Source organism: Oncorhynchus clarkii, chromosome 1 (genome assembly GCF_045791955.1).
Source record: "Oncorhynchus clarkii lewisi isolate Uvic-CL-2024 chromosome 1, UVic_Ocla_1.0, whole genome shotgun sequence".
Lineage (NCBI taxonomy): Eukaryota > Metazoa > Chordata > Actinopteri > Salmoniformes > Salmonidae > Oncorhynchus > Oncorhynchus clarkii.
In genome coordinates, this window is record NC_092147.1 from 46,776,496 (window position 1) to 46,898,311 (window position 121,816).

The 121,816-nt window shown below is 42.2% G+C and overlaps 2 protein-coding genes across 2 annotated transcripts; both read right to left on the reverse strand.

Moving 5' to 3' along the window:
* Nucleotides 1-2,141: 2,141 nt before the first annotated feature.
* On the reverse strand, nucleotides 2,142-14,953 carry LOC139416422 (BTB/POZ domain-containing protein kctd15-like). The gene is made up of 5 exons (XM_071165023.1): nucleotides 14,927-14,953; nucleotides 11,376-11,551; nucleotides 10,533-10,677; nucleotides 4,632-4,934; nucleotides 2,142-2,430 (listed from the first exon to the last, which is right to left on the reverse strand). The coding sequence occupies exons 1-5, from the start codon at nucleotides 14,951-14,953 to the stop codon at nucleotides 2,272-2,274; spliced, it is 810 nt and encodes a 269-aa protein (XP_071021124.1). The 3' UTR covers nucleotides 2,142-2,271.
* Nucleotides 14,954-25,088: 10,135 nt separating this feature from the next.
* LOC139408076 (carbohydrate sulfotransferase 8-like) lies at nucleotides 25,089-105,149 on the reverse strand. Its single transcript, XM_071151895.1, has 5 exons — nucleotides 104,982-105,149; nucleotides 88,094-88,323; nucleotides 26,576-26,616; nucleotides 26,024-26,433; nucleotides 25,089-25,797 (listed from the first exon to the last, which is right to left on the reverse strand). Exons 2-5 carry the CDS (start codon nucleotides 88,290-88,292, stop codon nucleotides 25,089-25,091), a joined length of 1,359 nt encoding a protein of 452 aa, XP_071007996.1. The 5' UTR covers nucleotides 88,293-88,323; nucleotides 104,982-105,149.
* Nucleotides 105,150-121,816: the final 16,667 nt, after the last annotated feature.

A 121,816-nucleotide genomic window follows, 5' to 3' on the forward strand; every position in this document is an offset into this window, starting at 1 on the left:
CAGTTATCAATACAGCTGCACAAACAAAAATGACTCTAAGCAAACATACCTTAAATATTAACTGAAATTCCAGTTAAATCTGTGAAATGTGCACCATATTAACACATACAAAATCCCAATTTTCTGATCATGAACATTTGTCAGGAAAGTTTTACATTAGTACCAGTCAAAAGTTGACACCTACTCATTCAAAAGGTTTTTATTTTGACTTTTCTACATTGTAGAATAGTGAAGACATCAAAACAATGGAATCATGTAGTAACCAAAAAAGTGTTACACAAATATTTTATATTTGAGATTCTTCAAAAGTAGTCACCCTTTGCCAGTTTTGCAAACTCTTGGCATTCTCTCAACCAGCTTCAAGGAGTTCCCACATATGCTGACCACTTGTTGGCTGCTTTTCCTTAACTCTGCGCTCTAAATCATCCCAAACATTTGGGTTGAGGTCGGGTGATTGTGGAGGCCAGGTCATCTGATGCAGCACTCCATCACTCTCCTTGGTCAAATTGCCCTTACACAGCCTGAAGGTGTGTTGGGTCATTGTCCTGTTGAAAAACAAATGATAGTGGGACTAAGTGCAAACCAGATGGGAGGGCATATAGCTGCAGAATGCTGTGGTAACCATGCTGGTTAAGTGTGACTTGAATTAAAAATACATCACAGACAGTGTCACTAGCAAAGCACCCCTGCACCACCTCAATGCTTCACTTGGGAACTACACATGCAGAGATAATCCGTTCACCTACGGTTGGAACCAGAAATCTCACATTTGCACCCATCTGACCAAAATACAGATTTCTACCAGTCTAATGTCCACTGCGCGTGTTTCTTGGCCCAAACAATTATCTTCTTATTGGTGTACTTTAGTGGTTTCTTTGCAGCAATTCAACCATGAAGGCCTGATTCATGCAGTCTCTTCTGAACAGCTGATGTGTCTGTTACTTGAACTCTGAAGCATTTATTTGGGCTGCAATTTCTGAGGTTGGTAACTAATGAACTAATGAATCATCTGCAGAGAGGTAACTCTGGGTCTTCCCTTTCCTGCGGTGGTCCTCATGAGAGACAGTTTCTTCAAAGCTCTTGATGGTTTTTGCGACTGCACTTCAAAAAACTTTCCAGATTAAGACATGAAGGTCAGTCAAAGTAATGAAGTTTTTCTCTTTGCTTATTTGAGCTGTTCTTGCCATAATATGGACTTGGTCTTTTACCAGATAGGGCCTTTTTCTGTATACACCACCCCCCCCCCCCCCCCTTGTCATAACACAATGCGCTTGAGCCAATCTGTTAAGAAGGAAAGAAAGGCACACCTGTTAATTGACACTCATTCCAGGTGACTACCGCATGAAGCTGGTTGGGAGAATGCAAAGGGTGTGCAAAGCTGTCATCGAGGCAAAGGCTGGCTACTTTGAAGAATCTCAAATAAAATATTTTGATTTAACACTTTTTTTTGTTGGTTACTACATGATTCCATACTTGTTATTTCAGAATGTTGATGTCTTCACTCTTATTCTACAATGTAAAAACAAAAAGTACAAATAAAGAAAAACCCTTGAATGAGTAGGTGTCCAAACTTTTGACTGGTCCTGTATATATACAAATTGGAAACCCCATATTGTCCATTTGACATTTAATTGAACAAATAACTACACGTTACAGTCAGATCTTGGGTAGGAAGTCGTCAAGAAATGAAGCAAACACAGACATGTTCTGTCCTTCCTGCGGTAGGGCATGGCCATTTTTGGTTGCATTTATACAGTTTACCAATCATTGGACAAAAGATCAGAATTGGGCTGCCTGTGTAAACGCAGCCATAATGTCTCTCAAGCGGAGGTCATCGGTCATACCAGTAGACCCATCCTGAGGCTTGAACAGGAGTCCCCAGTTAAACCTAAGCTGGAATTGAGCACCATATTACTAGAGCCATTTCCTCCTAGTTGTCAACAGCCCAGAAGTGACAGACTGTTTCACTTGGATCCTGATAGATACTGTATCTCTGTTGGAAATGGCAGCAGTAAGAGTTCCATACAAACAGAGCTAATGAGCTCACCTCAGACAGACTCATCTCAGAGGATCCCTTTAGTGTCTTTGAGTCTCCATAGAATCACAACCCTCTCACATCTTGCTAGTCCAGTCTACATTGCCGCTGGCAAATGATATTCCCAAGCATGAAGAGTCCTTGTGTGTTTTTCCACTGTTAAAGTTGTGTAAATAGGACTCGAAAATCAGCACTGGACGTGTTGATCTCTCACGGGTCCCTCTGTTCCTCCCAACCTAGTCCAGAGGCTCTTGTTTGATGTGGATGGTGGTGCCGGTGGGCTGACCCCTGCGGAGCTCGCGACACAGGACGTACTCGCTGAACTGGGAGGAGTCAACTCCGCCGCCACATGACGCCGTCACGCTGAAGCCCTTCTGGAACAACCTCTCCAGAACCTGCAGGGAGCACAGGAGAGTCCGACAGGGTTTTTAGACATTTGACATAAGTTATAGTGCCGAGTACCCTCTTCCTTGTACGCTATACAGTATATACACAAAAGTATGTGGACACCCCTTCAAATGAGTGGATGCTGCTATTTCAGCCACACCCGTTGCTGACGGATAAAAATCGAGCACACAGCACTGCAATCTACATAGACAAACGTTGGCAGTAGAACGGCCTTACTGAAGAGTTCAGTGACTTTCAACATGGCACCGTCATAGGATTACACCTTTCCAACAAGTAATTGTCAAATTTCTGCCCTGCTAGAGCTTCCCCCGTCAACTGTAAGTGCTGTAATTGTCAAGTGGAAACGTCTAGGAATGGTTCACCCGCGAAGTGGTAGGCCACACAAGCTCAGAACGGGACCGCCGAGTGCGGACTGTCCTCGGTCGCAACACTCACTACGAGTTCCAAACTGCCTCTGGAAGCAATGTCAGCCCAAGAAATGTTCATCGGGAGCTTCATTAAATGTGTTTCTATGGTCGAGCAGCCACACACAAGCCTAAGATCACCATGCGCAATGCCAAGCGTCGGCTGAGTGGTGTAAAACTAGCCACCATTGGACTCTGGAGCAGTGGAAATGTGATGAATCACAGGTCACCATCTGGCGGTCCGACGGACGAATCCGGGTTTGGCGGATGCCAGGAGAACGCTACCTGACCCAATGCATAGCGCCAACTGAAAAATGTGGTAGAGGAGGAATAATGGTCAGGCTAGGCGCCTTAGTTCCAGTGAAGGGAAATCTTAACGCTACAGCATTAAGCATACAATGACATTCTAGACAGTTTGGGGAAGGCCCTTTCCTGCTTCAGAATGACAATGCCCCCATGCACATAGCGAGGTCCATACAGAAATGGTTTGTCGAGATCGGTGTGGAAGAACTTGACTGGTCTGCACAGAGACCTGACCTCAACCCCATTGAAAACTTTTTGGATGAATTGGAATGCCGACTGCGAGCCAGGCCTTATCGCCCAACATCCGTGCCAGACCACAGTAATGCTCTTGTGGCTGAATGGAAGCAAGTCCCCGCAGCAATGTTCCAACATCTAGTGGAACGCTTTCCCAGGAGAGCGGAGGCTATTATAGCAGCAAAAGGGGGACGAAGTCCATATTAATGCCCATGATTTTGGAATGAGATGTTCGACGAGCAGGTGACCAAAAGTATGTATAATAGAGTTGACCAGGAGCCATAAAAGAACAGAGTTGACCTATAACTACATCACTGCACCTGAACTGAGTTGAGCCTATTAAGAACTTAAACATTTTAAACTGGGTTTGCAAAGTAACTGAAGTAAGTCAGTCGGCCATGTTACAGAGTTGACTTTTAGTCTTCGGCATTGCTGACCCGATCCGCGGTGTACACAAAACATTAAGACTGACCAGGTGAATGCAGGGGAAAGCTATGATCCTTTATTGATGTCCCTTGTAAAATCCACTTCAAAAATCAGTGTAGATCAATTGGAGGAGACCAGTTAAAAAGGACTTGTAAGCCTCGAGACAATTGAGACATGGATTGTGTACGTGTGCCATTCCGAGGGTGAATAGGCAAGACAAAAAGATGTACAGTGCCTTCGGGAAGTATTTAAACCACTGGACTTTTTCCACATTTTGTTATGGTTACAGCCTTATTCTAAAATATATTAAATAGTTGTTGTTTTTCTCTTCCATTTAAGAATGAATGGCCACTGTTCTTGGAGACCTTAGTCAATTTTAGAATAAGGCTGTAACGTAACAAGATGTGGAAAAAGGTCAAAGGGGCTGAATACTTTCCGAAGGCACTAAGTGAAACGGGGTACTGTAGTAGGTGTCAGGCACACCGGTTTTGTGTCCAGAACTTCAACATTGCTGGGTTTTTCACGCTCAACACTTTCCCGTGTGTATCAAGAATGGTCCACCACCCAAAGGACATCCAGCCAACTTGACACAACTGTGGGAAGCGTGGGCCAGTGGACCATTCTTGGACCCTGTGGAACACTTTCGACACCTTGTCGAGTCCATGCCCCGGAGAATTGAGGCTGTTCTTAAGTCAAAAGGGGAGGGTGCAACTCAATATTAGGAAGTTGATCCTAATGTTTGGTACACTCAGCGGCATTTACCTGAATCCACATCAGAACAGAATTGACCTATAGAACTACAACTATATCACCGTCCGTACCTGAACTGAGTTGAGCCTGCAGTAGCCGTTGAGAGGGAATCGGATTACATGCGTGGGGTCGTGGTTCCAGCCGGCATTCACAGAGTTACACATGACGTCTCCAGTCTCGGGGAAGATCTCTTCGATGAGCACCTTCCCTCCGCTGAGGGCAATCCTCTCCCCCAGGTCAGGGGTCACTCGGACCACCAAGCACTCGCAGGGCGGTCTCTTCTGGCCCTCCTGCTCCGTCTGCCAGCGCTCCAGCTCGCGGACCATGGGTGTCAGTTGGTAGTAGCGAGCCTCCTCGTATAGCTGGGGGAAGTCCTGTCATAGTAGAAACACATAAGCAAGGATACATACCCACAAGAAGACAAACGCACAAAAACATACACAAAACACATGAACACACCAGGGTTTCCATTAGCTGGTAATAGCTGGCTTTTGTCTGATAAATAAAATTGGTGCCACCAATTGTCCAGGAAAATAAGAAATATTTATTCATGGAAATACAGTTGACTGGTCATGTTTATCGGTCCATAGGTTAATTAGCATAATTTTGTGGAATTGCGTGTGCGTACAATATATTCGTTATGTACAGTATCTTATCACACGCGTTCAGTGTACAGTTACAGAGCCTGTGAGCGGAAAATCTGTCAGACAGCGCAAGCATTGATGCTACAGCATCTTGTGCTGCTTTCAAGACAACTGGGAACTCATGACATTAGTGATCTTCAGATCGGGAAGTTGGAGCTCTAGAAATAAATCCTTGTTTCAACAGCATGTTGTATCGATCGATACCTTATGTCATGCCTTTTTGGTTTCATTGACAATATCTGTTGGTGGAAAGGTTGGATGTTGCCACATACATACTTAACAAAATTAAGGAAGTTTCTATTCAAATTATTAATAAATATTATCCTGCCAACAACGATATAAAGTTAAAAATTTTTTTAAAAATTCAAACATGCATTCAAATTGTACATTTTGTAATGACCACCCAGAAATGGTGTTGCATCTTTTTTGGCATTGTATTCATGTAAGGAATCTCTGGCAAGACATCAGCAGACTTATAATTGAACACATTTCAGATTGTAGACCATTATGGAGAGATGTACTGCTTGGATTCCTTACCTACGAGTTAAACAAATACATTTACAAACAAAACACAACATTTTCTTACCTTACAATTTTTTTTAATACAATTAAATACTCTACCAACAAAAAAAGCTGTTAGAATTCTAAAGTGTGTATATGTGCCTTAAGGTCCTTGTGTAATGTGATATTGTACCCCCTAGCCCAATTGTCCTTTGAACACACACACACATACCAGTTGAAGTTTACATATATCTCAGCCAAGTACATTTAAACTCAGTTTTTCACAATTCCTGACATTTAATCCTAGTAAAATGTCCGTCTTAGGTCAGTTAGGATCACCACTTTATTTTAAGAATGTGAAATGTCAGAATAATTGTAGAGAGAGATTTATTTAAGCTTTTATTTCTTTCATCACATTCCCAATGGGTCAGAATACACTCAATTAGTATTTGAAAGCATTGCCTTTAAATTGTTTAACTTGGGTCAAACGTTTCAGGTAGCCTTCCACAAGCTTCCCACAATAAGTTAGGTGAATTTTGGCCCCTTCCTCCTGACAGAGCTGGTGCAACTGAGTCAGGTTTGTAGGCCTCCTTGCTCGCACACGCTTTTTCAGTTCTGCCCACAAATCTTCTATTTGATTGAGGTCGGGGCTTTGTAATGGCCACTCCAATACCTTGACTTTGTTGTTCTTAAGCCATTTTGCCACAACTTTGGAAGTATGCTTGGGGTGATTGTCCATTTGGAAGACCCATTTGCGACCATGTCTTGAGATATTGCTTCAATATATCCACATCATTTTTCTCCCTCATCTATTTTGTGAAGTGCACCAGTCCCTCCTGCAGCAAAGCACCCCCACAACATGATGCTGCCACCGCCGTGCTTCACGGTTGGGATGGTATTCTTCAGCTTGCAAGCCTCCCCCTTTTGCCTCCAAACATAACAATGGTCATTATGGCCAAACAGTTCTATTTTTGTTTCATCAGACCAGAGGACATTTCTCCAAAAAGTATGATCTTTGTCCCCATGTGCAGTTGCAAACCGTAGTCTGGCTTTTTTATGGTGGTTTTGGAGTAGTGGCTTCTTCCTTGCTGAGCGGCCTTTTGTACCCGTTTCCTCCATCATCTTCACAAGGTCCTTTGCAGTTGTTCTGGGATTGATTTGAACTTTTTGCACCAAAGTATGTTCATCTTTAGGATACAGAACGCATCTCCTTCCTGAGCGGTATGACGGCTGCGTGGTCCCATGGTGTTTATCCTTGCATACTATTGTTTGTACAGATGAACGTGGTACCTTCAGGCATTTGGAAATTGCTCCCAAGAATGAACCAGACTTGTGGAGGTCTACAAATGATGTCAATTAGCCTATCAAAAGCTTCTGAAGCCATGACATAATTTTCTGGAATTTTCCAAGCTGTTTAAAGGCACAGTCAACTTAGTGTATGTAAACTTCTGACCCACTGGAATTGTGATACAGTGAATTATAAGTTAAATAAATCTGTCTGTAAACAATTGTTAGAAAAATTACTTGTGTCATGCACAACGTAGATGTCCTAACCGACTTGCCAAAACTATAGTTTGTTAACAAGAAATTTGTGGTGGTTGACTCCAATCTAAGTGTATGTAAACCTCCGACTTCAACTGTAAGTATTTACTTTACTTGTTGAATGAATGTGGTGGATTTATTAATACCAAATGTTTATCAAAGATTGCGCTTTTAAAACTGCTGTAAAAGTGCAGTAACTGCAGTCGACTGGTATTTTGGGCTCAGTGATAGCAGAATAACCGCAGTGTGCAGCAGTTGTACTGCAGTTACACTGCAAAATTACTGCAGTAAAAAAAATATGTATATATTATATATACAGTGCCTTGCGAAAGTATTCGGCCCCCTTGAACTTTGCGACCTTTTGCCACATTTCAGGCTTCAAACATAAAGAATTTGTATCCAAATCCGGCTTTAAACTTCTTCACAACAGTATCTCGGACCTGCCTGGTGTGTTCCTTGTTCTTCATGATGCTCTCTGCGCTTTTAACGGACCTCTGAGACTATCACAGTGCAGGTGCATATATACGGAGACTTGATTACACACAGGTGGATTGTATTTATCATCATTAGTCATTTAGGTCAACATTGGATCATTCAGAGATCCTCACTGAACTTCTGGAGAGTTTGCTGCACTGAAAGTAAAGGGGCTGAATAATTTTGCACGCCCAATTTTTCAGTTTTTGATTTGTTAAAAAAGTTTGAAATATCCAATAAATGTCGTTCCACTTCATGATTGTGTCCCACTTGTTGTTGATTCTTCACAAAAAAATACAGTTTTATATCTTTATGTTTGAAGCCTGAAATGTGGCAAAAGGTCGCAAAGTTCAAGGGGCCCGAATACTTTCGCAAGGCACTGTATATTATTTGGGGTGCAGCAGTATGTGCAACATACTGCACTCTAACTGCAATCTCCTTTTGAAAGGGAAGACATGTCTTTCCATCTCACTCTCCCCTGTATCGTCCCCTTGCATGCCCTATATTATGACAGCACTGCGGCACATAGACATGCACACAAACACAGAAACTTCTGCTGAGAATTACTGCATGTGAAACAGAGGGAGCTGCCTCTATCTGCCTTTGCGCCATACTGCTTCTGACAACAGGCGTACACAGAGCTGCTAACCCCCGCAGGCTCCTCTCTGTATCAAAGCCTGCCTCCTTAGCTCCCCTCCCTTCATAGGCTTGAAGCGAGGGATAGATGTGTTTTATAAAAAAAAAAGAGGGCTCTATCTGCAGGGCACTTTAGTCATCCTGTGCAAAGGACAGAATAACACAGCCACACTAACTACAGAGAAGGACACACACAGTCACACATGCACACACACACCCTCCTCACACATCAATTTAGCAGAACACACAATGCCCCTACTTCCAGCCATGCAGAACTGGCCCCTGTAGAAGCCCAAGGCATAATGGATAACTGATTAAAGTGTTTGAATACCTGCAGTTTACACACACAGAGTGCCTATAGTGGCACACTGTGAGAATTAAGCTAACGATGTGTTTCTGGGTACTGCGGGATAATTTGTATGACTTTACGGTCATGTTTGCATAACCATCCTGAAATCACTGTGAGAGACACTATTATTTCATACACAGAACAAAATCACACAAATTTTTACCAAGCCTGCATTTTCATACCAGCTTTTTTTGTATATCTGGAATGGATAGAGAGAAAAAAACATGGGGGGAAAAATGAAAAGCCACCTAAAGACCTAGTCATGATTCCTGCATTTTCCCAGACCCTGTAACCAAAATACAGGTATTGGGTCTGTGTGATAATGACAAAGTCATCACAAAGTAAAACATTTTTTATTTTTTTTTTTTACAAATGTTTGCTAATTTATGAAAAATATTTACATAAGTATTCAGACACTTTTGCTATGAGACTCAAAATTGAGGTCAATTGATTGGATATAATTTGGAAAGGCACATACCTATATAAATAAGGTCCTACAGTTGACAGTGCATGTCAGAGCAAAGCCATGAGGTCAAAGGAATTGACCTTCCGGAAGCACAACCATCTCTGCAGCACTCCACCAATCAGGCCTTTATGGTTGAGTGGCCAGACGGAAGCCACTCTTCAGTGAAAGGCACATGACATCCCACCTGGAGTTTACCAAAAGGCACCTAAAGGGCTCTCAGACCATGAGAAACAAGATTATCTGGTCTGATGAAACTAAGACTGAACTGCCAAGCGTCATGTCTGGAGGAAACCTGGCACCATCCCTACGGTGAAGCATGGTGGTGACAGCATCAAACTGTGGGAATGTTTTTCAGGGGCAGGTACTGGGAGACTATTCAGAATCGAGGGAAAGATGAATGGAGCAAAGTAGAGGGATCCTTGATGAAAACCTGCTCCAGAGCGCTCAGGACCTCAGACTGGGGTGAAGGTTCACCCTCCAACAGGACAACGACCCTAAGTACACAGCCAAGACAACACGAGAAGCTTCGGGACAAGTCTCTGAATGTCCTTCAGTGGCCCAGCCAGAGCCTGGACTTGAAGTCGATCTAACATCTCTGGAGAGACTTGAAAATAGCTGTGCAGCGAAGCTCCCCATCCAACCACACAGAGCTTGCGAGGATCTGCATAGACGAAATTCCTCATACATAGGTGTGCCAAGCTTGTAGGGTCATACCCAAGAAGACTCAATGCTGTAATCGCTGCCAAAGATGCTTCACCAAAGTACTGAGTAAAGGGTCTGAATACTTATTTAACTGTCCGTTTTTTTTATATATATACATTTGCAAAAATGTCAAAACTAATTTTTTTCTTCGTCATTATGGGGTATTGTGTGTAGATTAAAAATAAAAAAAATTAAATCAATTTTAGGATAAGGCTGTAACGTATCAAATTGTGGAAAAAGTCAAGGGGTCTGAATACTTTCCGAATGTACACTGTATTATTAAAAGGGGTATAGCTGCCAATAAGTGGTAAATAGCGAGCTGTTTGAAGGGGGGTCATATAAATATTGCCTTATATTTTTACAGGTAACATACCACATTTGCGGTCTGAAATGGGTATACGTTTGTATGTGTTTGTATGTGTACAAAAAAGTTGGGAAATTAAGTAATACCTGGTTAATAGACTGTGTTAGCCTAGGCATTAGCTCAGAAATAAAAAAAGTATTCACGCCTCAGGCAAGTTTATGCATAAGTAACAAAGTTGGTTTGGTTTAACTATGCTCGGGTGATAATAAAGTAATGTATTAGGCCCATTTTACTCTTTTGGTGAGATGTGAGCTATTTTGGACAAGTGTTGTCCCCCTGCATTGTGAACTGTACCTTGAAGTCCTCTGGGAGCAGTAGTTTGCAGGTCCTGAGGAAGCTGAGGATGTATCTGAATATATCTCCATCCCTGTCGATGAAGTAGTGCTGCTTCAAGCTGTCCAGTACAATGGGCTCTGTTCCATTAAACAGACGACTGATTCTGGAGAGAAAGACAATGGTTAAGAGCTCTAGATTAATACTATGACTCAAGTAGTACTTGAAGTATGTTTAGTGAAGCGTAAAACTTGTTTCTAGTGTAGTTGATCATTCCTTGAGAGTGATGTAAGTCATGTAGGCCTACATTTTAGGCAGGAAGTGGGCTACAAAGTTTATTTTAGTACAGAAAATGAATTGGGTCTACTATGACTTCGGAATCACATACTGGGTTGAATACAACACTCTCTCTCTCTCTCCCCCTCTAAATCGATGCCAACTGCACAGTACTCATCTTTCTTCTCCCCTATGCCTGAGGTGGTCCTCTCCTCTTCCAGCAGGAGTCTCACCTCACAGCTCCAGACAGCTCAGCCTTCTCCACTCTCTCTTTGTCTTCCAAAAAGCAATTCAAATCTACTCTTTTCCTTTCTCTCTCTGCCCTCTCTCTGTATTTGCTTACTCTCAGACCAATTATCATGGATACCAAGCTGCTTGCGTTTCAACACGATGCTATGTGGATTTCTAGAAGTAATTGAATAACGTATCAGTCATAATGCACAGTCAATAGACCTATTCATGAACCTGACATTTTATTCCATAGGGGGGAAAAAGTTAGTATTGAATCAATAATACATTATTTTCCACAAGGAAATTATTCACATTGCCATGGTGGTGGTGCTATGCTTCATGGCCTTATACTCTTACCTAGACTCGGGGTATTTGGTGAGAGTACCCAGGCTGCTGGTGTACATGTGTCCTCCCACGTCGATGTGGACCGGGGCGTTGGCTTTAGTCAGCTGGGCCGGTGATGGGATGCCCTGGGCATTCATTGGAGAAACTGGAGAACGACTCATAGACATCCTGGACATGCTTCTTCCCTCCTACAGGAACACATGGAAATACACTGCTCAAAAAAATAAAGGGAACACTTAAACAACACAATGTAACTCCAAGTCAATCACACTTCTGTGAAATTAAACTGTCCACTTAGGAAGCAACACTGATTGACAATACATTTCACATCCTGTTGTGCAAATGGAATAGACAACAGGTGGAAATTATAGGCAATTAGCAAGACACCCCCAATAAAGGAGTGGTTCTGCAGGTGGTGACCAGACCACTTCTCAGTTCCTATGCTTCCTGGCTGAGGTTTTGGTCACTTTTGAATGCTGACGGTGCTTTCACTCTAGTGGTAGCATGAGACGGAGTCTACAACCCACACAAGTGGCTCAGGTAGTGCAGCTCATCCAGGATTGCACACCAATGCGAGCTGTGGCAAGAAGGTTTGCTCTGTCTGTCAGCGTAGTGTCCAGAGCATGGAGGCGCTACCAGGAGACAGGCCAGTACATCAGGATACGTGGAGGAGGCCGTAGGAGGGCAACAACCCAGCAGCAGGACCGCTACCTCCGCCTTTGTGCAAGGAGGAGCACTGCCAGAGCCCTGCAAAATGACCTCCAGCAGGCCACAAATGTGCATGTGTCTGCTCAAACGGTCAGAAACAGACTCCATGAGGGTGGTATGAGGGCCCGACGTCCACAGGTGGGGGTTGTGCTTACAGCCCAACACCGTGGAGGACGTTTTTCATTTACCAGAGAACACCAATATTGGCAAATTTGCCACTGGCGCCCTGGGCTCTTCACAGATGAAAGCAGGATCCCAATGAGCACATGTGACAGACGTGACAGTCTGGAGACGCTGTGAAGAACGTTCTGCTGCCTGCAACATCCTCCAGCATGACCGGTTTGGCGGTGGGTCAGTCATGGTGTGGCGTGGCATTTCTTTAGGGGGCCGCACAGCCCTCCATGTGCTCGCCAGAGGTAGCCTGACTGCCATTAGGTATCGAGATGAGATCCTCAGACCCCTTGTGAGACCATATCCTGGTGCGGTTGGCCCTGGGTTCCTCCTAATGCAAGACAATGCTAGACCTCATGTGGCTGGAGTGTGTCAGCAGTTCCTGCAAGAGGAAGGCATTGATGCTATGGACTGGCCCGCCCGTTCCCCAGACCTGAATCCAATTGAGCACATCTGGGACATCATGTCTCGCTCCATCCACCAACGCCACGTTGCACCACAGACTGTCCAGGAGTTGGCGGATGCTTTAGTCCAGGTCTGGGAGGAGATCCCTCGAGACCATCCGCCACCTCATCAGGAGCATGCCCAGGCGTTGTAGGGAGGTCATACAGGCACGTGGAGGCCACACACACTACTGAGCCTCATTTTGACTTGTTTTAAGGACATTACATCAAAGTTGGATCAGCCTGTAGTGTGGTTTTCCACTTTAATTTTGAGTGTGACTCCAAATCCAGACCTCCGTGGGTTGATAAATTTGATTTCCATTGATAATTTTTGTGTGGTTTTGTTGTCAGCACATTCAACTATGTAAAGAAAAAAGTATTTAATAAGAATATGTCATTCATTCAGATCTAGGATGTGTTATTTTAGTGTTCCCTTTATTTTTTGAGCAGTGTAGATAGTATTTGTTATAGAAGTGTGTACTGCATCTGCCCTGAGCTGAGTAAAGTGAAAAGTAGTGAAGTAGAGAAGTCTACTTTTTATTCAAGTTAGGCTACTGATTGTGTAATGACGTGAAGCAATAGCAAATGAGGTGTATGACTGTACAGTGGTTTAGACTCTGGCTCGCAGCCAATCAAATTATTTGAGAGATACATAAACCTCAGCGTTCCCCAATTAACATGAATACAATATTCATAAGCTGCAGACAGTTGTTGAAGTTGCCCACAGTGGGTGAACAGAGGGTGTTCATGACCACAGGGCACTGGGCAAGTGCAGCTTCTGGATTAATTAAACCATCCATCCCCCACCAAGTCTCTCCATTGTAAAGAGGTTCTTTGAACCATAAAAAGGTGAACAGGAGGTGAACTTCATTCAATGTTTTGCCAGGGGCAAGATGCCCGGGGCTGCTGAGCAGAGCACACAGAGTTCTCACTATATTTCCTGGGCGTTGTCTCCTCTGCATAGTCAGAAACCAGTATTTTATTCAATCCAATTATTAATGTATTTTTTAAACACATTTCTGGCCATAAAACCAAGTGGGAGAAAAAAAATATTGCAGAGATTCTACTTAACACTTGCATACTTTCCCCCCATATTTTGAAATTAAACATTCTTTAGCATATTATTTCAGACATTCATTCAAACAAGATGCAGTAGAGAGGTCAATGACCAAACAATGGAATTGCCATGAGGGGGGCGAATCTCCTCATTGCACCCTAGCAAAAATTGCCAAATGTTCAAATGTGTATTTCATAATATGTTGAAGTGAAAATCGGAGTATAATGTTTGTAATATGGATGTCAACCCCAACACATGTCAACTCCAACACAACTGCATTACAGTTAAAAGGTGCTACACGTAGGATTTATATTTTTTTTAAATTGCATTGTAATTTCAGAAAATGTCAGTGTAGAATTTTAGCAACCAGGAAATAAATCAGAACAGTTTTCCCAGTTTGACGCTCCAGCTGGAGATATCAATAGGCGAATATCACAGCCAATCACAACACTGGCGGGTAAGTAATACTATAAAACAGTATTATTCCACTATTAGAGGCAGATATATTATGGACATTTTCTGAAATTACAATGCACATTTTAATTATATGTATAGCACCTTTAAAAACGAGGACTACATCCACGAATGCTAGCTATGCTAACCAGATTATACGAACGGGAGTTAGCATTTAGCTTCTAACCCAGAAAAGGTACTAAATTACTTCTAAATGTTATGCAGCGAAAACAGCCAAATCTATCCAAATTGGATTTAAGTAACCCCATTGTGGGTCTGTTACAATACATAAATCATGACGGATGACAATTATCCACTTTGCTAGATCCGATCTGTTGAATGTGCACCAATCTGGTCAATGGAACGTCTTGAGTTCCCATCGACCTCTTTACCGCATCTAGAATAGAAACTACAGTATCTCAATAAATTGAATCCACCGTTTCAAGCATTTTTTAGATTAGATGCGTTTCGGTGATGATTCTATCAGGTCACTGAAGCTTCCGTTCCACTAGAATATTACAAATACATTTGACACAATCCAATAGTATCCAAATACTGGCGGCTAGTTTTTTTTGGTGTTTGGAGTCCAAATGTTTGAAAACTTTGGGGATAGTCCCTGGAAATCTACACTAACGCAAGGATTTTAGACCGTCCCGGTCTTTAAGATTCAATTTGTCAGACAGACTAGCCTACCCCCCAAAAACTACAAATAAAACAAATTGCGTCCTTACCTGGGAGGACACGGATAGAGAAGACATAGTAATCTCTTCTCCCTTCCAATTGTATCGCTGTTTTATGCCAGTTTGGTCGTCGTTTGCTGTATATCTGTCTTTATCCGGGTCTTTCCTTTTCTGATATGATGAAACCGTCGAGTTTTATGAGAAAAAAGCCAGTCGGTCCCTAAATAAGAAGCCGGCTAGAATAATTCTTGCTCTGGGCTATTCAAACGCCTGCAGGGCAAGGATTATGTTATAATAGAGCAGCCTTTTCTATCTCGCCACATCTCAGTTCAAGATGAAAATGAGATCCACTGTTTCTTATTTCACACGTAAATTTGATTTGACCAAAAAACATCGCAGTTTTATTCCAACGGAGAGCAGTCTGGTCTGCTGCATGGGTAGCAGTGTTCGGTTTAATCTTGCTCCCAATTGTCATAACTCACTCATCGGATTTAGGAGTGTGAAAATTGGCTACGTTCGTCCTAAAAAAAACATACATGTAACGTTTTGATAAAATGTATAATAAAAGGGATACTGTGAATGTCCATAAAACTATTAAATGATAGGCTCTTAAATAAAACTGTCGCATATTCAGGGCGCCCGCAGATCCTCTCAGTTCGGTAGTGTTCTCGTCTTTCTCCCCAATAGTTTTATATTTAAACATCTCCCTGGCATTAAAGCCAAATTACGTCTATCGTCATGCATTATGCCATTGCAAAAACTGCCTTAGGCAAAATGTGCCATTTCAGTTATTGCGCGCTAGTAGATGGAGATGCTTGCAGGCAGATACGTTTTACTCCTCAAACACTAGCTCAGTTTGGTAGTCTATTGGTATCAAAATATATGCCTGTTGCAATCCATCAAAATTGGTCACTGCAGTGCATGTTCTATCCGTATGGTCACCAATTTGCGTTCCATTGCTCAGAAAGATTTAAAAAACTGTTATGTCCATTTTTGCACCAGTGCTCTAGACATTAATTGCCAGGGTTGGGGAGTAACTGATTACATCCGTTACATGTAATCTGATTACAAACGGTCATCTCTGTTGTAATCAGATTACAGATACTTTTTGAAAAACTAGATTACTTCTTGGATTACTTTTAAATTCAGATTTTTGGGTAAAAAATACATTGACACCTTTCTGTTTTCTCAATGACATTCAATTCAAAATTGAAAAAAGGTGCACGTTTTAGTTTTTCTCTTGAGCAAGTCTGACCACAAGTCAGAGACCACTATGATGACACACCAGATGTGTTTTAATGATCCCTTTTGTCTTCTAATAATAATCCAACAGTAACATAGTAAAAAGATTACTCTACTGAGTTTGGGTAATCCAAAAGTTTTACAATTTTGAACAGGTAACTGTAATGGATTTCATTTAGAAAGTTGCCTACCTAGTTGCCTTAGATTGATTGTCAACTAGTCGCCCCCCCAATTTTATTCATACTCAAAGGATCCAAGACATACCATATTGAGAACACACAGCAAAATACTGTCCGTTACAAAAATGTACCTTAAAGATATACATAGGCTAGCCTAACTATGGACCATTTCAAGCATTACCCAATGCTTTCCCTCTCGTATGAAGCCACAGTATGGGTGAGGAGGATGGGATGGACATAAAAGACGTTGCTTTGATCATTTCCTTGTTAATTTTTACATGAAAGTCATTCTCTTCATCGGTTGTAGAGCAATACACACAATGTCTGTTTGACACTAAGACTCCAGTGTTAAATCCTCCTCTTCCATTTGTTTTTGCCCCAGGGTGATGCTGTGCATGTGGTTTCCTCTGCTGTAGTGAAAACCAACACAAGGACTTGATTCTGCCTCTGTTCCAAATGGCACCCTATTCCCTAGATAGTGGACTACTTTTGACCAGTGCCTATAGGGTCGTAGTCAAAAGTGGTGCACTATAGGAATAGGGTGCCATTTGGGACAAATTACTATATTTTTTTCTTATTAAAGCAACCCTGCAGTTAGTTCAATTAGATTAAGTATGGGGAAGATGTTGTGAATTTGTAGATTTAAATAGCTGGCAAAGTCACCTCAGGCAATGGCAGTTCATTTTCTTAATTTACGAATGTTATGCTGAGTGTCTGATGTGGAAAGAGAAGAAGCAGCTCAGTTGTCTTTATGTCCAAAGAGCTCATCTTCAAATAAAGAAAATTAACCGTCTCGTTTTTGGAGTCATAAACGCAACATGTAAAGTGTTGGTCCCATGTTTCATGAGCTGAAATAAAAGATCCCGGAAATGTTCCATTGACACGAGAAGCTTATTTCTCTCAATATTTCGGCAGAAATTTGTTTACATCCCTGTTAGTGAGCATTTTATCCTTTGTCAAGATAACCCATACACCTGACAGGTGTGGCATATCAATAAGATAATTAAACAGCATGGTCATTACACAGATGCACCTTGTGCTTGGAACAACATTTCTGTCTGTAATAAAGTCCTTTTGTAGGGAAAACTCATTCTGATTGGCTGGGCCTGGCCCCACAGTGGGTAGGCATGGCTTTCGAGTGGGCGGTCCTATGCACTCCCAGGACCACCCATAAATCAATCAAATCTAGTTATAAAGCCCTTTTTACATCAGCCAATGTCACAGAAACCCACAAAGTGCTGTACAGAAACCCAGCCTAAAACCCCAAACAACAAGCAATGCAGATGTAGAAGCACGGGGGCTAGGAAAAACTCCCTAGAATGGCCAGAACCTAGGAAGAAACCTAGAGAGGAACCAGGCTCTGAGCGGTGGCCAGTCCTCTTCTGGCTGTGCCAGGTGGAGATTATAACAGAACATGGCCAAGATGTTCAAACGTTCATAGATGACCAGCAGAGTCAGATAATAATAATCACAATAGTTGTAGAGGGTGCAACAGGTCAGCACCTCAGGAGTAAATGTCAGTTGGGTTTTCATAGCCGATCATTCAGAGTTAGAAACAGCAGGTGCGGTAGAGAGAGAGTCCAAAACAGCAGGTCTGGGACAAGGTAGCATGCCCAGTGAACGGGTCAGGATTCAATAGCCGTAGGCAGAACAGTTGAAACTGGAGCAGCAGCATGACCAGGTGGACTGGGGACAGCAAGGAGTCATCAGGCCAGGTAGTCCTGAGGCATGGTCCTAGGGCTCAGGTCCTTCGAAAGAAGAGAGAGAGAGAGAGAGAGAGAGAGAGAGAGAAAGAGAGCGAGAGAATTAGAGGGAGAATAGTTACATTCACACAGCACACCAGATAAGACATGAGAAATACTCCACATATAACAGACTGACACTAGCCCCCCGACACAAACTATTGCAGCATAAATACTGGAGGTTGAGACAGGAGGGGTCGGGAGTAGAGGTCAACCGATTATGATTTTTCAACACCGATACTGATACCGATTATTGGAGGACCAAAAAAAGCTGATACCGATTAATCGGCCGATTTTTATATATATATTTGTTATAATGACAATTACAACAATACTGAATGAACACTTATTTTAACTTAATATATAATACATCAATAAAATCAATTTAGTCTCAAATAAATAATAAAATGTTCAATTTGGTTTAAATAATGCAAAAACAACGTGTTGGAGAAGAAAGTAAAAGTGCAATATGTGCCATGTAAAAAAGCTAACGTTTAAGTTCCTTGCACAGAACATGAGAACATATGAAAGCTGGTGGTTCCTTTTAACATGAGTCTTCAATATTCCTAGGTAAGAAGTTTTAGGTTGTAGTTGTTATAGGACTATTTCTCTTTATACCATTTGTATTTCATATACCTTTGACTATTGGATGTTCTAATAGGTACTTTAGTATTGCCAGCCTAATCTCGGGAGTTGATAGGCTTGAAGTCATAAACAGCGCAATGCTTGAAGCACAGCGAAGAGCTGCTGGCAAATGCACGAAAGTGCTGTTTGAATGAATGCTTACGAGCCTGCTGCTGCCTAACACCGCTTAGTCAGACTGCTCTATCAAATCATAGACTTAATTATAATAGAATCAGAAATACAAGCCTTAGGTCATTAATATGGTCAAATCCGGAAACTATCATTTTGAAAACAAAACGTTTATTCTTTCAGTGAAATATGGAACCGTTCCGTATTTTATCTAACGGGTGGCATCCATAAGTCTAAATATTCCTGTTACATTGCACAACCTTCAATGACTCTGCTTGCAATGAACACAAGAGAAGTGACACAATTTCCCTAGTTTAATATTGCCTGCTAACCTGGATTTGTTTTAACTAAATATGCAGGTTTAAAAAAATATACTTCTGTGTATTGATTTTAAGAAAGGCATTGATGTTTATGGTTAGGTACATTCGTGCAATGCGCTTTTATTAAATCATCCCCCGTTTGGCGAAGTTGGCTGTCTTTGTTAGGAAGAAATAGTCTTCACAGTTCGCAACGAGCCAGGTGGCCCAAACTGATGCATATACCCTGACTCTGTTGCACAGAACGCAAGAGAAGTGACACAATTTCCCTAGTTAAAATAAATTAATGTTAGCAGGCAATATTAACTAAATATGCAGGTTTAAAAATACACTGCTCAAAAAAATAAAGGGAACACTAAAATAACACATCCTAGATCTGAATGAATGAAATATTCTTATTAAATACTTTTTTCTTTACATAGTTGAATGTGCAGACAGCAAAATCACACAAAAATTATCAATGGAAATCAAATTTATCAACCCATGGAGGTCTGGATTTGGAGTCACACTCAAAATTAAAGTGGAAAACCACACTACAGGCTGATCCAACTTTGATGTAATGTCCTTAAAACAAGTCAAAATTAGGCTCAGTTGTGTGTGTGGCCTCCACGTGCCTGTATGACCTCCCTACAACGCCTGGGCATGCTCCTGATGAGGTGGCGGATGGTCTCCTGAGGGATCTCCTCCCAGACCTGGACTAAAGCATCCGCCAACTCCTGGACAGTCTATGGTGCCACTGTTGGTGGATGGAGCGAGACATGATGTCCCAGATGTGCTCAATTGGATTCAGGTCTGGGGAACGGGCGGGCCAGTCCATAGCATCAACGCCTTCCTCTTGCAGGAACTGCTGACACACTCCAGCCACATGAGGTCTAGCATTGTCTTGCATTAGGAGGAACCCAGGGCCAACCGCACCAGCATATGGTCTCACAAGGGGTCTGAGGATCTCATCTCGGTACCTAATGGCAGTCAGGCTACCTCTGGCGAGCACATGGAGGGATGGGCGGCCCCCCAAAGAAATGCCACCCCACACCATGACTGACCCACCGCCAAACCAGTCATGATGGAGGATGTTGCAGGCAGCAGAACGTTCTCCACGGCGTCTCCAGTCTGTCACATGTGCTTAGTGTGAACCTGCTTTCATCTGTGAAGAGCACAGGGCACCAGTGGCGAATTTGCCATCTTGGTGTTCTCTGGCAAATGCGAAACGTCCTGCACAGTGTTGGGCTGTAAGCACAACCCCCACCTGTGGACGTCGGGTCCTCATACCACCCTCATGGAGTCTGTTTCTGACCGTTTGAGCAGACACATGCACATTTGTGGCCCGCTGGAGGTCATTTTGCAGGGCTCTGGCAGTGCTCCTCTTGCTCCTCCTTGCACAAAGGCGGAGGTAGCGGTCCTGCTGCTGGGTTGTTGCCCTCCTACGGCCTCCTCCATGTCTCCTGATGTACTGGCCTGTCTTCTGGTAGCGCCTCCATGCTCTGGACACTACGCTGACGCTGACAGACACAGCAAACCTTCTTGCCACAGCTCGCATTGGTGTGCCATCCTGGATGAGCTGCACTACCTGAGCCACTTGTGTGGGTTGTAGACTCCGTCTCATGCTACCACTAGAGTGAAAGCACCGCCAGCATTCAAAAGTGACCAAAACATCAGCCAGGAAGCATAGGAACTGAGAAGTGGTCTGGTCACCACCTGCAGAACCACTCCTTTATTGGGGGTGTCTTGCTAATTGCCTATAATTTCTACCTGTTGTCTATTCCATTTGCACAACAGCATGTGACATTTATTGTCAATCAGTGTTGCTTCCTAAGTGGACAGTTTGATTTCACAGAAGTGTGATTGACTTGGAGTTACATTGTGTTGTTTAAGTGTTCCCTTTATTTTTTTGAGCAGTGTATATACTTGTGTATTGATTTTAAGAAAGGCATTGATGTTGATGGTTAGGTGCATTGGTGCAACGACTGTGCTTTTTTTGCGAATGCGCTTGTTAAATCACCTGTTTGGCAAAGTAGGCTATGATTCTATGATAAATTAACAGGCACCGCATCGATTATATGCAACACAGGACAAGCTAGATAAACTAGTAATATCATCAACCATGTGTAGTTAACTAGATATTATGTTAAGATTCATTGTTTTTTATAAGATACGTTTAAATCTAGCTCGCACCTTACCTCGGCTCCTTGCTGCACTCGCATAGTCAGTCTGCCACGCAGTCTCCTCATGGAGTGCAATGTAATAGGCCATGATCGGTGTCCATTACTGATTGTTACCGATTGTTATGAAAACTTGAAATCTGCCCTAATTAATCTGCCATTCCGATTAATCGGTCAACCTCTAGTCGGGAGACACTGTGGCCCTGTTCGACAGATTACTACGGACAGGGCCAAATAGCAGGATATAACCCCACCCACTTTGCCAAAGCACAGCCCCCACACCACTAGAGGGAAATCTTCAACCACCACCTGAGACAAGGCTGAGTATAGCCCACGAAGACCCCCCCCCCCTCCCCAATCCACTCAAGTGACGCACCCCTCCTAGGGACGGCATGGAAGAGCGCCAGTGACTCAGCCCCCATAATAGGGTTAGAGGCAGAGAATCCCAGTGGAGAGAGGAGAACCGGCCAGGCGGAGACAGCAAGGGCGGTTTGTTGCTCCAATGCCTTCCTGTTCACCTTCACACCCCTGGGCCAGACTACACTCAATCATAGGACCTACTGAAGAGATGAGTCATCAATAAAGACTTAAAGGTCGAGACCGAGTCTGTGTCTCTCACATGGATAGGCAGACCATTCCATAAAAACAGAGTTCTATAGCAGAAAGCCTTGCCTCCAGCTGTTTGCTTAGAATTTCTAGGGACAATAAGGAGGCCTGCGTCTTGTGACATGTAGGTATGTACGGCAGAACCAAATCGGAAAGATAAGTAGGAGTAAGCCCATATAATGCTTTCTAGGTTAGCAGTAAAACATTGAAAGCAGCCCTTGCCTTAACAGGAAGCCAGTGTAGAGAGGCTAGCACTGAAGTAATATGATCAAATCTTTTGATTCTAGTCAAGATTCTAGCAGTCGTGTTTAGCACTAGCTGAAGTTTATTTTGTGCTTTATCCGGGTAACCGGAAAGTAGAGCATTGCAGTAGTCTAACATAGAAGTGACAAAAGCATGGATTAATTTTTCTGCATAATCTTTGGACAGAAAGTTTCTGTTTTTTGCAATGTTACATAGATGGAAAAAAGCTGTCCTTGAAACAGTCTTGATATGTTCGTCAAAAGAGAGATCAGGGTCTAGAGTAACTTCGAGGTCCTTCACAGTATTATTTGAGACGACTATACAACCATCAAGATTAATTGTCAGATTCAACAGAAGATCTCTTTGTTTCTTGGGACCTAGAACAAGCATCTCTGTTTGTCCTCCATCCACTTCCTTATGTCTGAAACACAGGCTTCCAGGGAGGGCAATTTTGGGGCTTCACCATGTTTCATTGAAATGTACAGTTGTGTGTCATCCACATAGCAGTGAAACCAGACTGAAGCATTTTGTATCCATTATTTGTCTTCAGGAAGGCAGTGAGTTGCTCCGCAACAGATTTTTCAAAACATTTTGAGAGGAATGGGAGATTCGATAAAGGCAGATAGTTTTTTAAATTTTCTTGGTCAAGGTTTGGCTTTTTCAAGAGGCTTTATTACTGCCACTTTGTGAATTTGGTACACATCCGGTGGATAGGAAGCCATTTATTATAATCAACATAGGAGGGCCAAGCACAGAAAGCAGCTAGTTTAGTTGGAATAGGGTCCACTATGCAGCTTGAAGGTTTAGAGGCCAAGACTATTTTCATCAATGTGTCAAGAGAGTCATGTGAAATCCATAGATTATTGGGGCCTAATTCATTTATTTCAATTCATTGATTTCCTTTATATGAACTGTAACTCAGCAAAATCTTTGAAATTGTTGCTTGTTGCGTTCATATTTTTGTTCAGTATAAATATCTAACCTAATTTCCTATGCTCCGACCTAAGTCAGATTCGCCACATACCACCAACAGTTTTAGTGATACCTAAGTTAAATTATAGCCCTGAACCTTATCTTAGTTGATGAACTTACACTGACTCAGACAAGGAATATTGAAAAACCTTCGATATGGTACATACTGTAGATCTATTACTGCTCAGAAGAGTGAAACCAATTAATTTGCATCCATGTCGTAATGTTTATCTCAATTGGCCAAACTGTGTCCATCTATGGTTCTGATGAGTCCTCTGAGCACCATGTATTTCCTGACCCTGCGCCTGGGGGTCCCGGCCTGATGAGAGACAAAGAAAGAGGGGGAGTGAGGCTAAGAGTGACCCACAGGCCAGGGGAATGAGACACGACACTTTAACTCAGATTAGATAAATAAAGTGTCAAATTTGTAATTTGAAGTGGGGGAAATGTTAACATTTGTCACTTTTCCTAAAACCAGATGTGGAAAAACAATAGATACATGTTTTTTTTTTAATTACTTAACATTTATTCATAGTAAAGGTGCTTGAAAACCCAAACAAATGAAAATTGGCAGTGTTAAGGCTAGGGGATTGAAATCACGTTTGTAGATGGAACACTTCTGCACAGACATGTAGAACAATTGTACATTCTCTTTTACAGTGTAATCATTTGTATTGTAACATTAGACCCATATACAGTACCAGTCAAAAATGTGGACGCACCTACTCATTCAAGGGTTTTTCTTAATTTTTGTACTATTTTCTACATTGTAGAATAATAGTGAAGACATCAAAACAATGAAATATGGAATCATGTAGTAACCAAAAAGGTGTTTAACAAATCAAAATATATTTTATATTAGAAATTCTTCAAAGTAGCCACCCTTTGCCTTGATGACAGCTATGCACATGCTTGGCATTCACTCAACTAGCTTCATGAGGTAGTCACCTGGAATGCATTTCAATTAACAGGTGTGCCTTGTTAAAAGTTAATTTGTGGAATTTCTTTCGTTTTTAATGCATTTGAGCCATTCAGTTGTGTTGTGACAAGGTAGGGGTGGTATACAGAAGATAGCCCTATTTGGTAAAAGACCAAGTCCATATTATGGCAAGAACAGCTCAAATAGAAACGACAGTCCATCATTACTTTAAGGTCAGTCAATCCGGATAATTTCAAGAACTTTGAAAGTTTCTTCAAGTGCAGTCGCAAAAACCATCAGCGCTATGATGAAACTGGCTCTCATGAGGACCGCCACAGGAAAGGAGGAATCTAAAATATATTTGAATGAGTAGGTGTCCAAATGTTTGACTGGTACTGTAATTATCCAAAAACAAAATCATGTTTCAATATAAATTGCCAACAGATTCAAAGATAATTTAACCTCCGATACATCTGGAAAGCTAGGCAGTCATTGTAAATAAGAATTGGTTCTCAACTGACTTGCCTAGTTAAATAAACATTAAATAAAAGCAAGTGTGGTTTTGAAATCAAATTGAATTATATTCAATTTGATTTCTCATCAGTAAGCAGTAGCTATGAAATCCGTTACAGTATCTGCAAACACTAGCCTTTGCTCTGGGAGAGTATATCTAGCCTCTCTCTTTCCCTTCTTTTCAACTTAGGCTGCAGAATAAGAATACACATTATTGAAGAGGACCAAAAAGTATACCTTCACGTAACAAGGCTGAAAAACAATAACAATAACAGATCACTCATTCTTTACCCAAAGTACAGGTCACTTCATAGAAGTCACTGGTCTGCCAATCAATGCAAATGCATTTGACACACTATACAAAGCTTTATGACAAAAAAGCTGTAGGCCTACAACCTATGTCCAAAGTAATTACATTAAATCATTATTTTAGCCATTTGTAAATTAGACCTGTAAAAATAATATTTGACATGAATGTGCCTGTAGTGCTTATTCAAGTCCCACAGGATAATAATCTCTTCCGTAGTGTTCATATTAATAACCTCACCCGGGCAATCCAGCCAGTACCTCAGTACAGGTCTTTAAAGGGCTTGGGGTAGTTAAACATCAGATAATCCATGTAATAAAAGTCATAGGCCCTCTGTCTTTCTGTGGAGTTCAATTGTTCAAAGTATCTCTGGGTGATGGAGGAGGAAGTCCTTTCTGCCTTTGGGTTCCTGTCTTTAAAGTCAGGGAAAGTCAGGTTTCTAGGTGCCCCGATGCTCCGTAGCAGGAAGTTGGCCTCCTCCTTCAGGTTCTCGAACTTCCCGATGAAGTCGTTGCGTAGCAGGCAGGGGCTGCAAAGCTGGCTGACCGGCTCCCAGTGGATGTCCATGCCCACGGGCCGCCTCACATCCAACAGGTACTGGACAAACTCTCTGAAGGTGACCCCGGCGCCGGTCCTCAGGGCAGAGCGTGAGGCGTTGGCCCGGTACCGGGAGATGATGGGCCGGCCGAACACCGGGTGGTAGTACGAGTTGGGGCTCTCAAACTTGTCACGGAAGGCCGAAACCAGCCTCTCGAAGGGCTCCCGTACGAAGAGGACCTTGGTGTAGGAACGGAGGCGCTCGGCCACGCCCGCCTGGTCGAAGGCATCCAGTCGGCGGAGCTGGTTGGCGTAGTGGGCGTCGTCGTGGGCGATGATGTGCGTGGAGGTGGCGCTGCCGCCCAGGACCATCAGCACCCGTTTCCAGTTGGAGCAGCCGGCTTTGGGCACCTCACAGTACAGCAGGCCTGACCTATTATTTATTGAACAGTACAAAACAAATATATTCATAGTTATCTGGGGCTGTGTCCTGTATGTATCTAGGAAGCCTTTTTAGATCACAATGAATTCAATTCAAGAACCTCAAGATCAGCCGGGAACATGAATTGCAATGAAATACAATTATACATATAAGTTATGTACTGTAAATAATATCTGTAAATAATTCTCAATGAAATTAACCACTAAAGTTACAACACCTGTCCTCCACGTAGACGCGGGACACCTGCCGGCGGGACACAGGGCGCTCCGTGACACCCGGCTGGTATTTGGCGCAGACCTCCCTGAGCAGGCGGCGACGGGACGCCTGGGTTTGCGCCAGGCCCTGTAGCCGACTGTCCTCTTCACCAGAGCGGGCACCACTAGGGGTTACAGGCCCGCTCTTTAACAGCAGCTTCCTGTGGCGTTTGGTGAGGGGTTGCCCGGTGCTCTCGGCCTGCTGGTCCCCAGAGGTTGGGGTGGCTGGGTGGGGCAGCCACTGGAAGGCTGGAGGTTGTCTGGGGCTAGGAGTAGGGAGGCTGGGGTTAGAAGACATCTCTACCCCTGGTGCTCCATGGAAACCTCCACCCAGGTTGATGCCTATAACGACTGCACTGTCAAAGGACTGCTCCTGTGGCACACAGGAGCACATGGAACAATTGTTAACAGAAGCTCATATAGTGCTTGTTTCTCAAGAATCCACAAGATGGTGCCATTACATTATTTTGAGTGAACTGGGACAACAGTGATCTGATCTGATCCAATAATCGTACCTTTGGAATTGGCCACCTTGGAGCAACCATCAACTTTGCACCTAGAGAGAGACAAGGGGGGGGGGGGGTTGAGTTTGAGAGAGATTGATAGAATCCTACATTACGTATTACAAAAAGTCCTTTGCTGGTAACAAGTTTCTCCAGCTGAGCTGAAATAGTTATCAAGAGAGAGCCTGGAGGAGAGATGGTGTCTATTACCGATGGTGCTATAGGAGGAGGGTCCATTTTATCACAAGATTAGGTTTTTGATAGAGAGGCAAGACGTGTGTGTGTCTGTGTTTGTGTGTGTGTGCCTTGCCAAGTGATATTCTTTAGACTGGGAAAAGTGACTATGCATAATAGGACAGGAATTGTTACAGGGGGATGCCAAAAACTGCTTTGTCATCAAAATATACAGTGCCTTTCCCGAAAGTATTCAGACCCCTTGACTTTTTCCACATTTTGTTACGTTACAGCCTTATTCTAAAATGGATTAAATAAATAAAAATATGAAATCTACACACAATACTCCATAATCTCAAAGTGAAGAGGTTTTTAGACATTTTTGAAAATGTGTTAAAAATAAAAAGATGGCTTATTTACATAAGTATTCAGACCCTTTGCTATGAGACTAGAAATTGAGCTCAGGTGCATCCTGTTTCCATTGATCATCCATGAGATGTTTCTACGCAAAAATGCTCAAAAACCAAGCCATGAGGTCGAAGGAATTGTCCGTAGAGCTCCGAGACAGGATTGTGTCAAAGCACAGATCTGGGGAACTCCATCATTCTTAAATGGAAGAGGTTTGGAACCACCAAGAATCTTCCTAGAGCTGGCTGCCCGGCCAAACTGAGCAATCAGGGGAGAAGGGCCTTGGTCAGGGAGGTGACCAAGAACCCGATGGTCACTCTGACAGAGCTCTAGAGTTCCTCTGTGGGGATGGGAGAACCTTACAGAAGGACAACCATTTCTGCAGCACACCACAAATCAGGCCTTGGTGGTAGAGTGGCCAGACAGAAGCCACTCCTCAGTAAAAGGCACATGACAGCCCGCTTGGAGTTTGCCGAAAGGCACATAAAGACACTCAGACAATAAGAAACAAGATTCTCTGGTCTGATGAGACCAAGATTGAACTCTTTGGCCTGAATGCCAAGCGTCACGTCTGGAGGAAACCTGGCACCATGAAGCATGGTGGTGGCAGCATCTTGCTGTGGGGGTGTTTTTCAGAGTCAGGGACTGGGAGACTAGGCAGGATCGAGGTAAAGATGAATGGAGCAAAGTACAGAGAGATCCTTGATGAAAACCTGTTCCAGAGCGCTCAGAACTTCAGACTGGGGGCGAAGGTTCACCTTCCAACAGGACAACGACCCTAAGCACATAGCCAAGACAATGCAGGAGTGGCTTCGGGACAAGTCTCTGAATGTCCTTCAGTGGCCCAGCCAGAGCCCGGACTTGAACCATATTGAACATCCCTGGAGAGACCTGAAAATAACTGTGCAGCAACGCTCCCCATCCAACCTGACAGAGCTTGACAGGATCTGCAGAGAAGAATGGGAGAAACTCCCCAAATACAGGTGTGCCAAGCTTGTAGCGTCACACCCAAGAAGACTCAAGGCTGTAATTGCTGCCAAAGGTGCTTAAACAAAGTACTGAGTAAAGGGTCTGAATACTTATGTGATCAGTTTTTTTTTACAGTTTTTGCTTTGTCATTATGGGGTATTGTGTGTAGATTCATGAAGAAAAACAACTATTTAATCAATTTTAGAATAAGGCTGTAATGTAACCAAATTTGGAAAAAGTCAAGGGGTCTGAATACTTTCTGAAGACACTGTATGTCTTTGTTACCCTCATTCATCTGCAATACGTTATTTTATAATGCTCAAAATATATCCCTTCATACAGTTGCTTGTTTTTTTGCTTTTCCTTTATCGTGCCAAACTCAGTCAAAACTCAGTCTCTTAGAAGTCAGGTTAAGATGTGGTTGACCTCTTGAGAGGAGGAGAGATTCTTCATGGCTCTTCTGACACTGCAGCCGTCAGAAAGCAGGAACCTTCAGTGTTAAGATGATCCCAGGTCAAATGCTATAAAGCCACCTGGATCCCCCATTACCCTTGGTACAAAGACATTAGCAGGCGCTCTGTGTTTGTGTGTTCTAGTAAAGAGTGGCAAGGTTGTCATTGTTATGTAAAGTATCAGTCACCCCCTTGTGGAGCAGCCCAATAGCCCTGAATTTATTTATTTAGTTTTCTTGCAGCTGCCTGGTGCTATAGAGAAGTAACACAATATTGAGTACTTGTTTTTGAAATAGTTCATGAGAAATTTAGCACAGTGTCGTTATACATTCTAGATGCAACATTATATGTATCATTATATGACTGTATTTAAAAGGTAGCCTGCGCTGTAGTTCTCACCAGCAACATCTCTAATGTCCACGTGATGTCTTGAACATCTGCTATGGTGACTAATGATGTTTTCTGTTGTATTCCTCCATCTCTTGGGTGTCTACTTCCCTCACGAAAAAATATTATTTTATGATGGATTATCAACACAATGTGAAAGACATTGACTGTTGTCAAAATGTCTAGTGACTCAGTCCCCAGTATTGAATCATGCTTTCTGTTTGACTGGTTTTCAGTTCTGCTCAAATACATACAGTGCCATCGGGAAGTAGTCAGACCCCTTGACTTGTTCCGTATTTTGTTAGGTTACAGCCTTATCCTAAAATTGATTGACAATTTTTTCCCCTCATCAATCTACACACAATACCCCATATTGACAAGGCAAAAACTGGAGAAAACCCCCCAAAAATATAACATAAGTTTTCAGACCCTTTACTCAGTACTTTGTTTAAGCACCTTTGGCAGCAATTATAGCCTTGAGTCTTCTTGGGTGTGACACTACAAGCTTGGCACACCTGTATTTGGGGGGTTTCTCCCATTCTTCTCTGCAGATCCTCTCAATCTCTGTCAGGTTGGATGGGGAGTGTTGCTTCACAGCTATTTTCATGTCTCTCCAGGGATGTTCGATAGGGTTCAAGTCCGGGCTCTGGCTGGACCACTGAAGGACATTCAGAGACTTGTCCCGAAGCCACTCCTGCATTGTCTTGGCTATGTGCTGAGGGTCGTTGTCCTGTTAGACTGGGGGCGAAGGTTCACCTTCCGAGGTCCTGAGAGCTCTGGAGCAGGTTTTCATCAAGGATCTCTCTGTACTTTCCTCCTTTCATCTTTGCCTCGATCCTGACTAGTCTCCTAGTCTCTGCCGCTGAAAAACACCCCCACAGCATGATGCTGCCACAACCATGCTTCACCGTAGGGATGGTGCCAGGTTTCCTCCAGTAGTGACGCTTGGGATTTAGGCCAAATAGTTCAATCTAGGTTTTATCACATCAGAGAATCTTGTTTATCATGGTCTGAGAGTCTTTATGTGCCTTTTGGCAAACTCTAAGCAGGCTGTCATGTGCCTTTTACTGGTGGTTCCACACTTCTTCCATTTAATAATGATGGAGGCCACTATGTTCTTGGGACCTTCAATGCTGCAGACATTTTTTGGTAGCCTTCCCAAGATCTGTGCCTTGACACAATCCTGTTTCGGAGCTCTACGGACAATTCCTTTGACCTCATGGCTTGGTTTTTGCTCTGACATGCACTGTCAACTGTGGGACCTTGTATAGACTGTGGGACCTTATATATCATGTACAATCAATAGAATTTTCCACAGGTGGACTCCAATCAGATTGTACAAACATCTCAAGGATGATCAATGGAAATAGGATGCACCTGAGCTCAATTTCGAGTCTCATCGCAAAAAGTTATGTAAATAAGGTATTTCTGTTTTTAATAAATGTTTAAACATAAAAAAATGTAAACAGTTTTTGCTGTGTTATTATAGGTTATTTGTTTAGACTGCTGTAGATTTTTAATCAATTTTAGAATAAGGCTGTAACTCAACAAAATATGGATAAAGTCAAGGGGTCTGAATACTTTCCAAAGGCACTGTACATAAATGCTAATTACTGGTTATGTCAATTGCACTTGTGTAGCCCTCAACGGCATGTGTTCAGTTTTCCTCTTCACATATCTGGAACACCTACTGGTAGTTAGGGCTATTACTGTAGTGTTTACATTCTGTATCTATTTAGGGAAGATTGTAAAGCATGCACCTGCTGCCTGCCTAAAAACCACCCCCTACCCACACATACCACCACAGACAACCATCAGTCCCCTTCCTTAATTTCAGGCATGACTCCCATGACTCTCTAGCAATCATAGACTCACAGCCGCAACTGTAAACCTAAACTTCACTTTTCCGTCTGGAGCTTAGCTCCACGTACGCACACATTCTCAAACAGACAGACAGACAGACACTGACCTAACGACCCAGGTCTGCCTACGATGGAGATTACAAGAGGGGAGCGACCTGACTAGGGTGGAGTATTTTTACCAACGTTCCATCCAGAGAATAAATCACGTTTCTCCGGGTAACCAGGTATTTCTCACCAAAACCGTGAGTGTCATTCAAAAACATTATAAAGCATATAAATAGGCCTATGTCCGGAATTTGACTAGAGCTTTGATCGAAAATTCAAGCCTGATGCTACCTGAGCCTGATGAGTCATACATTAAATAGATTTTATGAGCCCTACATTAATGACATTTAATGAGCACAAGCCCCAAAAATACCAAATGATTGTGCCATTATCCAATACATATATGATACTGGCTACTGCACATTAAGCACAACAGATACACATAAAAGCCCAAAGATGTAGCTAGCTATATGCTCTCTTGGGTAAATAAATGAAACTAGCTCCAGTAGGCTAATCTTTTTGAGTGTGAACCGTATTACTGTACTTTATTGTTATATGGACTGGAATTACGAACGCGCGATTCTGGTGCAGCCTACAAAGTTACAAGTATATGCTAGAAAATTCGATTTTCATTTTGAAATATAATAGGGCCTATTTTATAATTAGTAGGCTGACGCATTTATACCTTTCATAATATTTCCCATAATATTAGCCAACCTCCTATTTCTATTTGTTGTTGCTTCATTCTTTCCTCGCTTTCAACAGTTAAATGAAATACGTTTTGTTTACCTTCCCTTCACCATTCTAATGACATTCTTGAATAAGATAGGACTAGAATTCAATGATGAAGACTTTCACTTCTCTTGAGGAACTTTGAACGGTTACGGTTCTGAATAAATAACTGCTTTAGCCTACCGCCATCGTGCGTTCGCTCTTCTTTCAAACGACCCGATCTATTGGCTGCTGTATTTAACATTCAGAAAACAAGAGCTTGCATTCTTTTCGAAGTCTATTGGCATAAGAAATGCTAAAAAAAACAAACATGTAAATCAAGATATTCTAGTCTAGCGTTTCCTGCCTGGGACTCCCAATAGCTAAGGGACGTTTTTTTTAGAAGGAAAGGCCAGGTGCATGCGTATTGCGCAAGACACAGAGCCTATACATTAGAAGCTTATTATGCATAACCCATCATTAATTGGCGAAATATAAGTCTAGTACTGCATTGAATTTATTTTGTTAGGTTATAGACTTATCCTAAAATTAATTAAAATGGAGTTTCCCTCATCAATCTACACACAATACCCCATAATTACAAATCAAAAACATGTTTTTAGAAATGTTTGCTAATTTATAAAAAAACAAAAGAAACCGCCATGATCACATTTACATAAGTATTCAGACCCTTTACTTAGTACTTTGTTGAAGCACCTTTGGCAGTGATTAGAGCCTCGACTCTTCTTGGGTATGACCCTATAAGCTTGGCACACCTGTATTTTTGGAGTTTCTCCCATTCTTCTCTGCAGATCCTCTCAAGCTTTGTCAGGTTGGATGGGGAGCGTTGCTGCACAGCCATTTTCACATCTCTCCAGAAATGCTCGATCAGGTTCAAGTCTGGGCTCTGGCTGAGCCACTCAAGGACTTTCCAAGACTTGTCCCGAAGCCACTCCTGCGTCGTCTTTGCTGTGTGCTTAAGGTCGTTGTCCTGTTGGAAGGTGAATCTTCGCCCCCAGTCCTGAGGTCCTGAGAGCTCTGGAACAGGTTTTCATTAAGGATCTCTCTGTACTTTGCTCTGTTCATTTTCGCCTTGATCCTGACTAGTCTCACAGCCGCTGCCACTTTCTCATGGTCTGAGAGTCCATTATGTGCCTTTCGGCAAACTCTAAGCAGGCAGTCATGTGCCTTTTACTGAGCAGTGGCTTCCGTCTGGTTACTCTACCATAAAGGCCAGATTAGTGGAATGCTGCAGAGATGGTTGTCCTTCTGGAAGGTTCTCCCATCTCCACAGAGGAACTCTTGAGCTCTGTCAGATTGACCATCGGGTTCTCGGTCACCTCCCTGACCAAGACCCTTCTCCCCTGATTTCTCAGTTTGGCCGGGCGGCCAGCTCTAGGAAGAGTCTTGGTGGTTCCAAACTTCTTCCATTTAAGAATGATGGAGGCCACTGTGTTCTTGGGGACCTTCAATGCTGCAGACATTTTCTGGTTCCCTTCCCCAGATCTGTGCCTCGACACAATCCTGTCTCGGAGCTATACGAACAAGTCCTTTGACCTCATGGCTTGGTTTTTGCTCTGACATGCACTGTCAACTGTGGGAACTTATATAGACAGGTCTGTGCCTTTTCAAATCATTCCAATCAATTGAATTTACCTGTCACGCCCTCTATTTGGTGAGGTCAGGGTGTGATGTGGGGTGGGCATTCTATGTTTTGTATTTCTTTGGTTTTGGCCGAGTGTGGTTCCCAATCAGAGGCAGCTGTCTATCGTTGTCTCTGATTGGGAATCATACTTAGGTAGCCTGTTTTCCCACCTATGTTGTGAGATCTTGTTTTTTTGTGCGCTCTGTGAAGCCTTTTGTTGTTTTTGTTTGGTGTTCTGAGTGTTAAAGATCATGAACACTTACCAGACTGCACCTTGGTCGACTTCTTCAGACGATCGTCACATTACCACAGGTGGACTCAAATCAAATTGTAGAAACATCTCAAGGATGATCAATGGAAACAGGATGCACCTGAGGTCAATTTCGAGTCTCATAGCAAAAGGTCTGAAGGCATCTGTTTTTATGTTTAATATGTTTTTTTTTAAATGTCTAAGAAACTCTTTTCACTTTGTCATTATGGGGTATTGCTGAGGATTTTGATTTATTTAATATATTTTAGAAAAAGTCAAAGGGTCTGAATACTTTTCGAAGTCACTGTATAGGGCTATATATCAATCTAGAACAGGATGATCTATTTTGGATGCAATTTTAATGGAGTTAATGGAGAGATCGAAAGACTGCAAAAAAGTGCTCGCGCCGTGCCCTGATTTAAAGCGATGATATTCCAGTGATAAGGCTGTTTTTTAAAACTTTGCAGAGTATATAAATACAAATCTTTACAATTAAAAAAAATAAGGTGACCCCCAAAAGCCAGATGTAGATGAGTACATTAGATGCGCATTCAGTCTTTATATTACTGTGGCATAGACTATGCTACAGCAAATGCAGGCTTACCTGTCACAAGAAAAAAAGTTACTGTGATGAGATGAAGTATTTGTGAACTGTGTGCCATACTGAGATGGGCTGTCTGTCCCCACCATGAGCGTTGATGATTCATCATGCAGAGGCCGTAGAGAAGACAGATTTAGACATTGCATATAATTTAACAGTTCCATTTCACACCATGCTGTTCATATAAATCATTTACCAGTATCTTGCAGTTAGTTATGCCGGGAAAAGGGAGTGGTTTTGGGCGGTAAATCCCGGTAAATCTTGGTAACCAGGCCATTTAATCCTAGAACTGACTGACAGCACGTGTCAACAGGGAGGACAGGAAGGTTGTGTCAATGCCATTACACTGACCTACACAGGGTCATCACAGGATCGATTATATGCCAGATATGTGGAGGCCTGCTACTGGTGACAGACTGAAAGAGAGGGGTGTTTGTGTACTGTGTGTGTGTGTGTGTGTGTGTGTTTGTACTCTGGCTCAGTGTAGAGCATGGAGCTTGCAACGCCAGGATTGTGGGTTAGATTGGGGCGGCTAGAGTTGGGCCATTAACCACGAAAGGTTGCTAGATTGAATCCCTGAGCTGACAAGGTACAAAATATGTTGTTCTTCCCCAGTGTTCCCTGGACGTCATTGTAAATAAGAATTTGTTCTTAACTGACTTGCCTAGTTAAATAAACATTCCTGAGGCCACCCATATGTAAAATGTATGCACGCATGTCTGTAAGTCGCTTTGGATGAAAGCATCTGCTAAATGTCATATGTTATATTATATTTACTGTGTGTGTGTGTGTGTGTGTGTGTGTGTGTGTGTGTGTGTGTGTCGTGGGGAGCTGAGCTGAGCTGAGCTGAAGGGCCAATTACTTACTTCCTAGGCAAGAACCAGATTTAAACCACCTGTCTAAGGTCTCTCAACTGTCAGTCTACAGACAGACTCTATGAGTAACATCCATAACTCTGCACTCTGCTCTTTCTAATCCTCACCATACTAACTACTCTCTCGATTAAAATCTACTGTAAAACAGTGTCATTGTTTCAACTTGAAAAACATCAGTTACCCAGTTTTCCTAACAAATGTAATTCCATCAACTTTGTTGAGTTGACTAACTGCATTCACGCTGCATTCATCTTCTCTCTCACCCCTGAGCATGAAAGGACAGCACAACTCCATAGACTCAAACTCTGGGGGGGGGGGGGGGTGTCTGTACAAGAGTAGTCACTTGTATAGACACACAAAGACACTCGTGCAGATCAGTGGCGGCTGGTGCTGTTTAAGATGAGGGATGAGGATTTTTTATATAAGCATGGCCTTACTTCTATTACAGCATATTGGATGACTCTCGTTCATAGTCCATTCACCCAGTTCAATATAACAGTGATAGGTTTAGGCTACTGATACTCAAATGTCTCCTATACCCATCATGACGTTGCTACAACCTAGTCTATGAATGAAAGTTTACAACGCAGGTGCACACAGGTCGGGAGACAAATTTCAGGTGATGGACAGTGACACATTCAATAGCGCCTTGCACAATCTTGCCTACATCTAGCTGATCTTGGGTGTACTCATTAGTCCAACAGTTGAAAACAAGAGTTTTCATTGGACAAATTCAGGTATGTTTATCCCCGTTTTGTTCTGTTTGTTTCTGTTTAAGAAATGTTTTTCAACAGAATCGGCAGAATGAATGAATACACCCCATAACATGTGAAAACAGTTAACTGTCATAGCCATATACAAACAGCCTGTTGAATTCCTTTTCACATCTACACGTGACATTTTGAATATATTTTGTATAATTTGATCTAAAAAGGCTGATGTTATTTTATATATATATATAATTTGTTTTATGAAATTCACTGAGGATGGTCCTCCTCTTCTTCCTCTGAGGAGCCTCCACTGGTGTACACACACACACACACACACACACACACACGTGTATACAAACAGATTCTCACAAACATGTATAAAAACGCATGTAATATGCATAAAGGAAGGTACGCACACATGCTCAGAAATGCATGCAGTACATTGTAAATGTATCTGTATATCCTATCAATACACATTACACAGGCCTGTAGACTCTTTACATCACAATCAAACATGTTGTCACGACTTCCACCGAAGTCGGTCCCTCTCCTTGTTGGGGCGGTGTTCGGCGGTCGACGTCACCGATCTTCTAGCCATCACCGATCCATTTGTCATTTTCCATTGGTTTTGTCTTGTCTTCCTTCACACCTGGTTCCAATCCCATCAATTAAATGTTGTGTATTTAACCCTCTGTTTCCCCTCATGTCCTTGTCGGAGATTGTTTGTTTGTATGTTCGTGTATTGGGGCGCGACGGGTTCTTGTCCCCACTTTTATTTATGTTGTATTTTGGTTTTGGAGTTTTTGTTAAGTTTACTAAACGACTCCATTTATACCAAGTTCGATTCTCCTGCGCCTGACTTCCCTGCCACCAACACACACATTGTTACACATGTCATCTTCTAGAGGGATTACCAGTAGTTTATCACAGCACTTCTTCACTGGTGTGTGATGTATGACTAGGGCTGGTGTGGTGCCAATATTACCACCACACCTGCAGCCATGAGCCACGAACGCAGTAAAATTCTACGTGACCGCTGAGTCATGGTAATCTCCTTTTATGCACTCTGGACATGCATTTGTAGTACCCAATTTACTAACGATCATCAGGTGTCTAATGGCCTGGTACTCAGGGCTCTATTGTCCCTCTAACCACTCTGTCAACAATGCAAATGCTATGGAAAATCACATCAAACACTTATCATCAAAACAGTATGAGCTTTTAAAGCTCACCTCCCTGCGATTGATCAATTTGAAGAAAGAAGTTAAACAATAGGATGAAACTGAGTGAAAAAACTTGCTCATTGTGGATGTTGTTTCAATGCCTAACACAAAGAAAAGGACAGCACTTTATAGGCCTAAATATAAGCACCCCCCTCAAAATGATTGTGCCGTTATACAAGAAATAGCCTCCCGCCTATTACACATGGCAGAAAAACATTTTAAATAATACTGATTTAAGATATTTTGGTGTATAATTGGTCTAGCCTAAAATTAAACAAATTCAGATTTAGCCTACAATTATAGTGAATTTGTTTTTGATTTTGAATAGCCTAGTAATAGGGCATTTTTAATAAAAATAATAGTAATAATAGACTGACACATTACCTTTTAACTACAGAATATCTCACCACTGAGTTTAAATCTGCTCCCCTCTCGCGTTCATTCCTTTCGCCACCGTGCAGAGAGGGGCTGTCAACAGTTTAAGAAATATATTTCATTGTGAAAACATGTTACCATTCATATTCCCGAACAGATTTCACTTGTTTTCCCAAATGAAGCACTGGGTAGCTACAGGAACGGGGTTGGAGAACCCATGGCATATAGAATGGCGCAGGTAAATTACTGCAGTAGCCATGAGTGAAAAACATTCAATTGAGAATAGTCTGATGGGGTAAAATATGATCACTTGATTAGAGAACAGCGGCAAGCTTTTTTTGCCGACTTTTCAAATCCTCAATAGCCAATCATGCAGCCCTTATATCTTTTGATTTCTAAGGCATTCTAAGGTTTGTATCATGTACAGCTAAAGTTTCCAAATAACTATAAATCTATAATATAGGACCTGTTTCAAAATGTAAACGTTCCTTGTTGCGGCTTTATGTGAGGAGCCTGGAGATGCTAAATGTGTTTTGTTATTTGACGGTCAATTACCGTGAGACTGCCAGTTTTTTTGCATGACAATAACCCGCTGACAAATTCATGACTGCCACAGCCCTACGTATGACTCACGGATGCAAAGACAAAAGATCTAGAGACAAAATGAAAACCAACAAAACATAAAAAGATGACAAAGCACAAAGGCAGATACAGAGATGTTTCATCTTGATGTGACAAGCACACCAACTCACTGCTGTACGAAATATGCATTTGGTGGATATTGTTTCTTGTACTAAGGATGTACAGTGCCTTCGGGAAGTATTCAGACCCCTTGACTTTTTCCAATTTTATTAGGTTACAGCCTTATTCTAAAATAGCTTAAATAGTTTCCCCCCCTCATCAATCTACACACAATACCCCATAATGACAAAGCAAAAACAGGTTTTTAGAAAATGTTGCAATTTATTAAAAAAATTCTAAACAGAAATATCACATTTACATAAGTATTCAGACCCTTTACTCAGTACTACTCAGTACTGCAGAGATGGTTGTCCTTCTGGATGGTTCTCCCATCTCCACAGAGGAACAGAGCTCTGTCAGAGTCACCATCAGGTTCTTGATCACCTCCCTGACCAAGGCCCTTCTCCCCCGATTGCTCAGTTTGGCCGGGCGGCCAGCTCTAGGAAGAGTCTTGGTGGTTCCAAACTTCTTCTATTTAAGAATGTTGGAGTTCCCCAGATCTGTGTTTTGACACAATCCTGCCTCGGAGCTCTACGGACAATTCCTTCGACCTCATGGCTTGGTTTATGCTCTGACTTGCGCTGTCAACTGTGGGACCTTATATAGACAATTCATGTCCAATCAATTGAATTTACCACAGGTGGACTCCAATCAAGTTGTAGAAACAGCTCAAGGATGATCAATGGAAACAGGATGAACCTGAGCTCAATTTCGAGTCTCATAGCAAAGGGTCTGAATACTTATGTAAATGTGATATTTACATTTTTTAATTTTTAATCAGTAGCAAAAATGTCAACAATTTTTTTTTTTTCCTTTGTCATTATCGGGTATTGTATGTAGATTGATGATGTTTTATTTATTTCATCCATTTTAGAATAAGGCTGTAATGTAACAAAATGTGGAAAAAGTCAAGCAGTCTGAATACTTTACGAATGCACTGTATATAGCTACTTTCTGCATGAAAACATGGAGTAATCAAAGAGAATCGACAATATATTAATGCATAATCTTCTATTTTATTAATGCGTCAGCCAGAGCGGAGCAGTGGTCGATTGAATTTAGTACTTTGCATAATTGCTGTCATCCCACATTGGCCCACATAACCTTGATACGACTTAAAGTAGAGCTGCATCTCCAGCTCACCTGTTTTCAGTCAACTGTTGTGTGCACAGAAGAACAGCCATGTTAATGTCAGTCATGTGACCATTCATCAGTTAAGAGAACAATGTATGAACAACAACAAGGCTACAACAAGGCTACAACAAGGCTACTATACGCTACTGGTGTTTTTTTTGCTAGTGTGCCATAGTGTTCCCATTTTCTCCTCTACAATGGCAAATAACTTAAGAATGTGTATGTATGCATACTGTATCCACTGCATGCATACTGTATGTCAATGTGTTTAAGTGCACTTATGCAATGAAACCATTTCCATTTGGTTTCAAAATTCTACCCAGCCAGTCACACCACGTCAGGAAGATATTCTGATCTTCCAAAGCAAAGTGTCCTGCATCACAGAGTAAAGCATGTTAACTTATGGTAACGCGTCGATGTTAAATTACCAGGAAAGCCTTGCAGAGCTGCTTACTCTAATTTCACAGGGATTTATTTACCTGACTCGCTAACGACCTAAACTGAGATCTTTAATGTTCCCAGTATTAATCCCACCAAACATAAATTCTGTACATGCTTGCCAGATCTTTTTAAGATATGAGTTATCCCTGTCTCCATTAGACACTGTTACCCTGGCTAATAAGAACTGAGACTGAAATCTACACCAACAAACATTGACTCACTTTTTAATGTGCTCAACTTTGGTCCATTGGGTGCAATATTCCTGAAGTATGTCTTATTGCTCAGATGCCTTTGCTTCAACAACAACAAATAGTAAAGAAAACCTAAGGGCATGAGTTGGTCTTTTATTCAGATTTCTCACACAGCACTGCTTGTATTACAGTATCTTCTGACCAGTAGACGCTCCTCGGAAGAGGAAGTGGAGGACCATCCTCCTCAGTGAATTTCATAAAAATGTAAAACTTTTAAAAAGTTATCATTTTTAGATAAAACTATACTAAATATGGGCCTATCGAGTGACGCAGCGGTCTAAGGCACTGCAACACAGTGCTTGAGGCGTCACTACAGACCCGTGATAAGGAGTCCCAAAGGGCGGCGCACAATTGGCCCAGCGTCGTCCGGGTTAGGGGAGGGTTTGGCCGGGGGGGCTTTACTTGGCTCATCGCGCTCTAGCGACTCCTTGGTGTGGGCCGGGCGCTTGCAGGCTGACTTCGGTTGTCAGTTGAGCGGTGTTTCCGCCGACACTGGTGCAGCTGGCTTCGGGGTTCAGTGGGTGGGTGTTAAGAGGCGCGGTTTGACGGGTCATGTTTCGCAGGACGCATGACTCGACCTTCCACTCTCCCAAGCCTGTTGGGGAGTTGCAGCGCTAAGAAAAGATCGTAATTGGATCGCAATTGAATATCAGGAAATTGTGGAGAAAAAGGGGGTAAAATACAAAACAAAATACAATAAAAATAAAACTATACTAAATATAATCAAATGTCACCAAATAACTGATTAAAACACAATGAACAATAAACCGGAGGAAATCTGTCCTTTGGTCTGATGAGTCCAAATTTGAGATTTTTGGTTCCAACCGCTGTGTCTTTGTGAGACGCAGGTGAATGGATTATCTCCGCATGTGTGGTTCCCACAGTGAAGCATGGAGGAGAAGGTGTGATGGCGTGGGGGTGTTTTGCTGGTGAGACTGTCAGTGATTTATTTAGAATTCAAGGAACACTTAACCAGCATGGCTACCACAGCATTCTGCCGTGATACGCCATCCCATCTGGTTTGCGCTTAGTGGGACAATCATTTGTTTTTCAACAGGACAATGACCCAACACACCTCCAGGCTGTGTAAGGGCTATTTGACCAATAAGGAGATTGATGGAGTGCTGCATCAGATGACCTAGCCTCCACAATCACCCGACAACAACCCGATTGAGATGGTTTGGGATGAGTTGGACCACAAAGTGAAGGAAAAACAGCCAACAAATGCTCAGCATATGTGGGAACTCTTTCAAGACTGTTGGAAAAGCATTCCAGGTGAAGCTGGTTGAGAGAATGCCAAGAGCGTGCAAAGCTTTCATCATGGCAAAGGGTGGCTACTTTGAAGAATCTAAAATATAATATATATTTTGATTTGTTTAAACGTGATTCCATAGGTGTTATTTCATAGTGTTGATGTCGTCACTATTATTCTACAATGTAGAACATTTGTAAAAAATAAAGAAAAACCCTTGAATGAGTAGGTGTGTCCGAGCTTTTGACTGGTACTGTATACAGTTGGTTTCTGTCCCTAAAAGTGCACATGCTCATATGACTAGTCAGATCCCGCTATCCTCTGTCTGTGGACATTGAAGCTTCCATAGATATCTAGTAATTCTACTTTATGAAAGCTCCTCAGGTGCTCTATTCCAACTCAGTGCCTCGACTCATTACCTCTGCACTGAGCAGGAGCTACTGTGACAGAGATGGCTCTTTCAACAAACAGCACACAGTGCTGTGGTCCGGAAGCCTTTCAAGTCACGCTGAAATGCACTCAAATATTTATAACCTTTCCATCAATAAAATATACCCCTTCAACGGAGAGAGAGAGAGAGAGACCCGAGGAGCTGGAGGTGGAAACTGAGCTGCTCTTCCTAACCTCCTGCTAAATGTATGACCATATTAGAGACACATATTTCCCTCAGATTACACAGACCCACATATCCAATTTTGATAAACTCCCATATCTATTGGGTGAAATACCACAGTGTGCAATCACAGCAGCAAGATTTGTGACCTGTTGCCACAAGAAAAGGGCAACCAGTGAAGTGCGAACACCATTGTAAATACAACCTAATATTTATGTTTATTTATTTTCCCTTTTGTACTTTAACTATTTGCACATCATTACAACACTGTATATAGACATATGACATTTGAAATGTCTTTATTATTTTGTGAGTGTAATGTTTACTGTACATTTGATTGTTTATTATCTAAACTCCACAGCATGATGCTGCCACCACCATGCTTCACCGTAGGGTTTCCTCCAGATGTGACACTTGGCATTTAGGTCAAAGTGTTCAATCTTTGTTTCATCAGACCAGATAATCTTGTTTCTCATGGTCTGAGAGTCTTTAGTTGCCTTTCGTCAAATTCCAAGTGGGCTATGTGCCTTTTACTGAGGAGTGGTTTCCATAAAGGCCTGATTGGTGGAGTGCTGCAGAGATGGTTGTCCTTCTGGATGGTTCTCCCATCTCCACAGAGGAACTCTGGCGCTCTGTCAGAGTGACTATCGGGTTCTGGGTCACTTCCCTGACCAAGGCCCTTCTCCCCTGATTGCTCAGCTCTAGGAAGAGTCTTTGTGGTTTCAAACTTCATCCATTTAGGAATGATGGAGGCCACTGTGTTCTTGGGGACCTTCAATTTTTTTTGTACCCTTCCCCAGATCTGTGCTTTGGCGCGATCTTGTCCCTGAGCTTTTTGGACAATTCCCTCGACCTCATGGCTTGGTTTTTGCTCTGACATGCACTGTCAACTGTGGGACCTTTTATATAGACAGGTGTGTGCCTTTCCAAATCATGTCCAATCAATTTAATTTACCACAGGTGGACTCCAATCAAGTTGTAGAAACATCTGAAGGATGATCAATGGAAACAGGATGCACCTGTGCTCAATTTCGAGTCTCATAACAAAGGGTCTGAACACTTAAATAAGGTATTTATGTTTTTCATGTTTAATAAATGTGCAAACTTTTCTAAAAACCTGTTTTCGCTTTGTCATTATGGGGTATTGAGTGTAGATTGTTGAGGAATTGTTTTTATTTGATCCATTTTAGAATAAGGCTGTAACGTAACAAAATGTGGAAAAAGTCAATGGGTTTGAATACTTTCTGAATGCACTGTATAGTCTAGACTGTCCTTCCAGTGCAGCCATCTGTTCAGACAGAATGTCTGTGTCACGACACTGTGTGGACAGGTCACAGTGCTGGAGGGTGTCCAGTCTACTGTGTCTCTGCCAGGTCTTTATAGAATTAATCAACACTTTGGACTCTCTTCCACATCGCAACACCCTGCCAAACTTACCCCCTTCATTTCTCCTTCCCTCCCTCGCCCCGTCTATCCTCCCCTCTTTCCTTCTTCTTTCCTTCCCTCCCTCCCTTCCATCCTATAAATGGGACTGGAGTGAGTTTCTGATCGCATAGAGCTGTTGGTGTGTTTAGGACTCAGATGTGTTTTGTGTTTGTCTCACTATTGTAGCTGAAACCCCCACAGCCCTTGCAAGGAGGGAGGGCCCACGCGCTCTGGAGACCCATGCGCCCACCATCATCTCACACTTATGTCTACATTTGATTAATTTCTTTAATAAATCATTTTGATGGTGGAATGATTGGATTATTTGGCATTAAAGGGGAACTGCCTTCTCGAACCAACTGCACTGGTTATAAAAGGCCTATGTGGCATCGATATGAGTCAGAAACATGAATTCTAGTGTCAAAATTGACTACAAAGTGTAAATAGGATAATCCAATTGCCCAGAGCTGCCATGTGTTGTGGACATGTTGTCAAGTCAGAAATGCACACACACTTGCCCAGCATAGGAGTGAAAATTTACTTAAAATAAAGTTGGTGCAAACTTCAAATGGCAAGGAATGGATTATAAACATTAAACATACGACATGATGGCTGTGACTGGTGTGTCGTGAGTATAGTTAGCTAATGCAATTTTTTACATCACGCTGTAACGTACAATTGACCTTATTTTAGCGCCCCAAAAATGTAATACTTCCAGGTCAACTGTAATATGAATACCATTGTAAAGCACAATTTCTCCCCTCTCTAGTAAAATCAATAACGAGACCTTCATGCTGCCCATCTTTGGGGTGGCAGGTAGCCTAGTTGGGCCAGTAACCGAAAGGTTGCTGGATCGAATCCCGGACCTGACAAGGTAAAAATCTGTCGTTCCGCCCCTGAACAAGGCAGATAACCCACTGATCCCCGGTAGGCCGTCATTGTAAATACGATTTAGTTCTTAACTGACTTGCCTAGTTAAATAAAGGTTGAGAAAATGCAATAAAAATCTCTGCATGATTGAAGAAGCTCTGTTGAGTCTTTTTTTAAATGTTGGGTGGGGAAGCGAAACCTACTGCGTGATGGGGAACTGCTTTTTTCACCGATCTGTCCAACTTATCACCTCTAAAATGTAAATAAAACACTATAAAGAGTTTATATAATGTGTCATTGCATGCTTATTTGAAGATTTGTGTCAAATTTGAATCGGGTTTTTAGGGCGGCTGTTACGTTCCCCAGTTTCTGTGTTGTGGGTTTGTGTGTGTATTTCAGGAAATGGCTTCCTGGATTCTAAGCAGCCGGTTGGTCGGCCCCATCGATGATTGGAGCTCTGAACCCTCCCTCTCGTCAGGGGAAACAGCTGTTTTCAATTACCAACTCCTTCTCCAGCTGGATAAAAGCCTGTGTTCCTTTGTCAGGAAGAGAGAGCTTCTTTGATGTCCTGTGTTGGTTGTTGCCTAGTAACAGTTTTGTTGAAAGTCTTTTGTAGCCACTACTTCTGAGGTGTCTGTATGCCAAAAGGACTCAGTGTTTTTGATTATTGAAATTGTTGACTTTGTTAGTAATTATTCTGTTTTTGTTCCCAGGGGGGAAAGGGAAGGCACCTTGGGAGTGCTTAGGCAAGAGGCCTGCGGGCATACATGACCCATAGTATTTACTGTCTATGCACACTAGTTAAGACCTGGGCGGACCACCCCCTGTATTTTGGTTAGTGCGCTAGGAGGTGGTAAACAGTGGGTAGGCAGGTAAGGTAGGAGAGGGGAATCTTAACTTTTACTTTCTTTGGCTTGTTTCCGTCCAGCCCCTTTTCCCCACATTACCGTATTGGGGAAATTAAATTCCCCGTAAATGGTAACATTCTCTGTCATCCTTACCCACACCTACAATCACATAACTGAGGTGAGTTGTAGCAGGGTGTTGCGTTCCCTCCAAGAGGCGTGTGTCACAGCTGCGCTAAAGTTGTCTTCAGAAGTAAACAGCAGCTGTCGCTGCTTTTGAGAGGCATGATGGCTTGCAGTGAAGACGCAAAAAATGAATGCATTCAGTTCTACAATTGACTAGGTATCCCCCCTTACCCCTTACCCTTTCTTGTTTTTAATATGCAAGAGGAGTGCTACACCTGGTGGAGAGAGGCTGTACAACACAGAATGAGTTGCGTTATGCATGCTGTACGTTATGTCATGACATGTCACAATTTAGCATACAGCGTCAGAGGGGTCTTTTTTTAATTTTTTTAACTTTCCTCCAATACTATTGGGTCATTACCATGTACAGTTGAAGTCGGAAGTTTACATTCACCTTAGCCAAATACATTTAAACTCGGTTTTTCACAATTCCTGACATTTAATCCTAGTAAAAATCCCTGTCTTAGGTCAGTTAGGATCACCACTTTATTTTAAGAATGTGAAATGTCAGAATAATAGTAGAGAATATCATTTATTTCCGCTTTTGTTTCTTTCATCACATTCCCAGTGGGTCAGAAGTTTACATACACTTAATTAGTATTTGGTAGCATTGCCTTTAAATTGTTTAACTTGGTTCAACATTTTGGGTAGCCTTCCACAAGCTTCCCACAATAAGTTGGGTGCATTTTGGCCCATTCCTCCTGACAGAGCTGGTGCAACTGAGTCAGGTTTGTAGGCCTCCTTGCTCGCACACGCTTTTTCAGTTCTGCCCACACATTTTCTATAGGTTTGAGGTCAGGGCTTTGGGATGGCCACTCCAATACCTTGACTTTGTTGTCCTTAAGCCATTTTGCCACAATTTGGGTTAACTGTATCTGGTTTCTGTGTTTTAACCTATAGAAAAGGGTGTGTGAACCTTTATAAAGCAAGCTCATGGTGTGTGTCTTTTCCACTCAGCCACACCCACACAGTTATCTATACTGTATTATTCATTGGGCTTTTTGTTATTCATTTGACTGTGGTTGAGCGGATGTCTATTCAAGGCAACAACAAGCGATACGATTGGACGTGCTCTGAGATAAAACACCTTCTGAATAACACAGCAGGGAGGAGGTCAAATGTTTAGGTAAACGACTGGATGATTGCTGCGAGAAATGCATTACACTGTATTTAAAGCTGGACACTTTACAAGCCTGCAGCTTGTTCCTGAAATGCATTGGCAATAAATATGATTGAAAGGAATAAAGCTGCCATGCTGACCCTTCCTTTATGATTTTAGTACAGTGACAAATCATTGAGTTAGTTTCTAAAAAAACTACACCAGAAACATTTGATCATGATCCACAAAGTGAGGAAGAGAGTCAGTATTTTCGTACAGGCAGTCGAGTTGCTAACTTGTTGACAACGCAGTGCGGATTACTTTCAAGAGGATTCTCTATGGACTATTTGAGAACAAAGGTATTATTTATGGCAGAGGACCCAAACAAGCACTCTCTGTACAATATAAATCCAAACGCTTGCGTAGTGTAGTACTTCTCTACTGTATATCAATCAACTAGCCTGCTGCATAGATACTTTTAGTGATGTTCAACGAGCAGGTGTCCACATACACTACATCTCATTCCAAAATCATGGGCATTAATATGGAGTTGGTCCCACCCTTTGCTTCTATAACAGCCTCAACTCTTCTGGGAAGGGTTTCCACTAGATGTTGGAAGATTACTGCGGGGAATTGCTTCCATTCAGCCACAAGAGCATTAGTGAGGTCGGGCACTGATGTTGTGTGATTAGGCCTGGCTTGCAGTCGGCGTTCCAATTCATCTCAAAGGTGTTCGATGGGATTGAGGTCAGGGCTCTGTGCAGTCCAGTTAAGTTCTTCCACAAAAGGAAGCATTCTCGACAAACCATTTCTGTATGGACCTCGCTTTGTGCACAGGGGCATTGTCATGCTGAAACAGGGAAAGGCCGTCCCCAAACAGTTGCCACAGATTTGGAAGCACAGTCATCTAGAATGTCATCGTATGCTGTAGCGTTAAGATTTCCCTTCACTGGAACTATAGGGCCTCGCCCAAACCATGAAAAACAGCTCCAGATCATTATTCCTCCTCCACCAAACATTACAGTTGGAACTATGCATTTGGGCTGGTAGCGTTCTCCTGGCCTCCGCCAAACCCAGAATTGTCTGCCAGATGGTGAAGCGTGATTCATCACTCCAAAGAACGTGTTTCTACTGCTCCAGAGTCCAATGGTGGTGAGCTTTACACAACTCCAGCTGACGCTTGGAATTGCGCATGGTGATCTTAGGCTTGTGTGCGGCTGCTCGGCCATGGAAACCCATTTCATGATGCTCCCGTCGAACAGTTTTTGTGCTAACTTTGCTTCCAGAGGCAGTTTGGAACTCGGTAGTGAGTGTTGCAAGCGAGGACAGAGGATTTTTACAGGCTATGTGCTTCAGCACTCGGCAGTCCCGTTAGTTGCGCTTGTGTGGCCCAGCACTTCGCAGGGGTGAGCCCTTGTTGCTCTTAGATGTTTCCACTTCACAACAGCACTTACAGCTGACCGGGGCAGTTCTAGCAGCGCTGAAATTTGACCAACTGATTTGTTGGAAAGGTGGCATCCTATGACGGTGCCACGTTGAAAGTCACTGAGCTTTTCAGTAAGGCCATTCTACTGCAAATGTGTGTCCATGGAGATTGCGTGGCTGTCAACAACAGGTGTGGCTGAAATAGCTGAATCCACTCATTTGAAGGGTGTCCACATACTTTTGTATATATTGTGTAGCACTTCACATCAACCCTGTCAGTCACATCTTCTATTCTAATCATCAGGGACTCACAACACAAGGGAGTCTATTTATTTAGAGAAATTACACTAAAGACGATTAATATAGCTTGAGTAAGCTTCACAGTCAAATACTTCAAAGAACTGATCTACTGTATGTTGGGTCAATGTTGTAAAAATATGGCTAGTTAGAAATACATGTCATCGTTAGCAGTCATAGAAGATGACTTCTTCTTAGAAGACAACAAAGGTAATTGTCCCCATAGAGGAACCCTTTTTGGTGCTAGGTAGAACACTAGGTAGAACCCTTGCAAAGTGATGTGTAATTCCTATTATACCATAGCATTGTTGAATACTCCTTTCTGATTTTCTTGAAGGGCATTCTAGAGCGTGCATTACTTCCCTATAACGCATGGAATATTTGCAGGTTAGAATTCAATGGCTATAGTTAATTTTTACATGTTTTGTTTGAGCTGCTTTTGAAAGGAAAAGTTGAAAACAGTATTGGTATTGTTGAATTCGATTTTCATAGTAGCAAACTAGGACAGATGGTTTGGTTAGTTGTTTGTTTGATTACCACGGTAACTACTGTAGCTATCTAGTAAACTTGCTAGCTACTTCAGTGGATGTTGAGCACATTTCTATGGTCAAATGTGTTAAATTATAGCCTTGGTATAAAAGGGATAATTAACTCGGACGCAATGCGTTCTCTGAAAAATAATGCAACTACGTGGAAGGTCAGTTCCACTCTGCTAGGCTTCGTGGAACACACCTTTCATGTTGTTCATTATTTTCCAAAGAACGCATAGCCTCTCCTTGATTGTCCCTTACTTGGAATCCAGACCGAGTGAAAATATCCAACAATTGGAACCCATAATCAACCGCATTCAGAGTGATAGCCAGGGTAGGGAATATTCATTAATGAGACTACCTAAATCATCTAAACTGGATCAACCATCTCAGTAATGCGTGCAATAAGTCCAACTACTAACACTTTGGATTAGTTTAGAAAAATGTATGTTATTGAAATGAAACGACGAGCCCCCAATGTAATGAAACAGCAGGGAGCAGGTCTCGAACCCTCGACCTTTGAGCCCGAGGTCCGACGCGCTATCGACTGTGCCGCAAAACCTTTTTATTTAACTAGTCAAGTCAGTTAAGAGCAAATTCTCATTTACAATGACGGCCAAACCCGGACAACACTGGGCCAGTTGTGTGCCCCTCTATGGGACTCCTGTCTGGTTGTGATACAGCCTGGATTTGAACCAGGGTGTCTGTAGTGATGCCTCTAGCACTGTGATGCAGGGCGCCCACTCGGGAGCCCTAAATGAAAGTAGTGAGAAAAAACACTGATTTTTGCTGTGGTCCTGGGCCTGTTAAGGTTCAAACCAACAGTGAGTGGGGTTCTTGTACACACCTGAGTGTTAAGTTAATTTAAATCCTGCATCAACACTTTTATTTTATTTTTATTTCACCTTTATTTAACCAGGTAGGCTAGTTGAGAACAAGTTCTCATTTGCAACTGCGACCTGGCCAAGATAAAGCATAGCAGTGTGAACAGACAACACAGAGTTACACATGGAGTAAACAATTAACAAGTCAATAACACAGTAGAAAAAAAGGAGAGTCTATATACATTGTGTGCAAAAGGCATGAGGAGGTAGGCGAATAATTACAATTTTGCAGATTAACACTGGAGTGATAAATGATCAGATGGTCATGTACAGGTAGAGATATTGGTGTGCAAAAGAGCAGACAAGTAAATAAATAAAAACAGTATGGGGATGAGGTAGGTAAAAATGGGTGGGCTATTTACCGATTGACTATGTACAGCTGCAGCGATTGGTTAGCTGCTCAGATAGCAGATGTTTGAAGTTGGTGAGGGAGATAAAAGTCTCCAACTTCAGCGATTTTTGCAATTCGTTCCAGTCACAGGCAGCAGAGAACTGGAACGAAAGGCGGCCAAATGAGGTGTTGGCTTTAGGGATGATCAGTGAGATACACCTGCTGGAGCGCGTGTTACGGGTGGGTGTTGCCATCGTGACCAGTGAACTGAGATAAGGTGGAGCTTTACCTAGCATGTTCTTGTAGATGACCTGGAGCCAGTGGGTCTGGCGACGAATATGCAGCGAGGGCCAGCCGACTAGAGCATACAGGTCGCAGTGGTGGGTGGTATAAGGTGCTTTAGTGACAAAACGGATGGCACTGTGATAAACTGCATCCAGTTTGCTGAGTAGAGTGTTGGAAGCAATTTTGTAGATGACATCGTCGAAGTCGAGGATCGGTAGGATAGTCAGTTTTACTAGGGTAAGTTTGGCGGCGTGAGTGAAGGAGGCTTTGTTGCGGAATAGAAAGCCAACTCTAGATTTGATTTTCGATTGGAGATGTTTGATATGAGTCTGGAAGGAGAGTTTACAGTCAGGCCAGACACCTAGGTACTTATAGATGTCCACATATTCATGGCAAAGATATCAACTATGTCAGTATTGTATATGTAAAATGATTAAGGGAATACCAGATATACAGTTACTTCAGAAAGTATTCATAACTCTTGACTCATTACATATTTTGTTGTGTTACAGCCTGAATTCAAAATGTATTAAATTCATTTTTTCTCACCCATCTACACACAATACCCCATATTGACAAATTGAAAACAGGTTTTCAGAAATGTTTGCAAATGTATTGAAAAATGAAATACAGAAATATCTAATTTACATAAGTATTCACATCCCTGGGTCAATACAATCAACTTTGGCAGCGGTTACAGCTGAGAGTCTTTCTGGGGAAGTCTATAAGAGCTTTGCACACCTGGATTGAAACTTTTTTTATTTTATTATTCAAGCTCTGTCAAGTAGGCGGTTTTCAAGGCTTACCATATATTTTGAAGGCGATTTAACTAGGCCATTCAATGTCATCTTGGTAAGCAACTCCAGTGTATATTTGGCCTTGTGTTTTAGGTTATTGTCCTGCTGAAAAATGAATGTCTCCCAGTGTCTTGGAAAGCAGTCTGAACCAGGTTTCCCTATAGGATTTTGCCTGTGCTTAGCTTTATTTGGTTTCTTTTTATTCTAACAAACTCCCTAGTCCTTGCTGATGCATAACATGATGCAGCCACCACAATGCTTGAAAATATGAAAAGTGGTACTCAGTGATGGGTTGTGTTGGATTGCCCCAAACATAATGCTTTGTGTTCAGGACACAGAGTTAATTTATTTTCCACATTCTTTGCTGTTTTACTTTAGTGTCTTATTGCAAACAGGATGCATGTTTTGGAATATTTGTATTCTGTATAGGCTTCCATTTTTTCACTACAATATTGTTGATCCATCCTCAGCTTTCTCCTATCATAGCTATTATTCTGTAAATGTTTTAAAGTCACCATTGGCCTCATGGTGAAATCCCTGAGTGGTTTCCTTCCTCTCCAACAACTGAGTTAGGAAGGACGCCTATATTGTTGTAGTGACTGGGTGTATTGATATACCATCCAAAGTGTAATTAATAACAACATCACCATGCTCAAATACATATTCATTGGCTGTTATTTAAAAAGTACCCATCTAGCAATATGTGCACCTCTTTGTGAGGCATTTGAAAACCTCCCTAGTCTTTGTGGTTGAATCTGTGTTTGAAATTCACTGCTTGACTGAGGGACCTTACAATGTACTTCCGGCCCCGACAGTGATGGCCGCCTCGCTTCGCGTTCCTAGAAAACTATGCAGTATTTTGTTTTTTTTACGTGTTATTTCTTACATTGGTACCCCAGGTAATCATAGGTTTTATTACATACAGTTGGGAGGAACTACTGGATATAAGAGCAACGTCAACTCACCATCATTACATCCTTCTGTTCACCTGACTTAGAATTCCTCACAATCAAATGTCGACCTCATTATCCACCAAGAGAATTCTCTTCGATTATAATCACAGCCGCATATATTCCCCCCAAGCAGACACATCGATGGCCCTGAACAAACTTTATTTGACTCTGTAAACTGGAAACCACATATCCTGAGGCTGCATTCATTGTAGCTGGGGATTTTAACAAGGCTAATCTGAAAACAAGACTCCCTAAATTCTATCAGCACATCGATTGTGCTACCAGGGCTGGTAAAACCCTGGATCATTGTTATTCTAACTTCCACAACGCATATGAGGCCCTCCCACGCCCTCCTTTCGGAAATGCTCCATTTTGTTGCTCCCTGCCTGTAGACAGAGACTAAAACAGGAAGCTCCCGCGCTCAGGTCTGTTCAACGCTGGTCCGACCAATCTGACTCCACACTTCAAGATTGCTTTGATCACGTGGACTGGAAAGAGACAAAGTAGAGTCGCAATTCAACGGCTCAGACACGAGAGGTATGTGGCAGGGTCTACAGTCAATCACGGATTACAAAAAGAAAACCAGCCCCCTTGCGGACCAGGATGTCTTGCTCCCAGACAGACTAAACAACTTCTGTGTTCGCTTTGAGGACAATACAGTACCAAAACCTGCGGACTCTCCTTCACTGCAGCCGACGTGAGTAAAACATTTCAACTTGCTAACCCTCGCAAGGCTGCAGGACCAGACGACATCCCCAGCCGCGTCCTCAAAGCATGCGCAGACCAGCTGGCTGGTGTGTTTACAGACATATTCAATCAATCCTTATCCCAGTCTGCTGTTCCCACATGCTTCAAGAGAGCCACTATTGTTCCTGTTCCCAAGAAAGCTAAGGTAACTTGAGCTAAACGACTACCGCCCCGTAGCACTCACTTCCGTCATCATGAAGTGCTTTGAGAGACTAGTCAAGGACCATATCACCTCCACCCTACCTGACACCCTAGACCTACTCCAACTTGCTTACCGCCCCAACAGGTCCACAGATGACGCAATCGCAACCACACTGCCCTAACCCATCTGGACAAGAGGAATACCTATGTGAGAATGCTGTTCATCGACTACAGCTCAGCATTTAACACCATAGTACCCTCCAAACTCATCATCAAGCTTGAGACCCTGGGTCTTGACCCCGCCCTGTGCAACTGGGTACTGGACTTCCTGACGGGCCGTCCCCAGGTGGTGAGGGTATGGTAACATCTCCACCTCGCTGATCCTCAACACTGGGGCCCCACAAGGCTGCATTCTGAGCCCTCTCCTGTACTCCCTGTTCACCCAAGACTGCATGGCCATGCACGCCTCCAACTCAATCATCAAGTTTTCAGACAACACTTCAGTGGTAGGCTTGATTACCAACAACTATGAGACGGCCTACAGGGAGGAGGTGAGGGCCCTCGGAGTGTGATGTCAGGAAAATAAACTCACACTCAACGTCAAACAAAACAAAGGAGATGATCGTTGACTTCAGGAAACAGCAGACGGAGCACCCCCCTATCCACATTGACAGGACAGTAGTGGAGAGGGTAGTAAGTTTTAAGTTCCTCGGCGTACACATCACGGACAAACTTAATTGGTCCACCCACACAGACAGCGTGGTGAAAAAGGCGCAGCAGCGCCTCTTCAACCTCAGGAGGCTGAAGAATTTCGGCTTGTCACCGAAAGCACTCACAAACCTTTACAGGTGCTCCGCCCACAACCGTAAGGCTCTCCAGAGGGTAGTGAGGTCTGCACAACGCATCACTGGGGGCAAACTACCTGCCCTCCAGGACACCTACACCACCCGATGTCACAGGAAGGCCATAAAGATCATCAAGGACAACAACCACCCGAGCCACTTCCTGTTCACCCCGCTATCATCCAGAAGGCGAGGTCAGAAACAGGTGCATCAAAGCAGGGACCGAGAGACTGAAAAACAGCTTCTATCTCAAGGCCATCAGACTGTTAAACAGCCACCACTAACATTGAGTGGCTGCTGCCAACATACTGACTCAACTCCAGCCATTTTAATAATGGAAAAATGGATGTAATAAATGTATCACTAGCCACTTTAAACAACGCCACTTAATATAATGTTTACATTACCCTACATTTCTCATCTCATATGTTTATACTGTACTCTATACCGTCTACTGCATCTTGCCATCTTTATGTAATACATGTATCACTAGCCACTTTAAACAATACCACTTTTATATGTTTACATACCCTACATTACTCATCTCATATGTACAGTATATACTGTACTCGATACCATCTACTGCATCTTGCATATGCCGTTCTGTACCATCACTCATTCATATATCTTTATGTACATATTCTTCATCCCTTTACACTTGTGTGTATAAGGTAGTTGTTGTGAAATTGTTATTATTGTTGTTATTTCTTTTTGGCGCTCTCTTTTGCCTGACCTTGGCTAGCGAGGTGCCTGAGAGCTGTGACTGTGCCAAGGGCTAAAATATTGTATGTTTCCTCTTCGTGTGCAGGGCAAATAAAAATAATCCAACCAGCAGACCTCCAGTTATGGCAGTGTCCTAATTAAAAGTACACAACGCAGAACGAACCATGATACATGTACTTTGTGCATTGAGTTGGTTGGAACCTCTCCAGCGCGCTTATAATAAACAATGATTAATTTAAGATTGACTTTGTGTCCCTGTTTAGAATTTCCACAACAATTTGGTATCAATGAGCAGGATGATTGATTCTGCCTGCAGAGCTTTCCAGTGGGGGTCTGAGAGAAAAACCGGTGGCGTATTTTATGAAGCGTGAGGGAAATTCCCATCTGACCAAAAGACCACGAGACCCGCCCAGACCAGACCCTTACGGTGACCTGCCCAGGAGGAGACACATCATCCACAAACAACTGAAGGATGCGGCGACTGAATCTCAGTAAGTCAATTTAAATGAATTTGTAGAAAAATAGAAAAATAATAATAAAACCAATATAACTAAACATAAAAATGGAGGAGGGTACCACTAGTCCTAAGTCAAGTAATAGCACAATGTGGATGGGAGTTGTGTGAGTGTAGTGAATATGGATGTGAGTTGTGTCGTGTGGAAAGTATTAAGCTGAAATAGAGATAATAACAGGATTGAAATTTGGCTATTAAGCTGATTGAAATTTGGTTAATACAATATTTGACATTTGGATATTAAGAAATGTTAATTAAGTTATTGAAATTTGGATAATAAGTACTGAGTGAATGTGTGAAAGTGTGTGTGTTATTCTATATGTATGCGGCAAGACTATAGAATCTATAGGGACCATAGAATTTATGACTACATAAACTTCTGAGACTATAGACACTGAGACACTATAGATACGCGAGACTATAGATACTATAACGAGTATAGATACTGTAGAGACTATAGAGGAACCACGGCAGTGAAACATATGACAGAAGAAGGCTATAGTGAGGGCAAGTAACGGTACCATGCCCCGCTGACAGCTGTCTGTATGCATTTATAAGAGAAGTGTCTACATGGTCTGCAACTACTGATAATAGCACAAGGTGCTATTCTATATGTATAGAAATATACATATAGTGCATAGGAATTAAAGACAGGAGATTCGTTGAAGATGCACCTGGTGTAATAATAGAGATTACCGAGTGTGTTTGGGAATAGTACTAAGTGAATGTGGATATGAGTGTGTGAAAGAGGTGTGTATCTGAATGGATACCCCAACCAGTTCTGTGAGCTGAGTTTTTTGATCTATAGCATTATCTAGGGTTATTATATATGTATAGGAAGTAGCGGCAAGCTAGTCTTAGAGACTGCTAGAGTGCGGACAGAGAGGCACCACTGACAAATGTCTGTAGGCATTTATAAGAGAAGTGTTTACATATGAATCTTAAAAATATATACATTTAATAAGCAGAAAGGGAATATCCAACAGACTGGTAATAAAAAATATATAGTGTAACATTGTTAGGGTTGACTAAAATTAAAACAATGCCGTCCAATATGGAGAAAGATATTTGTTTTGTTTTAAACCTTGCAATAGGGTGAAAAACAGAAAGATGTTTGAAAGTGATCCGTGTGTATTAGTCAGTGGTGGGCCGTCAGGGCCAGCAAGGTCTTCTCTGCTGGCCTAAACATCATCAGAATATATTTTTAAATATATTTTCCCACAAATATGTATTAAATTATTCCCCAGAGTAAGAGTTATACTCTTCATTTCATAGTTTTCCTCTTGGTTGCACTGCATCCAGCACCAGGTTGAGATTTGGAGGGCTGGTCTTTATGTTAGATCTTTTATCCAATCATATTCAGCCATCATGTGTTGCCAGTGGTCTAAAATCTGCCCTCAGGACTTCAGAATCAACAGTGCGGGCGCTTGTAGCTTAAAGTGAATGGAAATTAAAATTTAGTGTCAACCAATCAGCTTTAGAGTTGGCTATTGTACGCCTGCTGGCTCCAGTGTTACACAGGAGCCAGCTAGCAGGCGTAGTGCGTGCACGTCTTATGATTGGATTACCAATATTGAGAGGCATGTCCTATGGGCAGGTCTATGCAGAACCTCAGAACTAGGAAACTGAATTTGATAAACAAATTAATTTGCGTACTACTAAGCTGTTTTTTCAACCCACAATGGCGGAAGGAGGAGAAGATATTGATTTGGTCGAGGATATAATTATAACGCCATTCTCAAGACAAGTTAGACATTGTAAGGAGAGGTCGCCCGACGCAGACGCTACAAAGCCTGTCACAGGCAGGAAAGGGGTTAGTTCGCCACTTTCAAAGTTCCAACTACGAGCGCTATCAATGGCTCACAGGCTCCGAGAAGCACTGCAAACTGTATGTCGATAGAAAAGGACTTATTGGTGGAACTAAAACGCACAGATAGACTGTACAACAGAGTCATTGAAGTCTTCTTGAGGAAAGAAAGGAGGATGGATTTTCTGTTCAAATAATCAGTCTTTGGTGAGTAGGCATACAATGCATTAGATTTTTTATTAAATATGTATGTTTCACATTTTATTTCGTTAATATTAAATAGCCTATATATTAACAAAATAAAATGGCAAATAGCCTATATTGCAAATTATTTGTTTTCTTTTACTTATTTGTTTTCTTTTTGCTTTCTTTTATTTTCAGAGAATAGTTATGTGTCTTTATCATCATGGTGAAACTGCTTTGGGTGCGACGCAACGCCTGGTTATACTGCATTTCTGTCTAAATGTATAGTGTCCAGAGCCATAGCATCATAATGATGGTAATAAGAGGTGGATTAATTCGGGTGGGACTGTGTAGGGCCTCACTGAAGGCCCAGGTCCCAGGCCCACGGCACGCCACTGTTATTAGTAGTAGATTGAGGTCTTCCTATTGGGAAGAAGGGAGGCCTAGTTGAAGGATATAGATATGGAGACTAGTGAAAGTAACAAAGTGAATGGTAATTGGCTTTGAGATAGCACTCTAATAATGGAATATTTTTGTAATTTGAAGAAGTAAATGTTTCAATACAAAGTCACATGACAAACAGATGTTAAAATGATGTTAAGATGTTGAAATGGCAGCAGTTTTATGGGCGCCCAACCAATTGTGTTATTATGTGGGGTTTTTTGCGTTATTTTTAACTTATTTTGTACATAATGTTTCTGCAACTGTATCTTATGGCCAAAAAAAGCTTCTGGATATCAGGACAGCAATCACTCACCTTGGATTAGACAAAGATTTTTTCTTCAACAAGCAAGATGCACAGGACATTCTCCAAACACCCGACAGGGCCAACATCCCCGTTATTTGCAAGACGCAGGTACAGAGAAGGTACAGAGAACAAAGAGCCGGATGCTTGGTCAGGACTCGGAAAAGGTGAGTGGGAAAGCTGCCGTTACCGTCAATAGTACTCGCCAATGTGCAATCATTGGACAATAAACTAGACGAGGTACGATCACGAATATCCTACCAACGGGACATCAAAAACTGTAATATCCTATGTTTCACGAAATTGTGGAAGAATGACGACATGGATATTCAGCTAGCGGGATATACGCTGCACCGGCAAGAGAGAACAGCACACTCCGGTAAGATGAGGGGGGGCAGTCTGTGCATATTTGTAGTCTCTAGATTTTGCTCGCCTGAAGTAGAGTATATTGTGATAAATTGCAGGCCACACTACTTGCCTAGAGAGTTTTCAGCTATACTTTTCGTGGCTGTTTATTTACCACCACAGACAGATGCTGGCACTAAGACCGCACTCAGTTAGTTAGCTGTATAAGGAAATAAGCAATCAGGAAACCACTCACCCAGAGGCGGCACTGCTAGTGGTTGGAGACTTTAATGCAGGGAAACTTAAATCAGTTCTACCTCATTTCTATCAACATGTTAAATATTTAACCAGAGGAAAAACAATTATAGATCACCTGTACTCCACACACAGAGACGAGTACAAAGCTCTCCCTCGCCCTCCATTTGGTAAATCCGACCACAACTCTATCCTCCTGATTCCTGCTTACAAGCCAAAATTAAAGCAGGAAGCACCAGTGCCTCGGTCTATCAAAAAGTGGTTCCATGAAGCAGATGCTAAACTACAGGGCTGTTTTTCTATCACAGACTGGAACATGTTCCTGGATTCTTCCGATTGCGAGTACACCACATCAGTCACTGGCTTTATCAATAAGTGCATAGAGGACGTCGTCCCCAGTGACTGTACATACCCCAACCAGAAGCCATAGATTACAGGCAACATTCGCACTGAGCTAAAGGGTAGAGCTGCCGCTTTTAAGGTGCGGGACTCTAACCCGGAAGCTTACAAGAAATCCTGCTATGCCCTGTGACGAACCATCAAACAGGCAAAGCGTCAATGCAGGGCTAAGATTGAATCATACTACACCGGCTCCGACGCTCGTCGTATGTGGCAGGGCTTGCAAACTATTACAGACTACAAAGGGAAGTAGAGCCGTGAGCTGCCCAGTAACACGAGCCTACCAGATGAGCTAAATCACTTCTATGCTCACTTCGAGGCAAGCAACACTGAGGCATGCATGAGAGTATCAGTTGTTCCGCAAGACTGTGTGATCACACTCTCCGTAGACGATGTGAGTAAGACCTTTTAAACAGGTCAACATACACAAGGCTGCAGGGCCAGACGGATCACCAGGACGTGTGCTCCGGGCATGTGCTGACCAACTGGCAGGTGTCTTCACTGACATTTTCAACATGTCCCTGATTGAGTCTGTAATACCAACACGTTTCAAGCAGACCACCATAGTCCCTGTGCCCCAGAACACAAAGGCAACCTGCCTAAAAGACTACAGAGCCGTAGCACTCACGTCCGTAGCCATGAAGTGCTTTGAAAGGTTGGTAATGGCTCACATCAACACCATTATCCCAGAAACTCTAGACCCACTCCAATTTGCATAACACCCAAACAGATCCACAGATGATGCAATCTCTATTGCACTCCACATTGCTCTTTCCCACCTGGACAAAAATAACACTTATGTGAGAATGCTATTTATTGACTACAGCTCAGCATTCAACACCATAGTACCCTCAAAGCTCATCACTAAGCTAAGGTTCCTGGGACTAAACACCTCCGTCTGCAACTAGATCCTGGACTACCTGACGGGCCGCCCCCAGGTGGTGAGGGTAGGTAGCAACACATCTGCCACGCTGATCTTCAACACTGGAGCTCCCCAGGGGTGCGTGCTCAGTCCCCTCCTGTACTCCCTGTTCACCCATGACTGCATGGCCAGGCACGACTCCAACATCATCATTAAGTTTGCAGACGACACAGTGGTAGGCCTGATCACCGACAACGACGAGACAGCCTATAGGGAGGAGGTCACAGACCTAGCCGGGTGGTGCCAGAATAACAACCTATCCCTCAACATAACCAAGACTAAGGAGATGATTGTGGACTACAGGAAAAGGAGGACCGAGCACGCCCCCATTCTCATCGATGGGGCTGTGTGGAGCAGGTTGAGAGTTCCTTGGTGTCCACATCAACAACAAACTAGAATGGTCCAAACACACCAAGACAGTCGTGAAGAGGGCATGACAAAGCCTATTCCGTGTCAGGAAACTAAAAAGATTTGGCATGGGTCCTGAGATCCTCAAAAAGTTCTACAGCTGCAACATCGAGAGCATCCTGAACTGGTTGCATCACTGCCTGGTACGGCAATTGCTCGGCCTTTGACCGCAAGGCACTACAGAGGATAGTGCTCCCGCACATTGGCTAACCTGGCTGTCTGCATTGTGTCCCACCCACCACCCGCCAACCCCTCTTTTACGCTACTGCTACTCTCTGTTCATCGTCTATGCATAGTCCCTTTAGCCATATCTACATGTACATACCACCCCAATCAGCCTGACTAACCGGTGTCTGTATGTAGCCTTGCTACTTTTGTAGCCTCGCTACTGTATATAGCCTGTCTTTTTACTGTTGTTTTATTTCTTTACCTACCTATTGTTCACCTAATATCTTTTTGCACTATTGGTTACAGCCTGTAAGTAAGCATTTCACTGTAAGGTCCACCTACACCTGTTGTATTCGGCACACGTGACAAATAAACTTTGATTTGATTTATGAGGCCGCCATCTGGTGTAAGCTTCCTGTTGAACAATAGATAGCTACCAGTACACACTGAACTAAAAAAAACAGGCTGTGGGAGTAAGGGACACAGTGGGGAAATTTGGGACAGAGGTATGAAAATTATATGTTTTTTTTTACTATTTCTCAATTCTATAGTTTGGGTAGCACTAAAACAATAATCTGTTTCAATTATGTGGAACTGTGTCCAGAATGAAGTAGATCCATGTAAATGTTTTTAGTCCCGAATATTAAGCTGATAAGCCAGCACCAACTTTATGAAGGTCTTAGCTGATTTGTTAAACAACATGTTTCATATTTTGAATACTTTATGTCCCAGGGACAGCTTGTACAGAACTGTATGTCAACGCAACAGGTCAAAATAACAATGATTACAAGAGAGGGGCTCTGGGATTGTTTACTTTAGAAGGTGCCTATTCAGCTTGACGGGACACTATCATCTGATGTTTCTGAAGTATAATTCTGTATATGCATGGGTTTATCAAGACTTTCCGCCAAAGATGCAGAAAACCTGATTAAGACAAATAATTTTTTAGGACTGATCAAGATGTTCATTTTCTTTCTTACAGGCCTGATGGAATGTCTGCTAAGTTTTTTTTATGTTTGCCAATGGTTATTTGTCTTTCCCTTTGAGGGGCTTCCTGAGGCAGGTGCAGACTGTGCAGTGTAAAGGTGCCTGGATCCAGCTGTTGAGGGAGCTCCCAAATGAGGTAAGGCCTGGCCATTTGGTTTGTTTTTACCACACAAACGCCAGCACGCACACATAACCCACCTTGATAAGAAATGTACTGAAACACCCAATGTAAACCTGATACAAAAAATGCTTGAAATATCTTTAAATAATGCCCGAGGTACAGGGAAACAAACAGACTTAATGGGGTTGAATGACCTCTGACCACTGTTCTGACTTCCTGGAAAAGGCCTGATCACCCTCATTTGAAAGACTAGAAACATTGGGTGAGATTTAAATGGGCTATGTAAAAACTAGATCATTAGGAAGAAGTTTATAATTTATCAACAGTCCTATGTATGATTCAGAACAAGAGAAGGAGCAAGAGAGTGCGCTGCCCCTGAACGTTGTTCTTTTTTTGGGACCTATGACTCACGATGTGAGTCATGTGCCCAAAGGGGGAATTACTGGTCCCCTGGGGCCCTTTGGTAAATATGCAAATTGTTTTTCTTCACATTCCTGCCAGTAAAAGGAAAAAATATAAGTTGGTAATGTTTGACAGTTACTCCAAATGGATTGAAGTTTTCCCCACCTCTAGTTTATTCTAAAAAATTGTATTGCTGTTGTGTTGTTTGTTTTTTGTCTTTATTTTATTTCTTTTTTTAACCTTTTTATTTTTTTTAGGGGGTAGATCAGCTTTAATATTGCACATAGATTGTAGCTTCCTTCAATGTAATTGTCTGCATCACTTCCAATCCCCCATATATTATTTTGCAAATATATATACATATAAAGTTGAAGTTGGAAGTTTACATACACTTAGGTTGGAGTCATTAAAACTAGTTTTTCAACCACTCCACACATTTCTTGTTAACAAACTATAGTTTTGGCAAGTCGGTTAGAACATCTACTTTGTGCATGACACAAGTCATTTTTCCAACAATTGTTTACAGACAGATTATTTCACTTAGAATTCACTGTATCACAATTCCAGTGTGTCAGAAGTTTATATACACTAAGTTGACTGTGCCTTTAAACAGCTTGGAAAATTCCAGAAAATTATATCATGGCTTTAGAAGATTCTGATAGGCTAATTGATATCATTTGAGTCAATTGGAGGTGTACCTATGGATGTACTTCAAGGTGTACCTTCAAACTTAGTGCCTCTTTGTTTGACATCATGGGAATATCAAAAGAAATCAGCCAAGACCTCATAAAAAAAATTGTAGACCTCCACAAGTCTGGTTCATCCTTGGGAGCAATTTCTAAATGCCAAAAGCTACCACGTTCATCTGTACAAACAATAGTAAGCAAGTATAAACACTATGGGACCACACAGCCGTCATATCGCTCAGCAAGGAAGAAGCCACTGCTCCAAACCCGCCATAAAGCCAGACTACGGTTTGCAACTGCACATGGGGACAAAGATCGTACTTTTTGGAGTAATGTCCTCTGGTTTAATGAAACAAAAATAGAACTGTTTGGCCATAATGACCATCGTTATGTTTGGAAGAAAGATGGGGAGGATTGCAAGCCGAAGAACACCATCCCAACCTTGACGCACGGGGGTGGCAGCATCATGTTGTGGGGGTGCTTTGCTGCAGGAGGGACTGGTGCACTTCACAAAATAGATGGCATCATGAGACAGGAAAATTATGTGGATATATTGAAGCAACTTCTCAAGACATCAGTCAGGAAGTTAAAGCTTGGTCGCAAATGGGTCTTCCAAATGGAGAATGACCCCAAGCATACTTCCAAAGTTGTGGCAAAATGGCTTAAGGACAACAAAGTCAAGGTATTGGAGTGCCATCACAAAGCCCTGACGTCAATCCCATCGAAAAGTTGTGGGCAGAACTGAAAAAGCGTGTGCGAGCAAACCTGACTCAGTTACACCAGGTCTGTCAGGAGGAATGGGCCAACATTCAACCAACTTATTGTGGGAAGCTTGTGGAAGGCTACCCTAAAAGTTTGACCCAAGTTAAACCATTTAAAGGCAATGCTACCAAATACTAATTGAGTGTATGTAAACTTCTGACCCACTGGGAATGTGATGAAAGAAATAAAAGCTGAAATAAATAATTCTCTATACTATTATTCTGACATTTAACATTCTTAAAATAAAGTGGTGATTCTAACTGGCCTAAAACAGGGAATTTTAACTAGGATTAAATGTTAGGAATTGTGAAAAACTGAGCTTAAATGTATTTGGATAAGGTGTATGTAAACTTCCGACTTCAACTGTACATACATACATACATTCTTACATACACACACACACACACACACACACACACACACACACACACACACACGCGCGCATGCATGCATGCATGCATGCATGCATACATACATACATACAACCGTTCAAAAGTTTGGGGTCACTTAGAAATGTCCTTGTTGAAAGAAAAGCAAAAAAAAATGTCAATTTAAAATAACATATAATTTATCATAAATACAGTGTAGACATTGTTAATGTTGTAAATGACTATTGTAGCTGGAAACGGCAGATTTTTTTATGGAATATCTACATAGGTGTACGGAGGCCCATTATCAGCAGTCATCACTCCTGTGTTCCAAATGCACGTTGTGTTAGCTAATCTAAGTTTATCATTTTAAAATCTAGGTACTTAAAACAGTATTATAATCTTCCACCATAATAATAGAGTATTGTATTGCTTTCAGTGTTGATCATTTATTATATGTATTTTCAAAGAAGCGTGGATCATCATTATTTGGTCCGTAAAGGTTCATTAATGAGCGATATCTGTTTATGGTCCAATAACATATTTAAAATTATCCATCTACTTTGTGGATCTCTTTGGACAATTTGCACATTCAGATCAAAATTACTGTTAATATCATCACCCCTTCTGAGTTTCTTTGCCCATGGGAGAAGTATATATTTCATCCCCTCCAGACCATTTTCCACTCACCTTTTCATTCATTGTTGAATGAGTTTCCTGTAAACAATAAGGAATATAATATCTATCTTTGAACCAGGTAAATATTGTTATTTTTTCTTTCTTTTCTCTTTTTATGTGTTATTTCTTACATTGTTACCCCATGAAATATTAGGTTTTATTACATACAGTCGGGAGAAACTATTGGATATAAGAGGAACGTCAACTCACTAACATTACGACCAGGAATACGACTTTCCCGAAGTGGATCCCCTGTTTGGTCCACCACCCAGGACAATGGATCAGATCCCAGCCGGCGACCCAAAACAACGGCGCCGCAGAAGGGCGAAACTGAAAGCTTGAACCACTGCTTTTAATCAGGGCAAGGTGTCCGGAAACATGACCGAATACAAACAGTGTAGCTATTCCCTCCGCAAGGCAATCAAACAAGCTAAGCGTCAGTATAGAGACAAAGTAGAATCGCAATTCAACGGCTCAGACACGAGAGGTATGTGGCAGGGTCTACAGTCAATCACGGACTACAAAAGGAAAACCAGCCCCGTCACGGTCCACAATGTCTTGCTCCCAGACAAACTAAACAACTTCTTTGCTCGCTTTGAGGACAACACAGTGCCACTGACATGGCCCGCTTCCAAAACCTGCGGGCTCTCCTTCACTGCAGCCAACGTGAGTAAAACATTTAAACATGTTAACCCTCGCAAGGCTGCCGGCCCAGACGGCATCCCCAGCCTCGTCCTCAGAGCATGCGCAGACCAGCTGGCTGGTGTGTTTACGGACATATTCAATCAATACTTATCCCAGTCTGCTGTTCCCACATGCTTCAAGAGGGCCACAATTGTTCCTGTTCCCAAGAAAGCGAAGGTAACTGAGCTAAATTACTATCGCCCCGTAGCACTCACTTCCGTCATCATGAAGTGCTTTGAGAGACTAGTCAAGGACCATATAACCTCCATCCTACCTGGCACCCTAGACCCACTCCAATTTGCTCACCGCCCCAATAGGTCCACAGATGACGCAATCGCAATCACACTGCCCTAACCCATCTGGACAAGAGGAATACCTATTTAAGAATGCCGTTCATCGACTACAGCTCAACATTTAACACCATAGTACCCTCCAAACTCGTCATTAAAATCGAGACCCTGGATCTCGACCCCGCCCTGTGCAACTGGGTACTGGACTTACTGACGGGCCACCCCCAGGTGGTGAGGGCAGGTAACAACATCTCCACCCCGCTGATACTCAACACTGGGGCCCCACAATGGTGCGTTCTCAGCCCTCTTCTGTACTCCCTGTTCACCCATGACTGCGTGGCCATGCACGCCTCCAACTCAATCATCAAGTTTGCAGACGACACTACAGTGGTAGGCTTGATTACCAACAACGATGAGACGGCCTACATTGAGGAAGTGAGGGCCCTCGGAGTGTGGTGTCAGGAAAATAACCTCACACTCAATGTCAACTAAACAAAGGAGATGATTGTGGACTTCAGGAAACAGCAGAGGGAGCAGCCCCCTATCCACATCGACGGGACAGTAGTGGAGAAGGTGGAACGTTTTAAGTTCCTCGGCATACACATCACGGACAAACTGAAATGATCTACCCACACAGACAGCGTGGTGAAGAAGGCGCAGCAGCGCCTCTTAAACCTCAGGAGGCTGAATAAATTTGGCTTGTTACCAAAACCACTCACAAACTTTTACAGATGCACAATCGAGAGCATCCTGTCGGGCTGTATCACCGCCTGGTACGGCCACAACCGTATGGCTCTCCAGAGGGTAGTGAGGTCTGCACAAAGCATCACAGGGGGCAAACTACCTACCCTCCAGGACACCTACACCACCCAATGTCACAGGAAGGCTAAAAAGATCATCAAGAACAACAACCACCCGAGCCACTGCCTGTTCATCCCGCTATCATCCAGAAGGCGAGGTCGGTACAGGTGCATCAAAGCGGGGACTGAGAGACTGAAAAACAGCTTCTATCTCAAGGCCATCAGACTGTTAAACAGCCATCACTAACATTGAGTGGCTGCTGCCAACATACTGACTCATCTCTAGCCACTTTAATAATGAAAAAATTGATGTAATAAATGTATCACTAGCCACTTTAAGCAATGCCACTTTATATAATGTTTACATACCCTACATTACTCATCTCATATGTATATACTGTACTCTATACCATCTACTGCATCTTGCTATCTTGATGTAATAAATGTATCACTAGCCACTTTAAACAATGCCACTTTATATAATGTTTACATATCCAATATTACTCATCTCATATGTATATACTGTACTCTATACCATCTACTGCATCTTGTCTATGCCGTTCAGCCATCGCTCATTAATATATTTTTATGTACATATTCTTATTCATTCCTTTACACTTGTAGGTAGTTGTAAGGTAGTTGTTGTGAAATTGTTTGATTAATTGTTAGATATTACTGCATGGTCGGAACTAGAAGCACAAGCATTTCGCTACACTCTCATTAACATCTGCTAACCATGTTTATGTGACAAATAAAATTGGATTTGATTTGATGATTTATCTGCTAAGCCATTACCATTATAACTGGCTATACTTATCACACTATTTACCATAATGAGATACAAGTTTCAAATCTATTCATCATAATATATGTTTGTACATTTACCATTTAAAAAGTACCATAATGATTGAGTGTCCATACCATGATATTTGCATTGCTACTAAGTAACCCTCCAATTGTTCTCCACGACTCCACCCACCAAAGCCCCTCCCAAATTGGGTTGTCATCCCAGTGACCGGCAGACCACCCCCATGTTCCTAGGCCCCCCGAAAGGCCAAGACTCATCCTTCAAAAAGAGCACACAGTGCCACCCACAAAACAGAAGTAGATAAACCGCTAAAAGTTTTTCCAATGCTCTCACCTCAATTTGCTTTATAATATATTGCTATAAAAAATATATATATATATATATATCTTGCGTATCTTAATTTCCATCATGAACAATTAATATGCGTAATAATGTTGGCAGTTTGTGCAGTGGATTGTTACCTATAACCAGGACTGCCATTGCACTGAATTACATTTTTGTCAAGCAATTATTATTTATTATTATTATTAACCATTATTGTGATTATTCCTTTATTGTCCCTAACATCCAAACTCCCTTGCAACAGATGTGGGATACACACACACACACACACACACACACACACACACACACACACACACACACACTCAATCCCTTTATCCGACAATCAACCATGAGCTCAGATGCTCAACGGTTGTTTCTTTCCACGGCCCAACACAAGAAAGAGATTTATGAATGCATATAGTTGTGTCATGCACAAAGTAGATGTCCTAACCGACTTCCCAAAACTATAGTTTAACAAGAAATGTGTGGAGTGGTTGAAAAACTAGTTTTAATGACTCCAACCTAAGTGTATGTAAACTTCCGATTTCAACTGTATATCCCTCATCTGCACAAAATTGAAAGCGCTCTCTCTCTCTCAACCCCTGCTCACAGATACACATTGATTCTGGGATATGCAACCATTTCCTTTCTCACTCACTTAACACCAGAGTTTTCCAAACACCAAAAACACACACCACACCTTCCATCACACTACATCCACACATACCCACATACTGTGCCTTCTATGTCTTCTGTTTGCTGTGTTTTTTATCTCCACCATGTTGAATTAGTACTTTTGTGTTCCAATTAGTTATATTTCAAGATCATTTTGCTAGTTATCCTTTCTTCTAATGCTATCTTGTCCATTTGTAAAATACTATAAAAGGACAATTGAATACTAATTACTCTACAACATTCCCTATCTTGAAAGGTACAGTGTAGTTGTACTTTATTTATTTAAAAATAATTTTATTGCTTTTCTATCATTTTTTAAAATTATTATTACAAACCCTACCATGGCTAGTATTGGATGTTCCATTATTTGACTCCTCTATGAGAACTTGTCATTTTTAGAATAGCCATGGAGCCGTCTTTGTGTCTCAGAACATTTGGTTGTCAATATACAGTTTATCGACTACGAGAGCTACACGCCTCCCTTTTAATCTATTCTCCTTGAAGATCGGATACAGAACTTTGTGCCGTTCTGCAATCTCCCTCGGGAACTGATCATTCATGCCTATTTTCGTGCAAGCGAGTATTTTACTCAGGCTTTTAACCATTACTTTATCTTTAACAAATCCAAATTCACAAGGCGTGAGCACTAGGTCCAGACAAAAATTCTAAAAAGTTCTATTACAGTTCGTAGAAACATGTCAAACGATGTATAGAATCAATCTTTAGGATGTTTTATCATAAATCTTCAATAATATTCCAACCGGACAATTCCTTTGGCTTTAGAAATTAAAGGGAACGGAGCTCGCTCTCACAGCCGCACACATGACTTAGCTCATGGCATTCTGCCAGACCCCTGAGTCAAACAGCTCTTATTCGCTCCCCCTTCATAGTAGAAGCCTGAAACAAGGTTCTAAAGACTGTTGACATCTAATGGAAGTGTATATTGGATAGGCAATCACTTGGAAAAACTACAAACCTCAGATTTCCCACTTCCTGGTTGGATTTTTCTCAGGTTTTCGCCTGCCATATCTCAAGATATTCTGTTATACTCACAGACATCATTCAAACAGTTTTATAAACTTCAGAGTGTTTTCTATCCAAATCTACTAATGCATATCTTAGCTTCTGGGCCTGAGTAGCAGGCAGTTTACTCTGGGCACCTTATTCATCCAAGCTACTCAATACTGCCCCCCAGCCCAAAGAAGTTAACATGCCACTCGCGACAAAAGCTCCAGCTGAAATGTCATTCCCAGAATCCATAAATGAAATTGTGTAACGAAGCATATGTGTAACTGTATGAAGCAAAGGTCTTACTTAAGCCATGATTTTACAAGAAGGATTGTACAACCCAGAATGAAGTATTTGAAATTAAGTGTCTGGTTTTATGTGTTGATTTCCCTTACTTTTAATAGAAGTATAGAACCTTTTGATAGAAGCTATAACCTAATGTCTACCTTAAAATGTAACGATAATTATCACGGATTGGGTGATAAGATGAGGGAATGTGATTAAAATGTTATGTTTGTGCTTTTCTATTAACCAATTTCTGTGTTCTATGTCGTTGCTTTTCTAATAAGCAATTTCTGTGTTCATGCAAATAACTGATTGAACGAATCCTCACTATCAGTATCTGCAATTTGGCAGTACGCCCAGACCCTTGTTTTGAGAACGAAATATATCTGTTTTCAGGTCTCAGCTTAGAGAGAAGAAGCCTAATGAGGTATTGGTCGGTCACATGAATGAAGCAAATGTTAATGATGAATAAGCTAAATCATGCAAATATTACTTTCTGTCTAAGCAGTATATAAGATAACTAATGGGACTGCCCCGGCAGAGCTCCTATTTGACATGTATACTTTGTGCATTGAGTTGGTTGGAACCTCTCCAGTGCGCTGATAATAAAAACCTTTTTTTATTTAAGATTGACTTTGTAGAATTTCCACAACAACACTATTATTGCACACAGAGTGAGTCCATGCAACTTATTATGTGACTTAAGCAAATGTTTGCTGTAACTAAGGGGTGAAATACTTATTGACTCAAGACATTTCAGCTTTTCATTTTTAATTAATTTGTAAAAATGTCTAAAAATATTATTCCACTTTGACATTATGAGGTATCGTGTGTTAGGCTATTGACACAAAATCTGAATTTTAATATATTTAAAATTCAGGCTATAACACAACAAAATGTGGAAAAAGTCAAGGGGTGTGAATACTTTCTGAAGGCACTGCAGGTATAGTTTAAAACCTTCTCAAACCTATCTTTTTAAACTTATCAGATTACTCCTGATGTCAAAGTTTAAACTAATGCTCAGGGGGGTTGATGCTGACGAGTATTTTTCTCCACTCATACAGGAGTAATAAAGGCGTAGTTCACAAATTTCATCGATTTCTAATTTTTTAATAAAAAAATGTATAACCTTTTTTTAAATGTTGATTTGTCAGGTGGTGCTGCAGCACCTCAGTATCCCTACTTCCTAAGGCTATGGCTAGCAGTCACATGAGTGAGTGCTAGCTAGGTACCGACCGGAACATTAAGCTAGCCAAGACCAACAACACAATCAAACAGACTATACAGCTACAAGTATTGAATGGAGTAACAAACGGACTATTCTAAAGAAATTAATGTCTTACCTGTGATGAAATGTTTTCCACACACATCCGCGCTACATGTAGCGCACTTGGACACCTTGTCCCCACATTTCCCACTCTCCCACAACAAAAAGCCTGAAGCCATAGGGCTCTTCTTGCAGGCTCAATTTCCCTACGTGGTAGCATTGTGAAATGTAGGTCAGGATTTTTTACCTGGTTACATGTAAATTGAACAACCCAGTAGCTTTCCAGCATGTTTTGTTTTCTCCCATGTGTGGTCGTGGTCGAGGGGAATTCCTTCTTATGAGGTGAATATCTACTCGGAGTATGTTAAAGGGTCTAGAACCCTTTCCCTTAGAAAGAACCCTCCTCTTCCAAAAAGGGTTCTTCAGATGAAAAGGGTTCATGGTAGAACCCTATCCTTCCGCAAATAACCCTTTGGAACAGTTTTTTGTAAGTGTAGTCTTTTTAAGCAATGCGGCCAGAGGAGGTGTGGTATATGGCCAATATACCACGGCTAAGGGCTGTTCTTAAGCACGACACAACGCGGAATACCTGGACACAGACCTTAGCCGTGGTATATTGGCCATATGCCACAAACCCTGAGGTGCCTTATTGCTATTATAAACTGTCTACCAACGTAATTAGGTGCAGTAAAAATAAAGGTTTTGTCATACCCGTGGTATACGGTCTAATATACCACGGCTGTCAGCCAATCAGCATTCAGGGCTCGAACCACCCAATTTATAATAGTCATTATAGTAGGCCTACAGTCAGCACTCGGATTTAGATGCACAAATGTCTCAGAAATAATGACTAAATCAAATTGTACACCACTACCAAAATGCAGACGTCTTCACTTCTTCACTCATAAGGAAATGGCCATAAATTGAATTGGAGTCCAGTGTCAGAAAAGTGAAAAAGACAATTAAGACAGCATGGCAGGAAGTCGTTTTATTGAGATTCGCTAACAGCATGATATAATGTGTTGTGGTCCAGACTCAGCTAAAAGCCAGACTAATGCATTTCACCCAATCAATCACTGTGTGACTGTATGATTCTATGAAGACTTCAGACTGCGCTCATCAATTTGATTACTGCCTATGCATTCCAAATGGCACCCTATTCCCAAGTTAGTGCAATACTTTTAACCAGGGTCCATATGGCTCCGGTTAACAGTTGTACACAATATAGGGAATAGGGTGCCATTTGGGACGAAACCAATTATCTGTCTAGACGCTAGATTGAAACGAAAATTCCATTCACACTCTTTGTTCATGTCCATCATTTTGTCCTCTTTGTTCGAAACCATCTTAGTGACTCGACTGCAGGTACGTGAAAAAATCGTGTTAATTTGTATTTCGAGGAAACTACGGAAACCCGCAGATGACTTTAGTGATGACTAACCGAAAGATGACTACAGTGCTCTAGTTGTTCAGTGCCGAGCACCACAGATACATCTTTATAAGCTGGTGCAATGTCGTCGATTTGGAGAGGAGACGCCATAAATGAAAAAGCACTTAGGGAGGCCCCTCTCATAAAAGTCCTGCTCCAGAGGTGAACTAGATGATGGAGGAAAGGCCAGGTCACACTGGAGATTTGTCCGCTTACATAGGACCTTTAGTGGGCTAATGCAGTTTATCCACAATAGTGTGTCATGACAAACTTATTTTAGGGGAGGTGTCAAGTCTACACAATCTTATTGAGGAGTCCAGATGACATATACAAAAAATATATACAGTGCCTTGCGAAAGTATTCGGCCCCCTTGAACTTTGCGACCTTTTGCCACATTTCAGGCTTCAAACATAAAGATATAAAACTGTATTTTTTTGTGAAGAATCAACAACAAGTGGGACACAATCATGAAGTGGAACGACATTTATTGGATATTTCAAACTTTTTTAACAAATCAAAAACTGAAAAATTGGCCGTGCAAAATTATTCAGCCCCCTTAAGTTAATACTTTGTAGTGCCACCTTTTGCTGCGATTACAGCTGTAAGTCGCTTGGGGTATGTCTCTATCAGTTTTGCACATCGAGAGAATTCGAGAATGTGAATTTTTTCCCATTCCTCCTTGCAAAACAGCTCGAGCTCAGTGAGGTTGGATGGAGAGCATTTGTGAACAGCAGTTTTCAGTTCGTTCCACAGATTCTCGATTGGATTCAGGTCTGGACTTTGACTTGGCCATTCTAACACCTGGATATGTTTATTTTTGAACCATTCCATTGTAGATTTTGCTTTATGTTTTGGATCATTGTCTTGTTGGAAGACAAATCTCCGTCCCAGTCTCAGGTCTTTTGCAGACTCCATCAGGTTTTCTTCCAGAATGGTCCTGTATTTGGCTCCATCCATCTTCCCATCAATTTTAACCATCTTCCCTGTCCCTGCTGAAGAAAAGCAGGACCAAACCATGATGCTGCCACCACCATGTTTGACAGTGGGGATGGTGTGTTCAGAGTGATGAGCTGTGTTGCTTTTACGCCAAACATAACGTTTTGCATTGTTGCCAAAAAGTTCAATTTTGGTTTCTTCTGACCAGAGCACCTTCTTCCACATGTTTGGTGCGTCTCCCAGGTGGCTTGTGGCAAATTTTAAACAACACTTTTTATGGATATCTTTAAGAAATGGCTTTCTTCTTGCCACTCTTCCATAAAGGCCAGATTTGTGCAATATACGACTGATTGTTGTCCTATGGACAGAGTCTCCCACCTCAGCTGTAGATCTCTGCAGTTCATCCAGAGTGATCATGGGCCTCTTGGCTGCATCTCTGATCAGTCTTCTCCTTGTATGAGCTGAAAGTTTAGAGGGACGGCCAGGTCTTGGTAGATTTGCAGTGGTCTGATACTCCTTCCATTTCAATATTATCGCTTGCACAGTGCTCCTTGGGATGTTTAAAGCTTGGGAAATATTTTTGTATCCAAATCCGGCTTTAAACTTCTTCACAACAGTATCTCGGACCTGCCTGGTGTGTTCCTTGTTCTTCATGATGCTCTCTGCGCTTTTAACGGACCTCTGAGACTATCACAGTGCAGGTGCATTTATACGGAGACTTGATTACACACAGGTGGATTGTATTTATCATCATTAGTCATTTAGGTCAACATTGGATCATTCAGAGATCCTCACTGAACTTCTGGAGAGAGTTTGCTGCACTGAAAGTAAAGGGGCTGAATAATTTTGCACGGCCAATTTTTCAGTTTTTGATTTGTTAAAAAAGTTTGAAATATCCAATAAATGTCGTTCCACTTCATGATTGTGTCCCACTTGTTGTTGATTCTTGACAAAAAAATACAGTTTTATATCTTTATGTTTGAAGCCTGAAATGTGGCAAAAGGTCGCAAAGTTCAAGGGGGGCGAATACTTTCGCAAGGCACTGTATATTTGATGACAACGAGGGAGAGAAATAGATGCTTTAGTCGACGCTAATCGTTTCCTCGCTGAGTGAAGAACGCCCTGCCTGAACGGGGAAGCAATTCCTTTGATTACACCGCCTCCGCGGCTCAGCAGTCAGACTATGAGGGAAGAACTCTTTATTTGAAGTTCAGTAGAGGGGCACGCTTCGGGGGAGATGAGCGCCCTGACCATCCTAACCTCCTGAATTGTGGCTGAACTTGTCATTTGGAGCTGAGGAGGGCTTGAGAAATGCTCTCTGGAGAAATGGAAATGAGGAGCCTGCTTACCACAGGTTACCACAGTCCAATACCCCTCCATTCACACTCTGTCCAGTCAGCTTGGTCTGTACTCTATTCACTTCCATTTTAGTCAACATTTCCTTTAGTCTCCCATTGGTTATTAGGCCTGTAAGTTCCCCTCAGTTGGTATAGCCTACAATATCACTTCATTTAATGACATTGTTTTGTTTACCTTCATTTGCTTCCTCTGTAAATGCAGTCGGGGCTGTATGGTTGTCGCTGAGGATCATCAGTAACAGTTGATCATATTATATATTTTTTTAAATGACATGCAGGCTAATTAAATCGTTATGGAGCGGAGTGCAGACCAAGCCATAACAGTTTGTGGCCGATGCTTAATGCAGGCAAGTGCAGGCAATAGACAAGGGTATACTGATTCATCCTGAAAGTTGCCGTATTCAGTTCTTCAACACACGGTAATGTTGGAAGATTAGCATATATACAATTATAATAGGGAGAATCAACATGTGTAAAGGCTCTCCAAACGTCATGTTGTTTCCTAAGCCTAAATAATTTACAAGATCAGAGGATTTTTAAATCTACCAATTGGTGCTGAAACGGAGACGAATATGCATGTATTTATATGGCCCACTGGGCACACTGGTTGAATCCACATTGTTTCCACGTCATTTCAATGAAATTACACTGAACCAACCTGGAATAGACGTTGAATTGATGTCTGTGCCCAGTGGTGGCTTCTTTCATTGATCCCTAATATTCTGAACCTGACTATAGTGAGTCTGTCAACAAAATTGTAACTAAAAGGTACATGTACTGAAAACCCTATTGAATGAAAACGGCACAAGAAAATCTGTTCACCAGCAAGTGGGGGGGTTATCAGTGGTTTAAATAAATATATTCAGAGCGCGCAAGGTAGCCACATCTGCAGCGCGCAAGGTAGACGAGCAGTGTAGTATTACAATCTCACACACACCTATACAAACTGAGATAATAATTCTGTACATGCAGCATAACAGTTATCGCAAACAATTATCATAGGTTGGTTGAATGGAAATTTTGACTAGGAGGCTAGGAGGCAAATCCAACTGATTTGTTTGCGCTCAGTGTAGTGGAGGTGGTGGGGGCTGCCTGCTGTCAGAGCTACCTTCCAGAACTCAGCCAGTGAACTGGAGTGGGCAGGAGGGGCGAGGGGAGTGAAGATGAGAGGAGAGAGAAGGGGAGAGGAGAGGGCAGGGGAGGGGATGGGAGACTCTTGTGCTCAGACTGTGTTTGCATGCTGGCATCCTGATGTTCTATTCTCTCTCTGTGGGTGGCTTGTCCCAGACATCGCTGGTAACACTATGTGGCTAATAATAAGTCAGATCAGATGTTATGATCAAACTTGTCTCAAGGAGAGGCAGCATAAAGCATGTAGCCGGTGCATCTTTCTGTAAGCTACATTAAAAATGCTACATTCCTAGTGACAGGGTGAAAGACGACATATTTAGCAATTCCTGCACAGCACTTTAGAAACAATAATTATACTAGACAGGACACTTTTCTACTAGAGCATGTCAACAGAGCCATCAAACTGGCATCTCGACGTAACCATGCCAACTATTCCTGTTTGGCCTGGAGATTTTCTGACTGTCTAAATTATGAAATTAAGAACTGAGATATGAAAAATGTTGAAGGACTTTTATAATCTCCCGAAGTGAGTTGGCAACACAACCCTGACCTTGTATCTATTTGAAACTAGTGATAAAAAATAAATAATCTCAAGTTCATGATTACCCATGAGCTATTTTGATAGGACATACATATATATGAGACGTAAGGGAATCACTCTTGTCTCTTGAGGACCAATACCTTGAAGCTTTGACCTTCCTAGAAGTATGCGCTGACTCACTCAATACCCAGGGGTAGGAATATGTGTATGTCTCCTCTATCTGTCTCCTGTCAGCGTATTCAACACAAGTCTAGGTGTGTGAAGTCGTATACCAGTGTATATGTGTACGTGACCTGGCATCTAAAAAAAATTGAGATCCATCCTATGGCCTTAAAAGCCAAGCGCAGTCAAAAATGTGATTTTTCTGTGTTTTATATACATTTCCACATTATGAGGTTGGAATAATACTGTGAAATTGTGAAAATGAGGACAGTGCCATTTAAGAGCTGTTTGAACAGACCGCCTGAAATTAGTTTGTTTTAGTGGGATGGAGTTTTGGCCTAAAATGTAACATTTTAGATATGCATTAAACCTTCCGTAGTTTGCGTTGTTTTAATAGTATGTGCCCACAGGTAAGAATGACGGTGCCTGTAAGTGTATTTAGACACAGACTATTTAAAACTAGTTGTTGCTTTGGTTTTGTATAGAATTTTATTCAAATTATTCATTCTCTTTTTAGGCTTTTTCAAAAAGTTATTTCATCTTGCTTGCTTGACAACATTTGGCATGTCCATGCTCAGCCATAATGCAATTTACAGTTGGCCTAGCCCCTATATCATAGCCAATGTTATGTATATATTTGAACATCGAAGCCATGCAATTACATAGAATAATGTGGACTGCAAACAGGTTCAAGTTAACATATTTAGCAAAGACAGGATAGGTCTACATTTTTGTTATTTTGTTTCTGTAAGAAATATCACTAACTATAACGGACTAACCTTGGAATTGGAGTTGATTCCAAGGCAGTACAGAAAAGCAACCAAATATTTAGAAATGGATGACGTTCTGATTGGCCGGTGGGGGGCAAAACCTCGACACTCCCACAACTTGTTTATTCATCAAAAACCCAGCTCTTCGTTGCCAACCACAGCAACTGCTCCATTAATTGTGCCTGTGAAAATAGCTCAAATATTTCTGACAACCCCCCCCCGAACCTATAGCACTACCGCCCAGCCCTTAAATTGACCGTTAGGTTTGTTAAAGTAGAGCCCTAGGGGTGAAATGAATGGTGTTGCATGGTTACTGCCAAGCAACCGTTAGCCTCAGTCTTGAACTGTGTGGATTGAAAAGACTTCCGCCTTTGTGTGGGCTCACAAATCCCTAGATTGAGGTGGGCTGCAGTTCTAAACATCACTGAGTTTATTCTCAATGTATTGTTACAGAGACATTTTCTATCATACTCACTAACACAGGTATTCCCAAACTGGGGTACGGGCAATGCCATCGGGGGTACGCCAAATAAAAATGTGATTCACATTTTTTTTTTAAATGTTATTTATTTTTAACGTTTTTTTTTTTCTTCACATTTTCAAACAGTCCATTTATATTTTCCAGCGAGGCTATACATTTGGGTGAGGTTTTTTTCTCGCCTGAGTAGCCTCGTTTCACTGCCAAAAATAAATAACGAAATAGCGAAATAACAACACAATGTCAAATACATGTAGCCTAGTCCAATAGTTAACATCCAATCACATTAATCATTACCCTCTAACGCAAATTCCCCTAACGGTTCGTATGTAGCCAAATGTAGGTGCTGCTCATGTTGGTATCTGTACTGATGGCGCAAAAGCCATGACAGGGAGACATAGTGGAGTGGTAACGCGCGTGCAAGCAGTTGCTCCCAACGCCATTTAGGTACACTCCAGCATCCACCGAGAGGCTCTTGCTGCCAAGGGAATGCCTGATGGCTTGAAATACGTTTTGGACACTAGAGTGAAAATGGTTAACTTTGTTAAAGCAAAGCCCCTGAACATTTGTGTATTTTCTGCACTATGCAATGACATGGGCAGCGACCATGTAACGCTTTTACAACATACAGAAGTGCGCTGATTATCAAGGTGGCAAAGTATTGACACATTTCTTTTAAATTGAGAGGCGAGCTTAAAGTTTTCTTTACTGACCATAATTTTCACTTGTCTGATCGCTTGCATGATGATAAGTTTCTCACACAACTGGCCTATCTGGGTGATGTTTTTTCTTGCCTGAATGATCTAAATCTAGAATTACAGGGACTCTCTGCAACTATATTCAAAGTGCGGGACAGAATTGAGGCTATGATTAAGAAGTTGGAGATTTTTTCTGTCTGCATTAACATGAACAACATACAGGTCTTTCATCATTGTATGATTTTTTTGTGTGCAAATGAACTCAAGCTTATGGACAATATCAAATGTGATATAGCAAAGCACCTGAGTGAGTTGGGTGTGCAATCACACAGGTACTTTCCCGAAACGGATGACACAAACAACTGGATTCGTTATCCCTTTCATGCCCTGCCTCCAGTCCACTTACCAATATCTAAACAAGAGAGCCTCATCGAAATTGCAACAAGTGGTTCTGTGAAAATTGAATTTAATCAGAAGCCACTGACAGATTTCTGGATTGGGCTGCGCTCAGAGTATCCTGCCTTGGCAAATCGCGCTGTTACAGTTTTTGACAATTGCTTCCACATGATTTCTGAAACTATGGCTCCTTTTTCTCTAGACTCTACACACAAAACCCCAAAACACACACAACATGCAAAACGTCACACCTCTCTTGCAAAACCAAACACTTCATTATAAACTATTTGAACTCTTCTTGAAATTGTGTTTTTGCATAAAAACTCTACACACAAACCCTCAAATGATTAATTCTTATACACACCAACTACACACGGATGTGACAAATGTAAAACACTACTATCTTGTGTCTTTTGCATGTTCCCTGTGCAGTGGAGTCCACGGCAGTTTGTCATAGCACTCACACGTACATGTATGTGCACAAATATATATACAGTATGTATATTTAGTATATATTTACACTATAAACGGAAATTCAAGGGGGAAATAATCAAATGTATTTCTTTCTCAAAACATTGTATTTTCATCCAGATTTCGGGATGAACAGTAACAGACAAAACAAATACAGTAGAAGATAAACAAATAGGCTTGTCCTCGTCCTCCTTGTCCTCTTCCTCCTCCTCGTCGTCCTTGTCCTCGTCCTCCTTGTCCTCTTCCTCCTCCTCGTCGTCCTTGTCCTCGTCCCCCTCTTACTCTCACTCCTCTTCCTCTAACTCTCTCTCCAAAATTGGCCTCCATTGTTGTCCAAACCAAGAAAGCCAACCTGAAGCCTATTTCTAGTCTAGAAATGAGCTATAAGTGTTTTCACATGTGAGCACTGGGTGTAGCTAATCGGTAAATGAGGGTTTTCCAAACGAAACACAAGACCTGTTAGTTTTGAATGATGTGTCTAATGTAGAGAACTGTGTTTTAGTGTTTTGCAAAAAGTGTGTTTTACAATTGCAAACTGAGTGTAAAGCAGATAATGTGCTTGCCGTTTTGCAGACTTGGTCTGAAGATGAGGTACATGAGTTAATGGTTTCACTGAGTGTGCCTCAAGTACCACTTTTAGTGTGTAAGAGATTGTAAGACACTGTTGCCCTTTGCAACCACGTACCTATGTGAGTGTGGATTCTTGGCCCTCACTAGCATGAAAACAACTAAATACAGGCACAGACTGTGTGTGGGAAATGATTTAAGACAGAGACTTTCTCCAATACAATCCAACATTGCAGAGTTATGTGCATCCTTTCAAGCACGCCCTTCTCATTAACCTGTGGTGAGTTATTCACATTTTCCGATGAACAAATAAGGTTTTATATGTAATATGGTTAAATAAAGAGGAAAATTATTGATTATTATTATGTTATTATTTGTGCCCTGGTCCTATAAGAGCTCTATGTCACTTCCCACGAGCCGGGTTGTGACAAACTCACACTCAATCTTATGTTTAATTAATGTATCGTATAGTGTGTGTGGCAGGCTTACAATGATGGCAAAAAACAACATTTTAGAGTGCGCTGGCCCTGGTGCTACAGGGGGTATACAGCTGGAGGTTGAATGTTTGAAGGGGTACGGGACTATAAAAAGTTTGGGAACCACTGCACTAACAGAGAGACAGGCATTGAAGCGTTAACATGTCTTGTCAATGTGAGAGAACGGCATAACAATGACAAAAAATGATAATGGGAATGTCACTAGAGATATTTAAACAGGCTAGAATAAATACGCATTTCAATGTAGTTATTGTGTTGAAGAAGGGTGGCTGCAATGAAATGGCTCAGACAACCCCTGGGTAGGGGGAGGCTGCTGTTGGACCACCCCCGGTGAACATTAATTAAATCTTGCTGTTCAAATTAAGTTTAAGCTTGCTGTGACATGTTTTTGTTTAGACTCAAATAGGACACACTTCACGTCTCACACACCCATAGTCAAACTTAAGGGAGAGGATTCAATCTGTCGCAGAGAAAGAGGAAATATCTAGAGGTAGAGAGAGGTAGAGGTAGAGAGAGGTAGAGGTAGGTAGAGGTGTAGAAAGAGGCTGGGAAAGCTTTGATGCGATTGAATGTGCTTTACCCGCTACTGAAACCTCCTTCACTGCAGCCGATGTGAGTAAAACAATTAAACGTGTTAACCCTCGCAAGGCTGCCGGCCCAGACGGCATCCCTAGCCGTGTCCTCAGAGCATGCGCAGACCAGCTGGCTGGTGTGTTTACGGACATATTCAATCAATCCTTATCCCAGTCTGCTGTTCCCACATGCTTCAAGAGGGCCACCATTGTTCCTGTTCCCAAGAAAGCTAAGGTAACTGAGCTAAACGACTACCGCCCCGTAGCACTCACTTCCGTCATCATGAAGTGCTTTGAGAGACTGTAGTGTCGTCCGCAAACTTGATTTGTTTACATACCCTACATTACTCATCTCATATGTATATACTGTACTCGATACCATCTACTGCATCTTGCCTATGCCGTTCTGTACCATCACTCATTCATATATCTTTATGTACATATTCTTTATCCCTTTACACTTGTGTGTATAAGGTAGTAGTTGTGGAATTGTTAGGTTAGATTACTCGTTGGTTATTACTGCATTGTCGGAACTAGAAGCACAAACAAGCATTTCGCTACACTCGCATTAACATCTGCTAACCATGTGTATGTGACAAATACAATTTGATTTGATTTGACTTTGTCAGGCTCACCTCAACTGAGTGCAGCAATGCCCCATTGTTTAGAGTCTGTTTGAAAAGCACCAAGTTCTGAACAAAAGTCTGCCACGGTTTTTGGAGGGCCGTTGTTAGTTACCCGAGGTAGTCTTTCAGAAAGCAGGCAGACAATGAAATATAACAAAAATAAATTAATCTACCTTGAATAATTGCAATGTGTTTCTGAGATGCATAGTACAGTACATACAATTAATTCATAGTATATGGTCTGGATGAGGGCTGTTGATTAATGTGCTGTCAGTGTAAAATGAAGTGATCATTTGGAGGATATTCAGTAGCGTAGTAGATTCCTTTGCACAAGGTGTGTTCTGTGAGTTGCAAAAAATGTGAAATACTGTACTGAGAGAGTAGGCCTCAATTGGGGGGAATAGAGGGAAAAGAAAGTGTGAAAGTGAGAAAAGATAACAGAGTGGCACTTCAAATGCCAGTTAGATTATAAATACTGCACAGTGAAAAGTAGGATCTGTTTTCACAAGAAGCTCGGAAATTACGATTTGCATTGATTCAATTAAAGAGGACAGGGCCGTTTCTGGCTTTTTGGGGTGCCGAAGCCTGATTTAGTTCCCCCCCCCCCCCGCCCACCCACACACACACACACACACCTCGCAGGCAGGCAAAACATTTTAGTGGCCCTCTTGGCATCGTAGAGATAATGTTTCAGATTCAATGCACATTTTCTGCAATCTTACTCATTTTGCAATGGGGCCGAGAGAAAACGATGCATGTTTTAAAGCTAATTTCCTGCAATGCTAAACATTTTGCCATGGAGTTAAGAGAAATATTTGCAGTATTAAAGCTAATTTCCTGCAGTTAAACACATTTTGCCATGACTTCTGCCATGTTCATATGATATCTGAGTAAGAGTGTCTTGCAAAATCAATAGGGGCCCCCTAGAGGTCAGGGCCCCTGGGCATGTGCCTTGCAAGCCAGATCAGTAATTCGGCCATGATTACTACAAGGCTTAGATAGCTGGCTAGACTAATTTAACGAGTACCATTTTTAAATTGCATGTTGTGTATTCTGCTATCCTGACCAACAGTTATTTGAGACAACGACTGACTTCCTAAAATATTGGTTGGGGGCCCCCTGGCGGCGCTTATTCCGCTTATGCCTACAAACGGCACTGGAAGAGGAACAATCATTTGAAACGGCATGTGAGTTATTATTACTCTCTGTAATATCATTTTGAACTTTCTTCCCTCCCTGAGAGCAGTGGAATCAATGATCTGCTAATCAATTAGAGTTTTGGGCTAGAGGATATCCAAGCTGGTCCAAGAACCCATCCATGTAGCCTAAGGCTATGGTAGATATATTGGATAATTCAACGTGTAATGACACAGTAACACCGTAACAGTCATTGAGAGTAGAATACAACTTTAAGCTCCAAACCATGAAGTTGACATAGATTGAAGAAGGTTAGTGGTAGTTAGACAATTAACTGAATTATTATTGGTTTGACTATGCATTTATAGAGTGATATTTCCCGCATGCCTGTGTAGAACCACCACACTAGCTGCGCTATTTTAAGAGGGTCAGAGGCTGAGGGAGGGTGGCCGGCTCAGGCTTGAGTCAACCTGCTGAATATTATATTGATCCCCCCCCTGGACCTTCTCATCACTGTCCCCTCCCCTCAGCCCCCCTCCTCTCCCTCCCTCCCCTCACCTCCCCTCTGCCCTCACCATATGGGCACGGAAGCCAAACAGATGCTCATAAATTTAGATTAGATGTTTTGGGGATGATATTTTGGATGGCCCGCACTGAGACAGTTGACTCAGCTATGAGAGAGAGGCCATACTGTACTGCCACTGGACTGGTTACGCTGTCTGATTAATGAGTAGTCACTGGCCTCCTTACCTAGTGCATGAGTCAGACAGCATAGGACTATAGTGGTGAAGGTCTGGGAAGGTCATTGAGGAGTGTTCTAATAAACTCTCTGAAGACAAGTAGCATCGAATAGCACCGAATAGCCCCCACGATATGCAACTTTTAGCCCCCACGATATGCAAGTTAGGAACCAATATACACAGTCAGTTAGGAAAGCAAAGTCTAGCTTCTTCTTCAAAAAAAATTGCATCCTGTAGCACAAATTCCCCCAAAATTTGGGACAATGTAAAGTCCATGGAGAATAAGAGCACCTCCTCCCAGCTGCCCACTGCACTGAGGCTAGGAAACACTGTCACCACCGATAAATCCACGATAATCGAGAATTTCAATGGGCCTTTTTCTACGGCTGGCCATGCATTCCACCTGGCTACTCTTACCCCGGCCAACAGCTCTACACCCCCCGCAGCAACTTGTCCAAGCGCCCCCCCCCCCCCCCCCCCCCCCCCCCCCTCCGCATCTCCTTCGCCCAAATCCAGATAGCTGATGTTCTGAAAGAGCTGCAAATGTGGACCCCTACAAATCAGCTGGGCTAGACAATCTGGACCCTCTCTTTCTAAAATTATCCGCCGCAATTGTTGCAACCCCTATTACTAGCCAACCTCCCTTTCGTATTGTCTGAGATCCCTAAAGATTGAAAGCTGCCGCGGTCATCCCCCTCTTCAAAGGTTGGAGACAATCTAAACCCAAACTGTTGTAGACCTATATCCATCCTGCCCTGCCTTTATAAAGTCTTTGAAAGCCAAGTTAACAAACAGATCACCGAACATTTCGAATCCCACCGCACCTTCTCCCTATGCAATCTGGTTTCCGATCTGGTCATGGGTACACCTCAGCCACGCTCAAGGTCCTAAACAAATATCCTAACTGCCATCAAGAAAAGGCAGTACTGTGCAGCCATCTTCATCGACCTGGCCAAGGCTTTCGACTCTGTCAATCACACCATTCTTATCGGCAGACTCAACAGCCTTGGTTTCTCAAATGACTGCCTCGCCTGGTTTACCAACTACTTCTCAGATAAAGTTCAGCGTGTCAAATCAGAGGGCCTGTTGTTCGGACCTCTGGCAATCTCTATGGGGGTGCCACAGGGTTCAATTCTTGGGCCGATTCTTTTCTCAGAAAATATCAATGATGTCGCTCTTGCTGCTGGTGATTGCTCTCTGATCCATCTCTACGCAGACTACACCATTCTGTATACTTCTTGCCCTTCTTTGGACACTGTGTTAACAGTGGCCTCCAACTGCTCTTAAATGCAAGTAAAACGAAATGCATGCTTTTCAACCGATCGCTGCCCGCACCCACCCGCCCGACGGTTTTGACTTAGAATATGTGGACAACTAAAAATACCTAGGTGTCTGGTTAGACTGTAAACTCTCCTTCCAGACTCACATTAAGCATCTCCAATTCAAAATTAAATCTAGAATCGGCTTCCTATTTCGCAACAAAGCCTCCTTCACTCCTGCTGCCAAACATACCCTCGTAAAACTGACTATTATGGTGAAAAATTGCAAGACTATGTTATAATACTTTTATTGCATCAAATGGTTGTTTTTATGCAACAGAATAGAGTATTCTTATAACTGTTGTGTGTGTGTTCTACTCAGGATGGGCCTCTGGGAGATGACAGGAGATTTACGATGTCTTTTTATGATAACACCTAAAGAGCAATCCAGAGCATGAGTTAATGTTTCTGATCTATATGGGGCCAGACACTGGTCTCTACACAATGAAAACTGTTGACACAGCAGATACTGTCTGCTATGTATTATAGGTATCTTTCATACAAATCTTAACCTTGTGACCCATTCTATATATCTGCTGTTCGTCATGTAGGTTGAAAAGGGTGTATCTTGGCTATAAAATACCTTTGTACTTTTGTTTCGGGGCTCTCAACGAATCATCTGAGCGTGAATCGTCGACCAGCCATGACCAGCCATCATTATCGTAGAGCACTCAATCGATTCACTTGATATGTGTGCGTGCGTTGTATTGACCTGCTCCCTTATTAATAAGTGATTAAAGATTAAGTATAACTCTGACTTGTGTGATAAGTTTGTCTCTCCTCATTTGATAGTAAAGAAATTAACCACCACACTATCCTACCGATCCTTGACTTCGTCAATGTCATTTACAAAATAGCCTATAACACTCTACTCAGCAAATTAGGTGTAGTCTATCAGAGTGCCATCCGTTTTGTCACCAAAGCCCCATATACTACCCACCACTGCGACCTGTATGCTCTCGTTGGCTGGCTCTCGCTTCATATTCATCGACAAACCCACTGGCTCCAGGGCATCTATACGTCTTTGCTAGGTAAAGCCCCGCCTTATCTCAGCTCACTGGTCACCATAGCAACACCCACCCGTAGCTCGTGCTCCAGCAAGTATACTTCACTGGTCATCTCCAAAGCCAACTCCTCCTTTGGCCGCCTTTCCATCCAGTTCTCTGCTGCCAATGACTGAAACGAATTGCAAAAATCACTGAAGCTGGAGACTTATATCTCCCTCACTAACTTTAAGCATCAGCTGTCAGAGCAGTTTACCTATCACTGCACCTGTACACAGCCCATCTGTAAATAGCCCACCCAACTACCTCATCCCCATATTATTATTTATTTTTGCTCTTTTGCACCCCAGTATCTCTACTTGCACATCATCATCTATCACTCCAGTGTTAATGCTAAATTGTAATTATTTCGCAACTATGGCCTATTTATTTCCTTACCTCCCTAATCTTACTACATTTGCACACACTGTTTTTTCGATGTTTCTATTGTGTTATTGACTGTACGTTTGTAATCCCATGTGTAACTCTGTGTTGTTTTTGTTGCACTGCTTTGCTTTGCTTTATCTTGGCCAGGTTGCAGTTGTAAATGAGAACTTGTTCTCAACTGGCCTACCTGATTAAATAAAGGTGAAATAAAAAAAATTAAAAAGTAGTTGTTTAGCTAAATCAACTAGTGGCATGCTAATCACTTAGTCGCAAACAAGTATATTTAGTCTGTCTCCAAGTTTGCTAACGTCTGGTTAATGTCGTGGCAGAATCAGAATTCTTTAGGTAACATTTATAAACATGTTTTATTCATTTTCATAAGCTTATGTGGGTAGAGTTACTTGGGCCCAGAGAGGGGAGAGGTCAGGTTTGTCTTATCTGGGAATGTGTCTAAACTATTCCTAAACCATGTGAAGGGATGGGGTGATTAATGGGGAACCAGTTAGGTTGGCTCCACAATGTCTGTGTGCCAGTCACGTCTCTCTGTAAGCTTGTCCAGGAGGGGGTGTATTTGATATATGCCATTGGATGAAGTAATGTTTTTGGTTCTAAGTGGTACCAAGAACGAGATAAGAGCTTTGGTTTAGGAGACCAAACTGAACGATAATGTATAGCTAATGCTATAAATTATGGGATACTCCTTTTTCTGGTAAAAGGTTATTTGTATAATGTTCCTAAGATCTGTTATTCGTCATGTGAGTTTTGATGGGTGTGTCTTGGCTATAAATGATACCAAGGACTGTTTTGTAAGCATTTATGACACTGAATTGATCTGAGAGTCACAGGGCTATGGTGAAGCTCATATAATTAAAGATGGACTTTATGATAACTCTGACTTGTGTGTGGTTTGCTCTCTCATGATTTGGTAATACAGGACATTTCCACAACAGTAATTTGATTTATTTATTTAGTATTTCATGAGGCAACAACAGAAGCATAACAACAATGGTACTGGAATCGCACTGTACTCTCACTTTGACAATTACACCCTCCCTCTATGTCAATTTCCTTACATGGGTTATAGAATTATTGAACGTCTGCATTTGTTTAATCTATTGCGTCCGTGAAGGATTCAAAAGGGGGAAACCATAGCAAATTTCAATAAAGACATCACAAACCAATTTCATGGCGTTATGTATTTCCTACTGATGGTTCTCAAATATAGGCAATTTAAACATGGATTCTGATATGTTTCTTCTTTTATGCCATTATATTGATCTGTGATGTGTAATTTACTAACTCGGTCATTTTCCAATGTATTTTTCTTTCACTGATCTGCTTTTCAGCTTTTTCTTGTCAACGAACACAGATATTATTATTCTATTCCACAAACGAGGTGTGCCATCTTAACCGCATGTATTTCAAACATATTCTCTTCATTACTGCACCAAATCCCAACAAATGAGAGGATAACTGCGAAGTCACGTAACTTAACAAGATACCAAAAGCACAACACTGAGCCAGATTCAATACCAAAGAGAGTTACAGTTGAAGTCGGAAGTTTACATACACCTTAGCCAAATACATTTAAACTCAGTTTTCACAATTCCTAACATAAAATCCTAGTAAAAATTCCCTGTCAGTTAGGATCACCACTTTATTTTTAGAATGTGAAATGTCAGAATAATAGTAGAGAGAATGATTTATTTCAGCTTTTATTTCTTTCATCACATAACCAGTGATAGAAACTAGAAACTCAATTAGTACTTGGTAGCATTGCCTTTAAATTGTTTAACTTGGGTCAAACGTTTCGGGTAGCCTTCCACAAGCTTCTCACAATAAGTTGGGTGAATTTTGGCCTATTCCTCCTGACAGAGCTGGTGTAACTGAGTCAGGTTTGTAGGCCTCCTTGCTCGCACACACTTTTTTAGTTCTGCCCACAAATTTTCTATAGGATTGAGGTCACGGCCTTGTGATGGCCACTCCAATACCTTGACGTTGTTGTCCGTAAGCCATTTTGCCACAACTTTGGAAGTATGCTTGGGGTCATTGTCCATTTGGAAGACCCATTTGGGTCCATTTGGAAGACCCAATAATCTGTCTGCAAACAATTGTTGGAAAAATGCACAAAGTAGATGTCCTAACCTACTTGCCAAAACTATAATTTGTTAACAAGAAATTTGTGGAGTGGTTGAAAAACAAGTTTTAATGACTCCAACCTAAGTGTATGTAAACTTCCGACTTCAACTGTATATCCACTCCGACTCTGTCTGGGTTCTACGTCACCCATCTGTGTCAGACAATAAGTAGAACAAATCAGTCCCAGAAATCTCAGCTGGCTCCCAGTAAGTGGCTGTTATTACTAGAGACGCTTTTGCCAAAGAGATCATAGCATCCACTTGTGATTACACAGCAGGGAATAGACATAGTACAGCACAGCAATATAGTAGAGCACAAAACTGATGAAATTTGAAATAGCTTATCTATCATGATCGCTCCGACAACGGTATTCCTATTGCGACAATGGTATTCCTATTGGCCAGAAGCTATCATTTACTGGACATTTATGATACCAAACATGCTTCCCAATGTATTTTCTGTTTCAGTTTGTATGCACACCCATCTTTTTTTTCCTGTGTTGATTGTTTGTGACACAAAAAACAACTAAACTCTAATGGCATGATCTAATCTGAGATCAGTAAAGCTATGTGGAGATACACCGATACCCGCATCACGCACCCTACACCTGTCTATGTCTACTTGTATTTGTCTCTACCATGCTCTCTTTCATTACTGCCTATACCAATAAACAAACTAACAAACACACGCGCACACACACATACACACCTTCACCTACATCCCCACTCACCCACAAAGTTACCTGGGGTCTTCTGTTGGAGCATGTCTGAGAGGTCCTGGAGGTGTACGAGGAGGAGTAAAGACCCGGCCCCCAAGAGCAGGAGGAACCAGAGGGAGCAGTAGAAGGAGCAGGGAAGCTTCATGATCGACACCCTCACCCTCCTCCTGCCACACAGAGCCTCCAGTAGCCTACTGGTACATCTACACTCCCCCAAGAGCATACCTGCTCAGCCTCGGCCCTACCACGGGAACCTGTGGCGGGGAGAGAGTAATAGTTACATTATTTGCGGCACATAGTTTTTAAAAAAGACATGGCAACAGCAGAAAAGCAAATAGGCTAGTCACAATGAATACGTAATAGGTAACAGCAAATGAATAACGCTGTGTATTCAAATTGCAAACGAGTGCAGTGAATTACACCAGATATGATCAGAGGCAACAGACTGTAAAATGACCATTGGTTTGTGAAAATAGATCAGGAGTGTAATTTGTAAAAACAAAGCATACAGTAAGGTTGTGGTCAAATAGACTGGAGATGCCCAATTAAAACACAATCTAGAGAGGCAATTATTTATTTGCGACAAGCAGATTGGCAGTGTGAATACTGTGAGTACTTTCACAGATTGGTGTTGGATGCAGTGAGAGTTGAGTCTGCAGGGAAAAGAGGTGGTTAGAGCCAAGAGTGAATATTGTTAGTAATACAGCACGTGTCAGTGTGGGTGGGTGTGTGTGTTTACTATCCAGGAACCTTGAAGAACGTCCTGCTGACTGCGGGTTTCTTATTCCCAAGAGGCCAGGTAGAGCACATCTGTCTCTCTGGCGCACACTCAAAGAATACTCAGCAGGTGTGACTAGCTTTACAAATCAGGTGTCCACAAACACCCACACACACACAGGTATGCATAGGCACACACATATGGACGTTCAACTACGGTAGGTGTGATTAGGATGTCTCCTGAAACGAGACAATTCTGGGTAAAAAAAAAAACATCCCTACACCTATCCCATGCTTCATCAGGTTTTTTTGTATTGGGTGTTGATTGCTTTTCCCTGGAATCCAACCACCCTCTTCCTCTAGTGGTGATTGCTTTTCCCTCTTGTGTAGCCCATAGATTAAAATGGATCAAATGGGCATTCCCATTCAAGTCAATGTTCCCTCCCGGGTGGATGGACAAGGAGCCATTTGGTGTTGGATTTGGCAATTATACTAATTAGCTCCATGTGGTTGTGCTTTGTTGATTTAAGCTCTATGGTTTAAGTCACTAGGAACATTTACATTTATACTTAGATAGAATTAGTATTTTGAATATTCGTTCACATGGTTATGGCTTGGCCCACATATTTTATCATTATATTTCATAATTTCCTTACAATACATCCAAGCTCTATACCAGTTATTTTGTTCATGCAAATTAAATGTGCAAGTGTGCACCCACCCTTCACAGTCATCGAGCAGAAGGCTTTGACAATGGAAATCAATCTCATCCTGCTAATTAAGTAGCACCTCTGAACCAACTATTTTATTCTTCTCAGCACAAGATTGAGTTCATTTTCAATAAGCAGGCAGCGCACTGAGCTCATAAAGAGCATATAATAAAATAATATAAATTGTAATTATACTGTCACGTGACTAAGTTGATACATAATACATGTTATTTTGATTGCATTATTTAATAATTATGATGATAATGAACTGTGATTAGAAACATTAGGAGGAGGCAGGGGGTGGGGGGGGGGGGGTCAGGTGATAAATGTCTAACAGGTAAGCATTACAAGACTGAATAGACAGTCTGACAATGTTAGAGTAATAACGTTCTCCTGAAGGAGAACTCCTGACAGACAGAGAAACACAATCCAGCCTGCATCTCCACACACACACACACACACACGCACATGCACGCACGCACACACACACACACACACACACACACACACACACAGAGTATGCTTTAGCCTGCCTGGAGTACCAGATGGGCAGGGTTTGTACATTGTTTTATTGGACTGTTATATTGGTTCCGGTGCACCAGCCAAGCTCAATTAAGCCCCGATAAAGTTTTTGAAATGATTTCAAATAGTTTTCGCACCAAGGTCTGGGGTTATCTGATGACATGACCTACAGACAACCACAGCTCAAGGATTACATCCATCCATCCATCACACAGCGGATCCCCGCACCATATATCCCAGAGATGGATCATCAGCACTCTGAAATAGGAAACGATTGGTCATATTGAACCACTCAGAACACGTTTGCTGTATCAATATTGTGACTCTCACTGTTATAATTTGAAGAAGAAAATGGGTGGGTCCGATGAGCGCAGCTTGTGCTGTCTGCTGCTGCAATACTACCAATGAGTTATTGGTTTGGATCCGTGTACAAAGCTCTATTGGAGGAAAAACAAGAGAAAATAAAAAAGACAAACTTGTGTGATTCGCCATCGTCAATTCATGACAAACTGCTCAACAGTAGTGGTTTGAAGCCTGTTTCTCTGCAAGAAGGCCTAGCCTATATCTCCCAGTGTAGTTTGTGGTTGGAGTTCCCCTTTAAGAGTTAACCAACCGGTGGTCGTGAAGGGCAAAAATAAAAAGTGATACAATTGCAGTTTAGATGCTTATTCACAGTTCTTACGTTCTGCTGTTCTTGGCCATAATGTACACTTTACCTCACCTCAGTTCATTTAGAGGTCAACAAACATATTGCTAGATAAACATGCACATAGAGGATACAGAGCACAATGTACTGTACTGTACTATCGCTTGCAGCTGGGCTCCACATCATGAAATGTAATATTATATGTTCAGAGAATGAAGATGGATTCATCATTTCCTTAGCTGACATTAGTGATGTGCAGTTGGCAAACAATTTGTTCTTTTTGAACGGCTCTTTTTACTGGCTTGATAGTCAAGTTTCTCTTCTCCGAGTGATTTGTTCATTTTAGTAGTTTGTTTGACCTTTGCTGGCCGCAATGAAAACAGCAGGATAAATATGCGTTCCAACCACCGACTGTCTATCATACAGTCTGCGCCAACAGTCTATCATAGAGTATGCACCAACTGTATATCATACAGTATGCACCAACTGTCTATCATACAGTATGCACCAATTGTCTATCATAGAGTATGCACCAACTGTCTATCATACAGTATGCACCAACTGTCTATCATAGAGTATGCGCCAACAGTCTATCATACAGGTCGCACCAACTGTCTATCATACAGTATGCACCAACTGTCTATCATAGAGTATGCACCAACTGTCTATCATACAGTATGCACCAACGGTCTATCATAGAGTATGCACCAACTGTCTATCATACAGTATGCACCAACTGTCTATCATAGAATATGCACCAACTGTCTATCATACAGTATGCACCAATTGTCTATCATAGAGTATGCACCAACTGTCTATCATACAGTCTGCTCCAACAGTCTATCATACAGGTCGCACCAACTATCTATCATACAGCATGCATCAACTGTCTATCATACAGTCTGCGCCAACTGTCTATCATACAGTATGTACCAACTGTCTAACATGCAGTATGCACCAACTATCTATCATAGGGTATGCACCAACTGTCTATCATACAGTATGCACCAACTGTCTATCATACAGTCTGCGCCAACAGTCTATCATAGAGTATGCACCAACTGTATATCATACAGTATGCACCAACTGTCTATCATACAGTATGCACCAATTGTCTATCATAGAGTATGCACCAACTGTCTATCATACAGTATGCACCAACTGTCTATCATAGAGTATGCGCCAACAGTCTATCATACAGGTCGCACCAACTGTCTATCATACAGTATGCACCAACTGTCTATCATAGAGTATGCACCAACTGTCTATCATACAGTATGCACCAACGGTCTATCATAGAGTATGCACCAACTGTCTATCATACAGTATGCACCAACTGTCTATCATAGAATATGCACCAACTGTCTATCATACAGTATGCACCAATTGTCTATCATAGAGTATGCACCAACTGTCTATCATACAGTCTGCTCCAACAGTCTATCATACAGGTCGCACCAACTATCTATCATACAGCATGCATCAACTGTCTATCATACAGTCTGCGCCAACTGTCTATCATACAGTATGTACCAACTGTCTAACATGCAGTATGCACCAACTATCTATCATAGGGTATGCACCAACTGTCTATCATACAGTATGCACCAACTGTCTATCATACAGTCTGCGCCAACTGTCTAACATACAGTATACACCAACTGTCTATCATACAGTATGCACCAACTGTCTATAATACAGTATGCACCAACTGTCTAACATACAGTCTGCGCCAACTGCCTATCATACAGTATGTACCAACTGTCTATCATAGAGTATGTGCGTGCAGGAAACTAGATCATGCTGCATGCAACATAGAAAAGAAAATCGATATGTTTGGAACTGATAATTCATCACATGGTGTCAGAATGAATGCAATTAATTGATTATTGAATGTCATCGATGGACATTCAGCCTGCCTCTGCTCAACAAACTTGAGTTTGAGAACTAATCGTTTGGGGGCCTTCTTGCAGTTTGCAAACGGCATTGTGCTAATCTCCCTCGCGGCAGTCAAGCGTTCCGCCAAGAGTCGTTCACAGCACTCGCAGCCCCCTGACGGCCAACGATAAACAAACAACTTGAAAGAATCATGATTATACAAGCCTCTCGTTCAACCATAGATCTATAAAAGTGTGCTTAAAACAATGTACATTTGTGATTGCTAGGCATATAAATAAGATTACTTCTTGATCTCTTAAAACAAGGTCTAGTTACAGCCGCAAAAGGACTAGATCTAGATCAAGAATTAACTTTATTTCTATGCCTTGCAATCACAAATGTACGTTGTTTTGAAGCACACTTTTATAAATCACAGTCACAAAAGACAGCTCCAATAAACCCTCTATGGTGAACGAGAAGTTTATAGAATAATTCTTATTTTGAGTTTTTGTTTAGTGTTCGCCGGTAGGCAGGGTTGGGGAGTAACGGATACAATCCGTTACATGTAAGGGATCACACGAAAAACTGTAACTGTAATCCGTTACTTTACGAGCAAAAAAAATGTGCAATCAGATTAGATACTTTTGAAAAACTAGTTCAAGGATTACTTTTACATTCAGAAAGAATGTTTGCGGTGAAAAAAAATATTTGACACACTGTTTTCTCAATGACATTCAAATCAGCATTGACTAAATTTGCAAGTTTAAATTTGTTCCACCTGAGCGAGTCTGACCACAAGTCATAGACCACTATCACGACACCAAATGTGTTTGATCGATCGTGGGAAAGCGCAGGAATAGGCTTTTGTAGGCTATGTCTTCCAATGGTGCAACTGCTGTCGGGGTCCAAAGATTATCCAATTTGAATAAACGCTTGGAGGTAAGGATGACCGCAGTGGCATAGCCTATGGCGATATGGATATCACTTATTATTGATATCTATTTAGCGCATTGATGTGAATCACATGCGGATTGTGATTGTTGTGGTTGTTGTGGGTGGCTGTTCACAAATCTAAATGTGTATTTGAAACCAATAATGAGTTAATTTAAGAAGATTAAACTGCCATTCAATCATTGTTTTTGAAACCAGAGGACAGCAAGTGAAAATGCGCTATTGCAACAGCTGCATTGTACAGATCCCAGCCAATGGATTAAAAGTGGGGGGTTTATTGCTCAATCTAATTCATGCTAATAAATAAAGAAATCCATAGGCCTAATGGACACATGCTCAAACTCACACCCTTTTGATAGACTTAAAGGGGCAATCTGTAGTTGCTACATCCATTTTTTGACTTGTAAATATATATATATATATATATATATATATATATATATATATATATATATACTTCCGTTCAAAAGTTTGGGTTTTGTTATCATGGAGGACTAATTGGGCTCATTGATTCGAGTTGAAAAATAAATGGAATGGCATGCTTTGATCGCTACTGAAAACTGCTGGAGAAATGTAACCACTCTCAGATTAATAGACAGAGCTATGGATGCAAGGACTGTCCATCCATGATATCAAAAGTATTGTTTTAACCATGTTATGAGGCTATACAGTGCTTGTTTACATTTACAATGTTTACAAACATTGGAGAAAAACAAGCTTATATTTTGGGTTCTCAAGGAGTGTGACAGTTGAACTAAGCTCATGAGGCATTTATAAATTATATTCTTCAAGAATCAATGCACTACCGATACTACCGAGTCTTTGTAAAAAAAAAAAAAATATATATATATATATATATATATGTGCGTCCTCAATTAAACCCTAATAACTCAAATTATATTTGCTCTAACAACTTGAAACTTGCACATTAGTGTTTTCAATTGTCATGCAACTGTCTCTTTCAGCTGTAATGGGTGCGTTTTGGTGGCAGGGAAGTCAGGCGCAGGACAACTAACTTGGTATAAACGGAGTCGTTTAATAAGTGCTCACAAAACCCCGAAAACCAAAATATACAAAATAATAAAAGTGGGTACAAAACCCGTCGCACACCAGAACATAACATACAATCAAACAATCACCGACAAGTACATGAGGAGAAACAGAGGGTTAAATACACAACATGTCATTGATGGGATTGGAACCAGATGTGAAGGAAGACAAGACCAATGGAAAATGAAAAATGGATCAGCGATGGCTAGAAGGTTGGTGACGTCGACCGCCGAACACCGCCCGAACAACGAGAGGGACCGACTTCGTGACAGTACCCCCCCCCCCCCCCCCCCTCCAGCCGACCTTGGTGACATCCCAGAGGGCGAGGCGCAGGGCGATCCGGATGGAGACGGTGGAACTCTCGCAGCATGGAAGGATCCAACACGTCCTCCCCCGGAACCCAGCATCTCTCCTCCGGACCATACCACTCCCAGTCCACAAGGTACTGAAGGCCCCTCGCCGGATGTCTCGAATCCAGTATGGAACGAACGGAGTACGCCGGGGCCCCCTCGATGTCCAGTAGGGTTGGCGGAACCTCCCGCACCTCAGACTCCTGGAGCGGGCCAGCCACCACCGTCCTGGAACGAGAGGTTAATGCGGTAATCGGGCGGAAGCTGTAACCTGTACAAACCTCGTTCACTCTCCTCAGGACTTTAAATGGCCCCACAAACTGCGGGCCCAGCTTCCGACAGGGCAGGCAGCACGGCGCGCTGAAGGTGGACATGGGCGGCGTCCCATGTTTCCTCCGTGCACCGGAACCAGTCGTCCACCGCAGGAGCCTCGGTCTGACTCTGATGCCAAGGAGCCAGAATGGGCTGATACCCCAGTACACACTGGAAGGGAGATAGATTAGTGGAGGAGTGGCGGAGCGAGTTCTGGGCCATCTCTGGCCAGGGCACGAACGCTGCACACTCCCGCGGCCGGTCCTGGCAATAAGAAAACTACCCACATCCTGGTTAACTTCTTGGTGACAGGGGGCAGTATTTTCACGTCCAGATGAAATGCATGCTCAAATTCAACTGCCTGCTTCTCATCCCCAGAAGATAAGATATGCATATTATTAGTAGATTTGGATAGAAACTCTGAAGTTTCTAAAACTGTTTGAATCATGTCTGTGAGTATAACATAACTTATTTAGCAGGCGAAACCGTGAGGACAAACCATTCAGATGTTTTTTTTTAGGTCACTCTCTTTTCAATGGGTTTTCATTAGGAATCCAGATTTCTAAGGGACTTTCTTGCAGTTCCTATCGCTTCCACTGGATGTCAACAGTCTTTAGAAATTGGTTGAGGTTTTTCCTTTGTGTAATGAAGAAGTACGGCCATCTTGAACGAGGGTAACTTGAAGTGTACTGTTAGATAGAGGTGCGTGACCAGCAAGCTAGCTACAGTTTGTTTTCCTCCTGTTCTGAACACAGATCATCCCGTCTTCAATTTGATCTATTATTTACGTTAAAAAATACCTAAAATTGTATTACAAAAGTAATTTGAAATGTTTTGGCAAAGTTTACAGGTAACTTTTAAGATATTATGTAGTCACAAGTTGGAACCAGTGTTTTTCTGGATCAAACGTGCCAAATAGATGGACATTTTGGATATATATCAACGGAATTAATCAAACAAAAGAACCATTTGTGATGTTTATGGGACATATTGGAGTGCCAACAAAAGAAGTTCGTCAAAGGTAAGGCATGAATTATATTTTTGTTTCTGCGTTTTGTGTCGCGCCTGCAGGGTCGAAATATGCTTCTCTCTCTTTGTTTACTATGGTGCTATCCTCAGATGATAGCATCATTTGCTTTCGCCGAAAAAGCCTTTTTGAAATCTGACATGTTGGCTGGATTCACAACAAGTGTAGCGCTAATTTGCTATCTTGATGTGTGATTTAATGATTTTTATTGTAATTTATTTGAATTTGGCGCTCTGCATTTTCACTGGCTTTTGGCCAGGTGGGACGTCCCACATATCCCAGAGAGGTTAATTCTCTCCACCTGCCCTTAACTCTCGGGGTGAAAACCTGAGGTAAGACTGACCGAGACCCCCAGACATTCCATGAACGCCCTCCAGACCCTCGACGTAAACTGGGGACCCCTATCAGACACTATATACTCAGGCACACCGTAGCGCCGGAAGACGTGTGTAAACAGGGCCTCCGCAGTCTGTAGGGCCGTAGGGAGACCGGGCAAAGGGAGGAGACGACGAGACGATCCACAACGACCAGGATCGTGGTGTTACCCTGTGAAGGAGGAAGATCGGTCAGGAAATCTACCGACAGGTGCGACCACGGCCGTTGTGGAACGGGTAAGGGTTGTAACTTACCTCTGTACAGGTGCCTAGGAGCCTTACACTGGGCGCACACCGAGCAGGAGGAAACATAAACCCTCACCTCCTTAGCCAAAGTGGGCCACCAGTACTTCCCACTAAGACAGAGCACCCTGTCCGACCGATGCCAGGATGACCAGAGGAGGGTGACGTGTGGGCCCAATAGATCAGCCGGTCGCGGACAGCAGATGGAACGTACAGACACCCAGCTGGACACTGGAGGGGAGCGGGCTCTGCACATAACGCCTGCTCAATGTCTGCGTCCAGCTCCCACACTACCGGCACCACCAGGCAAGAGGCGGGGAGTACGGGAGTACGGGAGTAGGATCCATGGGCCGCTGCTCTGTGTCATACAGCCGGGACTGTATGTCTGCCTTAACATTCTGGGAGCCTGGTCTGTAGGAAAGGGTAAACACAAAATGGGTGAAAAACACGGCCCACCTTGCCTGGCGAGGGTTCAGTCTCCTCACCACCCGAATGTACTCCAGATTGCGGTGGTCAGTCCAGATGAGAAAAGGGTGTCTAGCCCCCTCAAGCCAATGTCTCCACGCCTTCAAGCTCCCGGTCCCCCACATCATAGTTTCGCTCCGCCGGGCTGAGCATCTTCGAGAAGAAGGCACAGGGGCGGAGAATTGGTGGCGTACCCTAGCGCTGAGAGAGCACAGCTCCTATCCCAGCCTCAGACGCGTCCACCTCCACTCTGAACGCCAAAGAGGGATCCGGATGGGCCAACACGGGAGCCGAGGTAAACAGAGCCCTCAGGTGACTAAAAGCCCTGTCTGCCTCAGCTGATCTCTGCAAGCGCATCGGGCCCCCCTTCAGCAGTGAGGTAATGGGAGCCGCTACCTGACCAAAACCCCGGATAAACCTCCCGTAGTAGTTGGCAAACCCTAAGAACCGATGCACCTCCTTTACCGTGGTGGGAGTCGGCCAATTACGCACGGCTGCAATGTGGTCACTCTCCATCGCAACCCCTGTAGTGGAAATGCGATACCCTATGAAGGAGACGGACTGTTGGAAGAACAGGCATTTCTCAGCCTTGACGTACAGGTCATGCTCCAACAGGTGACCAAGCACTCTGCGCACCAGGGACACATGCTCAGCGCATGTAGCGAGTATATCAAAATGTCATCAATATACACCACTACACTCATAGTGACAAGGTACTCATAGTGCCCAGAGGTGGTACTGAAAGCCGCCTTCCACTCGTCTCCCTCTCGGATACGCACCAGGTTGTAAGCGCTCCTGAGATCTAATTTGGTGAAGAAGCACGTCCTGTGCATTGACTCTGTCGCTGTGGCTATGAGAGGTAGCGGGTAACTATACCTCACAGTGATCTGATTCAGACCCCGATAGTCAATACACGGGCGCAGACCTCCCTCCTTCTTCTTCACAGAAAATAAACTTGAGGAGGCAGGTGAAGTGGAGGACCGAATGTACCCCTGACGCAGGGATTCGGAGACATATGTTTCCATAGCCTCCGTCTCCACCTGTGAGAGGGGATACACGTGACTCCTGGGAAGTGGAGCGTCTACCAGGACATCAATCGCACAATCGCACCGTCGATGGAGTGGTAATTGAGTCGCCTTCTTCTTAGAGAAGGCGAGAGCCTGGTGGAGACCTGGTCTGGATTCTCCACCGTAGTAGCACCAACGGAACCCCTAAACACCTACCTGAGCACTCTCGCGACCACCCCGTGAGAGCCCTCTGTGGCCAAGAAACAGTGGGGTTATGACAAGCTAACCAGGGTAGGCCCAGCACCACGGGAAACGCAGGAGAGTCGATAAGGAAGAGACTAATTCTCTCCGTATGACCCCCCTGCGTCACCATGCCCAAAGGCGTGGTGACCTCCCTAATCAACCCTGACCCTAATGGTCGACTATCTAAGGCGTGAACGGGGAAGGGCACATCCACAGGAACGATGGGGATCCCTAAACTATAGGCTAAAGCTCTATCAATAAAATTCCCAGCCGCGCCTGAATCGACGAGCTCCTTATACTGGGAATGTGGGGAAAACTCAGGGAACGTGACAGACACAAACATATGTGCAACAGAGGGCTCTGGGTGAGAATAGTGCCGGCTCACCCTGCCTGCTGCCTCGATACCTAGAGGGACCAACCCGGCACCGATCGACAATGTGACCTCTGCGGCCACAGATGGTGCACGAGCGGGAACCCCCTCCGGTCTCCCTGCGCACCGCCCCTCCCAGCTCCATTGGTATCGGAGAGGGGGTGCGGGAGGATGGAACCACCAGACCCCGATCTGAACGTCCGCGAGTACCCAGCAGGTTGTCCAGCTGGATGGCAGGTCCACCAGCTGGTCAAACGTGAGGGTGGTGTCTCTGCAGGTCAGCTCCTGACGGACGTCCTCACGTAGACTGCAGCGGTAATGGTCGATCAGGGTCCTGTTGTTCCATCCCGGAAATGGATCAGTGATGGCTAGAAGGTCGGTGATGTCGAGCGCCGAACACCGCCCGAACAAGGAGAGGGGCCGACTTCGGCGGAAGTCGTGACATCAGCTTGCCCATCAGCCAGCTACAGGTTCAATGCTGCTTGCAGCTAGCTATATTATTCTTTCTATGGGCTCTCATATCATTTTTGCCATTTCATGTGATTTTGGATAACATTTAGCCATGCTAAATAAGGTTGGGGAATGAAAAAGGGAAATAAATCACTGTGAATTAGCCTTAGCGGAGTTGCAAACAACTGTAAGTTCCAGTTTTCAGGATGGAAGAGTGCCTGTTTCGAAGGCTACATTCCGTCTTAACTCCTCCTTCACATTTAATGGATTGGCTGAACAGTTCAGAAGGGAACCTCCCCTGACAGTTTTTTTCTCTCTTCTCGTCAAGACCAGAATGTCGGGGATCTAGTTTTAGGCGTTTCTTGTACGCCTGGCTACATTAGGTTAGTGTGAATTAACGTCATGTCATGCTCCCAAGGGAGCGCGGAAATTGAAAGCGGCACAGTTATCAAATTGCTTTGGAAAATACTATTTTAATATCACTTTTTCTTGCACTCAAGTTCCATACATGGTATAGCATCCTGATCTGAAAGAAGTTGTACTTGAACCCTTGTACCCAGCTTGTACCCTTTCGTGAACTCTGAAGAATGAATCATTTCAACCAAGCTATTTTCTTTTGTAAGATATATAGTGTATTCCAGTATGAGTCAATATGATACATTTTCCTGTAGTTTGGGCTTTATTGCTTTGTTGCCACCATATGAAAGCCCTTTATGGAAGAGAGGAGAAGAGAAAGACTGGATGCTGTTTCTTTTATCACAAAGCACCACAGCTCTTCCTAATCAACAGCTCTTCCTAATCAACAGCTCTTCCTAATAAATGTGTCAAGGTCAGACAAAGGTCCGTGATTAGAAAGCTTCTAATGTCATTTCACAGATTCATCCTCACGTCAAACTATGAGCTACTGAATAGAGTCAAATGATTCTAGCAACGAGGCAATCTTCCATTAACAATAGAGTTGAACGACAGAGTTAGGATTCAGCCTTGAGAAAAATGTAATAATGTTCTTGTATCAACAGAAAAATGTCAGCTCCTACTCAGTGGTATTTGTCAGATGGATTCTCAGATGAAAAGCAATTGACGCTGTCAATCAATAAAGTGTGTCCATGCCTGAAATGGAACCCAAGTGATTACACAACACGGCCTCACTATGATATCCCCACCTATGCATATTTACTATCAGTCACATGTATACTGTTCTAACTGAAATTACACAAAGCATAGAACTACACATACAGTGCCTTCAGAAAGTATTCACACCCCTTGACTTTTTCCACATTTTGTTGTGTCACTGGCCTACACACAATATCCCATGATGTCAAAGTGGAATTCTGTTTTAAGAAATGTTTACAAATGAATTTTTTTTTAAATGTAAAGCTGAAATGTCTTGAATCAATAAGTATTTAACCACTTTCGTATAGCAAGCCTAAATAAGTTCAGGAGTAAAAATGTGCTTAACAAGTCACATAATAAGTTGCATGATTTTTTACTGACTACCTAATTTCTGTACCTCACACATAAAATTACACTACATTACCAAAAGTATGTGGACACCTGCTTGTCAAACATCTCATTCCAAAACCATGGGCATTAATATGAAGTTGGTCCCCCCTTTGCTGCTATAACAGCCTACACTGTTCTGGGAAGGATTTCTACTAGATGTTGGAACATTGCTTCAGGGACTTGCTTCCATTCAGCCACAAGAGCATTAGTGAGGTCGGGCACTGATGTTGGGCGATAAGGCCTGGCTCGCAGTCGGTGTTCCAATTGATCCCAAAGGTGTCTGAAGGGGTTGAGGTCAGGGCTAGTCAAGTTCTTACACACGGATCGTAACAAACCATTTCTGTATGGACCTCGCTTTGTGCATGGGGGCATTGTCATGCACCAAACCTTACAGTTGGTACTATGCAGTTGGGCAGGAAGCGTTCTCCTGGCATCTGCCAAACTATGACAGTGCCACGTTGAAAAGTCACTGAGATTTTCAGTAAGGCCATTCTACTTCCAATGTTTGTCTATGGAGATTGCATGACAGTGTGCTTGATTTTATACACCTGTCAGCGACAGGTGTGACAGAAATAGCCAAATCCACTCATTTGAAGGGGTGTCCATATACTTTTGTATAAATAAATATAGTTTCTGTAAGGTCCCTCAGTCGAACAGTGAATTTGAAACACAGATTCAATCACTAAGACCAGGGAGGTTTTCCAAAGCCTCGCAAAGATGGGCACCTGTTGGTAGATGGGTAAAAAAAATAAAAAGCAGACATTGAATATCCCTTTGAGCATGGTGAAGTTATTAAATACACTTTTGATGGTGTATCAATACACCCAGTCACTACAAAGATACAAGTGTCCTTCCTAACTTAGTTGCTGGAGAGGAAGAAAACTACTCAAGGATTCCACCATGAGGCCAATGATGACTTTAAAACAGTCAGAGTTTAATGGCTGTGATAGGAGAAAACTGAGAATGGATAAACAACATTTTATTTACTCCACAATACTAACCTAACTGACAGAGTGAAAAGAAGAAAGACTGAACAGAATAAAAATGTTCCAAAACATGTATCCTGTTTGAAACAAGGAACTAAAGTAATAGTGCAAAAAATATGGCAAAACAATTAACTTTTCATCTTGAATACAAAATGTTATGTTTGGGGCAAAACCAATACAACACATTACTACCACTGTGTACCACTGTGTAACGTGTGCGCTGGGAGTCGGGAAGCAAGTTCAGGGAGTGCATAATTTAATAAACAAAACAAGAAACATGAACAATGCACAGACATGAAACGGAAACAGACGGAAACAGAAACAATGACACCTGGTGAAGGAACCTTATATAGTGACAGAATTAGGGCAGGTAATCAAGGAGGTGATGGAGTCCAAGTGAGTCTGATGACACGCAGGTGCACGTAATGATGGTGACAGGTGTGCACCATAACTAGCAACCTGGTAACCTAGAGGCTGGGGAGGGAGCACACATGACACACTGTTCATATTTTCAAGCATAGTGGTGGCTGCATCATGTTATGGGTATGCTTGTAATCATTAAGGGCGTAATAAACCAGACACTGGGAGATGAATTCACCTTTCAGCAGGACAACAACCTAAAACATATGGCCATGTTTTCAATTTGTCATTATGGGGTATTGTGTGTAGATGGGTGAGACTATATCTTTTTTTTAATTCATTTTGAATTCAGGCTGTAAGACAACAAAATGTGGAATAAGTCGATGGGCATGAATACTTTCTGGAGGCACTGTAAATCAGCTTCTTCCTTAGTCTCTAAAATATAATTCATTTTGGTTTCCGGAGCGCTTGGAACCCTTCAAAGGAATTCATAGGAACATAGTCAACCAAAACAAACACAGACAACTTGAGAGGAGAGGAGCTAAAGTAACTCCACTTCACATTAAAGCACTAGAAATGACTTGTTCTAAAACATCACAGCTCTCTGAGGACGCTTAGCATCTATTAGGATAGTGCTAAAATATGCATCAGGGATCCCTGGAGAGTCTTGATTCCTCCAAATGGGAGGAAGCCATTGAACACCTCACATTCCTAACCAAGATGCTGCGTCCCAAATGGCACCCTATATAGTGCACAACTTTTGACTAGGGTCGATTGCACCACGTTTGACGAGAGCCCTACGGGCCCTGGTCAAAAGTAGTGGACGACAAAAGGGAGCAGAGTGCCATTTGGTGACACACGCATGAATCCATCCGGATCACCTCTGTCCAGTCCCGTCCCAAGGCACCAAACAACCACAATCTAGTGACAGTAAAGGTCTTTGTGGGTTGACGCTGCTGCTACTCTCTGGGCCAGGTTATGTTGACTTGGAGAGACAACAAAACAAGCAGGTGCGTCACCTTTCTTTCTGCGTCTGACGTAAGGGGATCTTTTACAATGTATCATTAACGGATCTCAGTTCTTTGGGGGGATTATTTCACATCCCAGACGAACAATCAAGTCGTGTCGCTTTCCTCATTAGAGGAAGATGGAAGTATACATTTTCCTCTGTGAGAGGAGGTAATACATTAACCTTTTAAAGGTCTTTATGATAACTGAATCCTAATACAGATTTAGTGAACAGCACACTTCAAAGAAAGTGGGTTTTAAATTAAGCTTGGTATTTCCAGCTCATGTTGTGGTGCTATAGTTAATGTAATGCCATTTAGGAAGCTAAATGCTATCAGTAGTCTCTAAAATACTTGCCAGTAGATGTTATTAGGATGTTAAGGTACCATAACATATATCAGCTCATGACGAATTGGCTAATACTGTCATGATATATAACGTTTTCTGTGTAATTGTTAAGATTGGTCATCACTGTACAGACCGGCATAGTTCACTGCTCTTACAGTGTACCAACTGCAGTGTGTGTGTGTGTGTGTGTGTGTGTGTGTGTGTGTGTGTGTGTGTGTGTGTGTGTGTGTGTGTGTGTGTGTGTGTATTTGTTTGTGTTTGTGCAGATTCCACAGATGCACAGCCCTGACCGGAGTACACAGATTCCCAGGCCAGGGGCCATGAGGTGCCCACAGCACAGAGAGGATGAGACTATTTATAGCCAGGAGGAGAGAAATAATTCAGTGTGATCAGAGCGCAGGTCATTCACGTCTTCTTTTGACAGAGGAGACAGGAAGAAGTGAAAGGATGTATATCCCCTCTCTCGTTCCCTCTCTACCACTACTCTCCATTCACGACAGGGATGATATCTGTTTGTATCCCCTCTGTCTCCTTTCTCTACCACTACTCTCCATTCAGGACAGGTCATTCAAGTGTACTTTTCACAGAGGAGACGGGTGAAAGATGACTATCCCCTTTCCTCTCTCTCTCTACCACTCTCTCTCAGTCTTTATTCATGACAGTGGGGATAGGTCCTCTCTCTTTCTCTCTCTCTCTCCACCACTACTCTTCATTCATGACAGAGGGGATATGATATGTGTTAGATTCTTTATGGCTCAATCCCCAGTCCCTTCTGTGAGCTGTCAAAGAGAGACACTTTGGAGATATTGATGTATTCTTCCTCTGAATAGTGCCGCACAGCCAATGCCTGGCAAACAATCATGATATGATTTCTTAATCTAAACCTATGGCAATGAATGAAACTTGACATGGCTGTATATCCTTCAGCTTGCTAGGTTCACATATAAACTGGGTGTTTGCGTAACATGGGGACTGACTATCAGGAAGTCTTTCAAATTAATTTCAATGAAGGTATTTATTTAACATATCTCCCATATCTCCAGAGAACTTATGCACAATGCCATTCCACAGTGAAATGTCAAATGAAAAATCTGGAAAATGTGAACAAATAAAGCAGCCTACAAGTAGTTTTATCCTATAGAAGCCGTTACACAATGCAGTGTTTGGTATGCATGCAAAACATACAATTTCCTCTTTTGTTGAAATTATTTCGAAATACAAAACAATACAAAATAAAAGCTCATTATTTTCTCATTCAGATAGCCTGGTTTTCACATACAGTAGTTACCGAAAAATATACACGGACCATTTCAGCATACATAGGTAATTGGCCTATAACATTGTATATAACATTGTAATAACGTGGTAATAAGGTGTTATTTCCCAACTCACCTCGGTTGCAATCACCATCAGGCTTGGACGCTGAGAAGAGCTCGCGCGTGTCTGTAGAGTCAATTTCCTCCCGCTCGAGGTTGTTGATTTAGCATCACGACTGAAAACTCAGATTTCGCATATGTTTGCAAATACCATTTTCACCAAATGTACCTCATTGCTTCTCGCCATACCTTCCAGTAACTCAGTCACCTTTTTGGTTGTGTCTGCTGAAATCAATTATTAGTGCTAGTGAGGGCTGCAGAGTAGCTCGAGGGTGAGAGAAGTAGACTACAAGGGCATTTTGCCAAATGTGTGAGTGGCGCGCAGCGCTCGCCGCCCGCATCTCCTTGCTGCTATTTTTTGCTCTCCACGTCCCTGGCAGTCCCGTGGGAAAGCTATGCCGCTGATACTGCCGGCACTGCCAAGCAACCGCTACAATAATAGCCCGCACACGCGGCGAATCTACATGATTCGATTTTTTTTCCATCTGATATCTATCTACCTGCTGTCTAATGTAGCAGGCGGTCCATGACGAATGCATCAAGTGTACATTTTATAGGCGCATAATCATTTCAAATAGGCTATATGTATTTTTGAGTCTATCATATAAAATGTATTGTGGAAAGTACGGTAAAATAAGAAACTAGAACATTTCATTGTTGATCTTTCACCTTCACTTTTCTTTGGAATGGCCCAAAAAATAAAACTGTCTTGTGCGAATGAGTGCTGTGTCCTTTGCTTGAGATAAAGCTTTTTTTAAAACATGAAAACCACTGTCTGTCATCCCTTTTATTTACAAGATGAAGAGGGAGATGAACACCATGCTTAAATAAAATAGCATTTTGTGTCGAAACAGACCACACGGAAAACACCTAGTAAATGTCATAGAGCTACTGTGCGTGAAGAGGGCACAACAAAACCTATTCCCCCTCAGGAGACTGAAAAGATTTGGCATGGGTCCTCAGATCCTCAAAAGGTTCAGCTGCACCATCGAGAGCATCCTGGTTGGTTGCATCACTGCCTGGTATGGCAACTGCTCGGCCTCCAACCACAAGGCAGTACAGAGGATAATGCGAACAACCCAGTACATCACTGGGGCCAAGCTTAACGCCATCCAGGACCTCTATACCAGGCGGTGTCAAAGGAAGGCCCAAAGAATTGTCAAAGACTCCAGCCACCCTAGTCATAGACTGTTCTCTCTGCTACCGCATAGCAAGCAGTACCGGAGCGCCAAGTCTAGGTCCAAGAGGCTTCTGAATAGCTTTAATTTATTTCTGATTACTTTATTTCTTATTCTTATCCCGTTTTTTAAAACTGCTTTGTTGGTTAGGGGCTCGTAAGTAAGCATTTCACTCTAAGGTCTTACACCTGTTGTAGTCGGCGCATGTGACTAATAATATTTGATTTGATTTTATTAGTGACAAACACACCGTTACAGAGATTGACACAGACAACATACTGTATTTGATCACCCTCTGCTGGTTTAGTTGGGTACATTTTGAGCCTACAGTACACAAGCCTACACTCACTGACAGTTTGTCGATAACCTTTGTCCGTGGAGGTAGAGGTCTGCGCGGGACTGCATTTGATACCGCACCCGCTGGCTTTCTGTCCGACTCCCACCCGCTACAGCAAGAACTGGTCCAGTCCCGAACCCAATCACAGTCCAGCAATGTTATTTTAGGCGTAGCTCACTTGCCAGCCATGGTCCCAGCAATTTTGCGCCCTATAGGCAATATCAAAATGCAAAACATAACTTAATAAATGTGTTAAATTACCAGAGTGGCCCATTATATTAGGCTATCGGTATTACTAGTCTTAGTTTAAAGAGAGAAGAGTTAGAGACACTTGCACTTTCTCGATTTTCGGGAACAGGGAACAGAGACACATGGGTGATCAATATGTATTTGTAGGCCACGTAGTAAACTAGCCAAACCATATTTAGGGAGTAAATTTCCTTGGACAGATAAACTGCCCGTTTCTCTTTGCCCATGCAAAGGCTATAGCCTACGCTCTTTAATTGTGAACACAATCGGCACTTCTGCATGTAGGTTAAGAAGCCTCTATTAGGGTAAGTAACTACAAAGGAAAATAAATGGCTACAGTTGACAGATTCTTTGTTATTTAATCTAATGTATTTTTTATGAAAGGGGCTTTTTGCCCAGCTACCGGGGTAAGAGTTCAATAGTTTATTATTTGGCCTTACTGCTAGTGGCCAATACAAACGCATTGAATAACAATTTACTACATGGAAAAACAGATAGTCCCTCAAAAAATCAAAAGGAAGTTTGTTCTGAAGTGTCTGTACTAGATCTGCGGGATACTATATAAGAAAGATCAGGAAACATTATATATATTTTTTTACATATATTTAATTGCTTGTTTTTTTGCACTTAACAGTCTCCATATATACACTACCAGTCAAAAGACACACCTACTCATTGAAGGGTTTTTCTTTAGTTTAGCTATTTTTTCTATAGAATAATTGTGGACATTAAAACTATGAAATAACATATATGGAATCATGTTGTAACCAAAATAAATGTTAAACCAATCTAAATATAGATATAGACAGCTTTGCACACTCTTGGCATTCTCTCAACCAGCTTCACCTAGAATGATTTTCTTGAAGGAGTTCCCACATATGCTGAGCACCTGTTGGCTGTTTTTCCTTCACTGTGGTCCAACTCATCCCAAACCATCTCAATTGGGTTGAGGTCAGGTGATTGTGGAGTCCAGGTCATCTGATGCAGCACTCCATCACTTGGTCAAATAGCCCTTACTATAAGTGCACAAGGTGAGACCCATACGCAGACACAGGAGGTAGATGGTTTGAGTCTTTGATATTTATTATAATCCAAAAGGGTAGGCAAGAGAATGGTCGTGGACAGGCAAAATGTCAAAACCAGTTAAGAGTCCAGGAGGTACAGTGTGGCAGGCAGGCAGAATGGTCAGGCAGGTGAGTACAGGGTCCAGAAACAGGCAAGGATAAAAACTGGGAGGACTAGCAAAAAGAGAATAGAAAAAACAGGAGCACGGGAAAACACGCTGGTTGACTTGAAAATACAAGACGAACTGGCACAGAGAGACAGGAAACACAGGGATAAATACACTGGGGAAAATAAGCGACACCTGGAGGGGGTGGAGACAATCACAAGGAACAGGTCATTGGGTCATTGTCCTGTTGGAAAACAAATGATAGTCCCACTAAGCGCAAACCAGATGGGATGGCGTATTGCTGCAGAATGCTGTGGTAGCCATGCTGGTTAAGTGTGCCTTGAATTCTTAACAAATCACAGACAGTGTCAACAGCAAAGCACTACCACACCATCACACCTCCTCCTCCATGCTTTGCAGTAGGAACCCCACATGTAGGGATCATCCGTTCACCTACTCTACGTCTCACAAAGACACGGCGGTTGGAACCACGTGTTTGGAACCACGGCGGTTGGAACAAAAAATCTCAAATTTGGACGGATTTCCACTGGTTTAATGTCCATTGCTCGTGTTTCTAGGTCCAATCAAGTTTCTTCCTCTTATTGGTGTCCTTAAGTAGTAGTTTCTTTGCAGCAATTCAACGATGATGGCCTGATTCACGCAGTCTCGTCTGAACAGTTGACGTTCAGATGTGTCTGTTACTTGAACTCTGTGAAGCATTTATTTGGGCTGCAATCGGAGGTGCAGTTAACTCTAATGGACTTATCCTCAGCAGCAGAGGTAACTCTAGGTCTTCCTTTCCTGTGACGGTCCTCATGAGAGCCAGTTTCATCACAGCTCTTGATGGTTTTTGCGACTGCACTTGAAGAAACTTTCAAAGTTCTTGACATTTTCCGGATTGACTGACCTTCATGTCATAAAGTAATGACAGACTGTCATTTCTCTTTGCTTATTTCAGATGTTCTTGCAATAATATGGACTTGTTCTTTTACCAAATAGGGCCATCTTCTGTATACCACCCCTACCTTGTCACAACACAATTTATTGGCTCAAATGCAATCAGAAGGAAAGAAATTCCACAAATTAACTTTTAACAAGACACACCTGAACCTCTTCATCCTACCCCCTCCTTTTTCGAACATTCTGTTAAAAATCGCGCAACATTTCAGCGTCCTTCTACTCATGCCAGGAATATAGTATATGCATATGATTAGTATGTGTGGATAGAAAACACTCTGAAGTTTCTAAAACTGGTTAAATCACGGCTGTGACTATAACAGAGCGTGTGTTTCATCGAAAAGCGCAAGAAAAACTGGTCACTGAAAGCTGAAAAAAGTATCCATGCGCCCCTTTCATGTGTTGTTTAAAGGAAACCAAATTTAATATGGACACGGATGCAATTCCTACAGCTTCCACACGATGTCAAAAACGTCCTTTTCATTGACAAAAATCCTTTGAGACATTACCAATAGATCCGTCATTCCATCCAGCCTACAATAATCGATTTTGGAAGATTGAAAAATGGACATTGTTTTCTTGAGTAGCTGCTATTGAATACAGATCGCCCAGTGATCAATTTGATCGCTTATTAACGTTTACAAATACCTAAAGTTGGGTTACAAAAGTAGGTTGAAGTGTTTTGTCAAAGAATATAGGCAACTTATATAATTTTTAAAAATGACGCAACACGCAACGTGTTGGAAGAGAGCTTTTTTCCTGAAGCAGACAGGCTATACAAATGGATATTTTGGGCATTCATGGACGGATTTAATCGGGAAAAATACCAATTTGTGATGTTTATGGGACATATAGGAGTGCCAACAAAGAATATTATCAAAGGTAATGAATGTTTTATATTTTATTTCTGCGTTTTTGTGTAGCGCCGGCTACGCTAATTATTTTGTTTACGTCGCCTTCAGGCATTTTGGGGTGTTGCATGCTATCAGATAATAGCTTCTCATGCTTTCGCCGAAAAGCATTTTAAAAATCTGACTTGTTGGCTAGATTCACATTTAATTCAATACCCTGCATGTGTATTTTAATGAACGTTTGAGTTTTAACGAGTACATTTAGCATTTAGCGTAGCGCATTTGCATTTCCAGGTGCCTACTTGAGACGTCTGCGTCTCAAGTAGGATCAAGAAGTTAATTGAAATACATTCCAGGTGACCACCTCATGAAGCTGGTTGCGAGAATGCCAAGAGTGTGCAAAGCTGTCATCAAGGCAAAGGAGGCTACCTTGAAGAATCTAAAATATAAAATATGTTCAACACTTTTTTTGCTTACTACAGTGCCTTGCGAAAGTATTCGGCCCCCTTGAACTTTGCGACCTTTTGCCACATTTCAGGCTTCAAACATAAAGATATAAAACTGTATTTTTTTGTGAAGAATCAACAACAAGTGGGACACAATCATGAAGTGGAATGACATTTATTGGATATTTCAAACTTTTTTAACAAATCAAAAACTGAAAAATTGGGCGTGCAAAATTATTCAGCCCCCTTAAGTTAATACTTTGTAGCGCCACCTTTTGCTGCGATTACAGCTGTAAGTCGCTTGGGGTATGTCTCTATCAGTTTTGCACATCGAGAGACTGATATGTTTTCCCATTCCTCCTTGCAAAACAGCTCGAGCTCAGTGAGGTTGGATGGAGAGCATTTGTGAACAGCAGTTTTCAGTTCTTTCCACAGATTCTCGATTGGATTCAGGTCTGGACTTTGACTTGGCCATTCTAACACCTGGATATGTTTATTTTTGAACCATTCCATTGTAGATTTTGCTTTATGTTTTGGATCATTGTCTTGTTGGAAGACAAATCTCCGTCCCAGTCTCAGGTCTTTTGCAGACTCCATCAGGTTTTCTTCCAGAATGGTTCTGTATTTGGCTCCATCCATCTTCCCATCAATTTTAAACATCTTCCCTGTCCCTGCTGAAGAAAAGCTGGCCCAAACCATGATGCTGCCACCACCATGTTTGACAGTGGGGATGGTGTGTTCAGCTGTGTTGCTTTTACGCCAAACATAACGTTTTGCATTGTTGCCAAAAAGTTCAATTTTGGTTTCATCTGACCAGAGCACCTTCTTCCACATGTTTGGTGTGTCTCCCAGGTGGCTTGTGGCAAACTTTAAACAACACTTTTTATGGATATCTTTAAGAAATGGCTTTCTTCTTGCCACTCTTCCATAAAGGCCAGATTTGTGAAATATACGACAGATTGTTGTCCTATGGACAGAGTCACCCACCTCAGCTGTAGATCTCTGCAGTTCATCCAGAGTGATCATGGGCCTCTTGGCTGCATCTCTGATCAGTCTTCTCCTTGTATGAGCTGAAAGTTTAGAGGGACGGCCAGGTCTTGGTAGATTTACAGTGGTCTGATACTCCTTCCATTTCAATATTATCGCTTGCACAGTGCTCCTTGGGATGTTTAAAGCTTGGGAAATCTTTTTGTATCCAAATCCAGCTTTAAACTTCTTCACAACAGTATTTCGGACCTGCCTGGTGTGTTCCTTGTTCTTCATGATGCTCTCTGCGCTTTTAACGGACCTCTGAGACTATCACAGTGCAGGTGCATTTATACGGAGACTTGATTACACACAGGTGGATTGTATTTATCATCATTAGTCATTTAGGTCAACATTGGATCATTCAGAGATCCTCACTGAACTTCTGGAGAGAGTTTGCTGCACTGAAAGTAAAGGGGCTGAATAATTTTGCACGCCCAATTTTTCAGTTTTTGATTTGTTAAAAAAGTTTGAAATATCCAATAAATGTCGTTCCACTTCATGATTGTGTCCCACTTGTTGTTGATTCTTCACAAAAAAATACAGTTTTATATTTTTATGTTTGAAGCCTGAAATGTGGCAAAAGGTCGCAAAGTTCAAGGGGGCCGAATACTTTCGCAAGGCACTGTATATGATTCCATATGTGTTATTTCATAGTTTTGATATCTTAACTATTCTTCTACAATGTAGAAAATAGTAAAAATAAAGAAAAACCCTTGAATGAGTAGGTGTCTCCCAATTTTTGACTGGTTTTTGACTTGATATACATTAATTTTTTCAACTGGTTGCAGGGGACCTTCAGACAAGTCTTGTGAAGCCTGTGGGCTTCCTAGTGCAAAACAATGTACGTGTTCGTGAGAGTCTCACCTTTCCACAGAGGGGTCATATTTGTGTGTAACCCAAACTGTTTTGACGCTACAGACAGAAGTTGGCAGAAGTATGTATTATGCTAATCCGATTTCCGTAGGTGCACGGACATTAACTCTAGGGGTTAAAACATTTCATAACAATAACAATAACTTAACACAAAGGCATTTTCCCATAATGTTTTATTGACACAGAGGTCGCAAATGAATCCCACACCAGTTAAACTTGAGCATAGCTCGTGGATACATCTCGCACCGTGTCCAGTCCCCACCGGTAAAAGAGAAGAGCTCGTTACAGGACAAGCATTCTTCATTCCCTCCTTTTAGGGTGTTTGTTGTGGTTTTGGAAACTGGAACAACCTTTTTCAGTGGCGCCACAGCTTTATTCAGTGCCACAGGTTTCTTTCTCCCTTTGTTTCTTTCTCCGGGCACAATCGGACGACGCTGGGCCAATTTTGCACCGCCCTATGGGACTCCCAATCACTGCCGTTGGTGATACAGCCTAGATTCAAACTAGGGTGTCTGTAGTGACGCCTCTAGCACTGAGATGCAGTGCCTTAGACCGCTGTGCCATACAGATGGATAATTCTGGGTGACGCTTCATAAAGCCTTATAACCAGTCTATGCCATCCAACCGCCTTTCTTTATTAAATGTGTTTTGGATTCCCATCCTCATCCTCTCCGGTAAGTTTTCCAACATCTCATAATTTTTAGGATATGACTCACCAGGTCACATTCGAAAGAGCCAGTGGAAACTGTTTAGCCACCAAAATGGCTGTGGCTGTGCCCCAAACATACCAAACTAACAAATTACTACTTTACTCAAAAACAATCGAAAATTTTTATCTCCAAACAAGTGGATAATGTATCTTAAGATATGTATATTTAAAAAAAATTTTTTTAGATACATTTACCTCAAAATCATTTTGATGGAGTGACTTCAAAAATGTTGATGAAACAGAGGACATTTGTAGTTGATCAAGACTAGTGGCAGCCAGAAAATAACTTTCAAAAAGTGACAGTGACAACTTGTGGTGTTTGTGAGAATTACAGACAGGAGGGTGCCTTACCCCAGGGGGCGTCTCGCCCCATAGTACCCTTTGGCTACTGAACTTGAAGTCAGCAAGAATGATGACATCAGACACTTGCACTTTCGTTGAGCTACGTTTTGCATATAGGATCTAGTCTATCTTTTAGGAGGACGATTTTGGACCTTCCTAAGGCATCGAAATGAACACCCAGGTCTACTCGGTGTGCTCTGTCAGGTACTGAACAGATGAAGCTAAAGAGCAAATTGCAATGAACTTGTAAATAAATAATCATGCCATTCATTGGGAGCCTAGGACTGGACTTGTTCAGTTATTGCATCTGTACTTGTTGCGTTTTCCTTGTGCTTGTGCACACTTGGGCACACTCAAACATGATTTACAAACAAAGCACTTGTGTTTAGTGAGTCTGCCAGATCAGAGGCAGTAGGGATGACCAGTGATGTTCTCTTGATAAGTGTGTGAATTCAACCATGTTCCTGTTAAAATGTAAAGAGTACGTTTGGGTGTCAGGAAAAGGAGTAAAAAGCACATTATTTTCTTTAGGAGTGTAGCGAAGTAAAAGTAAAAGCTTGCGAAATTTAAATAGTAAAGTACAGAAGAACTACTTAAGTAGGACTTAAAAATATTTTGACTTAAGTACTTAACACCACTGGACTGAACTCCTCCCTCTGCAACTGGATCCAGGACTTCCTGTCGGCCTGCCCCCAGGTGGAGAGGGTAGACAACAACACATCCGCCACACTGACCCTCAACTCTGGGGCCCCTCAGGGGTGCGTGCTCAGTCCCGTACTGTATTCCCTGTTCACCCACGACTGTGTGGCCGTGTACGACTCTCAACACCATTATTACGCTTGCTGACAACACGATGGTGGTAGGCCTGATCACTGGCGACGATGAGACAGCCTATAAAGAGGTCAGTGACCTGGCACTGTGGTGCCAGGACAACAACCTCTCCCTCAACATCAGCAAGACAAAAGAGCTGATCATTGACTACAGGAAACAGAGGGCTGAGCACGCCACCATCCACATCACTAAGGAATTAACATAGTCCACACATACCAACACAGTCGTGAAGAGGGCCTGACAAATCCTCTTCCCCTTCAGGAGGCTGAAAAGATTTGCCATGGGCCCTCAGATCCTCAAAAGGTTCTACAGCTGTACCATTGAGAGCATCTTGACTGACTCCATCCCCGCTTGATATGGCAACTGGTTGGCATCCGACCGCAAGGCGCTACAGAGGGTAGTGCGTACAACCCAGTACATCACTGGGGCCGAGCTCCCTGCCATCCAGGACCTCTATACCAGGCGGTGTCAGAGGAAGGCCCTAAAACTCCAGCCACCCTAGTCACAGACTGTTCGCTCTGCTACCGCATGGCAAGCGGTACTGATGCACCAAGTCTGGAACCAACAGGACCCTGAATATTTTCTAGCCATAAGACTACTAAATAGTTAACCAAATTGCAAACCAAACTCTTTTGACTCATCACATACGCTGCTATTACTGTTTATTATCTATCCTGTTGCCTAGTCACTTTATCCCTACCTATATGTACGTAATTACATCGTACCCCTGCACATCATCTCAGTACTGGAACCCTGTGCATATAGCCAAGTTATCGTTACTCATTGTGTATTTATTCCTCGTGTTATCATTTTTTCACATTTTTTCTCTCTGCATTGTTGTTGTAAGTAAGCATTTCAGTGTTAGTCTACACCTGTTGTTTACAAAGCATGTGACAAATGCAATTGGATTTGATTTGATAGATAGTGTGCAGCTCTGTGGTGGCACATATTGATTGAGCTGTAGGGTCATTTGGCTGTTTTTGCTTTTCATAGTCTACTCTGTTTGAGGAAATTACACAAAAGTTCTGTCTGTCTGAATTATGCACTATGGTTTTATAGCCCGCTTATTCCTCATTCTTATGTGATTTTAGGATGAGACAGATGCATTTTGTTTGACATGATGCTGTTGTTGCGCTACTGCATTGCACAACACTAGAATTATTCTATGTCACCCCCATACATTCTAGAACATGCAAGCATTTGAATGTGTTTTTGTTTGTTAATTGAGAAAAAACAAGTGACTGACAATGCCACTGTCAAACAGTTGAAGCTCTTTTCACAGAAACATATCTCAAATGGATGAGGTAGGAAAACAAACGGTTCTGTTTTGATTGGTGTTTTGAAAGCAATTAGTCTCAAATAAGTGTCATTTGCTGCTGTGCATTTGAAACAGTTTTGATTGGTATGGTTTATATTGATATACTGCAATAAAAGCCTCTTACTAGCGTGTTATTGTAGTTAAATGCATTTCTCATTCCAAGTCAAATGCAAGTGATCAGATTATTTACCTTTAACATCTATTGGTATTGGACAGATTTAAATCATGCTTAATTGGCCTACACTTGTAGGCCCAGGCACAAAAAAAACCTACAAAAATCCATAATGGTTTATAAAGCCCTATGGATATCATAATCATACTGTATGTCTTATCACCATCTCTTAAACAGAAGCAGTCGCTGAGGTTAAGCCCGGGTTCAAACGGCACCCAGGTCAAAAAAGGCACTGCCACCCAGGCCAGGGGTGAGCAGTCGGGGCTGGGGGCTAGTGTTGGTGCCCAGTCAAGCCTGGCTCTGAATCCAAGCACCAGGAGACCAGAGGAGGCTGGAGACCAGGCTGCCACCCATCCCCAGAAACAGGTAAGCTACACTGCACTGCTATAGCTTGGTCTCAGATATTTCCGAGCTGTCTTGTGAACCATGGCCATTGTCATGCTGAAGTTGGCAAGAGAGCACAAAGAGATCTGAGACTAGGCTAGCACTGCTATAAACCCAATCAAAATAAAGGCATTTCATGATGCAAACTACTGTACTAGCCTGCTTCCAACTTTGCAAATGATGGAAATTCTTAGTAAATCTGTTCTAGGGGGATTGCAGTCAACCTTCTTTTGTCCTGACTGACAAACGGAATAGTAATCTGCTCTATTCCACCATCGTCTGTTCATATTCTGTCTGCTTTTCTGTTTGTACAGAAGTGTAAGAAGGAAAGATGCAAACCACGAAAGATGAAAAGAGGGGTATATTTAATGCCATTAAAGCAGTATAAAGCATATACCCCTGGATCCCAAAGGACATGCAGACCTCTTCTGCTATTCGAAGTGCGTAAAAGGCACAACACTAAGACAACCAAGCCAACCCTCCCAACCAAGCCAACCATCCGGCCTCTGCTCATCCATGGCCTGAGTGTCAATGAGTACCGGGCCATCTACAACACAGTGGTGGAGCCATTCGCAAGCACTGCTAGTACATTGTCATCAGATAGTCACCCCCAAGGCATACACTTAAAGGAGAGACTGTGGCTCACACTGGACAGACCGAAGCTTGAGGAGGTGGTCCACAAAGACGGTCGTGTGGAAGTCCTAGAAACGTTTATCTCCGTTTTTTAGCCATAGACATCAAGTCTGAAACAGCAGAGAGCTCAGGTTGGGCCCATACCCAAAGTGACTGTGTGTCTGGCTGTCCTCCCATCCCTTATCCACAATATGTGTGTTAAACAAAAACTCTATTTTGAAATATTAAACTGAATTCCCTTCTGTTGTGTGGGCTTTGTAATCATTACAATTCAATCGGATCAGGTAGTAACACTGATGCCCTGGGAAGATTTGAAGAGCCAGCAACTTGTTCCCACAATAAGAAATTGATTTCCTCTGGGTTAACATCTAATGATGATTCATACAGATAGGCCTATTGTGTGAGATAAAGTTATCTTGGTACAAAATTGTACATGTGGTGTTAACTCTACGGAGGTACTATACAGATAAAAAACACTCTGCTACGGCAGTAGTTATAAGGCAGGCAAATTAGTTCTTTTTTTTCCCATGAGTTGAGAGTGAAATGGCAGACCCAAATATTTATCTTTCCTAGGATATTTGCATGGTTCAGTTTCACACTGAATGGAAAACGATAAGAATGAGAGCTCCTCGGGTGCGTCACAAGAAAAGACTATGCAAACATTTCCATGGTCTGTTACCTCTGTTGACTCTGTGGGGTGAGAGCCAATAGGAAGTGGAGAGAGGGAGGTTGTGAGAGGCAGCAAAACCAAAAGAAAATAAGAAAAAAAGAGAGGCAACAAAACCACAATATCTGTTTTCATCATCTCTTTTTAATTAATTGGATGACATCTCTAAATAGAACATTCCATACCATGCGATGTCAAACTTCATATCATTAAATTGACAAATATATTAGCCTGCTCCCAGTTCTGTTTTAGCTATCATGTCAACTCCTCGTCATGTTGGCATGATGAGGAGGGGCATGATAGCACAAGCACACTGCCCATGGGCATACCACGTCATTTCAATGTGGATAAATCACTAATATTTGGGACGTTGATCAATGAAATTACAACCTATATTCACCCAATCAAAACATTTTGAAATGGGCTATCTCTATGCTTTCAACCATCTAAAAGCACAACCAAATTCCAATGGAAAAGCAACGTCTGCTTTTTGGTTTAGTTATCAACCAAATGTCTATCACTGCGTTTTAAGCCATTTAAAATCACAGCAAAGTTTTATATGGAAATACCAAATTACCTGGATTGCAGAACCAAATGACCTCAATTGCGGAACCAAATGACCTGGATTGCAGAACCAAATGACCTGGATTGCAGAACCAAATGACCTGGATTGCAGTTGAGATTCCCTTAAAAGTACATGATGTACAAAGTACAATGATCAATGACGTTTGAGATTCTGCGCATATTATTACAGCAATTGTGAAGATCTCCACAGACCTGCGAAGACGTACTGTATGCATGCTATCTTGAACATTATCTGACTACATAAGAATACATTTCTTTTTACAGTATCTTTCCAATGTGGCCATGGATGTGTTACTAATTTTAAGGTTAAACGTTGCATTAGTTTGTAAGAGAGCCTTAACTTTGGGCTATTTACTGTATTACAAAAGTAATATTAAATTGTGTTTGATTGACAAAGTAACCAAATATCAACATTTAAAGGAGATGTATCTACTGCTTAGATAGTTTCATCTGAGCCACTGGCTTAATCCCATTCTTTAACTTTGATTTTGGGTTGAGATGGAGACGTAAATCCAACATAATGTATAATTTGTTAACAAATTACAAGGCTATTTATTGTATTTTAAAAGTGATATTGAATTGTGTTTGGTTGTCAATGCATGCAAATATCAACATTTGAAGGAGATGTATCTTCTGCTTGGATAGTTCCATCTGTGCCACTGACTTTAATTCCAGTTTGTCTACAAATGAATAATTGACATGTTGGATTCACGTCTCCATCTCAACCAAAAAAGTTAAAGAATAGGACTAAATCAAAACAAATGTACTTTAAATAATGTTTGATTTGATTTTGTCCTATTCTTCCATTTAGATTTTTGGTTGAGATGGAGACGTGAATCCAAAATAGTCATTATCCAGACTAAGTCAGTGGCACAGATGGAGCTATACAAGCAGAAGAACCATCTCCTTCAAATGTTGATATTTGGTTGTCTATTCTGGGTTGAATTTAAACAGTAGTTGTTGATGACTTTGTAAATGTTATATAGGCCTAAATGCTGTAGCATCACTGATGATATATGACTTATAAAGTATGGTCACATTTCATTTACTCTATTAAACCTACACTTTGGAATGACTTCGATAGCAACAGTGAATCTATTTAGTAAGATCTCGCAACTATCATTTTCACAATATCACATTGGTAATAATCAGTGACAAATATCATAGCTGGGCTTGGTTTATACCCTGAATGGGAAACCAAAGAGTAGCTGTAGATATATACATTCTCCTGTAGGAGTTTCTGCCCAGCTTATAGTTTTTTTTCTGATAGTGGATATGACATTGAAGGTACAAATTCAACATATTTTATACAAGATTTTACTTTGTTGAAATGTGGTTACCATGATGACATAACCATGTGGATAACATTTCACCCTCAAAACAACAGTTTACATTGATTACTTTTTTCAAATCCAATGTATTTTCCACGTAGACTCCACATCACAATATATTAACAAATTATGTTGAAAGAATGTTGATTCAACCCGTTTGTGCCTAGTTGGTGTTGCCCAGGCTAGAAAAATATAAACACGATTCAAACATATTTAACTTGGTAACTGTCATAAATATACATTTCATACCGGATCACAGGGAGATTGAACTATTTCCTGTATATCTAAATACACCTGAGAGAGAGCCTATTCTGCCTGCGTCTTGGAGTCTGCTAGCACTTTATTATCCCCCTTCCTGCAGCAGGGGAGCAGCTGTCGGAAGCGGGACATGTAGAACAAGGGTCCAATGTACAGGCCGAAGTTGGGGACGGCCAGGAGCAACTGGAGGATGCAGCAGTGTATGCGGTTAGCCACTTGGTCCTCCTTCTCTGGGTGCCACACGGACATGAAGGGCACCAGGGCCACTAGAGGAGTGTAGGCCACCGCCGAGGGCACCAGGATGAGCAAGATGTTCTTCAGAGATCTCCTCAAAAGGTTCATGCTGCCCCCCGACCCCTCCCCAGAGCCCTCCCCAGTCCCACTCTGGCACAACGACCACATGATGCCCACCAGACACAGCAGCATGATCAGGAACAGGACTGAAATGGTGACGGCAAAGTACAGAGCTATGGAGAACACCCCCTGGAAGTAGGCCAGCAGCATCACCACCAGGGTGAGGAGCCAGGCCAGGGCGCACACCCCAGCGTGGTACTTCCACTTCCCCAGTCGCATGTAGGCCACGGGCCGCGCTGCCACTAGATAGTGCTCCACACACATGCAGGCCAGCAGGAGAGGACAGCCGAAGATGTTGAGGGCCGAGAGGGCTCTGGCCGCTGAGAGCATCTGTTTGGACGTGTCGTGGTGCATGGCAGTGTAGATGTCCACGGGCAGGCAGAGGCAGTACAGGATGTCCAGGATGGACAAGTTGAGGACCAGGACCTCGGAGGCTGATAGGGCCTTCTTGCTGCTCATCAACATCCACAGCAGGCCCAGGTTGGCTGGAAGACCCGTAAGCAGAATGAAGATCTTGATGCTCAACCAGACAGTGGAATTGCCAAGTATGCGACACTGGTGCATCACCTCGTCCATGCTCATGCTGAGGAATGACCAGAAAAACTCGCCAAATGGTAACATGCCCCAACTATTGGTGCCATTGGTGTTTTGGCCCCAGCAAAAGGAAGAGTTGTTGCATGCTGTACCCCCACCGGAGGACCAAGTGCTATTGTTGACCATGGTGTTTCTTCTGAGGAGAATGATCAGAATACCCTGTAGGGGACAAAGCAAATCCCTATTTACATATGCTGAATATGTATCAGGCAAAGTATCACCAACCATTCAAAGTGAATGGGGGATACATACGCTACAATGGGTTATCATTGAACTAGCTTCAAAATCACTGAATCTGAAGATATGAATCTGTAAGGTCTACTCATCAATAATTTTGACAAAATAAATACAACCACATATCACAGACAAATATAGAGGATATTAATATTCCATTGCAGCTAAACAATAGATATATAGTATAGCGTATTTCAACAAACCCATTTTAATACACATCTAAAATCTACAAATAAAAAAATCTTAGAACAGTAATATTTTACACACACATGAAGGTACCGTAAGCAATCATTTATTCTAAAAAATGTGAAGCATTTTGGAACTAAACTCTTAACCATCTAATTTCAAGGGCAACCTTCAAGCCATTTACCAATACAATTCCAAGGTTCTTGTCTTCTTGATGTCAAAGTAGTAATCTCTTCTTTGCAACACAATTACAAATTAAGGTCATAGAAATTAATACTTTATGTATCCCATTTGTTTGCACCAGCTAATCCATGCAACTTCCTTCCCCCTTTGGGGATTAATAAAGTACTATCTTATCTTGTAATTGAAATTAACAGTTTAAAATCAGTATAACTCTGTATAAACTCAGCGGTAGACAAATGAAAGCTGAAAGTGAACCAACCTGATCAGACAAACAGAGGAAGGTGTGGAGGACGATGATGACTCTGAGATGTAGCTACAGTGTTAGTCTGGTTCTACCCCTCCTCGCCCTATACATTTGTCAGAGAGGGGGGGGGGGGGGTAGAGCGAGAGAGAGATGGATGGATAATGATAACGAGAGAGAGAGAGATTCATGAGTTTGCATGTACCTGCGATGGTCCAGTGGGACTGGGAAGGTGCTATAGACCCAGGATGGGCCAGGGCAGGTATAGGGCTTTCCTTCCCTTCTGTTTTGTGTTCTGAGGCCGACTAAAACTACAACATGCAAATATTCCCGAAAAGCTATACAAACATGATGTTTGTTGGTCATTTCATACCATTTCTAAACAACTCTCGTTGTTCTTCCTTCGCCTTACTTTATCTGCCTTGTGGATTTTATCATAATATTCTGTTGTAACTGCAAGGGGACCAGAATAATACCACATAATACAAAGGGATGCTGGATATTGTATTGATCAACATCCCTGTCAAGCCCTGGCCTTAGTTATCTTTGTTTTCTTCATTATTTTGGTTAGGTCAGGGTGTGACATGGGGGATTGTCTTGTTTTTTCTTGTCTAGGGGTTTTTGTAGATTTATGGGGTTGTGTTCATTCTAGGTGTTTATGTAAGTCTATGGTTGCCTAGATTGGTTCTCAATCAGATGCAGGTGTTTATCGTTGTCTCTGATTGGGAACCATATTTA

Excerpts from the sequence above, each read along its gene's own strand:
- LOC139416422 (XM_071165023.1), bottom strand. The coding sequence starts at position 14,953 with ATGTCTTCTCTATCCGTGTCCTCCCAG. Across the intron at positions 10,678-11,375 it reads ACCAAATACCCCGAGTCTAG|AATCAGTCGTCTGTTTAATG; the intron begins GTAAGAGTATAA and ends CTTTCTCTCCAG. Across the intron at positions 4,935-10,532 it reads TGCTCCCAGAGGACTTCAAG|GACTTCCCCCAGCTATACGA; the intron begins GTACAGTTCACA and ends CTACTATGACAG.
- LOC139408076 (XM_071151895.1), bottom strand. The coding sequence starts at position 88,292 with ATGCTCTTGGGGGAGTGTAGATGTACCAGTAGGCTACTGGAGGCTCTG. Across the intron at positions 26,617-88,093 it reads GCTCCAACAGAAGACCCCAG|GTGCAAAGTTGATGGTTGCT; the intron begins GTAACTTTGTGG and ends GTCTCTCTCTAG. Across the intron at positions 25,798-26,023 it reads CGCGTCTACGTGGAGGACAG|GTCAGGCCTGCTGTACTGTG; the intron begins GTGTTGTAACTT and ends AATAAATAATAG.